The following is a 114,318-nucleotide window of genomic DNA, read 5'->3' on the forward strand; positions in this document are numbered from 1 at the left end:
TCATGAAATACTTTTTGTACAAACTATAGAATGAGAAACTAATTTTCTCTGTAAACTTTCACCTAATGCACAGTTAAAAAAAAAAAAATGACAAGTGAGTCACAAAACTTGATTGTTATAGTTAATCAGTCAGGAAGAGCTGACATTCTTTAAAGAGATCATTGGTAAGCCTGAGAAGTCTCTGAGTCTAACTCAATGTCAAGTATGTTTGGTATCCTAGGCAGAAGTTTTGTGATAAGTAGGGGTGTGGCTGATCAGTTGTTCGTCTGTGATGGGCACTTGGCATAGTCCAGAACAAGCCTAAATCTAATCCTTATTTTTCTTTATCCCAATCTCCTTCCACACAAGTATCATTTAATTCAGCAGCACGATATATTTAGTTGCAATATTAACGTGTAACTTAAATTTTCAATTTGAACACAATGAATATTTGGAATCAAGTAGATGACTCTCCCCCATGTGTCTGTCAGTTTGTCTGTGGGGGCTTGCGTGTTGCTGTGAAGCAGAAAGCTATGCTGCCTGTATTCAGATACCAGCAGGGTCACCCATGGAGGACAGGTTTCAGCTGAGCTTCCAGACTAAGACAGACTGGGAAGAAGGACCCTGCAGCCTACTTCTGAAAAGCACTAGCCAGTGAAAACCTTATGAACAGCAGCGGAACATTGTCTGATATAGTGCTGGAAGATGAGCCCCCCAGGTTGGAAGGCACTCAAAAGATGACTGGGGAAGAGCTGCCTCCTCAAAGTAGAGTCGACCTTAATGACATGGATGGAGTAAAGCTTTTGGGACCTTCATTTGCTGATGTGGCATGACTCAAAATGAGAAGAAACAGCTCCAAACATCCATTAATAATCAGAACATGGAATGTACAAAGTATGAATCTAGGAAAATTGGAAATCATCAAAAAATGAAATGGAACACATAAACATCGATATCCTAGGCATTAGTGAGCTGAAATGGACTGGTATTGGCCATTTTGAATCGGACAATCATATAGTCTACTGTGCTGGGAATGACAACTCGAAGAGGAATGGTGTTGCATTCATCGTCAAAAAGAACGTTTCAAGATCTATCCTGAAGTATACTGCTGTCAGTGATAGGATAATATCCACACGCCTACAAGGAAGACCAGTTAATACTACTATTATTCAAATTTACGCACCAACCACTGGGACCAAAGATGAAGAAACAGAAGATTTTTATCAGCTGCTGCAGTCTGAAATTGATCAAACATGCAGTCCAGACGCATTGATAATTACTGGCGATTAGAATGCAAAAGTTGGAAACAAAGAAGAAGGATCCGTAGTTGGAAAATACGGCCTTGGTGATAGAAACAATGCCGGAGATCAAATGATACAATTTTGCAAGACCAATGACTTCTTCATTGCAAACACCTTCTTTCGCCAACATCAACGGCGACTATACACATGGACCTCACCAGATGGAATGCACAGAAATCAAATTGACTACATCTTTGGAAACAGAAGATGGAAAAGCTCAATATCATCCATCAGAACAAGGCCAGGAGCCAGCTGTGGAACACACCATTAATTGCTCATAAGCAAGTTCAAGCTGAAACTGAAGAAAATCAGAGCAAGTCCACGAGAGCCAAAATATGACCTTGAGTATATCCCACCTGAATTTAGAGACCATCTCAAGAATAGATTTGATGCATTGAACACTAGTGACCGAAGACCAGACAAGTTGTGGAATGACATCAAGGACATCATACATGAAGAAAGCAAGAGGTCATTGAAAAGACAGGAAAGAAAGAAAAGACCAAGATGGATGTCGGAGGAGACTCTGAAACTTGCTCTCGAACGTTGAGCAGCTAAAGCAAAAGGAAGAATTGATGAAGTAAAAGAACTGAACAGAAGATTTCAAAGGGCCTCTAGAGAAGACAAAGTAAAGTATTATAATGACATGTGCAAAGAGCTGGAGATGGAAAACCAAAAGGGAAGAACACGCTCGGTGTTTCTCAAGCTGAAAAAATTGAAGAAAAAATTCAAGCCTTGAGTTGCAATAGTGAAGGATTCCATGGGGAAAATATTAAACGACCCAGGAGGCATCAAAAGAAGATGGAAGGAATACACAGAGTCATTATACCAAAAAGAATTAGTCAATGTTCAACCATTTCAAGAGGTGGCATATGATCAGGAACTGATGGTACTGAAGGAAGAAGTCCAAGCTGCTCTGAAGGCATTGGCGAAAAACAAGTCTCCAGGAATTGATGGAATATCAATTGAGATGTTTCAACAAACAGATGCAGTGCTGGAGGTGCTCACTTGTCTACGCCAAGAAATATGGAAGACAGTTTCCTGGCCAACTGACTGGAAGAGATTCATATTTATGCCTATTCCCAAGAAAGGTGATCCAACCAAATGTGGAACTTATAGAACAATATCATTAATATCACACACAAGCAAAATTTTGCTGAAGATCATTCATAAATGGCTGCAGCAGTATATCGACAGGGAACTGCCAGAAATTCAGGCCGGTTTCAGAAGAGGATGTGGAACCAGAGATATCATTGCTGGTGTCAGATGGATCCTGGCTGAAAGCAGAGAATACCAGAAAGGATGTTTACCTGTGTTTTATTGACTATGCAAAGGCATTCGACTGTGTGGATCATAACAAACTATGGATAACATTGTGAAGAATGGGAATTCCAGAACACTTAATTGAGCTCGTAAGGAACCTTTACATAGATCAAGAGGAGGTAGTTCAGACAGGACAAGGGGATACTGAGTGGTTTAAAGTCATGAAAGGTGTGTGTCAGCGTTGTATTCTTTCACCATACCTATTCAATCTGTATGCTGAGCAAATAATATGAGAAGCTGGACTATATGAAGAAGAACGGGGCATCAGGATTAGAGGAAGACTCATTCATTAACAACCTGTGTTATGCAGATGACACAACCTTGCTTGCTGAAAGTGAAGAGGACCTGAAGCACTTACTAATGAAGATCAAAGACCACAGCCTTCAGTTTGGATTGCACCTCAACATAAAGAAAACAAAAATCCTCACAACTGGACCAATGAGCAACATCATGATAAACGGAGAAAAGATTGAAGTTGTCAAGGATTTCATTTTACTTGGATCCACGATCAACAGCCATGGAAGCAGCAGTCAAGAAATCAAAAGATGCATTGCATTGGGCAAATCTGCTACAAAGGACCTCTTCAAAGTGTTGAAGAGCAAAGGTTTCACCCTGAAGACTAAGGTGCACCTGACCCAAGCCATCACATCATATGCATGCAAAAGCTGGAGAATGAATAAGGAAGACCGAAGAAGAATTGATGCCTTTGAATTATGGTGTTGGTGAAGAATATTGAATATACCATGGACTGCCAAAAGAACGAACAAATCTGTCTTAGAAGTACAACCAGAATGCTCCTCAGAGGCAAGGATGGTGAGACTGCATCTTACATACTTTGGACATGTTGTCAGGAGGGACGAGTCCCTGGAGAAGGACATCGTGCTTGGCAGAGTACAGGGTCAGCGGAAAAGAGGAAGGCCCTCAATGAGGTGGATTGACACAGCGGCTGCAACAATGAGCTCAAGCATAAGAACGATTGTAAGGATGGCTCAGGACTGGGCAGTGTTTCGTTCTGTTGTGCATAGGGTCACTATGTGTCGGAACTGACTCGAAGGCACCTAACAGCAACAACAGATAACTCTGGTCATTTTTACGTCATCTAGTAAATATAGGCTGAGAAGGAAGTAATGAATGATCCATAGAATTACTCTTCTAAGCAAAGAGTGATATTCAAAATAGTTAACAGCTGGTATGAAATGGGCACAACCAATCGGAAGGAACCCTTGGAGCTCCACCGCTTAAGTAAGTGCTTAAAGCTTTAGTTGATGGATTGTGGGGAAGTCGGTAGGGAAGTGGCCAGGACGGGAGCAGCTACAGTTGGAGAATTCAGGGCAGTGGCTTTTATCAACCAGTTCAGCAGTATTTCTATATTTCAGCAACCATTACCACCACATCAGTGGGTGCCGGCTGAGTACCAGCCTGCAGTGACCTTCACTATGCGCTGAGTATAATAGCATGGGCCCCGTCTTTCTGGAACAGTATGTGCTTAACATGAAGAAGAAAGGCTAACTTACAGCTCACTTGCATGAAAAATCATCTTGCAGATATTCTCCTAGTTACTAAATAACTGTCACTGAAACTTTCTCAATCTTACCGAACGTGCCATCACCAAGATTGTTTTCTGAATTTAAAAGCACTGCACCCCAATTTGGTCTATATTCGGCTTGAGTTACTGATTGGCAGGGAAGTGGCACATACCCCAAATATAGTGAGGGACTCACTCTGGAAGCTGCTACCACCTGTGGCGACCCTTGCTGATGTTCAGCAGTCTTTCTATGTGGCACTGGCTGCTCCCTTGGCACAAATATCACCAGAGAATGGCACCCAAACACAGCTCCAACTCTTCCCTGAAAAGGTACCCTGCCTCTATTTCCTATGCAGGATGTCAGATTCCAGGAAGGGCACCCCAAGGCATTCCAGCACTTCTTAACACTTTTCATGCCATGGCTCCTTTGGCAGGTTGCTGAAACCTATCAGTCCCTCCTCAGAATAAGGTTTTTCTTTTTATTATTATTATTTTATTGTGGTAAAATATTCAAAACAATAATTTAGCCATTTCAACCTTTCTTAAGTGTACAATTTGTTGGCATTAATTACATTCACCATGTTGTGCAACCACTACCACTCTCTATTGTTAAAAGTTTAATTCACCCCAACCAAACTCGATACCCTTTCAGCAATAACTCCTCCCCCTAGCCTCTGGTAACCACTAATAAACTTTTGTTTCTAAGCATTTGCTTATTCTAGATAGTTCATATAGGTGGGATAATACAATACTTGTCCTTTTGTGTCTGACTTATTTCACTCAGCATGTTTCCAAGGTTCATCCATGTTTTCGCATGTGTGAGAACTTCATCTCTGTGGCTGAGTAATATTCGGTTGTGTGTATATACCACATTTTGTTTATCAGTTCATCTGTTGATGGACTCGGGCTGTTACCACCTTTTGGCTATTGTGAATAATGCTTTAATGAACACTGGTGTACAAGTCTCTGTTTGAACCCCTGTTTTCAAGTCTTTTGTGTATGTACCTAGAGTGGAATTGCTAGGTAATATGGTAATTCTATGTTTTACTTTTTGTGCAACCGCCAAACTGTTTTCCACAGCGGCTGTACCAGTTTACATTCCCCTGAGTAATGCATGAAGGTTCCAAACGCTCCACAACCTCAACACTTATTATTTTCCATTTTTTAAAAAAGTAATAGCCATCCTAGTCAGTGTGAAGTGGTATCTCATTGCGGTTTTGATTTGCATTTCCCTAACTATAGGGTTGCTATGTGTCGGAATCGACTCAGTGGGAACAGCGGGGTTGGTTGGGTGCAATGACTTTTGACCATCTTTTTATGTACTTATTGGCCTTTGTATATCTTCTTTGGAGAATTGTTTATTCAAGTCCTGTGCCCATTTCTAAATTGGGTTGTCTTTTTTTTTGTTGTTGAATTATAGTTCTTTATATATTCTAGATATTAAATCAGATATTAAACCTCATGTTAATAAGGAAGCACACATATTGCTATATCACAAATTTCGTTGTATATAGTTACCAAATATTCTGTAGGTTGTCTCAACTTTTTTGATAAAGTCCTTTGATGTACAAGTTTTTAATTTTGATGAAGTCCAATATACCTATTTTTTCTTTTATTGCTCATGCTTTTGGTACCATATCTAAGAATTCATTGTCAAAAACAAGGTCTTGAAGCTTTACTCCTATGTTTCCTTGTAAGAGTTTTATACTTTTAGTTCTTATCTTTAGGTCATTGATCCATTTTGAGTTAATTTTCGTATATGGTGTGATGTATGGGTCCAACTTCATCAGAAAAAAAGTTTTTAAATGCATAAAATAAAATAAACGGGATTACAAAGGAAAGCAATTATATTGAAATACGGTTATTGAACTATTAAGATAAATTTGTGCGATAGCAGTATGTATGCTTCCTTATTAACTTAAGCCCAGGCCAGTGCTGTCGAGTCGATTCTGACTCATAGCTCAATAACGAATCTAGCTGGCGGTCTAATAACTACTGTAATTAGAGGCAATGATGAGTGTAAATGATATTTTGAGATATGTGCAACAACTATGATGTGTTAAAAAACCCTATGACTTCCGTTAGTGACTAAGTCACAGATACTTATCCTAATGCCACTGTAGTTTGTTGCCTACATTCATAATGGAAGGAAATGTTAAATGTCAGTTAGATTTAGCAAAAATAAAAACGTAATTTTTTTTCTCTCAAGTTCACAGAACCCCCTGAATTCTCTCTCCCTTGCTTAAGAATCCCTGCAGGGATAAGGCTGTCCTAAGGGCCACATCTCATTTGAACCCCCACCCTATGCCCTGTAGGCAAGAGCCTTCATGCCACCCCCTTAGAGCTTAGAGCTGCCTCTTGGCCCGCTAGTCCCTTCTACCTATTAACAAAAAAAAAACCCAAAAAACAAATCTTTGACCATGAGTCGATTCCAACTTACAGCGACCCTATAGGATAGAGTGGGACTGCCCCTTAGGGTTTCCAAGGAACGTCTGTTAGATTTGAACCACTGACCTTTTGATTATTAGCCGAGCTCTTAACCACTACACCACCAGGCTTTCCCCTCTACCTGCTAGTCCTGGAAATTTGGGGCCAGGAAAGGATGATGACTGAGGTCCTGGGTACCACTTTAAACAATCCACCCTTTACTGCTGCGGGGCTTTTTTCCAGCCTCAAAAGACCTGGAAACCAAGTTTTAAATTTCTGACACAAGTGTGGCTCCCCCCACAGATTCTCTTCACATGGGCATTGATCCCTAGGTGATCGGGGGCAATACTGATCTTCAGTTTTCTCATCTGCAAAGAGAAAATTCCCAGCTCACAGGATTGTTATGATTAAATGAGATAATAACTGTGTCCTGTAAACTCTACAGGACTATCAGTCTGTGCTATTATAATTTTCGAAGGTACAGCCCTTGAGGACCCAGAACTGTCTAGGCGGCTCCACTCCCCGTCTCGGGTACATGTTAAGTGCTTAACAAACGCTTGTAGAACGAATGAAGTATGCATTTCCAGAGGCGATAAGGTCTGGCCCATCACCAGCACCTTTCTCTACAGGTAGTAAACGCCGTTCTCGCCGTGCCCTCAACTCCAACCAGAATCCAAGCGCTTCTTTCCAGAGGTGGTCTTCCGGGTGGGGCTGCCAGGCTCCGTGCGCGCCTTCCCGGCTCCGTGCTCGCCTCCCCATTCTTGGCAGGTCTTCCTCGTTTTTTACGCTGCTCCTTCCAGGCCAGGTAAGGGGCGGCGTCGGCGGGAGAGGCTTGGGGCCGAGGCCGGGCCCGGGAAAGGCAGCGCCCGGAGCGCGGGCAACCCGGCCGGCCGGGAAGGTGCTGCAGATGAGCAGGGCCCGCGGGCGCGCGAGGAGGGGTGAGGGGGGTGGGAAGGGGCGGGGCCGGCGTGCTCGTCACTTGATAAAACGCCTGAGAGTCTCCAGAGAACAACGGGCTCATTCAGGGGTCGGGAGCTGCCCGCGAGGGGGAGCGGCCGGACGGAGAGCGCGACCCGTCGGGGGTGGGGCCGGGCGCAGCGGCGAGAGGAGGCGAAGGTGGCCGCGGGCAGCGCGGCAGTAGCAGCGCGGCGGGCTCGGACCTGGACCGGAGCGCATGGCGGCCGCCGGGCAGCTGTGGCTGCTTTACCTGTCGGCGGGGCTCCTTTCCCTGCTCTGCGCCGCCTTCAACTTGGACACCCGCGAGGACTATGTGATCCAGAAACTCGGGGACCCCGAGAGCCTCTTCGGCTTCTCACTGGCCATGCACTGGCAGCTGCAGCCCGAGGACAAGCGGCTGTGAGTTCCCCGACTCTTCCTCCCCCTACCAGGGCGCCGGCCCGCGCGCGAGGAGGGGCGAGGGCGCGCCCTGTTCCCTCCCGCCAGTCGCGCCCCGGAGCCTGAGGCCGGCCCTACCCTTGCCCGCGCAGGGCTCCACCAGCCCAAGGGGGTAGCGGGGCCCGGGCCGAGGCAGCTGCGCCCACCGCCCTGTGCGCCTTGCTCCCAGTTCGCCCAGGGAGAGGGAGATCCCAAGGGCCGACCCCCTGAGGCCGCGGCCCGGGTGCGGGTGCCAGGCGGGGCTACCCTCGGCCCCCCGAGAGTTTACTTTTTTTTTTTTTTTAAAGAACAAAGTGCTTTCCGCCTGTCTCTCCCTATGGGCTGTATGCTGGGAACCCGGCAGGTGGCATGCTTTGCTGAGCTTCACGTGTGTGTATCGGGCCAGGGTCACTGTATAGCTGCTTTGGGGCTGCTGGGAGTTTGTACCAGGAAGATCCAGGCCTTTCCCAAACTCACGAAAACACCCAGTCCTGGGGCCGGGCAGAAGTTGGAAAGCCACTTTCTTCGTGCTCCGCGTGGTTTTCCCCGCAAAGCAGGCGCTCCAGTAGGAGAAAATTTGTACGGCTCTTCCTCCCCCCACTCCCCTAAGATGGATTTAACCAAGCACCTGTTCAACAAGACTAGATCAGCTGAGAAAACAAGAACTTCTGAGTGGCGTGTCCGGCCCCCGCCCAGCCCCCATAGCGTCCGGCAGCATCCGAAGCCTTCGGGGCCCCAGCATTGGGCAGGCGCAGCCCAGGGGTTAAAGCAAAATGTCCGATCTGAGCTGGGGCTTTGCAAACAAGGTTTGCAAGTGACAACCCCTCACTATAGCGGTGCTCGTCTCAGGAGAAAGTGGCAGCCGGCAGTCATAACCTTTTTCTTTTTTAAACAAAGTGTTTGGTTCCCACCTGATCGAACTATTTAGGCTGGAGAGGGTATTTTGAAGCTTAGTCGCCGTAATGGTTGTGGGATTGCATTCTTGATTTGTGCCACTGAAAAATAACAATAAAAGGGTCTTCCCCCACCCCCAGAGGTCTTTAGTTGAACCGAGGCCCTTAGAGGACCAACAGACCAGAGAAAGCAAAGTGTAGCCAGTCAGGAGAGGACTTTGTGTTTAGAAGAGGAGAATGGGATTTTAGAGTTGAAGAAAACCTCTTGACTTCAGCAGTTAAGAACTTTGGAATTTGTGAATGTTGTGGGCCCCTGAATCTGAAAGTCGGATTTTTTTTTCTGGTAACACCTGCTAACCATGCAGAGAATTAGGGGGAGAGAAGGTGGGCTGGGTCTGCAGTCCTGCCCAGCTGCTTATACTCTGCTTTCTCTCAGAAATAATCGTTAAGCTGTAAATCCGGAAAGGTTGTTTCTGTTAACTCAGTTAATGGATGAGGTTTTGTGTCTCTGAACATTTAGGAGTATGTAGTTGTGTGCCCACCCTCATGGAGAATTTAAACTTGTTGGTGCAGAAATGATTGTGGGCTAGCAGAGGGAATATATTCTTGGCATTCCCTGCAGCAAATGCCAACTGAAGCTGATGGCTTCCTTGAAATTCTTGTGCAAGCAAAAATTGTGAAGGGAAATACTGGGACAAGAAAGTGTCCTTGTGATGGAGATTTGCTCAGCGTGACTTTAGCCAGGAATTTCTGTTGTCACAAGGTTATTAGCATTGTGCTTGCTAAAACTTGTTACTGCTGCTGGGCTTTGCTGGTATTAAAGCCTCTGTGAGTAGTCCTGGAGTAGAAATAAACCTTGTGGTTGGGGTCTGAGTGTCTTCCAGAAATGATGTTCTTAGAGGCTGACAGAGGGGAGTAGCTGATCAGACCCTTGAATGGGGAAAGCCCCAGCCTAAGGAACTGAATCTTTCCCTAGAGCCCAAACGCAGTGACTGCACTTGGGGGGCTGTGGTTTTTATCAAGTGCCTCCCTCTTTTCATAAGGTACTCCAGTTTCAGGTGCAGCATTGGGACTTCCCAGGAGAACCAGCATACACAGGTCATATCACATCAGTTGTCACCTCTGAAAGTAAATAACGTGTGTGTCAATAACAGAGCCAGTGAGATTGAGATCCCAGAACTCCTTGTCCAGCTTTCTGAACTCTATGCTGTATGGAAAAGCTCAGTGAGAAAATTTCAGGAAGCTAGTGGGAGAGACATCTGAGTTCAAATTCCTGCCCAGCATTTAGCAGCTGTTACCTTGCTTTAATCTCTGTGAGCCTTAGTTTCATTATCCATTAAATGGAGATAATATTACTGCTTAATAGGTTGTTTTGAGGATTAAGTGATAACATGCAAAGTGCTTGGTATGGGTACTTGATGACTACAAGTTACTGTTAAATTAATGATGATAATAAATTTAATAGTAGTTACTGAGTTCCTGCTGTTATTGTGTGCCATAGAGTCAATTTTGACTCATAGTGACCCCATAGGACAGAGTGGAACTGTCCCATAGGGTTTCCATGGCCATAAATCTTTACTAAAGCTGACTGCCACATCTCTCCTGTGAAGTGGCTGGTGGGTTCCAACCTCTGACCTTTTGATTAGCAGCTGAGCACTTAACCTTTGTACAATCAGGGCTCCTTGAGTTCCTACTGTGTGCCAGGTACTGTCCATGATGTAAAACATTCTGTGATTCGAAGACTGCAGAAAAGTGACATCTAAATAAGCCAAATTTTATTGTAGTTTGCTTAATTGATATTTTAAACTTTCAGTCACATTCATGAAACCCCTGTTCAAAGCAGCTTTGATTGGTTTTAACTAGACTTACATCAAAAATTAAATTTACTGAACAAGGGACTTTCGTGAGGGAGAAGTAGTAAGATATCAAAGATGTGTGAGAATAACAGAAATGCACTATTAAAGAAAACCCATCATAGATTTTTAATGGGTTAAATTTTCTGTAATGCTATTTAAATATTTAATAATATCTTAAGCTCTAGTTAGGATTTTATTACAGAATAATATTGCTCTAAGAGGGTCAAAACCCTAAAACTTTGAGGACTATAAAACTCATCTACGGACCTGAGAAACTTCATTCAGGTTTTTAGGCTGTGTATTAAAAAAGGAGTTGCAGACTCCAAAAGATTTGGATGGTTGGCTGAGTTACTGGGGCTAGGGGCCGAGCTTCTTGGAATCATTAATTTCTCTTAGGTAGTTAAGGTTGAGGCATCCCCAGAGGCAGAAACGGTATGATGACATCTTCAGGTGTGTCTGTCCTATGAATCATCACTCTGGGTTCTTCTGGGAAGAGATGGATCTATGGCTACAGGGCAAGATACCTAGAAGAAGAAGGAGACCTGTGCGTGATATTCCCATGGAGCAATTCTGGATTTCTCCCAATCCCTATTTTCTTCATTTTGAGACCTGTCTTAGTTATCTAGTGCAGCTGTAACAAATACCACAAGTAGATGACTTTAACAGACAGAAATTTATTCTCTCACAGTCTAAGAGGCTAGAAGTATGAATTCAGGGCACCAGCTCCTGGGGAAGGCTTTCTGTCTGTAAGTTCTGGGGGAAGGTTCTTGTCATCAGTCTTTCCTGAGTCTAGGAGCTTCTCAGCGTGGGGACCCTAGGTCCAAAGAACGTGCTCTGCTCCTGGAACTTCTTTCTTGGTGGCACTTCTGTCTTCTCTGCTCGCTTCTCTCTGCTTTTATCTCTTGTAACGTAAAAGGTGATACAGGGAAATCTCCTTACATTGGATCAGGACTGCGTAAAGGTATTAGATCCTACCCCAATCCTCTTTAACACATAATCTAATCTTGTCTCATTAACCATAGCCAGAGATTAGGATTTACAACACATGGAATAATCACATCAGATCACAAAATGATGGACAATCACACAATACTGGAAATCATGGTTTCGCCAAGTTGACACATTTTTGAGGGACACTATTTAGTCCATGACCAAACCCAAAAACCAAACCCATTGCTGTCAAGTCAATTCTGACTCATAGCGACCCTATAGGACTGAGTAGAACTGCCGCATAGAGTTTCCAAGGAGCACCTGGTGGATTTGAACTGCTGACCTTTCGGTTAGCAGCCATAGCACTTAACCACTACGCCACCAGGGTTCCCCAGTCCATGAGAGGACCTCCCTAATCACCATCTTCTAGAGGCTTTCCAGGCCCACTATCACTTCTCTTCTGACTCTGTTATATCTGTTCTTGATTTTTCTCAGACTTATGACGCTCTGTAGTCTGGTGGTCCAGTGGTTAAGAGCTATGGCTGTTAACTAAAAGGTCAGCAGTTCTAATCCACCGGCTGCTTCTTAGAAACCCTATGGGGCAGTTCTACTGTGTCCTTAGGGTCAATATGAGTCAGAATCGACTCAATGGCAAAGAGTGTGATGCTCCAGCTTTTAAAATTGTATTTTCTGAATTAGATATCGTCTAGTCCAACTGGCTCTCTTGACAGATGAAGAAATTGAAGCCCAAGTTCTGAAATATCTTATGCAGAGCCTCACAACTACTTAAGCAGAATCTTAACAGAACCTGGATTTGTTTTTGGTATTTCTGATTTGTGCACATGCCATCTCTAAAAGGAAAAGTCAGAGATGTCCTTCAGACCTGGAGAAACTGGCCAGCATCTGAGTTTTGTTAATGTACGGAATTATGTTGATTTATTAAACTGCTTCACGTATGGGCCAGGGCTGTCTATTCAAATATCTTGCACTTGGGACTCTCTTCTGTTGACCCTTATTCTAACTGGCAAGGGATCGGCTTCTGGGTCCTTCCTTTGCGTGCCCTCTTGGCCCGACCCTTTGTCTTTATTCTGAAGAAACCGAGCGAGGTATGACTGTGAGCCAACCCGGGGTCAGAGCTGTGCCCAGGATGTGTAGCTAAGCACTTCCTTGCATTCACTCTGTTGGAGTGCCATGTGGCCCAGGGCCATCTTCCAGGCACTGTGCTTGGTCACCTTGAGTCCCGAGAGAGGAGAAAGAGTTGAAATAGACCTGAAGACTTGGAGAAGGCCTCAGAGAACTTTGGAGACTTCGAGGACTCAGCAAGAAAGTGACTGGTTTAATTTTAACACAGGCTGATATAGACCAGTAATGAATGACTTAGGGTTGAAAAAAGGGGTCAGAGTATTAATACGGTGTGAATATTCTGTCAGGAAAGTGAGATTGAGTGCTCATATGAGATTCCCTGCTCTATTATAAAGAAGCAGTTGTTCTGTGTTCTTAGTTATATAGGCTCTACTTTAGCATAACATAGGCTCTATTTTAGCATAACAGTATTAAGATCTAATTTAAGCTTTTGTAACCAAATAGTACTGGGACTATAGCATATAGTTTCCCGTGGACTTTGGCTCAACATATAGTAGACAGCGTGGCCAGTGAATTGGGATTTTCCAAAAGGACAGTGGAACAAAACAGAAAATACTATCTCACGCTTAGATGACAGGGTCAGTTGTACCTGAAGCACTGATTAGTTCTGGGTTGGCCTATAAGAAAGGACATAGTATATCAAAAACCAGATTAAATGTCTCCAGGAAAGCCTCTGGAGCCCATTCTACACTGTAACAGTTTCTTCTTCCTTTGACTGTCTGTAACACTTAGTATCGTGTGTTTGGCAGTTCTGGTGGTGTTGTGTTTAACTGTGACCCATTATTTTCAGGGGATGATCAGACCTTTCCCAACTGGATTACAGGTTATGTGAGGGCAGGAGTCTTAATACTCATTTATTTGCCTGATAGCACCTAGCATATGCCTTGCAAATACAATGGACTCATATCATACACGCAATTTAACTTGTGAGATCAACTCTTTCTGCTACCGGTTGAGAGAGGGAGAAATCCCTTTATTTAACCCTTTGCCCTTCCTGTTCAAAGTAGGCCTTGGTCTCTGCTGCCCGCGGGGAAAGAGAATCTATAACCATAATGCAAAGAGACACACAACAAGTTAATTTTTGGTTTTGGAGTTTTCAAGGGCCAAGTCTGAGCTAAGGGACTTTCATGAGTGATTTTTAACTAACTTTGCCTTAGAGGGCAGACTTTAGAACTTAACCCCAGAAATGAAAGCTGACCCTCTACTGCAGTGGGCACTTGGGATTCACTTGTCGGTTGCTAAAATGAGACTAAATAGAGAAGGATGGCTCTGGAACAGAGATCACGCAATCAACCAGACAAGGATGTGAGGGCCAAAATGGGAGAAGGTATGTGAGGAGACTTTGTGACCTGATAGTTGAAGGTTTGGTTATTCAAGGATAGTAAGGAAATATATTTAACTTTCTAGATGGAATGGTGGGGAGGCTGCTCACCCCCTCCAATTGGGATCCTGAGAGCTGTAGAATGGGGGGCCTGGGTGGATCACATTTCTGAACCAGAGTTTCAACATCCTGTGTAACACCCCTACCGGCCTTTTTGAAGGAAAGTAAAAATTGACCATTGTAGTAGTGGGCACTGGGGACTCCCGATGCCTGTCTTCCCCTTCTGTGCTTGAATACAGCTTTAGAATCAAATAACTTTATATCTGGAAGAAACTTTTGGGTTCTTAGACCTTGCTGGTCATCAAGGTAACTTGGTGAATTTTTTCTATAAAAAGTAGGTTTCTCGGCTCAGCCTAAGATTGACTGTGTCAGTTTCCATGGACTTGTATGAGTTACCATGAATGTGATCCAGGGATCTGTTCTTAAAGTTTTTCAGGTTTGGGAGTAGTTGACCTGGGTGAACTTTTGTTTTTTCACACAGAAGGCAGAATAATGTAGTGGAGAAAAGCAAACACTAGAGCTAGGCTGTTGTTGCTGCTGAGTAGGGTCCTGCTCGTGGTGACCCCGTGTATAACAGAACGAAACGTTGCCAAGTCCAGTGCTGTCTTCACGATCCTTCGTATGCTGTAGTCTGTGGCTGTGATTTATAGGGAGTAGATCTACAGGCTTTTCTTCCTAGAGTGCCTTAATCTGGGAGCTCTATTAAAACCTGTCCACCATGGATGACCCTGCTGGTATTTGAAATACTGCTGGCAAAGCTTCCAGCATCATAGTAACACACAAGCCGCCATGGTTTGGCAGACTGGCAGATGGGTGGCAGAGAGCTAGATTACCTGGGATCAAATCCTGTTTGATATTGTGCAGGATACATACATTGTCTATGCCTGTTTCCTCAGCTGTAAAGTGAGGCTAGCAGTGCCTGCACAGAGAAAGCACTTAGTGTTGTTAAATTAATGAGGAGACCAAGGCTGTGAGGAGGTGAGGTGGCCACAGAGCCTGTTCAGGCAGAGTTGGTCTTAAATCTGCATCTGTACTTCCTAGCCTGTGCAGTGCGTGTGCTTTCTCCTTTTGGGTTTGGTTTTGACAATGTTTAAATGTGCATTCTCCCTTTTCTTTTACTCTTCTGTAGTTACCATATGCTGGAAAAGTATATCCTAGAAGAACCATGCCTTGTAGCCTTTGGTAGTTGCCAAGAGGTAGATAAATACCAGCAGGGTTTCAGTACTCAGTGGGGATAAATAAGCAGACTGGTGGTCAGATAAGGAAGTTCCTGGGCAGGCAGTGCCTATGCATGGCACACCCATGGAGGGCAAGTGGTAGTTTCAGCATGGAGCTATTTGTTAGGAATACCAACTGTCGTGTTTTCCAGGCCTTCTGAGACCTTCCTGTGAGGCTGGGCAATTTGCATTCTACCCAGGGCAGGGTTGATGACAGTTTAATCTTCTTAGTCCCTTGTGTGATGGCTTTAACGTAGAGTAGGAAGGAACTTGCACAGAGCTGGATCTGATTGTTGGTGATGCGACTACCTAAGTTTCTAAGATACATGGGGACGAACTATGGAAATGGTGTTTTCTTGGCAGATTTTTGTTTGTTTGTTAAATTGGCATTTAGAATCACAATGATCTCCTGGAACTAGATTAAGAGGCTAATGATTAATTAGGCCTGAACTCGGACAGATGGATGGACTCATCACCAGTGCGGATCCCTGTCAGACTAATAATAGGGCAGAATGGTTACCATCTCATCTGCTACTGTCTGGCTTTCTGTTCAGAAAAACAACGCAGAACAATTCCAAATCAGTTTACCGATTCTGATGTTGGCATGTTTGCAGGACAATGCCTTTCACAAGCCACAGAATCACAACTTAGTCTTCCCTGCCTAATGCGTGCTAGGTTCTAGTCAGGGCTGGGTTATCCAGTAAGCAAGGTAAGCACAGTGCTTACCAGATCATCTGTAGTGAATGTTTTCACTTTTTTTTTTTTTACCACGTCGAAGATTCTGCTTCTAAGTATGCCTGGCATCTGTGTCTCTCCCAACCCCACAGCACCTTCCTACAGAATCAAAGCCTCTTTTCAAATTTACAGTCCCTGACAGTGGCAAATGACCCAGTTAGTAAGGTAAGCACAGGCTTACTTGTGCTTACTTATGAATCCGTAGTGAAAAAATTTCACATTTTTTTACCACGTGTGAAACCATTCATTACAAATTCGTAAGTAAGCACAAGTAAGCTTACCTTGCTTATTGGGTAATTAGCCCCTAGTTCTAGTGTTGGCCATCACTGTCAGTTCATCTAATCCCAGTTGGCAAAAGGACTGTTTAGAAAACTTTTAAGTGTCTGAAACCAATTAAATGGTAAAACAGACTGTTCTGAATGAGGAGAAATGGGGGGTGTGCCACTAAAAGCAAATGCAGAGGGTAAAAAGTCACAAGGTGCCGTGATATCTGTTTGTGTGTTTTTTTGCCAACCAACTAGATATATTTTGCATGTCATACAATCTGGGAGCTTACTTTTTTGAAAGCTGTTTCAGCTAGAGTATAAGAAAAACCTTTTAGGGAAGTGTGCTTTCTAAGCCTGGAAATTTAGAAATAAAAATAAATTTTGCGATAATTTGAAAGGGGCACATTGGTTAGTGATATGAAGAATAAATGATGCCCAGGGTAATGCCTGTTTCCCCAAGGTCTGTGTTTCCTTTGCTCAGTGATATCAGTGTCTCTGTGGTTTGTTCAGTTTGAAATAGACATTCATTCATGCTGAGGTTATTTTAATTGTATGTGTATGCGTGTGTTACACAAATGATAATAAACATTTCAGACCCTCAGGGTAGGATGTCACTATACCGTAAGTCTCCTGAACCAAATATCATCTTTAGAAGCACCAGTTTGCTCTTGAGTTGATTCTGACTCATGGTGACCCCGTGTATGTCAGATAGAACTACACTCTGTAGGATTTTATAATGGCTGGTTTTTCAGAAGTAGATCACAGCTCTTTGTTCCCGGGCACCTGTGGGTGGACTCGAACCACGAAGCTTTCCGTTAGCAGCTGAGCACATTAACTGTTTGAGCACCCAAGGGCTCCAGTAACCTCTTAGACTTGCAGAACCAGAGGAGAATCCTGTATATATTGCCACTGATCAAGTCTTCAGTATTCGCTAGTCTTGATAAAGCAATGTCATGGATTGAATTATGTTCCCCCAAAATATGTTTCAACTTGGCTAGGCCATGATTCCCAGTATTGTGTGATTGTCCACCATTTTGTCATTTGCTGTGATTATCCTGTGTGTTGTAAATTCTACCTTTATGATGTTAATGAGTCAGGATTAGAGGCAGTTATGTTAATGAGGCAGGACTCAATCTACAAGATTAGGTTGTGTTTTAAGCCAACCTCTTTTGAGATATAAAAAAGAAGTGAGCAGAGGGACATGGGGACCTCATACCACTAAGAAACAAGAGCCAGGAGAATAGTGTATCCTTTGGACCTGGGGTCCCTGTGCTGAGAAGCCCCTCCACCAGGTGAAGATTCATGACAGGAACCTTCCCCCAGAGCTGACAGAGAAAGCCTTTCTCTGGAGCTGGCACCCTGCATTTGGTCTTCTAGCCTCCTAGACTGTGAGAGAATAAATTTCTCTTTATTAAAGCCATCCACTTGTGGTATTTCTGTTAAAGTAGCACTAGATAATTAAGACACAAAGTGATGTAAATTTAACGAGAGGCCTAAAGTATGGGATGGCTGTACCCTGGTGTGGATAGGCCATTGGCAGCACTGAGAGCAGAGTATGGAGTTGTTCTATGTTCTCTTCCCTCCTTTCTAAAGAGAGAGTCAAATCCTTCTGGAGTCTTTTTCCCACTAATACATCTTATCAGATGATGCCCTGACCCTCCTCCTACTAGCAGTGTGGTTCTGCCTGTCCCTTTAGAGTCAAGGTATTTTGATCCAGTAAAATGGAAGTGGTTAGAATTCTACAAGGCTTTGGAGAAATTGGGGATAGGTAGGCAAACGATATTTGAAATTCGTGGGGGAGAGTGTGAGATGTTGAAAGCCTACTGATTGGGCTTAAGGAATCCAGCTTTGCTGTGGCTTGAATAAACTTAAGAGCCTTTTCAAACAAGGAGAGGCTCAAAGAGACTGAGATGTGATTAGGTGGACAGGTGGACATTCTTCTGGGGAAATGGTATTTGCCACTGAGGCCATGTGGCTGTTAGTAGGACTAGGCTCACGTACCAGCTTATGACAATACTTGAGAAAAGTTGAGAGCCAGCTTTAAGATCCAGGTGATGAGAAGCCCTCATGTGAGCCGTAAGTGCAAATAGAGTTAGGTCTGGACACTCTTGGGCCTTTGAGAGGCTCGAGGATAGAGGACTTGGGAAGGCTGAAAGAGACGCCTGCTGAACTAGATGGTCTGAAGCTCAAGAACTGCTACGGAGATGAACTGAGGAAGAGTCAGGAGGGTGTGGAGAGGCATCCTGGGACCTTCACTCAGAAGATGATCCCAGGAAGTAAGCTCTGAGACGTACCTGTCTCCTACCCCCCCAGCTCAGGCTTTACAGCAGTACCAGCCTGAAGCAGTCTGATGAGGTTTATCAATATCTTAAGATAAGGTATAAGTCTTTTGCCAGCTCATTTATTTTTTATATACATATATGTTTTGGTTTATATTTATTTTCTACTTCACCCTCAAAGAAATAGGGATTTTTATCCTCACTTGAACATGAGGAAGAAGTAAAAACTTAAAGAGGATTGTGCTCTGGACCTTCTAGAGAAACCATAGCCAGCTATTTTGGGTTTTTCTGTAGAAGTTGTTCATTCAACAGGTAATCGTTGAGCACCCACTATGTATTAGGTACTCTTCTAGTGCTGGAGATAGAGCAGCAAACAAAATAGACAAAATGGGGAAGACAAACAAGATAAGTAGGTATATTAGATGGTAATCAGTGCCACACAGGAAAGTGAAGTGGAGAAGGGAATAAGGAGTGGGGCATGGGGTGGGGAGTCGAGGCAGTAGGACAACCAGGGAAGTCTTCACGGAGAAGATAAGGCTGTGAGTCATGCTGACATTGGGGGTAGGGAGAAGCGCCACTGGTAAAGAGAAGGCAAGTGCAAAGGTCCTGAGGCAGAAGCATGCCTGGTATATTCAGGAACAGCGAAGAGGCCAGTAGAGTAGGGTGTATTCTGACTTAGATTTTAAGTTGATTTATCTGGCTGCTACATTGAGAATAGACTATGGGAGGGCAAGAATGCAAGTTGTTGTGTGCTGTCAAATCGATTATGACTCATAGGAAGTAGTGATACTAATTAGGAGTCTCCCACAGTAATAGGCAAGAAGTGATAGTGGTGTGGACAAAAGCGGCCACGGTAAAGGTAGTGAGAAGTTGTTGGATTCTGGGTATATTTTGAAAGTAGAGTCGACAGGATTTCCTATGGATCAAATATTGGGTCAGAGAGACAGAGTGGAAAAGAATGTCTTCCAAGGTTTTTGGCCTGAGCAACTGGAAGGATGAAGTTGTCATATAATAGTTTGGGGAAAACTATGAGAGGGATAGATTTTTGGGGGCAGAGCAGGAGTTTGGTTTTAGCCATATTTCAGATATCTAGACATCCAAATGGAGTTGTTGAGTAGGCAGTTAAATAAGAGTCTGAAGATCAGCTAGAGAAATTTGGATTGGAGATGCAAATGTGGGAGCTGTCAGCTTCTTTTTTGTATTTAGGGTGATGGACTGAATGAGATCACCAAGGGAGTAAGAATAGAGACTTAAGGACTGAACTCTGGGGTACTTCAACATGTAGAAGATAGGGGGATGAGGGAGAACCAGCACAGGAGATGAAAAGAATGGCCAGTGAGAAGAAGGACTAGGAGATGCGCTGTCCAGGAAGCCATGTGTTGAAAGTGTTTTAAAGAGTGATCAGTTGTGTCCAGTAAGTCTGAAAGAGTTGACCACTAGATTAGCAATATGAAAGCCTTTGATGACCTTATCCAGAGCACTTGTGTGGAAGTGGGAGCTGTTTACAGATTGGAGTGGGTTTGAGAGAGAATAGAAGACATTGGAGACAGTTATAGGAATGCATTTGAGGAGTTTTGCCACATTGGAGAGCAGAGCAGTGGGGCAGTAGCTGGAGGGAAAATGGGGTCAAAAGGTAGTCTTTTTAAGATGGGAGAAAATGGTAGGAAGTTTGTTTGCTGAAGAGAATGATCCTGTAGAGAAGGAAAAGTTAATAATGCAGGAGAGGGGAGAATTGCTGGAGTGATGCCGGTGAGAAGGTGAGAGGGTTGTGCCAGTGCAGCGGTTAGTACAGCTACTGGAGTGAGGGCAGCTCATCAGTTACAGGAGCGGAAGGTGGAATAAAGGGCACAGATGCAGGTAGATGGGTAGTTGTCTGGTAGGAAGTTGTGAGTTTTTTGACTGCATCTGTAGTCTCTCAGTGAAATAGGAAGCCAGGTCATTAGCCCTAAGTTGCTTAATACTTGTCTAGAAGTTTGCTTTGTGTAGGGGTAAGTATTCTAGACACAGACAGATGTGGATTTGGACCCTGGCTCCTTCACATTCTGTTGATTTAACCTTGGATTAGTTTCTTGTCCTAATCAGCAAAATCGAAGTACTAGTAGTACCTACTGCATAGGGTTGTGAAGATTAAAGGTGGTAAATAAGTACAAAGCACCTTAAAATAAAATTTCAGTGTAGTTCCTTCACAGTGAGGTGTTTGTGTAGCTATTTCTACAGTCTGGTGAACTACAGAGGTTACCCTTTTGGAGGAGAAGGTCAAACAAAGGTTAAGTTGCCCTACGGGGGACCTATGACTGGAGTTGGGGGAAGTTCATGGTCAGATGGGGACCTATAACGTTGTTTCTTGAAGAAGAGTACAAGGGGAAATATGGGACTTGGAAGAAGGACGAGAAAATGGCAAGATGTCAAAACCCTTTGAGGAATTGTACGTGTGAAGAATGTTGAAATGGCAAATGTTTTGTTACATACATATTTACAGTTTAAATAAATAAAACCCAGCCCTTTGAGGATCTCCAGTTCTTTACGCTATATTTGAGCTACAGAGAACCACAGCCTTTTGTTTTGTTAAATTCTTGCAAGGGTCATTTTGGTTGTGTAGTATACTTTTTCTGTGTTTGGAGTATCTGCAGGCCCAGAATGTGGTATACTGTCTTGGGTGGTACAGACTTCTTGTGTCATCCAGCCCAGGTAAACACCAGGGCATTGGATGGTGGGCATGTGTTGTGCAGGGTGGCAGGGAACACTGGAAACACTGAAGGAGAGCCAGGGCCTTGTTTCCTGTTCCTGCCGGCCCAGTTGATGGTCGTCGTAACCCTAGTCAATTTATACAGCGTTTCATTGCATTACTGAATAAAAATGATGGGTGGCCTTGTTAAATTGTCAGGAGTGTGGAAAACGAAGCTAAATCAGCACTTTGAGTTTTAAAATACTGTCGGTTTTCAATCTCTTCTTTCAAGATAAGTGGTTTAGACAAGGAGGTAGCTAGAGGTAAATCTGCATTCTAAAGGAAATGGAATATATTTGAAATTATGTCATAATGTGAATCATCATGACTTTAGCATCCGTTCCACTAGGGTGTGCCACAGCTTAAACAAAATACATCTTCGTGAGGGGGCATGATGATGATTAAAGAAAAAAAAATAGCTACATCGTTATTAAGTAGAATGAAATATGTGTACGTTTTTAATATAAAACATGAACCCTGAAGTTATTTTAAGCTTTAGGTGGCCCGTTTGGGCTATGCCCACATACACGTTCACCTTCCTTTGTCATTCAATACTTCTGTGAAAATTGTTGAGAAGCACTGACTAGTCCTACCTTTTCTCTATAGAGTGAAGACCGAGACCCAGAAAAGTCAAGTGTAGCTAGTTAGGGGGATTGTGAGCCCTGGAACTAACTCAGCCATCCTGATGCCTAATTCACCTAGTGCTATATGCCATGTACTTGTACTTTTTTGGTGAAATAACCCGTTCTTCAAGTTAAACCTGTGTCATATAATCTTGCCTTTAAGAGAGTAGTATCGTAGATTTTTAAATGTCTCTCCACATAATGGCCTGGGAGAGAGGTAGCAAATATATAGCTACTGTCTCCATTTCTTCTCACTAATTGCGGGTACTCCAAATAACCATTGCACTTTTTTCAGCTGAGTCTCAGAATTTTTCGTGTCAGCTTTAGTTAGCCTGTGCTGATATATGAGTGTTTGCACATAAGACAACACCCATTTGCCCCCTTGGCCTAACCAGATCCCTTGCATATGGAAAGGTACTCCATAAATGTCTGCCTGATGGATATTATCCCGATTGGTTTGTGAGCTTCTTAAGAGCAAGGCTGACATGCTGTCATTTTTGGTTCAAGTCAGATACACAGAGATGAGTACTTATTAGGTGTTTGTTGAGCTCTTTGAGTTGAATTAGTTTTCCAAATACATTAAAGATTTCTAGAAAATAGGAACTGGCTTGACTATTTCTTTAGAGTGATCCTTTATACCCTGGTAATTTTTAAACTTGTTCTGGAAGTGGAATGCCCAGAAATCATGTCCATATTATGAGGCTATACGATATTGATAGGATAAGCTTAAAATCATATGTCATCTCAAACTGTATTCTAGAATAGGTTGGGGGCAATGGAATTAAAAATTTAACAGGTACATACCTATTGCCGTTGAGTCAATTCCGACTCATAGTGACACTATAGGACAGAATAGAACTGCCCCATAGGGTTTCCAAGGAGCCTCTGGTGGAATCAAACTGCCAGCCGTTGGTTAGCAGCTGTAGCTCTTAACCACTACGCCGTGAGTGTTTCCAACAAATGCATAGTAGAAACTAAAATTCAGTCTTTGTAACTTTGTGTTTTTGCAATTTGGTAAAGGACTGCTGATAGCTGAATTTAGCAGCTGTGTACCTGGCCCGGCCCATGGAACTCAGGTTTCTTCCTGAGCATCATTGGAGAATCCCAAGTAATTTGTCTTGACATCTTTTTAATTGCGTTAAAGAGAAAATTGCAATGAAAAAGCCAGGCCATTTTAGTTTCTCATTTATGTCTACTTACTACTCCTACCTAACTCTTGGTAGCTTTAAAGTGAAACCGAGAGCAGTTCAGTTGCACGCTGTGTTCAGGTTGAAGCTATATGACAATAGCACATTTACGGGTCAAAGTTCCAAAGGAAGTGTGTGTTCAGGGAACACCAAATTAGACTCACAGCTGTCCCTTGTTGTAAGGCCATATTGGCTTGTCTTGCAAATACTTTCCTTGTTCACCACCACTCACCCCCAAGCTTCCTTTAAAACCATGTTAATCTGTTAATCTGGGAGCACCTTTCTTTTCTTTTTCTGTCCCTCATATCTTTGATTTTCTAGTGATTAGTTTCTCTTGCCCAGATTGTGTTGAGTTTACCTTAATAGGCTGTGTTTATTTGTATTAATGTTTTCATTATGGAATTTTTAACATGCTATTTGAGTGCTGGCAGAGTAGATGTTTGCTGATGGTTCTAAATTGTGGACCCTCTGAAGGCAGGGAGTTGGGTTTGATTTATCTTTGTGTTCCAGAGCTTTTAACATGGAGCCTGATACACCTTGTTCTTTAAAAACAAAAATATATTTCAGAGAAATCTAAACCCAACGCTTCAGCTACCAGTATAGACATTTTCATCTACACAAAGTTAGCATATGCTGGTAATATTACCTAGTAATGCTTTTGTGGATTTCTTTACCATTGAAACTATCACTTGCATGAGTTAGGAAGAATGAACTCAGGATATGATCTATAACAGTAGACCACCTTCCTCATTTTACAGATCAAGAAATGGATGCTAGGATTTGTGGTAGGTCATTAGCCAGCTATTGCCAGAGCTTCCCTATTCCTCTGGCATCTCCAGAGTTCTCGCTACTATATTTCCCCCTCAGCAGGGGTCTACCAAGCCAATGTGCCTGATACAAAATGTCACCAGAAGCTTCAGCGGGTCTGCTCAGTCCCACCAAACTTGTCTCAATCTCTCTTTTCCCATCATAGAGAGGTATGATCCTGGGTTCCTGACATGAAAAGTGTTTCTTGATTAGGAGCTAGGCCTATGTTTGCCTTTGACAACAAATCCAGAAGCAGCCGTATGTTCTTCATGTTGCTTCCTACCCCCTCAGTTATGTTTCCAAACAAGGAGTCCTGGTTCCTTCGATACCTCTTATTCATTGCATTAGATTAGATGAAAGGTGAGGTGCCTGACTCAGACTGTGACTAAGCCGAGTTTGGGTAAGCCAGTCTCCTCCCTGTAGGAAGTTGTGGCTGCGGGCAGGTTGGGCAATGGTGCCAACATTCAAGACTAAAGCATTTGGGCCCTGCAGCTATTTATAATCAGTTCTTACAGCACTTTAGCCCTGGATATAGAGATTCCCCTGAACTAGACTGATTCATTCCCTTCTAAAAGGGAGCATTATGAGCAGTGAGGATTTTATCTTGGAATACTTTTCCAAAGCTGAGATGCTCCCCTGAATGCAGTCAGTGCCATGGACTTCCATAGTGAAAGCTAGAGTTCTTCTCTGATGTCATTACATTTGGCTAGTCTGCATGTCAGTTAACAATAGTACTCTGTTAGGAAGTTTGTCTACCCTTTCAGCTGCTTGGATTTCCTCCCCTCAAAATATTTCAGCCCCTGCCTTCCCTGCCTGGACATTCTGGAATGCCCAGGTTGCCCAGCCCAGTGTCTGCTTTATTGTGTGTTGTCAAGTGTTTAAAATAAAAAAAAAAAAAAATAGGCAGTAAAAATCAACTTTCGACTCTTTTGCCTACAAGTGTCGACATAAAGATAGCATGTGTGAGCTTGTTTTATGCAGTTAGGAGGTTTACTTTTTTCGTGACTTCTAGGCACTGGTTTTGACCTCCATGACCATCTCTGTCGTTTTCTTTGCAAGACTTTTAATGACCCAGTGTCCACTCACTGACATCATTTTTAAAATTGCATTTCTTTATTTTGGAAAAGGTGATACAGTCACATGGTACAAAATTTAAAAACTACAAAAAGATATGGAGTGGAAGTCACCCACCACCCCTGGTCTCTAGTCACCCTGTTCTGTTTCTTAGTAAGAGCCTGTTGTTTTACTAAGTTGTTGTAAATCCTTTCCCAAGTAATGGATACATTTATAAACAAACGTAAATTATACACATACAGTCCTGTATAGTATAACGTGCCAATGGCATTGTCCTACCCTGTATGGCGTGGTCCCTTACCAGAGTAAATAAAAAACTAAACCCATTGCCGTTGAGTCGATTCCAACTCATATACGGTGACCCTGTAGGACAGAGTAGAACTGCCCCATAGGTTTCCAAGGAGCACCTGGTGGATTCGTACTGCCGACCTTTTGGTTAGCAGCCGTATAGCTCTTAACTACTACGCCACCAGGGTTTCCACCAGAGTGAATTAGAGGTAGCCAAACATGTAAAAGCATGAGAAGTCAGAATGATAGGTGGAGATTCATGATTTTTTTTTTTTTCAGATATGCACTTTCAGATGCTGCTTAAAGGTCAAGCAATATGAAAAAAAAATTGTACATTTATCTATATGGTATCCATGCACTTCTTGGCATCTGCTATTTTCTAGCCCTCCTTTATAGTATAAATTACCCCTGACAAAATGAAAAGGTTGGAATTTAGAGTAAAGGTGAAGAAACTGGCCTAAGGCAGGAGGAATTGCATCTCTTTTACTGTAACTAGAGGAAATTTTATGCAATTGTTGGTTTCGTGGCTTCTGTTGAACTCTGAGAAGTGGATGAGAGTTGAAAAGGGAACATTGGAGAGTGGAGGTTTGAAATTTCCACTGAGAAACTTGCAGCACCAAGAGGCAAAGGAGAAGTATTGATTTGGCAGTGAAACAAAAAGTTGTTAACAACATCCAAATCACATAACATCCTATTTCACAGAACGTATCATGGACGGTAAGTGACGCATGACTGTATACTCTGTTTTACACATATGGTAGCGTGCTATATACACTGTTCTGCCCTTGGTTTGTTTTTTGTTTTTTTATAGCTTTTTCTATGTTGTAACTAAAGAGCTTCCTTAGTATTTTTACTGTCTGCATAGTACTCAGTTTCAAGGAATGAAGCATGATTTATTTAATCAGTTTGGATATTTAGGCTATTTCTAATCCTTTGTGGTTAGAAGCTGTGCTGCAGCGAAGAGCCTTATTGTTAGCTGCTGTGGAGTTGGTCCTCGACATGTGGTGACCCAGCACACACCTGGATCTGACTGTTATGATCCATAGGGTTTTCATCAGCTGACTTTTTGGAAGTGGATTGCCAGGCCTTTCTCCTAGTCTGTCTTAGTCTGGAAACACCACTGAAACCCGTTCAACTTCATAGCAACATGCAAACCACCACTGACAGATGAGTGATGAGTACACTTGGGGTGCACTGGCCAGAATCAAGCCCAGGTCTCCCACATGGGAGAATTCTACCACTGAACTACCACTTTCCCCAAAGAAGTTTGTACCACCTCCTTTCACTTCAAGGATCAATACCTAGTGCAGTGACTTGCCTCCCAAGTCGTTGTTTTAGTTATCATGGCTGATTCTGGAGGAGTGGCTGCCCTGCATTACTTCCTATCAAAAACTATGTTATATCATACCATCTGATCTTACTTAAGGCTGCTGTACCCATGGGGTTGGTAGAATCTTTTCAGCAGTAAAGATGACCGTCTTATGTCCAAGCTCCTAGATTCCTGATGGCTTCAATGTTTGCTACCCGCCTATACTTCGACTTGTTAAAAAGTATTTGTTGAAAATAAGAATGGCTTGTTGGAGTGTGTGTTAACTGCATACTTGTAGAGCTCATGTAGTGTTTTATCACTGTGTTAGCGTTTACAAAGTTCTTTAACATTATTTCATTTGATCCTTGCAACAACCCTATGAGAAAACATAGAACCATTTCACAGACGACATCACACCCACACTGATGACCGCCAGCTAACAGGTGGTACGGCTGGGCTTTGAACCTGCCAGGTTGTCTTGTAACTGCCTCTGTATTTCTGATTATGGTTTTGGGTTGCCAGTCTGTTATGAGGCAAGTAAGATGATGTAAGCATTCTGGAGCATGTATCATATTATCCTGATAATGACAGGCCCAAGGATGTCTGATGTTCAGCGGTATATACCAGTGAAGTAGTTGTTGTTAGGTGCCATCAAGTCGGTTCCAGCTCATAGCTCATAGCTCACGGTCATTGCTATGTTTCAGTCTATTGTTGCGGCTGCTGTGTCGGTCCATCTTGCTGGGGCCTTTTTTTCGCTGACCCTCTACTTTACCAACCATGATGTCCTTCTCCAAGGATTCATCTCCCCTGATAACATGTCCAAAGTACGTGAGACAACGTCTCGCCATCCTCACTTCTAAGGAGCATGCTGGCAGTACTTCTTCCAAGATCGATTTGTTCCTTCTAGCTGTCCATGGTGTATTCAATATTCTTTGCCAGCACCGTAATTCAAAGGCATCAATTCCTCTTTGATCTTCCTTATTCATTGTCCAGCTTTCACATGCATAGGAGGTGATTGAAAACACCTTGGCTTGGGTCAGGCACACCTTAGCCCTCAAAGTGACATCTTTGCTTTTCAATACTTTGAAGAGGTCTTTTGCAGCAGATTTGCCTGATACAATACGTCTTGGATTTCTTGACAGCTGCTTTGGTGGGTGTTGATTGTGGATCCAAGTAAAATGAAAACCATGACAACTTCAATCTTTTCTTCATTTATCCTGATGTTGTTTACTGGTTCAGTTGTGAGGATTTTTATTTCCTTTAAGAAAATGCTCAGCTGCTTTTCTTCTACATAAGATTTTCAGTGGCCAGTTTTTTAAGACGTAGATCACCAGGTCCTTCTTCCTAGTCTGTCTTAGTCTGGAAGCTCTCCTGAAACCTGTCCACCATGGGTGACCCTGCTGGTATTTGAATACCGCTGGCATAGCTTCCAGTATCACAGCAACACGCAAACCACCACAGTACGACAAATTGACAGACGCACGGTAGAAGTGGTGAAAATATAACAGGCCATATTAGTCACTATTTTTAAATGTCATCTTTAGATGCAGGAGTGGAATAGTAAACAATGTAAATGTTTAGCAGGATAACTTGATTTCTGTAAATATTTATATATTTATAGTCATAGGCAGTCATAAGTCACTTAACATCCATGATACATCCTGTGAAATAGGATGTTATGTTATTTGGACATTGTGCCAATACCGTATTATATACACTGCCTCCCCAGTGGCGCTCCTGATGTTGCCTGAGGATGGGGACGCGCCCCTGCCCACTTCAGCGACAGGCTGTACCTCCGGGCCCTGCTTACGTTCCCTGGCTGCTGCCACCTCCAGGCTCTACATTCTCAGGCTGCCCTGCAGGCCTGTGTGGTGCCCGGCTACCTTGTCCCTGTCACGGCCACCATCCAGCACGGAGGGGACAAGCAGTGCTCTCGGTATCCCCCCCACCAGCTGGCCCTTCATTGTTCACCAAGCACCGGCCCTCTCCCCTGCTTCAGAAATCCCTCCCTGTGGCTACTCCTCCAGCCTCTTAGGGCCACTCTGTACCTGGAGGAGGAGAACCACCAGGGCCGTGCTTACACAAAGGAAACTTGCGGGGCAATGGGGACCACGGACGTATAAGTGGTTGGACGTTGCCTGAACAGATGTTATGTGGCATGTGACTGTACTTGGGAAATGCTGGTGGTTTAGTGGTTAAGAGTTCAGCTGCTAACCCAGAGATAGGCAGTTCAGATCCACCAGGCACTCCTAGGAAACCCTATGGGGCAGTTCTACTCTGTCCTCTAGGGTCGCTATGAGTTGGAATCTACTCGATGGCAGCAGCCTTGGTTTTTGATTGTATTTTTAAGATTGTATTCTTTCTCTGTTCGCAGAATCCTATTTCTAAATCTTTTTTTTTTTTAATCCCTAAAGACCTCTTTTTTTCTTTTTGTTGTTTTTTGTTTCCTTGCTATATAAAAGGCTGGGTAGCTGATCTACAGTATCAGGAACCCAGAACTCATTCTCTCCTATTATTCTACCATGCACCGCCTCACCCTCATAATCCAAGATGGCAGGTGAAGAAGGGACAAAGAAAGGTGAGGAAGGGACAAAGAAGAATAGAGCAAAAGGCACATGTGCACCAACTGTATGAGGAATTCCGGGAAGCAGCAATATGACACTTTGTCATGTATCCCGTGTAGCAGGACTGAGGTGCATGGGCACATCTAGCTGAATATGGAGGCTTTTATTCAGGGTGGCCATATGCCCAGCTAAAAATTCCTTTTCTAGGAAAAAGGGGAGAGAATTGATACTAGGCAATAGCCGGCAGTCTTTGGCACAGTTACTAAGCCTGTTGTTTCATTTATCCCATTCAGAAAATAGACTATATGATTATATTTATTTCCTTTTCAAACTGTTGAAAAACTTAGACTTCCTAAGGTATTAAAATAATAAAACGGATATGGCAACCTACCAGGTGTGAGACCTTTAAAAATATACCTTTTCTCTTTCTGGTTCTTATTAAAAACGTTTTCCTGAAAGATGATAGAACTTGAAAAGTCACTTTTACACTTGCAAATGAGCCATTTGATAACAGCTTTTAAGAAATTATTATTATTATTTTAAGAGTTAGCACTGATGATATTGATGCTGGGCACACTTGGCATGTAAAAATCTGCTTAATAACAAAAACCTGCGTGTTAATATTAAAAGTGATAATAAATTTATAATAAAATGAACTTTATTTAACAGAAATTTACTAGGTATCTACCATGTGCTATAAGTACCGCGAAGGTCAAGGATGAGAGAGTGGGCTCACAGTCTAGTTTATATATGTTCTTAGACTTTGTTCTTTGAAAGGAAGATTCACTAAAGGTTGGACTTCCATGAAAGATAAATGTGATTGGGCAACTGGAAAATCAAGAATCTGATAATTCAGAAGCACATGAAGTGATTAAATGTCTCATTTGATAAACTCTGGAGCGCTGCTAATTGAAAGGTCAGCAATTCGAACCCACCAGCTGCTCTGTAAAGATTTACAGCCTTGGAAACCCTATGGAGCAGTTCTGCTTTGTCCTGTAGGGTCACTATGAGTCGGAATTGATTTGATGGCAGTAGGTGGGAGCTGCTTTGTGAAACTGAAGGAACCAAGGTTGCTTGGAAGACAGTTATCAGAACTTGGACTTTATTTTTCAGTTTTATTTGGTCAGTGTAAAAATCTTTTCAGCTAGTACCTTTATATTAAAGATTAGCTGCTTATGTTAAAATTTTTTGTTGAAGTGGAATTCTTGGTCACTTAATGTAGGTAGCAGCTGTTGTAATTTTACATTGTCGGATGCTAATCGTATTCTTTTTCCTTGAGATTTAGAAGCAAGTGTTGATGAGCTGAAAATTGATGCCAGGGATAGAACCAGAATTCCTTCCCCAACCCCTCTCCAGTTTGCTGATTGACCACTCTTGTTTTGGTATTCCCTTTAAATAGCTGAACTCAGTAGTTGTTGATTTATTTCTCCCCCACCCCCCTTGGTTGATGTTAAGATTTCTGAGCAGAAGGAATTGAATGTTGTGGATACTAAAAACATGTTCAACTTTGGTTGTTCCCTTTACTGCATGAGCTCCTGTGTCCTTAGTCTGGGACACACCCGTATTAAAGTGTGTAAGTCACATAAGAACTAGAACCTTCAGGCGCAAAAGTCAGAAGAGTTTCATAGTTGCTGGAAACTGGGTTTAGTTCTAGCATGCTTCTCCGAGGAGATAGGAAAAAAAACTTGTGAAATTTTGGTTATTAGTGAAGTAAACTCTATGGGGAGGGCAGGTCAAAATTACCGGTCTTGTGAGATAGTTAAAGGCAACAGGCATTCTTTGGACCCCCATGGCACAGATCTCAAGGCATTTTTATAGACCTTAATTATAAGCTACCATGCTCTTGTAGGAGCCTTGGTGGCGCAGTGGCTAAGAGTTTGTCTGCTGACCAAAAGGTTGGCAGACCGAATCCACTGCTCCTTGGAAACCCTATGGGGCAGTTCTACTCTGTCCTATAGGGTCACTATGAGTCGGAATCAACTTGACGATAGTGGGTTTGGTTTTGGGTTATGCTCTCATAAAATAAATATTCTTTATCTTTAAATACTGTTTCTTCAAGGTACTTTAGTGATGTTTATTATCAAATTAGGCAAAAAAGAGATTGTGGGTGTAGTGGTTATAAGAGCAAGACCCAGGAGCCAGGGAGTGCTGGGCACAAATCCTGGCTTTGTCACTTAACCAGTTGTGTGACCTTGGGCAAGTTACTGGACCTCTCTGAACCTGCATCCATCCATATTTGTAAAATGGAGGTGGTAATAGTATGTATTTCTTAACTTACAGCAGAGTGCCTAATAGGTTATAAGGATATGAGAGATATTGTTATTAACACACTGGCACCTGTTTATCCTAATTATGCCGGTCAGATAATTGGAAGATTAATAGAAACCCAGTATTTTGAAAGTAGGGGTTATAATTCATAGGGAAAAGAGCTTGAGCTTTTTAATCAACTTTCTGTGTAAATGTGAAAACCCGAGGGTAGGAGGTGAACAGATTTGTTCACTTTGTTGAGCTCATACTTGTCCAACTGGAGCAGCCAGTTATTATAGTTAAATAGGGTTTTTTTTTTTAAACCAAATACCCTGAGGTTACAAAAAAAAAAAAAAAAACTAGATCCCTGCCCTCAAGGAGTTTATAGCCCTAAGTAAGTGGAGTTGAGAATAGTTCTTGCTCAGGGAAGTTTACTTTGGAGGTGGTAACACTTGAGCTGAGTCTTGAAGGCAAACTTATAGGCAAAACCTGGAGCTGGAGTTTAGAAATTGTTGGTGGAGAGCATTTGGGTGGTGGGAGGGTCAAGTGACAGGAAGCATGTGAGCAAAGGTACCAAGGCCTTTGAGAGAGGAGGAGGAGCAGCTCGTAGGGGGTGGCTGCCAGAGGGTAGGAGGAGGGCTCCCAGTTGTAGTGGGAAGAGTATGGCAATAGTGGGAAGAACACTGGGCTTGAAGTCTTAGTAATGTCTGAGTCTCAGTTTCTTTATCTGTAAAATAAAGACCCTACCTCATGACTGGATATACCTACTTCTGGTCATATTTGAAGAAAAATGAAAAAAAAAATTAAGATATATGTATAAGTCTTTGTAATTATACCCACTGCCGTTGAGTCTATTCTGACTCATAATGATGCTGTAGGACAGAGTAGAACTGCCCCATAGGGTTTCTGAGGCTGTAATCTTTATGAAAGCAGACTACTACATTTCTCCTGAGGAGCGCCTGGTGGGTTGGAACTGCTGACCTTTTGTTTAGCAGCTGAGCACTTAACCCTTGTGTCACCATAGAGTGTCCTAAAATATGAGTAGGAGAGTAGAATTTGCTCCCTTCCCAATGAAAATATTGGTATCCATGACTAGTATCTACCTAGGATTGCATTTATCTCATTTATTGAATGCCAGGGATGTGCCAGGCACTTTCTAGGTGTTGTATTCAGAAAACAAGAGAAAAGCTTCTGTATCTACGAAGCTAATAATGTTCTAATGGAAGAAAGGAGGATAGTTGATAAACAAATGAATACAATAATTTCAGATACTAGAAGCAGGTAGACCATTTAGAGTGATACTACAGTTGACCATGCAGGACAGGATAGTAGCTTGGACCACCGTTACAGAGAAGTAGGAACAGAGTGGCTCTTAGGAGCCACCGAGAAACCGTCAGATTCAGAGTAAAATCTAGAACTAGAGCCAGTAAGATATATTGATACACCTGGATATGGAATATAGGGGGAAGAAAGGAACCAGGGTGATTCCTAAGCATTTGGTTAGAGGACCTGGGTAGATAAGGTACATTTGTGAAAGTAGGGAAGGCTTGTGGAGTGTGTGGCTGTGGAGGAAAGGGAGTTCTGCTTTGGACATATGAGGTGTGAGGTGCCAAATGGAGATGTCCAGTAGGCAATTGGGTATCTGAGAGTGGAATTGGTACAGAGGTCTGGGCTGAAAGTTAGAGAGCCACTGATGAATGGATGGTGTTTCCAGTTATAGGATGAGAGTATAGCTACAGACTAGAAAAGGGTCAAAAATCTGATGAAAGAGGAGTAGCCAGTGAGGTGGGAAGATAAATCTGACAGGTATCCACTAACTCAAAGTTAGACCTTGCCACCCTTTCTCCAGCTATCTAGTCTAGTTCCTACTTGAATAGGATTAAAAGGTCAAACTTGAATTAGATACTGGAAGTTACAGAGACTCTTAGGACCCCCTTCTCTCAACTACAGGAATTGACCCCACAGTTTAAAGCTCTTCTCATGGAGCAAAATAGAAAAGATCACAGTGGACACACTTCCTACCTTGAAGAATATACAGGTAATGGGACACTTTCAGTTATGTAAGGGAGAAAAGGTTAGAAAGGGCTCTCTCTGCACTGTGCCCACCCAGTGTTATCATTGAAATCTCTAACAGTGAAGACCAGGCCCTGATGCTTATTCTCACTGCTAACTCTACCCACGGATTTGGTTGACCAGTTAAATTTTGTGTTTTGCATCAAGGTAGGTTCCTCCACTGTCTGTCCTGAGCTGCTGTAAACTCCTGGTAGTTAGAGGGAAGGAGGGGAGGGGTGGGTATCACTGTTCTGGTATCTACTTTTATGACTCAAAATTCTGGTATAGTCTTTAAAATCACATTGTATTTAAAGATACATGGGTAAGTGTCATTTTGTCAGTTGTCTCTTTCCCCATCCATTTTTTGCTTGGTGATTTTGTGTTAAGATTATTTGACATTTTGAGGGTCCCTCTCCAACGACATAATGAAATGTGTTAGAATTTGATTCAGAAAGAGGTTGAATGTAGTCAGTTTCATCGTCGAGGTTCCCTCGACCTTCTAGTTCCTCTTTCCAGATGGTTAATTGTTTGAATAGCAGAGGTCTTATATGCAGGCTGTACATTGGACAGATCCTCTGAATCTTCATTCCTATTTCGATGAAATTAGGGGCTCAGATGGGATTGAGCTAAGCTCCTTGCGTTCCTTCATGGGAGCCACGGACAGGTGGGGGCGGGATGAGCAGCATGTCTGCCCAGAGGAACCCCCAGGCTCAGTTAGAGTACACGCAGGAACGGTAAATTACTGGCACCTAAGGACGGGATTGCGGGATGAGTAAGAAGCAGGAAATTACAGGTTTCAGTGATGATGGAGTGAAGCTTGAGTTGAGTGGAAATGTAGGAAGGAGCTGAGAATGGGACAGGCATTCTGGAGAATGAACAACGTCTGCAGAGCGTGGAGGTGCGAAGAGCCCGGTATATCCCAGTGGTTGGTCCAGAGTAACAGTGGTGAGATTGTAGTGTCACAGGGCCACATCCCTAGGGCCTGGGCTGAGGAGCTTAACCAGCTACAGATAAGTGGCCTGTGTGCAGAATGATTCTCCTGTATTTTCTCGTCTGTGAATAGCCAAGTGGAGAATCCAAACTGGGTTGAGTAAAGACATTCAAAACCATTAGGGCTGTTTTCTGCCTGAATAAAACCAGAAACACAGAGCAGTAGAGAGCAGCTCTTAAAAATGGCACTTGCGAGATAGTTGAGCTGTGATTGGTAAATATTTGTTGAGGGCTTGCCATGTGCTGGCCCTGCCCTAGGAGCTTGAGATAAGTCTGTGGTTAAAAACAGAGCAAAATCTGCGCCCTCTTGGAGCTATATTCTAGCCTATCTCATAGCCTTGACCCATACAGAGCACCAGCGAGGGCGGGGATTTCATGCCCAGATATCAAACCTGAAGCTGAGGCACTATTAAATAGTTGTGGATAGCAATGACTTTCCCTGAAAAAGAAGTCTGTCGCCTGTTTTAACTACCTGTAGGAAAACTGGGGTTTCTATCAAACATGTTTATATTTAGTTTTCTATTCAGATTGTTTTGAAATGATTCTTCAGGACGGACAAAATAGGATAAATTAGATACAATAATATTTGCTACTGCACAACTCACTATTGCTTGACATAACATTTTGTGAGTGCATTTTGTGGTTCTTAGATATATTTTTGGAAACCCTGGTGGCATAATGGTTAAGTACTACGGCTGCTAACCAAGAGGTCGGCAGTTCAGTTCCGCCAAGTACTTCTTGGAAACCCCGTGGGGCAGTTCAACTCTGTCCTATCTGGTCGCTATGAGTCGGAATCGACTCGACGGCAGTGGGTTTTTTTTTTTTCTGTTTAAATATGTTTTTAGATCTCCAAATAACCAGTCACCAAATAAAGAAAATAGTCATTTCATAGTTTTGGTTTTTTTTTTGCCATTTCAACACTTTTTGTGTTCATCATGTTGTGCAATCATCACCATTACCCATTTCTAAATTTTCTTCACCCTTAGTAGAAATCAGTGCCCCTTAAAGCAATGACTTCCTCTTTCCTCCATTTCGTAGCTTAAAAAAAAACCTATTTTGATGGGAAAACATACTTTGGAGTATTAGTCTGATGATGGAGTGATATTATAGTTCCAGGGAGAGGGATGCAGTCTCTGTCTCTTCTGAGGAGAATTTTACATAGAGGCAAGGAGAGGTGCAGGATTTAGATTAAAGCACAAGCAAGCTCTAATGCATCCTTCACTTATTTCTCACCAGGTAGAGAAGGGAGAGAAAGGAGGGTCCTCAACTAAAGGAAAAAACTCCTCAGCAGTCAAGGCAGAGACTACCAGGAATCCTGAACTTGGCCCGTGGTGGGTGGGTGTGGACGTTCCCTGTTGATCACTGGTCCTTAGAAAGCAGGCTCTTTCCCCTTCTGCCAGAGGAGGTCAGTACTTCTGCCAGTGACCTTGGTGGGCCTTGGGCTTGGAAAGCTGCTCTCAGCTTTCCGGGAGAAGTCAGCGTAGGGGAAGGGAGTGTTCTGACAAGGCCAGTGGAGCATCGGCAGCGGCCAGGTAAGCTGCCCTCAGGTAGCCTGATGATGTAGAGAGATCTTCCCAGGCCAGAATAACTCACCAGTGCCTGTAAAGCCACAGCCAAATCAGCCACCCAGTTTAAATTCCAAGCATGGCATTATAGCTTCGATTCAATCTGCTGCACCACAGACAGGTTCCATTGCTAGCATTATATCTGAGACTGGGGTGGCCATGTAACTTACCGTTTTTGAGAGTGGAAGGGGATGGGACAGATGTTAACCTTTCAGTGTACCAGGACAACAGTGTGAACCAGGATTGTCCTGGAAAAAAACTAGACATATGGTCACCCTAGCTAGGGCCTGGAAACTTTTAACTACTTTCTGGGATAGTATGATGACCCAAAAAAAAGCCTCAATACAACATGACCTTTGCGTGGAAGGGCCCTAGGCCCTCAGAAAGAGAAAGGAGATTGTCCGTGAGGCCTTTCCTAAGATACCTGTCCACAGCGTAGAAGGCTTTCCAGTTCAGGGTCTTCAAGAGGTATTTTCTGTATATCCCTGAATATAATGTCAGGTTTCTTTTTTCACCCCAAAATTAAATTCCACCTTATATTTGAATCCTTAAAATGTCTTTTTCTTATGAGAGCTGCCCTCTTGATTATCTTGAACAACAAAGTTCTCTTCTGTGTAAACACATCAGCTGAAAACGACCTCAGTTTTAATTGTGGATGCTGATATTTAATTTGATTTTAAAACATTTAAAATAAAGTTAATTTAAAGAAGGCGGAAGAGAAATTTAACCCACATTTAGCAGTAATTCCTGAGGATTTGACTTTATAATTGCAAGTCTGGGATGTTGATGTAAACTTTAAAAGCACAGTACCATAGATGGTTAAGATGTGGAGACCATGAATGTACAGCTACAGGCGGAATGAGGATAAGCGTTCCGGAAATGCTCTGGAAAGTGGGGTGAGGCATCGCTTTCTGACAAAGTGATATCAAAGAAGCATATGGAGTTTGGATAAAGTTGCTTCATGAAATACAAATAAAACTTTTTAATGAATGTTTAGTATGTGTGATTTTAAATGTTTGTGTAAGTTAAGTGTTCACATGTTGTCAGTTGACTGTTTCATCTACATTCATAAAAGTTTAAATATTTATGTTGACCGAAAAAAAAAAAAATCGTTTTTAGGACTTTTTTTTTCCCCCATGGGAGTGGTCTTATATTTAGGAGGTGGCGGTGGTAGGAAGGGTGAGAAATGGGTGTGAAGTCGTGGACGAGGGGGGAAACATCCACCTCAAATTGCCAGGAAACCTGGCAGGAAACTGATTCCTTTAAGGAATCTGACCTGTTTAAGGAATGACTGGATTTTGACTTGTGGCTCGAGATGGCAGGCTAGGTGTGCAGGTTTGCCTTCAGGCTCCCTCACGGCTGAGAGATTTTTGAAAGGCAGAAAGCAGATGGGATTTGCTTTATGACCTTAGCAGGGAAAGAAGCCACAGTAGGGAGTGCAAAGCAGACACTGCCCTGTGCCCCTCTCCGTCCAGAGAACCATCAGGTTAGGCAGACTGGGCATGAATGAGGAGTGGATCTGGAAGAGAAAGCTCATAAGCTGGACCACGGACACCAGCTGACACCATCATTTCCTGGCTCTGTACAAAGTGCAGACTGCTAGCATGTAACATTCTGCCCAAAAATCAGGCCATGGCCCTTCTTTTGGGGAGAGGGGTGATGTTAACATACGATGTTTTACAAAGTTAAATTGATTTCACCTCTCAAAAAGAATGGATTCTCTTAGAGGTGGACAAGGTAGTTAGGACATTATTATTTAAAAAAAAAACAAAATTAGGGAAAGCTAGGTCTTCTGGAGCTAGCCTTCCTCATTCTAGCACTTAAAAGGGGGGTTTGCAGTCTGACATCAGCAGGCCCCACCCAGGACTGACTGCCTTTCAGAATGCCTACTCGGGGTGGGACCTAGCTAGAAATGGACCTTTTTATATAACAGCAAAACAAACAAAAGAACTGAGGATTGTTTATCAGGGGTGTGATGAGAGCCAGCAGCATGAAAGGGAATGGCTGAAGCAAACCAAGAGAAAACCTGGAAGAAACAGATAATCTTGGGAACAGAAAGAAAACTTTAGGGAAGAAATCTGTTAAAATGCTCAGAATTTGAGACCATATTAAATCCGTAAAATGAATAGGGTACGATGTAATATATCCTATTATGTAAAAGGCACAATCAAAACAGAGCTTTGGAGATTACAAATCTAACTGCTGAAATTTAAAAAATCAGTAGAAATGCTAGAAAATAAAGTTGAAAAAAATCTAAGGACAACAGAAAAGCCATTGCTGTCGAGTAAATTCCGACACACAGCAACCCTGTAAGACACTGTAGACTGCCCGATAGGGTTTCCAAGGAATGGCTGATGGATTTGAACTGCCAACCTTTAATTAGCAGCTGAGTAACCACTGCACTACCAGGGCTCACACAGAAAGGGAAGGAAAATGAGAGAAAGACTAATCCAGGAGCTCTAACACCTGACTAATTAGAGGATCCAGGAAGAGAAAAGAGAAAATGTGGTGAATGAAATGATCAATTCATGATTAGAAGTTTCCTGAAAGGAATGTTCCAAGTGTACAGATTCAGAGAGGCCACACAGAGCACAGTAAGTGAATAAGGACGCACACAGATACACCATCACGAGATCCAAATACCTAGGATAAAGTGAAAAGCCTAAAAGACCCTCAAAGGAATGAGAATCAGAAGGAAGTCAGATTTTTCATTGGCAGCACTGGATACTAGAATCATTTAGAGCATTGCCTTCAGAGATCTGAAGAAAATACTTTTCAACCTAGAATTCTACACCCAGCCCAACTATTAAGGATGAGACCAGAATAAGAATTAAAAAAAAAAAAAAAAAAAATTAGGGTCTCAGTTAACCTATCATTTGAGGAAATAATCCAAATAAGAGGAAAACATAGGCTCCCAGATGAGACAGATTCAACCCAGGACAGCAGTGAAGGGAAGTCCTATAACAGGCTTGACGGGCAACCTGTTTACATAGTAGCAAGAGGTTCAAAGGCTCTGAGAAGGAAGGCGCAGCAAAGGAGAGATTCTGATTTAATAAAAGTGTGATTGAGTACTTAGAAAATATGGGGGCTAGAATAAAGTCAAACGATATAAGAAAAAAAGGCAATTAGAAATGCCAAGAAAAGCAAAAGTCATGGTCCAAATGTGAAGTACACCAAGCAATTGATAGAATGTAAGAAAAGCAAATCTGTTTGACCTTGATGCTAGGAGCAATTTCCTTTGAGGCCAAGAGCTCTTGATATTAGTTCCAGGTAGGACATGATGTGAATGGAGCACTGAATAATATTTACTCAGTTATGTAAAAGCACAGATGACCAAATTACAAGACAAAAAGAAGCGATAGGAGCTCTAATACAGTGTAAAAGAATAGCTGATGGATGGTAGGACTTGGAGAAACCAAGAGGAAAGTTTGGGAGAAAAGGTCAGAGTGCCAATAACACCATCTCAGGAACTGGGGAATCAAGGTTTTGTCCACTGTTGATGGGGGAGGAGGGATAGAGGTTAAAAATGTATTATTTAAGTCTGAGAGGGTAAGAAATAGAAGACTTAAAGTAGTAGGGTTATTAAGCATTGAGGCAAGTAGGTTTTTTATTTTTTTCATATTGTGAAGTCAACAGTTACTGCCTAAAGCTGATAAATCAAGAAATAAAAGCATAATACCTAGTTTCATGGAGAAGTAAGTACCAGAAAAAAAAAACCAAAGAGGTTTTTGCCCATAGAGCGGAGACAGGGACAGTGTTGTAATCCATTGCTTTCACCATGAGGTCTTTTTTACTTTTGGAGGCCCTGTCATTTGCATCTACTACTTTTTAAAAAAATGAAAAACTGAATTTGAAGAAGGGTTAAATGTGGATGTGACACCATTGCCACGGTAATACCATATTCTGACTTTGTAAGTCTTAATCTGGGAACACTAAGCCATGTTTTGAATTAAGCAATAATAGTGGCCTTGTCCCTTTTCCTGGGACAAAGTTGCATGGCTAAAGGCAGAGTCTTTAATCCTTAAGGAAATGAATTATTGCCAAAGACAATGAAGCAAAGCTACTATTGTCTTTAGAGTTTTAAAAGTGCTTCAGTGTTTAGAACTTTTGGCTGAAATAGTTATGTAAAAGCAAACCCACTCTACCTGGGGGAGAACTTGAATCCATGAATCGGAGTGAATTTTGAAATAACCTCGGAGTGAATATAAGCATGAGAGTAGGCCCTTAATCTTTGTGCCGAGAATTCTGATCCAGACACCAAAGTCCTGAATTTATGTCATATCCTCAGTTACTGCCACAGGTGTGTAGTTAGCCTCTTGTGTTCTTTTTTTTTTTAATATTTCAAATTTTATTTCTTACCTTCAAAGAAGACGTTGTGGTTTTACGAGTTTTGAGTGTTTATTTTAAATACAGGTTTCCAATATGTTGGAATCCCCAGGCAGTTTTTGTTTCGATGTACCTTTAAGACTCTTGGGAGGTGATTGTCCCCTGGCCCTGTGGAAAGCAATTTGGAAAGTAATTTTTCTTGATCCTTTTTGTGTCTAAAGAAATCTTAGTTTGAATCCTGATTCTTGCTGTTATAGTTTTTGTCTTTTTTTTACTGATTTGGGAATAGACTTTTTAGATCCTGTTCTGTTTAATTTCTCCCACTTCCCTGTGAAGGCCATAATTTATATCCCTTGGTCTCTCTCACTCTGAATGTAGAGTTGGTACTGTAGTTCTGACTTCTCTGTACATCCTGGTGGCTCAGCGATACGAGAGAGACTGGGCAGCTGCCCCCCTGGTCCTAGGAGTCACTGTGGGTGTCCTGGCGATTTCCAGAGAGGACCCTGGCGCTCACACGGAACTGTCTCTGAGGCCTAGAGCCCAGGTCTTGGCAGAGAAGGGCATTTGTGGGGGACAGGAAGAGAGCTGGGATTTGAGAAGAAGCCCCAGCTTTGGGTGTGGACTGAGCCCCCGCACCGTGTTCTTCCTGGAGCTGCACCTACTCTGCTTGCTCTGGAGCTGGCTGTGTCTGAATCAGCGCCCCTGTCCCAAAGGGCTTAGATTAGGAAGCACATGGATTGTTGCCTGGTGTCATTGTTTGACTGGACACGGCTCTGTTTTCACCATTTGCTGGTGCCAGGCATGGCCTCAGCTAATGGGCTGTGACCTCCTGTGATTAAGGCTAGTTCCAAGCAGAATTAAGAGCCTTTGTTTCCTGAACCAGCGAGGGCAGCATTACCTTGAGAGGATTAAGGCCCAGCCAATTGTTGAGTCTAGTTGGGGTTACTGTATTCCCTAATTAAGGTCCTTCTTCAACTTTCTTTTTTATATGACTGCAGTTCTGCCGATATGACTCCACTTGCTGCCTACCGTGGTTTTCCTGAAAGTGTGGTCCCAGGGAACAGGGTGTAGCCAGAGCAGGGGTGCCCTCTGCTGTTCAATGTCTGCTTTTCCTCCTTTGCCTGCCCTGGAGCCTGAGTCCCAGAGCCTGGAGCCCTTCTGCCTCCGTCCAAGGTGGGACAGATTCCGGGGTGGAGGCTCACTGTGCGATGTCCAGGCTTCGGGGAGGAAGGATGGTAGCAACGTGTGCAGGCAGAGCCCGCAGGGAGGCACTTTGACAGCTAATATTATTCTCTGTAGGTACGTTTTTCCAATTTGTGGATTTATCTTTGAATGTGTTCTTTTTTCCCCAAAACCTTGCTGCTGCTTTCATCCTTCATGTGGTCTACTTAATCTGCAGTACTCCACTAGTAAAACCTCTTCTATGAGGGTTTTAAACATATGTGAAATTTTGTTTACATGGTTCTTTTAATCAGCCGGCCAACTCAAGTTAAATGTCTCCTCTGTCAAACTCAGGTTCAAGGCCTGCTGTTAGCCAGAGTGGTAAGGGAAGCAAGTGCAAGGATGGAGGTACCAAAACCCAAACCCACTGCCGTTGAGTCGATTCCGACTCATAGTGACCCTATAGGACAGAGCAGAACTGCCCGATAGAGTTTCCAAGGAGTGCCTGGAGGATTTGAGCTGCCGACCTCTTGGTTAGCAGCTGTAGCACTTAACCACTATGCCACCAGCATTTCCGGAGGTACCAAAGAAGGAGAAAATCTGCTTTGTGCCCCCAGAGCGTGTACCCCACAGCCAGGAGAAAGGGGCTGGAGGAAGTGGGCTCATCTGTGTTACAGGAACAAACTCCACAGCTTCTTAAACAATAGGAAACCCAGGAGCACCCGCCTCCTGCATGGCGCAATGGAAGGTGGAAGTGTGGGGCTCCACTGGGTCAATCTTTCCAAGTTCAACAGCTTGTGTCCCGGTCTGACTCTTTGTCCCATGAATGGAGAGCTCTGCAGATCAGGCTGCTGACCCCCAGCCCTGTGCTGTTACATCACCAAGTCCATAGCTTCCATTTCCTCTGGTTCCCTCTCAGCCTTTCCATGTGCTGTGCCCCTTACCTGGGCAACTCCAGCTCCGCTGTCATCTCTCTGCGCCACTCTTCCTTCCAGGCAGGTTTTGGTGCCCTCCTCTGAACGTCCAGAGCACTCCGTCTCATTGTCTCTACCTCCCTGTAGTTTGTTGTGAGTCGATTCTGACCCATAGCAACCCCATGTGACTGCCTCATAGGGTTTTCTAGGCCATAGTGTTTATGGGAACAGATCCCCAGGTCTTTTCTCCCACAGAATGACTGATGGGTTTGAACCACCAACCTTTAGGTTAGCAGCTGAGTACTTAACCACTGCACCACCAGGTCTCTTTCCCTTTAGATTAATGACCTATTCGTGGATCTGGCTCCGCCAGAGTTTGAGGGATGGGGCAATTCTTTATTCATCCCAGGAGACTCTTGATAAATGTTTGCTGAGTGAATAAGTGAACAAATGAGTGAGAGGCAGCAAATGGGAAATAACAAGCCCAGTACCTGCCTTAGGTAGTTCATGGGCCTCCCTGGGTGTGGTGAGGCGGAGAGGAAGTGGTTAGAGAAACAGATGGTAGTATTATTGGGGCTCCTGGGCTGCTCTTCATAACCATCCCCTGCCGTTTGCAGTTGGTTACCTTCACAGGCGTCTCCTCCGTGACCTCTACCCCACCCAACTACAACAATGCTTTGACTCTGCTTTCCTCAAGCTTTCTGTATTTAGTCCGCCAGCACACTGAGCTGTTCTTATTTCCGTGTTTCATTTGTGTTGGTTTTGCCCTTTCAGCTAGGTTGGGCTAGTCGCCATGGAGGCCGCTCTGACTCGTGGCAGCCCCACGTATGTCAGAGCAGAGCTGTGCTTCATACATTTCCAATGACTGATTTTTCGGAAGTAGATCACCAGGCCTTCCTTCCGAGGAACCTCTGGGTGGAACGGACCCTCCAACCTTTTGACTAGTGGCCACGTGCATTAACCATTTATACCACCCAGGGATTCCAAACTCCTTGAAATTCTGAGTTATAGTTCCTAGAAAGTAGCTTAAGGGAGTGGAGAAAACATTGCCCCAGGTAATTTTGGTCCTAGCTACCCACTAGCTGTGGGATCTTAGGGGAGGAGTCATTATCCCTTCGAAGGCCTCTGTTTCTTCATCTATAAGATTAGAGGGCTAGACACTCAGGTGCTCTCTAGTCCTAATTCCTGGATCCCATGCTTCTGGCCCAGCACCTTGCTTATCCTTCCCCAGTGCCCAGGATGGTTCCATCCCCACCTCTGCTGAATAGCTGAATTCATCTACTTCATACTCTAGGCCAGGTCACCTCTCAGGTACATGTTGGAGCTCCTGAGAATTAGGGACAGCATTACTGGAACAGGCGTGGAATGGGCCTCTGGAGGCTCTGCTGCCTCTGGCCTTCCCTCTGCGGTCTGTCCAGAGGAGCCGGGCGCCAAGGACACCATCTGGGCCCTCTGCGTCTCATTTCATTTTGCTCTCAGAGCCCGGAATCTGAGTGTGTGCTGTTTTGATCTTTGTACATAGTCAGATTCTTGTCCAGGGAGTGGAAGGGGAGGGATGGTGCCGGGACCTGTCAGGCCACCCCTGCCTGCCTGACTCTCCTGGGCAGTCCGACTGCTCCCTACTCTGCTCTCCAAGTCCACATCCTCCTGTAATACTGCCTGTATTGTATTCATTTTTTTTTTTAAATGTGCTGAATCCTTTATTGGGATTCCAGCAGGGTCAGAGGTGGGGAGACTGTTTGGTTTATATTGTTTTGCTTTTGCATCTGAGATTTGTGGGTTCCTTAAAAGGCAAAGGGTAGCTTGTTTTCTGTTTGGGGAACTCGTTGGTTTTTTCACGTTTGTGTTCCCCACCCTTTCCCTCAGGTCCATCCTGGTTTCCCTTTTAGCCTTTTGTTTCTCTCTGTCCAGTCAGGTATGTGTTCTTTCCCTTTGTTTCTCTTCTGGTTGTTCCTTTAGTCAGCCAGACCCCAAGGATTTTAACAATCATGGTGAATAAAGACCACTGGCAGAAGGAGCCCAGGAAAAAGGCAGTGGATCCCTAAAGATCCCTCTGGCTGTCAAATGATGTGATTTTAAGGATGGTGGGTTGGTTTGGGGGCCCCCTTATAGGAGAAAGGAGCCCTGGTGGCACAATGGTTAAAGTGCTCAGCTGCTAACCGAAAAGTCAGTGATTTGAACCTATCAGCTGCTCCGCAGGAGAAAAGACCTGGCAGTATTCTCCCTGTAAAGATTACAGCCTAGGAAGCCCTATGGGGCAGTTCTTCTCTGTCACATGGGGTTGCTAGGAGTCGGAATCGTCAGCACATCCAACTTACAGGAGATGACAAGAACACTGGGGTGGGAGGGAAGGAGGAACATTACAGTGCCTAGAACATAAGTGGGACCACACAAATCTTTGAATCCCTGAGTCCCTTGTGGGAGGATGATTGGGTGAGAAGCTAGTTGGTATGCCTAGACAGGAATGCCGAGAAATAAGGGTTGACTCAGAAAGAGGTCAGAGCTGCGAAAGAGAGCAATTCAGTTGACCTGTATCTTAGGTACAAGTTAGGTTCAAAATCACTGAAAGCTTGGTGTCATGGATTGAATTATGTCCCCCCAAAAATGTGTTTATCAACTTGGTTAGGCTGTAATTCCCAGTATTCTGTGGTGATCTTCCATTTTGTGATTGTAATTTCATGTTAAAAGGATTAGGGTGGGATTCTAACACCCTTATCAGGTCACATCCCTGATCCAGTGTAAAGGCAGTTTCCCCCGGGTGTGGCCCGCACCACCTTTTATCTCTCAACAGTTAAAAGGAAGGGGAAGCAAGCAGAGAGTTGGGGACCTCCTACCACAAAGAAAGAAGCACCAGGAGCAGAACGTGTCCTTTAGACCCAGGGTTCCTGGGCAGAGAAGCTCCTAGTCCAGGGGAAGATTGACAAGAAAGACCTTCTTCCGGAGCTGAAAGAGAGAGAAAGCCTTCCCCTGGAGCTGACACCCTGAATTTGGACTTGCAGCCTGCTGAGAGAAAATAGACTTCTCTTTGTTAAAGCCATCCACTTGCGGTGTGTCTGTTATAGCAGCACTAGATAAGTAAGACATCAAGGATACAGTCAAAAAAAACAGTCAAAATCACCCTTAAAAATACCTTAGGAAGGCACAGTGTTAAAAATTGACATAACTTAACAGACAGCTGTACTCGCTCTTTCCCATTGTGTGAATTTGCCCTCACTTTGAAACCACTTGCAACAAATTCCTCGTCACAATCACCTTCACTTGCTGCACATGCAACTTTTAAATCATTCAGAAGGTACTAACCGACCAAAAACCCAAACCCACTGCCGTCGAGCTGATTCCGACTCCTAGCAACCCTATAGGACAGAGTAGAACTGTCCCATAGGGCTTCCAAGGAGTGGCTGGTGGATTCGAACTGCTGACCTTTTGGTTAGCAGCCGAGCTCTTAACCACTGTCATTAGGGCTCCTTTCTTGCACTAAAGTGAGATTAAGTAAGAACTGTATGTACCTGTTCTGACTTGCCTACAAATTTGACTTAAAGATACACTTAGGAACTGATCTCGTTTGTAACCCGTCCCAGGGACCACCTGCATTGTCATTAAGTTCAGTACGGCCATTTTTTCCTTCCACTGTTAAAAAGTATTTGTTGTTTTGTCAGTTGAGCTTCGTATGGTATATTTGGCTTATTAAGGAGTCCCTGGTGACTCAAACGTTAGATACTTGGCTAGTAACCAAAAGGTTGGTGGTTGAATCCACAGAAGGCACCTGGGAAGAAAAGCCTGGCGATCTACGTCCAAAAGATCACAGCCACTGAAAACGCTGTGGAGCACAGTTGTTCTCTGTCATATAATGCAGTTGTCATGAGTCAGAGTTGACTTCATGGCAGTGGGTTTGGTTTTTGGCTTGACTTAGGTGGGAGTGTCATGTTATATGAAAAGTGTGTCTTTTAAGCTCCACAGTCTTACCCAGAAGAGAGATACTAATATGACAGCTAGGACAGACAAGCATATTTTTGCTTTGTTTAAATATCCTCTCCTCTTTTGACCTGACTTCCGTAGTTGTATTTATGTAGGTTGTATGAGCTAATCACGGTCTCCATCTTTGCTCTCCCTTACTGTTCAGCTGCTGAAGAATTAATAGACTCCTTGGCAGAGGACAGTGTTGATACCTCTTGGTTCTGACTAACCTAATGGTAAGTTTGTATTAAACTCAAGTCTCCAAGTTTTCTCTGTTTTGTCAACAGGTTGCTAGTGGGAGCCCCCCAGGCCAAAGCCCTTCCACTGCAGAGGGCCAACCGGACAGGAGGCTTGTACAGCTGCGACATCACCTCCCAAGAGCCATGCACAAGGATTGAATTTGATAACGATGGTGCGTTCTGCTGACCTCACTGTTCACTTGGCCAACTCGCCTGTACCCCAGTTGCTGTTCCTGTGTGAAGGGAAAAAGAGGGTTCAAGCGTTTATTCCTAGAGAGAGGACCACTTTTAATTGCAATAGCGGTGACTGGTTTTTGTCTACTAGTTTGCCCTGAAAGAAGCCTTGGTGGCACAGTGGTTAAGTGCTCAGCTGCTAACCAAAAGGTTGGTGGTTTGAACCTACCAGCTGTTCCACAGGAGAAGGATGTGGCAGTCTGCTTCCGTAAGGATTACAGCCTCAGAAGCCCTGTGGGGTGGTTCTACTCTGTCCTATAGGGTCGCTACGAGTTGGAACTGATAACTTGTTGGCAATGAACAGGTTTTTTTGTTTTTTGAGTTTGCCCTGAAAACTTTTACTTCCTAAATCCCACTGGATGCATAGCATTGCTGCACCTCCTCCTAATCCTGGTTTCTAAATTAATACGGTGTATTGAGGTTGCCACCTAGTGACGGCTTGAGATTCTACAGGGAGCTGTGGATTGAAAACTGAATTCACAGCAGTGAAGACAGCTCAGTGTGCCTATCTTGTACTTAGCCGCCAAAAGTTCTCGTTTACTGTTAAAATATTTGGGCGAAGGATTATGCAAATGTCAGATCTCTCTGAAATGAGAGCTGATCAATATGGATAAAATTTGCCCTCTTGTCGCAGTAGAGACTCGCTTTGCAAGACCTCTGGGTAGCTGGAGGATATCATTCTGTGGGTCCTGTTAATATCCTGTTTGCCCAGTTTCCTGTAGGTTTGGCAGAATAATTCACGTCCTGAGAAGCTCCAAGCCAAATTTTGATAGGGTCGCTGTGAGCCGGAATTGACTGGAAGGCAATGGGCTTGGTTTTTTTGGTTTTGGCCTAAGTAGATTTGCAGATTCATGTTTAAATTCTTTTGCTTTTTCAGCTTTTAAAAATAACATTTTTTTTTAAGCGATGAGAAAATAGTAACATGTTAATTGTAGGAAACTTGTAAAATACATGGACCTTTAGGGAAAAAAAAAACCTACCAGTATTGTCAGTACCTAGACATAACCATTCTTTATTTAACATTCTGGCATTTTTCCTTCTGTCTACTTAAGGTTGTTTAGTTCTTATGTAATGTTTTAAGATTGAAGATTTTGCCCTGCTTCTTACTGAGGAAAGCAAACATTCCTTCCCCTTTTAAAGAAGAAATTTGGATCCTGCTTAAGGGCAGATATAGGGTTAAACAGTGGGTTTAAATGAACACTGAAGAGAGTATATGGTGATATTTGTGGCTTCTCAATAGATTTTTGGCTAAAGATAAATACATTGCTCTCTTTCTGGCATTGATAAAAGGTACAACTTGTCAGATATAAGACATAAAATGAACCCGAGGCCTTGTCTTCCCATTTCGAGTAAGGAAAAGAACAAATTTCCCAGTGTATTGAGAGGCAACTACTTTTCGTTAGTTTGGATAGTCCAGTGAAACCTGTGAGAGCTGGAATTCGATGGGACTGCCTTGTTTTTCTGGGTCTTGTGAGTTTTCCACTTTTGACAAGGTGCAGTCTTACAACTTTTCTGTTGCTCTTTTCAGTGGAAAATATTTTGAGTTTTCCTTCACTGACAGGTTTCCACCTTGCACAGGTCCCAGCTTTTGCAGGTTTTACTGTAATTGGACTTTTGAAACTGGATCTTGCATTATTGCTTTAAGGGCGTATATCGGAGGGCTACCCCTTAGTCTCACAATTTTCAAATACCTCTTTGTGTTTAGGACTCTGGTGAAGCAGATTGTGGGTGAAGATAGGCCACCGTGCAGAACTATTTATTTTATGTAGAGAATTCTAAGAAAGATCCTTCCAGATAACCACTTACTTATTTTCTTGAGAAGAGCAATAATTATTCTGGATTGAGTAATAGAATTTACTAAGTGGTTAGACTTAGAGTCAAGGCAGTTTTTCTTGTATTTTTGTGATTTGTTGGTACAGAGGCTGTTTTCAGCCACTTTGACATGTTAACTCTGTGTCTAACCTGTGCTACTGTTCCACAGCTGACCCTTTGTCGGAAAGCAAGGAAGATCAATGGATGGGTGTCACAGTCCAGAGCCAGGGCCCGGGGGGCAAAGTTGTGGTAAGTGTAAGAAACATGTTCATTCTACAAACATCTGAGCACCTACGGTGAGCCAGTACCACCGGACTTACTCAGTGAACAAAACAGACAGGACTCCTGACCACAGAGTTTGATTCTAGCAAGCTGATTGCTTTAAAGCAGCAATTCCTGTTAGGGAGAAATTGAAGCATCATTTTTCCTGTGATTCCTAATGTACTTTGAGACAGCCGTACAACCTGCTTTTCTTTAGCACTTTCCACTGAGAGAACTTATTCTTAAAACAAAAAAGCAAAACAAAACTAGACATGGTTTCTGCTCTAGTAAGTGTGTAGCTCTTACAAAACAAAACCCATTGCCATCGAGTCAGTTCCGACTCATAGCAACCTTATATAGGATAGAGTTGCCCCATAGGCTTTCCATGGAGTGGCTGGTGGATTTGAACTGCCGACCTTTTGGTTAGCAGCCTGAGCTCTTAACCACTGTAGCTCTTATAGATAAGCTTAAAAAACACGAGAGTGGTCACAGAAAGTACCATCAGATAATTTTAAACTTGCTTGTCATTTATTCTGACCTTCTTCAATAAGTAGTGAAGAAAACAGAGTTTGTTAGTTGAGTTGTATAGATGGCATGGTTGTTAATAACAAATTTATATAGAATTTTGAGAAAGATGGCTATTTTACTGAACTCTGAATTTTGATACTTAAGGAGCACATGGGAAACTGACTTGGGTAATGTAAAATATTATCAGCTTGTGTTATATGGAGAGTAACCATGAATACCTGGTAAAAATCATAGAGATTATTACACCTCTTCAGCAGTGTAATTCTCTCTGTGTTTCAAAACAAACATTTCTAGGGAAATAATCTCAGAGTTTAGAATGTAAGTTAGGACTGATGACAAGGAAATAGTGTGAGTAAAAGGAAAATACGAGTTATGTTTCCTTGATCCCTGTGAAGATATGTCTGTGACTTCTCTCCTCCAGACATAATTGCTTGTTTTCACAAACATGCTGATGTGAAAGTTTATACAGTCATTAAAAGCCAATTAAATTAAGAATATAAGAAGGTGTTTCCCTTTGTCTCTGTGACAAGTAAAGTTTATAAGTAAGTTGCCTCGCATTTGATATTTGGCTTATGGTGTTATTCTCGGGGTGAAAACAAGAAAGAGGTTTCAGTTTCTAGATTCAGGTAACAGTCTTCTGGAGGGGGCACTTTGGGAAAGAGTTGCTGGTTTGAGATCCCATCCCAGAATGAAGACACATTTAATCATCAGTGTCCCTGCGTGGTGCATACAGTTAACACACTCGGCTGCTAACCAAAATGTTGGAGGTTTGAGTCCATCCAGAGGCACCTCAGAAGAAAGGCCTGGCTGTCTCCTTCCTAAAAGTCAGCCATTGAAAACCCCATGGAGCACAGTTCTACTCTGACACATGTAGGGCCACCATGAGTTGGAAGGGACTTGACAGCAACTGGTTTTTTTCTTTTTCTTTTAGTATTAACCTCTTTATTATTGACAGTGCTATTAAGGTTTATAGATACAAATGGGCTACTTTATTCTATATATTTGCAGACATGTGCTCACAGATATGAAAAAAGGCAACATGTTAATACAAAGCAGGAATCCCGAGACATCTTTGGAAGGTGTTACGTCCTGAGTCAGAATCTCAGGATTGAAGATGATATGGATGGAGGAGACTGGAGTTTTTGCGATGGTCGTTTGAGAGGCCATGAAAAATTTGGTTCTTGCCAGCAAGGTGTAGCAGCTACTTTTACTAAAGACTTTCATTACATTGTGTTTGGAGCCCCGGGTACTTACAACTGGAAAGGTATGACATTTTTATTTATAGAAATAGAGATTAGAATGTCTATATAATTTCTCTAGGTTGTGCCAAGATTTAGTGCATTTTAAGTTAAGATAAAGTGTATTATAAGGCATTTGTTTGTTATGGAAGTGGGGTAGGATAAATTGAATTCTCTAAATCATATGATTTTTTAAAAACAAATAGTGATGGAAATGTATGTTTGTTTTAGTGTTGAGAGGTGTTTTGGGTTTTTTCCCCCCACCAGTAATTTTCATGGATACAAGCAGTTAATTTTTTTTTTTTCCCCGTAAGAACATAATAATTAGCATGAATAGTTTTTGCTGTTTATATTTGCCTGTTTTATGAAGTTAAAGGTTTCAATTTTTAGTGTTTTAAACACCATGAAGAATTAAGTGGTGTTGTGTACAAATAAAGGAGCCCTGGTGGTGCGGTGGTTAAAGCACTTGGCTGCTAACCAGAAGGTTGGCAGTTCGAACCCACCAGCCGTTCCTCGAGGGAAAGTCGTGGCAGTCTGCTCCTGTAAAGATTACAGCCTTGGAAATCCTATGGGGCAGTTCTACCCTGTCCTATAGGGTCTCTATGAGTCGGAATCAACTGGATGGCAATGGGTTTGGTTTTTGATTTGGTGTACAAATATGGCTGTGTGATTATAGATGTTTCTTTTGTCATACTTTATCCTAGGAGGCCGTGCTTTGCTAATAAATCTATAAAGTGAGAAGGGCAGATGTCAGACAAATTAGGGACTTTTGAGACAATAATTTTAGATAAATTGAGGAAAAGTTACTTATTGGTATTATTTGATTATTATTGTGATGTGGGTAAGAGGAAAAACTGTGTAGAAGGGAGGAATATGGCTCATTTTTTGACTGGATGAATCTGGTCAGTTACTGTTATAAGAGTTTAACTTTTGAAGAAATTAGGCAAGTCTAGAAAGCCACTGTATCATAAAGGATGATTTTCCTGACTCTAGTCCATGATGAGGGGAAATGTGTCTGATTTGGACATAAAACCTTTTTTGAGATATTTATTAAAATTACACGTTATAACATTTTCACCAGTGAGAAAAAACTTAGAAAAAATTTCCATTTCCATTAAAATAATTTCAAGTCTTTGCTGTGACAGGGATCACAATAGGGTGTCCTGGACAGAGCTGGAGAAAAATGTAGAACAAAATTCTAACTCACAAAAAAGACTAGACATACTGGCTTGACAGAGACTAAAGAAACCCCAAGAGTATAGACCCCAGACACCCTTTTAATTCAATACTGGAGTCAGTCCTGAGGTTCACCCTTTAGCCAAAGATTAGACAGGCCCATAAAACAAAATGAGACTAAATGGGCACACCAGCCCAGGGGCAAGGACAAGAAGACAGGGAGGAACAGGAAGGCTGGATGAATGGGAATGTGGAACCCAAGATCAAGAAGGGGGGAGAGTGTTGACATGTTATGGGGTTGGTAACCAATGTCACAAAATGATATGTGAATTAATAGTTTAATGAGAAACTAATTTGATATGTAAATCTTCATCTAAATTACAGTAATAATTAAAAAAAATTAAAGTTTTAATTCCTGTTAGAAATGACTCTTGGGAAAACATCCTCTGCTCTGTCAGCTATAGATGGACTTGTGCTAGTAATTTCACTTTGCCCTCCTACCCCAACAGGAACTTTAGTGTGATTGTGTTTGTCAGGTGATTTTGATCTAATTTGAAATACAGTGTTGAATTTAGAAATATTTTTATTTTAGCAAAAATACATGTAATATATTAAAAAAAAAAAAACCAAACCCATTGCCGCTGAGTCGATTCCAACTCAGAGCAACCCTATAAGACAGGGTAGAACTGCCCCATGTGGTTTCCAAGGAGCACCTGGTGGATTTGAACTGCCAGCCTTTTGGTTAGCAGCCATAACTCTTAACCACCGTGTCACCAGGGTTTCCGATATCATAGAATCAAACCAAACAAAAGCACCCACCAACTATGTATGTTTCAACTTACGGGCAATATGTTCTAACTGCTTTTATAAACTCTGGCCTAAAATGTTGCCATTTTTAAAAAGCTGTATTGTAATTTGGGCTTACTGTGTGATCTGCCTTTTTAATTAGATAATTGTGAGCATTTTGAAAAGATGAAATCTTGGTTCCAGTGATTGAAAGTAAAGATCAAAATGTTAATTTCACTTTTACACTGCAGCAAAGGAGCTAAATTGATTTTGGAATACAGAGAATGTAAAATATCATATGTATTAAGTTCATGTCCTTTTAAAAAATTGTTTTCTGTAGGTTTTGTTAACTAAGTAAACGTATTCCAGTTTCCATCTAGTTTCATGGCATTATAGAGATAATTCATGAAAAAGCAGGGAGAATTTTTTTTTTAATTGCTACAACAAATTTCTTTGATGTAAAAATCTACATTAACATTATTTTAATTTTAACAACCTTAAAAGTCGTCTCTTTCCTTCATCTTTCTTCCTTCAAACTTTTCTTCCTGTACTCAGTGATAACATGGGGGCATATATTAGGAACCATTTATTTTATTTTGTTTCATCTTCATTTTTTTTGTTGTTGTTTTTACCATTTCACTCCTTCAGGGATTGTTCGCGTAGAGCAAAAGAATAACACTTTTTTTGACATGAACATCTTTGAAGATGGGCCTTATGAAGTTGGTGGAGAGAATAACCATGACGAAAGTCTAGTTCCTGTTCCTGCCAACAGTTATTTAGGTAGGAATGAGCGCTGTGTGGTACTCTCCTCCCAGGGCCCACAGGACCTTGGGCTCCTTAGGTTCAGAACTAGGTGGAGCTAGGGGCCCCTGGCTGCATTTGCAAGAATTTGATTTAAACCTTAGTGATTCTGAGGTTACCTGACTGGTGTTTAGAATCCTTCAGATAATAGGTGGGGAGAAACCTCTTATCTCCTAAAATTGTCCATCCCCCTACTTGGAAGCCCATCTCCTGAGCTAATGGTGGCCTCTGTAACCTGAAACGGCCATTCATGCAGCCACGATAGAACGCAAGAATGTTCGCATTACACCGAGCTGCCTTTCCTCGCCCTTCAACGCCTCTTTGTAGAGATTCTCTTAAGAGCTACATTCATAAAGTAACTCTTAAGTGGCAGTTCAAGACCTCTGGGTCCTTACTCTGTGATTGCGGGTCTCTTAAGGTTGACCTCGTTTCTGGATTGGGGCCCCCATGTCACAGAGCCCCCGGTGGGTGGCATGGGGGCTTTCTGGCTGAGGCTGCGCAGAATTGCTAAAGCAGCTTTGAGGACACCCAGACTGCGCCTAAGTGCCAACTCCTTAACTCCTAAGGCTTGTTTGCATTACTAATGGGTGTCCTAAATTATTCATGTGCATTATGATAATTACAAAAAGGCTTTTAAAAGCTTTAATTCTTGGTATGAGTTGACATAAAGAATAATTACTGTGCATTTCTTGGAAAAAAATGTAAAAAATCTCACAAACTTAAATAGTAACCTGTTAAAAAAAAAAAGAGAGAAAAGTACCCATAAGCTTAGAGAGATTACTGGAACTATGGAAGGTGAAAAAGGAAAAAACAGTTATAGATATGAATTATTCTAAACAATGTCTTAGTAAATATACTCTGAAACAATTGTTCTAATTGTGTAAATATGTATGAAGCACACTGTTAAATGTAAAAAATTTTTTTCAGCATCCTGCCCTTCCCTGCCCCATTAAAACTTGGCATAAGATATGGAAGATGGAAGAGAAAAATTATGCTTAATTATTAAGCACCAACTGTGTGCTACAAGTCAGGCACTACGTTCAGCATTTCTCATATCTTATTTAATCTTCCCAACAATGCAATAGATATTATTGTCCCTTTTTTGCCAGTGAGAAAAACTGCAGCTTAGATTAATTTCTTAGTCCAAGGTCACACAGTAATCTCTCAGCCAATGACAAAAATACTCATGAGAGTGACGGGAAGAGCAGGGGAAGCAACTGGGTGTGTGAATGGAATGTTAGTGGTCTTGTGGGGCAGGAAGGGAACTTGGGTGAGCAGTTTGCAGTCTCAATTATTTAACATGGTTTTCAAGGTAAAATCTTTTTCCAGGTAAATATTATCAACACACCAATATTTTATTTGAATATATTTCAACAGACAACCTCTCTCTCTGCAAATACATTATTCAGAGACTATTTTTGTGATGAAAAGTATTTTATTTTAATTGTTCTGGTCGAGAAACCAACACTTTGGTCTTCAAGATCGATGCCCAGGGATTTTATAACCATAGTTGCTGATAGAACATGTTAAAGTAGTAAACATTTTTATGAAACACATTTGCCACTTTTAGAATGAATTTTCTCAAAAGCAGATGCCTGAAAAAAAATCAGGTTCTCATTGTTACGTTTTGGTTGTCCATACTGTCTGTGAATCTGTCATTTCAAAAGATCAGTGGGTCTTAGGGATAAAACCATCTGCTGGAGGTTTTGGAAGCCAGCAAAGATCACAGCTTACTGACGCAATGGTGGCCTCATCCTTTGGTGAGAACCGTGACAGCCGTCCTTGCCTATTACCAAGCATAATTTTTTTTTCAATCTCTTCCATCCCGTGCATGCATACAGGCCTGCTGTTTTTGACCAGCGTCTCCTATACAGATCCTGATCAGTTTGTTTATAAAACACAGCCTCCCAGAGAGCAGCCTGACACATCCCCTGATGTGATGATGAATAGCTACCTAGGTTTGTGACCTCTGAGATGACAAATAAATTGTCTTGGTCATGGTCATTTAAAAAAAAAAAAACACTGTTTGATCCATACAGAGCATAAATCTTTTTATTTTTCTATCTCATTTCAAGTGCAGCACACACAAAGCATACCATGGTTGAAGCTCTGCTGCCAGATGGTTTTCAGAGCTGGAGTAGATTAGATCACCCTATTCTAAACTTGTAGCTCATCATATTTTTCATCTTACTTCACAATTTGAGAACTGCAACAGTAGTGGTGACGTTTTTCATAAATAAAGCCCAATAAAAGGGGTGAGCTTACATTATTCTGTACCTGCTTCACCTTTATGTAGAAAGATGTACTCGATTTGAATGGGCACTTATATTTGTTCTCTGCCAAATCTCAGTATTTGTCATCTCAATCCTACCGAATAACTTACAATTAAGTGTACTAATAGTTTTTTGCCCTCTGAACAAGAACATAATTGAGACCAGTGACAACTTACTCACCACTATTGTTTATACTAGGGTCTCAAATACTATATATCAACAATCATGGTTTCGTTTGCACGTTTGTGTTTGAGAACTGAGTTGGTCCAAAATAATGAAGTGCTATCTATGGTATATTAATGACGTTAGCATTGATCTTGCCCAATTACCAAGGAGACAGTTACCAAGGAGATGGGTGAATATGGAAGCTATTCATGAATCAAATGCTAATCATTATAGCAGACCCTTATAACACAAACTCGATTGCACTGCGAGTCAAATATCGCTCTCTCTGTATTTGATGTAACTTCCCCACAATATGTCTAGTTTGATCTTCTTTTATCGCAGTTTCAGGATTAAAATGGGGATCAAATTGATTCTTAGTACAGCATGAATGTTACGATTCAAGTTACGCAAATGCTAAACAGCATAGATACTTTTTTTTTAAAGTCTTAATATCCATAGAAAGCAGTGAAATAGCCATGCAACCCTGTACTTGTGTCAAATCCCTGAGCTCCATAACTCATTCATGTTATAAATATGATAGTCGGTTGAAGGGCCCAGGAGACGGGTGGGAAGCGAGAGGAAAAGGTAACGATGGTGTCACCAATGTCAGGAACCTCCTGAAATACAAGATTGATGTGAGAGACTGCATTTTCTTTTTCTAGGCTTTTCTCTGGACTCAGGGAAAGGTATTGTTTCTAAAGATGACATCACGTTTGTATCTGGTGCTCCGAGAGCCAATCACAGTGGAGCTGTGGTTCTGTTAAAAAGGGACATGAAGTCTACACATCTTCTCCCTGAGCACATATTTGATGGGGAAGGTCTGGCCTCTTCGTTTGGCTATGACGTGGCAGTGGTGGACCTCAACAAAGATGGGTAAGAACATCTTGGGTTATTTTATATGGCAATTCATCATTTCTTTGCCTGGCCTCTGTAAATCTTGATAACAGCCTTCTTTTCAGGTTAGTTGGTTCAAAGAATTACTTTGCTGCTAGATTTTTACCATCCCGTCACATATTCATCACTTGTATGATGTCATTACCCTTCCTAAGGTGTAGGATGACATTTTCAGCATTCAGATTTTACTTATGTCTTGGGATTATGGGTCCATGAGAATTAAAATTCAAAAAAAGAAATTAACACTACATAGTGACCCCTACGTGGTGCTGTTCAGTGGTTTCTTAAGGGGCTATCGGAGCATCCAGAATATCCTATTGAAAGTAGGAATGGGTGATAACAGTCAATTCATAGCTCTGTGGCTATTGGTGCCAGTTTGGGTGGGGTGGTAGGATCTTTCCTGGAAGTCCCACTGCACTGCAATTGTAATTTAGGGAACTAGATTTGAGTTCTTACCCTCAGTACCTTTCTTTTGGCATTTATTAGAGGCTACCTTGGATTTTTATTCTTTGAGTTTTTTCAGCTTTTAATTGATAAGCCATAACTCCTATATTTGAAGTTCTTTCCACCATATCTCTTTGTCTTTACTATCTGGCCTGGTATTATTTTTTCTAAGCTTGCTGATATTTTAGCTGATGATTCACAGTTCTTCCTCTAATTATGTTTTTAAGGTGGCAAGATATAGTTATTGGAGCCCCACAGTATTTTGATAGAGGTGGAGAAGTTGGAGGTGCAGTGTATGTCTACATTAACCAGCAAGGCAGGTGGAATAATGTCAAGCCAATTCGTCTCAATGGAACCAAAGATTCTATGTTTGGCATTGCGGTCAAAAATATTGGCGATATTAATCAAGATGGCTATCCAGGTAGATAATAGATTGTGAAGTAGTGATGATTTGTAGATGGATTATTTGGTTGTCTAAAATAACGAGTGTTTATGGCATTTTGCTTTAAAACATTATATTGGGATGTTTTAAATATGTAATGTTTGTCAAATGTGGTGTTGTCTACAGATATTGCAGTTGGAGCTCCTTATGATGGTATGGGAAAGGTTTTTATCTATCATGGGTCCGCAAATGGAATAAATACCAAACCAACACAGGTAACCCAATAACGTGGATTTTTTTTTGCCTTGTAATGGAGTATTTATGTTTAAGTGGATTGTTACGCTAATCATGTTTTATTTACTAATCTACAATAGTATGAATTTTTTAAAACGTATTACTAGGGGATAACTTGGAAATAGATATAAATGCAATGACCTACTTATTTTAATGATGGAATTTCTTAAATCAGAAATCAAAGTAATCCAAGGTAAAAGACCCTGACAGGATAAGGAGATGGAAATGTGATATGCTTCCTTTAGCAGCATACTAAATAGAGGTGAAACCAGGCAAATGACATAGATGCTTATAATTATGTGAGAAATTCAAGCACCAAAAATTAAAAATTACTTTTGAGAAAAATAAGACATTCAGAGGTCAGGTAGGGGGATTCGGTTTGAAATATCCTGATTGACTTAATACAGTACACCACTTCTTCAAAAACTGGCTCTTTTATCCTTTGAGATACTATGTAAATCAGATGACTTGTATGAAATAAAATATCTGAAGTGTTAGGTCCTATATGTATGTATTTGTTTATAAGTTTATTCTAATTTATTTGTAAGTGCACTCTTAAAGTTCAGTTCCAAAGAAACTTGCATATCTTTTTCAAAGCATAGATAAGAAGCTCACGTTGATGGCTCACTGTCCACTCTGATGCCCTGGTCGTTTCAGGTTCTCGAGGGCAGATCACCTTACTTTGGATATTCAATTGCTGGAAATATGGACCTTGATAGAAATTCCTACCCTGACGTCGCTGTTGGTTCCCTTTCAGATTCAGTAACTGTTTTCAGGTGTGTTATCTCTGATTTAACTTAAGCATGTTCAATAATCAGGTTACACTGAAATTTTTACATTTTGGGTTGAAATTACTGAAATCTAATGCCTATATGTCAAAGGCCAAGATCTGTGTGGATTTTGAAGCTCTTTTTGTTGTTGTTTTGGAGGATAGTGTAAAAACTTACTTTGGAAAATCTTGCTAAATTTGAACTAATTAAGGGATATGTCAGAATTAGAACTCTTCAGAAATATATTTTTTAAAAACTTTATTAGAATGAACTATGTTTACATGTAAAATTTGACAGTACCAAGAACATGAAAAATAAAACAAACATCCCATATAATTCACCATCCATTATTGAACTCTGAAATTGTGGTTTACAGTCTTCTAGTCATTTATTTTCTGTGCATGTAGATGTGCATTTTTGAAAATTGAGATAATGTAGATTGTTTTATACCCTGCTTTTGCCAATTTATAATGCATAATGGGTTTTTTTCCACGTCGTCGAGTTCTTTTCCAAATGAAGTTAACTGCTCTTATCCGGCATCACGTAGTTTATTTAGCCAACTGTTGGGTGCTGTCAAGTCAGTTCCTACTCGTAGCGACCCCATGTACAACAGGACAAAACGCTGCGGGCCCTGTGCCATCCTCACAACCGTTGCTGTGCTTGAGCCCCTTGTTGCAGCAGCTGTGTCAGTCCATCTCGTTGGGGGTCGTCTCTCTCTCACTGACCCTCTACTTTAGCCAATTGCTGCGCTATTATTGGGCACTCATATTGCTTTCCAGATATTTTTGTTTTTGTTGTTTTTGCCTCGATGCACAAAACTCTGGTAAACATCCTTACTTTTGTTCATGCCCTTGATGACTTCCTTAATGATAAATTTCTAAAACAAGTTGCTGAGCTGAAGGGTGTGTGCGTTTTAAGACTTTTGACTCAGATTCACCAAAATGACCTTCAACAGTTTGTATTCCCATCAGCTGTACTTGGATCTCCTTTCCCAATGGTTTCATTATTGCTGGAAATCATCATTAAATTTGTTTTGTTTAATTTTAAAAGTAGCATATTTTTGCTTAAAAAAAAAGTTAAAAATATAAAATTGTACAAGGTGCAAGTTCCCCAATATCCCCATTTTCCACTGAACAATTTTTAAGAGTTTTGTGTACTTCCTGGGTATCATCAAATGCACCTACCCATTGCTTTCAAGTTTGTTCCGACTCATAGCAACCCCCGTGAGACAGAGTAGAGCTGCTGCCATAGAATTTCCAAGGCTGTAATCTTTATGGAAGCAGACTGCCACAGCTTTGTCCCCCGGAGCCGCTGGTAGGTTAGCAGCACGTTAACCATTTACACCACTCAGGGACTCCGACCTAACTTTAATCAGTTAAATATTTGCTTCTCTGTGTGTAATTGACATTTTAATACCCTTATTTTAAGGTCTTCATAAGTAGGTTGATGATAAACCTTGTAAACTTGTTCTTTCTTTTCCTCATCTATAGTAGTAAATTTCAAAATCCTTGAACTTAATATGACAAGAGGGGAACCAATTCTTTTACTTTACAAATGAGGAAGCTGAGGCTCAGGTTTGTTAGGTGACTTGCTGAGCTCCTAAGGCTGGATCCTGAGAGAACAAGAGCTGCTACCCAAATCTTCCCAACTTCAGTCCGGGGTGTTTTCCTCACTAAATCATGCTGTTAGTACTTTAGGGTAGTTAGTAAATGTATGTCAATTAAACAGGAGATAGCTGAGCCAGTCAAATTTGCTTCATAGCCCTGTGTTGAAAGACAAGTTTTCACTGATTCATTTATACTGTCTTCAGAATTGTGTGTGTGGGTATTATATGCTTAAAAAACAGAAATAAAAATAGGTTTTAGGCAGAAGTATGTGTTAAAATATTTTCTTTTCAAATTTAGGCCACACTAGAACACTTTCTGCAGTATCTGTGATACACTGATTTTAAAATATTTCTGAACGTTTGCCTTTTAAGTAGGGTCTCAAAACTTAAGAGTTGACAATGTACCTAAATGCAGAACAGAATTTCAAATTCTCATGGAATCTAGACTTTCTGGAGCCATGGAGGATGGATGAGCCCCCCAAAACTATTGCCCTGAGATAATCTTTAAACCAAAAATATTCCCTCAAAGTCTCCTTAAAACCAAACAGTAGTTTAGCTTAACTAGTAAAGAATGTCTGCCTTGAGCATTGTGCTCTTTTAAGATCTATCTATGGGTCAAACTAACAATGGCAACTCAAATAGATAGTAACTTTAGGGGGCAATGAGTTTATGTTAATGGGGCAGGAACAACTCAGAAAAGGCGAGTGAGCATAGTTGCACAACTCAAAGAATATTATCAATGTCACCAAATTGTACATCTAGAAAGTATTGATTTAGTGTATGTTTTGCTATGTATATTCTTAGTAACAACAACAAAAATAAAAGAACTTTTAAAAATGTATCTAGTTAGTATTTTAGAAACTAACAGGTGGCTAATATGAAATAAAAAATAGAAAGGTTAACAACTGAGATAAAGGGAAATAAACAGGATCAGTATTTACCTATTTTATTGGCTCCTGCCTTCACCTTAAATAAAAAAAACCCAAACCCAGTGCCGTCGAGTCGATTCCGACTCATAGCGACCCTATAGGACAGAGTAGAACTGCCCCATAGAGCTTCCAAGGAGTGCCTGGCGGATCGTTTTTCACTCATGCTGTCTCTAGCTTACCAGTAGATTGATCCCAGAAGTTGGAGCTAGCTGTTTGGGACATGATATACATTTTCCTATAGAAACACTATCCCTGAAGATGGCTGGTTGGGTTTATTGCAAGCCCACCAGAGTCAGTGTAACCGAAACCATGCGGTAATGAAACCATAGAGCCTATTCTAAGTTCTGGCTGAAAAATGTTGAAGGTGAGAGGTGAGGCAGCATCTCCCCATCCCACCCCATACCCCGATCTGCCATACGCTGGCATTTCTTATGCCTGTGGCAGAGGTTGGCCATTGGTGGTCCTTTTGGCTGTAGAGAGTAGGGGAGAATATGAACACTAACATGTACGGGAGAGAAAAGGTGTTTATGTGCTGAGAAAGGGTAAAGGTGTGGGATTTCAGCTTCTTGCGTGTTTGTAGGTTTGGTTATGCAGAGCAGAGATGGGACTCCCATGGGAGAGGTTAAGGGGTTTAAGGTTTTGCTTACAGAGTTATAGTTGCACATAGAAAAGTTGTAGTAAATTCTGGCAGCAGGCAAAGATTTAAGGTTAAGGATGGGAGGTTCCGAGGAAGGATGAGGAAGAAGGGCAAATGTTTGTAAGATGGAGACTTAAGTCAAAGATTGCCTGTATACTAAAATTCTTGTGTATGTAGAAACCTGATAGTTAACATCCCAGGCATTAAGCGTATTTTGCATAACCTTTTTTTGGAGGGTATTTTGGCATTATCACTCATAATTTAAAGTGCACATATTTTTTGACTCAGAAATTCTGCTTCTAGAAATTTACCTTACAACTAAACTCAAATGTGTGCAACAATGTATGCACAAGAATGTTTGCCAGAGCAGAAAGCCTGGAAACAACATAAATGTCTCCCAAGTAAGGATGTTGATACAATACACTACCATCAGCTATGAGAACAATGAAGTAGATCCCAGTGAAGAGATTTGAGATCTCTGAAAAGTTAACAGATGGGGGGAGGGGGACAGAATAAGCATAAAAAGCTTCCATGTTTTGAAATTTTATGTTTATTTTTAAATGTTTAATTTTAGATATAATAGTAATAGAAACACGTACGCTATGGTATGTCCCTGGAAGACTGCTTGGGGGTTTGTGTGGGGACAACCATATAATATTTGCTTTAAAACTGAAAATTTTGCATGTTCCCATATTGCTTTTAATTTTAAAACTCTAGTATTAAACTTATAAATGATTATATAATTTTTATAAATAATTTTATAAGTTTTAATATAAATATTGCATGACCAGGTTCTAAATTATATTTGTTAGGAGTTATTTTCTTTAGCAGTGGAGGGAAAAAAAATCACACGTGCAAAGATTTTTTTCCTGTGGTTTTTAACATCTACTAGGTAGCTAAAAGTAGCCCTAGTTGTGCAGTGGTTAAGCACTGGGCTGCTAAGCAAAAGGCTGATGGTTCGAACTCACCAGCCTCTTGGCTGGAGAAAGATGTGACAGTCTGATTCTGTAAAAATTACAGCCTTGGAAACCCTATAGGGCAGTTCTTCTCTGTCCTATAGGGTCACTATGAGTTGGAATTGACTCCGCAGCAACAGGTTTTGGTAGATAAGGATGCAATATAGTATGTGAATTTGTCTTATATTGAAGGTAACAAGTCAGAGCATTTTTTTTTTAACTCTTTTGTCTCCAGAGCTCGTCCTGTGATTAATATTCAGAAAACCATCACAGTAACACCTGACAAAATTGATCTCAGCAAGAAAATGTCTTGTGCAGCGCCTAGTGGGATATGGTGAGCGTTGTGCTATTACCATGTAGTTCTCTGCAGTTTCACACCTCTGCTTTATGATGACCCTGTTGCCCGAGGAGCCACAGGGAAGATTAAAAGAGAGCTGGGCAAAGGGGAGAGGAATCTGCCAAGTGAATATATAACATTTTACTCCTCATTGGGCTGTTGGGGGGCATTCGAGAGCTGGGGAAACGTGTTGGGTTTTTCCTACTGCAATTACACGTCTTTTAAGAAATATGTGTTTGGTTTTATACAGCCTCAAGGTTAAAGCCTGTTTTGAGTATACTGCTAAACCCACTGGTTATAATCCTTCCATAGGTAAGTACCCAGAACTTTTTGTAAAATATTTTCTTTTGGCCAGGTTGAAAGTTCTGCCTAAATAACAGAAAAAGAGATCTGCCGTGTCCAAAATGGTTTCGTGAAGTCTTTTTCTTAAAAAAAAAAATTAAGTACATGTGTTGTCTCTCCTTTAATCAGGAGGGTATAGCAGAGAGGGGAAAAAAAATCTCTCCTTCTGGTTCCCATTTGAATTTTCCAGAGCAGATGGTTAGGTCAGAATGTCTTGGAAAAGCACTTATTTGTTACCACAACCATTTCCTCAATTTCTGTCTTTGAAAGCCATTGTGGAAAATCGGGTTTGTGGTTGTGAGGTGGTGGGTGGTAGTTGTAGAAGAGTGCCTGTAGGAGCCTGACTACAGCACGGAGTAGGTGCCAGTTTATATGCCCTTCATTCTCCCATTCCCTCCCTAAGAGGCCCCTGTGGCCTGGAACACCCAAGCTGGGTCCCCAAGCAAGTGCAGGCCCCTGGTGGAAGTTGACGGCTGACCTTCAGAGTTCAGAGGCCTGGGCTCTGCTCCTGGTTTCAGCTTTGATGCTGACTGACCCTACAACACAGGGCAGCAAGACCCTTAACGTTTGAGTTTTTATTTTCCCATCAGTTAAAGTGTTGAATGGTAATTCCTGCACATGTTTGTGGTGGGATCAAACGAGATGATGTGGTGAAAGCAGTTTGTAATTTATGAAGTGTTACTCTGCTTGCACTCTTTAAAGGGGATTTTTGCTTCCATGTTTTGAAATTTTATGTTTATTTTTATGTTTAATTTTAGATTTAATCGTAATAGAAACACATACACTATGGTATGTCCCTGGAAGACTGCTTGGGGATTTGTGTGGGGACAACCATATAATATTTGCTTTAAAACTGAAAATTTTACATGTTCCCATATTGCTTTTAATTTTAAAACTCTAGTATTAAACTTACAAATAATTGTATAATTTTTATAAATAATTTTATAAGTTTTAATTTTAATATAAATACTGCATGACCAGGTTCTAAATTATATTTGTTAGGAGTTATTTTCTTTAGCAGTGGAGGGAAAAAAAATCACACGTGCAAAGATTTTTTTCCTGTGGTTTTTAACATCTACTAAGTAGCTAAAAGTAGCCCTAGTGGTGCAGTGGTTAAGCACTGGGCTGCTAAGCAAAAGGCTGATGGTTCGAACTCACCAGCCTCTTGGCTGGAGAAAGGTGTGACAGTCTGATTCTGTAAAGATTACAGCCTTGGAAACCCTATAGGGCAGTTCTTCTCTGTCCTGTAGGGTCACTATGAGTTGGAATTGATTCCACAGCAACAGGTTTAGGTAGATAAGGATGCAATGTAGTGTGTGAATTTGTCTGAAATTTTGAGAGTGTTTTTTTAATGATGCTCTGGTGGTGCACATGGCTAACGTGCTTGGCTGCTAACCAGAAGATTGCCGATTTCAGTCCAGCCAGAGGTGCCTCTTGGAGCCCTGGTGGTGCAGTGGTTAAGCGTTGGGCTGCTAACCAAAAGGCCAGCAGTTCGAATCCACCAGCCACTCTTTGGAAGCCCTACGGGGCAGTTCTACTCTGTCCGGTAGGGTCACTATGAGTTGGAATCGACTCCACGGCAATGGGTTTTAGAGGTGCTTCTGAGGAGAGACCTGGGGATCTGCTTCCCAAAAAATCAGTCACTGAAAACCCCACGGAGCACAGTTCCACTCTGACAAACACAAGGTCACAGTGAGTCAGAGTCAACCTGACAACAGCTGGTTAATTATACTCTAACGATAGTGAGTGTAACTAAAGTCTGTTATCAACTGGACAAATTGGTTCCTCTGGTATGTTTTAGTAGCAGCCTCACCTCTTCAGGTGTCAGCCACCTGATCCAGCTCCAGGGCTGAGGCCAGTGCATGGGAATTTTTCAAAAAATCTTTTTCTCAAAGAGGAAACTAAAAGAACAATAGGATTTCCGTCCTAGGTCTTCCCCATGAACCATGCAGCTTAGTATTGTGGTGTTTTATACCAAGGGAAACTTTGTACCCGGGCGGGGTTGTTCTGCTGTTTTTATGTGTTTTTCAGTCCTTACCACACCTTGAGGTAATGAGTTCTCTTAAGCTCCCCACAGTTAATAGTGTCTAGTTTGCAGTAGGGCTCTGATTTGGAATGAGGTATTCCACCTACAAAATAGAAACGCGGTTAACTTCTGCCCAGCTTCTCCTTGTTATCGAAAGGACTGCTTTGTTGTCTTTATTAAAAGAAGTCCCTTTTAAAATCCCAGAGTTTGGCAAGTAAACCTGTCTTTACCCAATTCACACTTCCATATCTTTGAGCTGTAGTGTGCACGCTTAGCTTTCATCAGTCCAGACTTTAAGCTGTCCTTGCAGGTGGTTTCTTCATCTCCCTGGTCTTTGTTGGCCCCTGTCCTGCTGTACTGCATCTTCCTTGGGGGCTGTGGACCCCTGCACAATGCGTTCTTGGTGTAAATGTGTTACGCCTTTGTGCAAGGTGGAGCTGGGGCTTTTCGCTTTGCTCTTTGATGTGGCCGACTTTTTCTCGAGTATAGATAGCAATTTTCTATGTGGCTTTAATGACAAGAAAATGTCGACTGTGACTCCCCAGGATGTATCATTCAGTATGGTTTGCATTGTTTTTACCTTACGCTTGCCCACTTGGATAAGAGGCTCTCACCATTATTTGGAAGTGGACTAGAGAAACGATGGTTCTTGGACTGGCCAGGGGAGCCATTTTTATTCTACTAGTCAGACTGTCATTTTTTCAAACCACACTCAGTTTGACTATAGATGTGAAATTTCATCAGAGTGTTCCTTGTTTCTCCCCAAGTCAATCATTTGTATGTCATAAGTTACAAACTTTCCCCTAGCTTTAATGCAGCGTTTGACACCATGTATGAGTTTTCGGTTTTATGCTAATACCTTTATACTACAGAGTGACTCCATTAACCAGGCATTTACTGATGGCCTGTTACCACGGGTAGAAGTTTTTTCTCTGGAGATATTCAGTGAAAACTCATTTTCATTGTCTGTGCTTCCACAGTGTTGGAAAATTCTAAATGAAATAGAGCAGAACTTCCACAAAGCTGCATAAGTTAATATATCTAAAGTATCCCCCTAGTATCTGAGAATATGAGCTATTGTTTGACCAGGAATTTTAACTCAACAGGCCTTAGATGTAGTATTCCATACTTAGAGAGATTTATAATTGAGCCTTAATGAGTATTCTACTTGGCTTGCCCCTCTAAAGGTGAGCAGAGGTGGCTGGCAAGGATTTTTAGATGATGTGAACTGTCTGGAGGGTTAGGGAAGGTCAGAGTGGGTTTGGTAGATGAGCGGTTTTAATGCACACGCATCCTCCCCGACTTTTGCTGCCAGGGGCACTCAGCATGTGAGCCTTCATCTGGTTCATTGTGAAGTTAGCAGGTCATCAGTAAATGGACTATGTCAAGACGGCAGAGGGCCTAAAATGGGGAGTGTTCCACTTGGCAGTGGTGACATTTAAGAATTCTTCGAATGGACTCAAATTACTATTGAAACTGTCAGTATTTCTAAAATTTGGTTTTACACATCTGAATAGCTATTGTTTCAGTGTAAGAATAGTGTTTTTATGTGTATTTGTGTGTAGGAGCTGGTATGCAACCAGTTACTCCAACCTCCGTGTCCCTTTATTTATTCCTGCAAATCATATGTATTTGCAATTCCTGGGGAATATCATGGGGAACAAGACTGACGTGGCATGTCTTTGGCTTTGCTCCACCAGGGGATAAAAAAAGAAAAAAAAAAAAAACTCGTGTGTATTTAATAAATTTTTTTATTAGAGTAGACCTGTACTCCATAGGGTTTTCAATGGCTCGTTTTTCAGAAGTAGATCACCAGGCCTTTGTTTCAAGGCATCTCTGGGTAGATTCAAACTGCTAACCTTTTGGTTAGCAGCCAAGCACATTAACAGTTTGTACCACCCAGGGACTCCCCACTAGGGGATACACTCAGGCAGTTATAGCACAATAGGCTGAGTGTTGTGGTTAGAGAAATAAAAGTACGCTAGGATAACACAGGAGGGCTTCTTAGGGGAGGTGATGTCCCAGGTGGGAGGGAGGGCAGCAGGCTGAGGGAGGGAGTAGCTCCTGCAGAGGCCTAGAGGCAGGTGAAAACTTTGACATCACCACCACGGTTAGTTAGCATTTGTGACAGACTTAGAGGCGGGTGTCACCTCTGTCCCTCACGGTGTGGCCCTGGGCAGCTCACCGACCTTGCTGGGCCTCCATTTTTTTCATCTGCAATTAAAATAGGCACTTTTAACAGTCAGTCCTGACTCTGATGTGAATAGTAGCAAGTGGGTGGAACATTTTCTACGTTTTTTGTAGCAGATTTTTTTCCTCCAGGCTGACTTCTCTGGCCCTTTGCGCGCTTGTTTTGCTTTCTTGTCTGATGGTTAGTGAATGCTAAATGTATGTAAGTAATTCAAATCCCAGCCCACGAAAAACATAGTTAGCAGCTACATCCAGTGAACCAACAAAGGATGCATTCTGAAGTCAAGAAAACAAGATTTTGATCATCCAGACCCTGGCTTGCCTCCACGGTCCCTTAGGATATAGATAATCGAGGCAGGCTGTTAACGTCTAGAGCTATGGGGCTTGGAAGCACTAGGCCATTCAGGAGCCCTGGGGGCACAGTGGTTAAAAGATCGGCTGCTAACCAAAAGGTTGGCAGTTCGAGTCCACGAGTAGCTCCTTCAGAACTCTATGGGGCAGTCCTACTCTGTCCTATAGAGTCACTAAGGAGTCGGAATTGACTCAATGGCAATGGGTTTGGTTTTGGTTTTAGGGTGTTTAAGCATCAGACAGTTTGAAGAGAGTCAGTTTAGGCCCTTATAGAGTGTTGGACCCCCTCTAGTTAGCTTTAGTATTCTGTGAATAATTGAATTCAGCCAGAAAATGACTCTTAGTATTACTGACTCTGCTGAGAGGTTTTGACTTATTCTCGAGCTCCCCCAGGTGGCCTGATGAAAAGTTAACTTTGATACGTTGTTAACAGCAATGGGAGGGGAAGGACAGCTGTTGACATGTATATTAGCAGGAAATATGAAGAGAAACATTGGCAGTGGGAAAAAGTGTTCTACAAGAAGTTAAGAAAATATTTTTTAAAACTCAATATACTTACAGCTGAATTGTGCAAGAATGCACTAGAAGTTAATATGATTTTGTTAATTGTATTTAGTAATTGTGGGCACACTCGAAGCTGAAAAGGAAAGAAGGAAATCTGGGCTGTCGTCAAGAGTTCAGATTCGAAACCAAGGTTCTGAGCCCAAGTACTCTCAGCAACTCATTCTGAGTAGGCAGAAGCAGAAGGTGTGCATGGATGAGACCCTCTGGCTGCAGGTGAGGGCCGCCGGTGATCAAGTCAGTTTTTTAAAGAAGACAGAAGCTGGATTTTACATTGTCTGTATGGATTTCTGAATTTTATTCTAGCCATCCATTATTTATTACAAAATAAAGCATTGTTTTAGACTTCCTCAATAGCATTCTTCAGTATCTCACTTTCTATATACTGCAGTTAACTATATCACTGCATACTTTCCAGGAAAATATCAGAGATAAACTGCGTCCCATTCCCATAACTGCTTCAGTAGAGATCCAAGAGTCTGGCTCTCGGAGACGAGTAAATTCACTTCCAGAAATTCCTCCAATTTTGAATTCAAATGAGCCTAAGACAGTCCACGCAGACGTAAGTCTTTCTGACTTCTGTTTTGTCTTTTTTTTGGCTGTATTATCATGCTAAATCAAATGTTTTTGAAGACAGTAGAACTAGTAATTTGCTTTAAAGGCCATTCGTTTGTATTAAATAAGCTTTTTAATATATACTGTGTCTGAGAAGATTTGTTTCCCAAATTAGCAGTGAGTATAGAAATGTGAGTTGGAACTGACTTTGCGGCAGTAGGTTTGGGTTTGTTTCTTTTTTGTTAGAAACATACAGATATGATTTGGAGCCAGGGAGTATTTTTCTCATTTTTTGGCTGTTGCAATTTATTGAGACTATATAGTTGGCAGAGTTTATTATTCTCACATCAAGTTTCTCCTGTAACTGCATGCGGAAAATACTTTGACCATTGAGAATATTGAAATGTAGAAAGCAAACTATTTGTTGTTAATCTGAACAAGGGCTAAGAAAATCAAAGAATATCAAAATCCAACAACACAGAAGATTATTAGCGATGAAATAGTTATCGAGTGCCTCAGGTAGCCTAAGTAACCTTAGAAAGAAAAACTTATATCATCTGGCTTGTTGGACACCTCATATGAAGTGGGGTCTATTTGCAAGGGTTTAGGGTGGCAGGGAGGCAAGTTTAGGATAGGAGTGGTGGCATCTTGATTTGGCAAATGTCTAAAATCTGGTGGTGCTGGAATGTCTGCCCCGGGGCTCTTGGATCACCGATGTAGCTTTTCAGAAGAAAGGCCTCGCTGTGTTAGGCTTAGGAGGTGACGTGTAAATCTATACTTGTTGGTTGTTATTACCACCAAACATAGTTCCTTATACTTTGTAGACCCTCGGTGTTTGTATTATTTATTGTTACCACATTAGTATTTCTTGTGAACATTTCCAGGGCCATAGCCATGTTAAACATAACAAGACACTTTTCCTAATTGTTTGTCCATGTGATTATTGCACAGTTAGCATTGTGCTAAGCACTCCCTGTCATTTCCTTTCCTGACCTTAAGCTCTGTTTCTGCATTTTTACAATGCAGCTGATAATAGTATATTCCTCAGAGGTCTGTTGTAGGAATTAAATGAGTTGAAATATGTAACAATGCTACCTGGCATCATCATCGTTAATAATTCTTAACAATAGCCCTGTAAATAGGATGACAGTATTCCTATGTTACCTGATGAAACCTAGACTCTGAAAGGTTAAATGACTTGCCCAAAGCCACACACACACAGCTCAGTAAGTGACAGAGCCAAGTCTGGAACACAGATCCAGGTGGCTGCAGGGCTCATGGTCTTTACTGCCCCATGTTGCCCGCCTGCCCCTGCCAAAGTGTACTTAAAGCACAGTTTTCTTAAAGGGCTGAATAGGAATTAGATGCATGGCAAGGTATCTTTGAAATTTGAATTCGCCCAGTGACCTTGACGTGCAGGGAAATGAACTCTATGGAAACAGCCAGTGACCTGTTTAGACGCCTTTCTAAACTCTGAGTGGTGTTAAAAAAAAAAACAAAAAACCAACCCCACTGCCCTCAAGTCAATCCTGACTCATAGCGACCCTATAGGACAGAGTAGAACTGCCTGATAGAGTTTCCAAGGAGCGCCTGGCAGATTCAAACTGCCAACCTCTTGGTTAGCAGCACTGTCCCACCAGGGTTTCCAAGTGGTGTTAAATACACTAATTTTGTTTCCCTACAGGTACACTTCTTAAAAGAAGGGTGTGGAAGCGACAATGTGTGTAATAGCAACCTTAAACTGGAATATAAGTTCTGTACCCGAGAAGGAAGTCAAGACAAATTTTCTTATTTACCAATGTAAGAATCGCTCTGTGACGACAGCAGAATGACTCTGGCTTTGCTATGGTTTTCTGTTAAGAAACAGTTACTAAAAATGTATTGAGGACTTTGATGTTTCTTTCTTGTTTTTTATAGTCAAAAAGGTGTACCAGAGCTAGTTCTAAAAGATCAGAAGGATATTGCTTTAGAAATAACAGTGACAAACAGCCCTTCCAATCCAAGGAATCCCACAAACGATGGTGATGACGCTCATGAGGCTAAACTCATCGCAACATTTCCGGACACCCTGACTTATTCTGCATATAGAGAACTGAGGTCTTTCCCTGTAAGTATTTTTAGAGGCCAGCTGGTGGAAGAAATCCACCATACTGTGGCATACTGAGGCCATACTGTATGGCCAATGAATATATTGTGACCTAGTCCATTCTTCTCTTATAGGAGAAACAGCTGAGTTGTGTTGCCAACCAAAATGGCTCGCAAGCAGACTGTGAGCTTGGAAATCCTTTTAAAAGAAATTCCAACGTAGGTGACACTTCCACATATTTTATTTTACTGTTTTAAATACTATTACAGTACAGATATGTTTGGCCTGTGTTAACAGCTATTTGTATTTTCTAGGTGACTTTTTATTTGATTTTAAGTACGACAGAGGTCACCTTTGACACCACAGATCTGGATATTAATCTGAAGTTGGAAACGTAAGAGTTATTTTAGTCTTTCCGTTCACTATGATTTCATGAAAATGCAGGCAGTCGATGAATTGGCTCTGATCTAGCTCATAAAAGGAGTGTAATTGTAATAAGAAAACTGACTGTTAAAATAAAACCCCATTGTTTCCTTTTCATTTCAGAACAAGCAATCAAGATAATTTGGCCTCAATTACAGCTAAAGCAAAAGTGGTTATTGAACTGCTTTTATCGGTCTCTGGGTAAGTGTTTGTATTTAGCATAACAAATCAATGTTTGAAAGAACCGTTTACAATCCTCACTAAAACTGGTGTTTTTTTAATTTAACAGAGTTGCTAAACCTTCTCAGGTGTATTTTGGAGGTACAGTTGTGGGTGAGCAAGCTATGAAATCTGAAGACGAAGTGGGAAGTTTAATAGAGTATGAGTTCAGCGTAAGTTGGAGAAGAGTTCCGTTGGTCCTGTTATTATTCCAGAAGCTAGCATATACTATGTATGGTCTTGAATATGTAAATTTAATAAATAATATTTATAAATAACTAAACATTATAAAGGAGCCTGGGTGGTGCAGGATTAAGAGCTACAGCTGCTAACCAAAAGGTCAGCAGTTTGAATCTACCAGCTGCTCCTTGGAAATCCAATGGGGCAGTTCTGCTCTGTCCTGTAGGGTCACTATTAGTTGGAATCAGCTTGACAGCAGTGGGTTTTTTGGAAGCATTATAAACAAGTGTTTAGTTAAAAATTGGTTTGCTGGGGGAGGAACAACTCAGAAAAGGAGGGTGAGAGTGGTTGTGTAACTCGAAGAATGTAATCAGTGTCGCTGAATTGTACATGTAGAAACTGCTGAATTTGTGTATGTTTTGCTGTGCATGTTCTCAAATAGGGCTTGTCCAGAACCCAGTTTATCTTGGTTTTTTTCTCTAAGTTAGAGTTTTAATATATACATTGTGTAGAAATACTTGATTTTTCTACCTAGAGTCTATAAAACAAAGAAAAATCTTAAAAATTCATAACTCGTGTGGGTTTGGCCCAAATCACCTTTCTGAAAGCATAGTGACCATTGAAATGAAACTCTGAAACAGTAGGAATGGACCTGCCCCTGACTCCAGCAAGACAGAGAAGCTGAATTCTACCCTATGTGTCTCTTAACACTAAAGTCAGCTGTGTGAGTTAATAGCGGTGGTTATGAATCTCTGTACAGGTGTGGCTGAAAAGAAGTCTGTGGGTTCAGGAGTGAGGCTTTACACAAAGAGAGCTCTTCCTCTTACTTTGGGTTCTGCTGCAGGAAGTTGCTCCTTTCCTAGCTTGGTCTTATAGATTCATGACTGTCATATGGTTTTACTCAAAGTCTCTTGGTTGTTAACGCAAGTCTCCCTGGGTAGTAGAGGACAGAGGCCCCTTCATTTCTCAGAGGGTGGGGTTTTCCTGAAGTAGGTTGGGGTACTGCCTCAGCACAGGCTTCCTCATCTGCTGAGCAGGTAAATACGGAGCAACTCACAAACATACACATGCCTTTGCCCATTACCCTGGGTATGTGGAGAATGTAGCATACCTAGAGTGCCAATTCTATTGCACATGGCAGCTTTTCCGGATCAAGTTAGCAATCATTTCTCTTTGTATTTTTTTCCAGTCCATCTTAAAACATTTAACGCACTTTATTAAGATGTAATCCACATGCCATATAATTCACTTATTTAAAGTGTACAGTTGAAAGGTTTTTAGTATATTCACAGAGTTATGCAACCATCAATACAACCTAATTTTAAGCATTTTCATCACCACAAAAAGAAGTCCCATATCCATTAGCAGTCATTCCACATTCTCCACGCCCTCCTCCCAGCCCTGGGCAATCACTAATCTACTTTCTGTCTCTTTGATCTTATTAAAAACAAAAAATTTATTGACAAGAACGTTTAAGCACAAATCTCTGTTTTGAATACCCTATATATGGTCCAGGAAACCTTGGCGGCATAGTGGTTAAGAGCTACGACTGCTAACCAAAAGTCGGTGGTTTGAATCCACCAGGCACTCCTTGGAAGCCATATGGGGCAGTTCTACTCTGTCCTATAAGGTTGCAATGAGTCAGAATCGACTCGAGGGCAATGGGTATACATAGTCCTGGTGGTCCAGTGGTTAAGAGCTACAGCTGCTAATCAAAAGGTCAGTAGTTCAAATCCACCAAGCTGCTCCTTGGAAACCTATGGGACAGTTCTACTCTGTCCTGTAGGGTGGCTATGAGTCGGAATCAACTCCATGGCAGCAGGTTTTTTGTTTTTTGGGGTTTATTTGGTATATATAGTTCATTTTTGGGCCTGTGCTTTTTATGTAGGATTATGTCAAATATTTTGGCTTTTTTCTCTTGGCAATAGGAGCTTCTACTTAATTTTGCATTTAAAGAATTACACTGAGATAATGTGTATTATTTTCTAACAGGTAATTAACTTAGGCAAACCTCTTAAAAACCTCGGTACAGCAACCCTGAATATTCAGTGGCCAAAAGAAATCAGCAATGGCAAATGGTTGCTTTATTTGGTGAAAGTAGAATCCAAAGGATTGGAAAAAATAGGCTGTGAGCCACCAAGTGAAATAAACTTCCTGAAGCTAAAGGTATGTCAGCAGACTTAGCCAATGTCTCCATAGACATGAATAAGAGAAGACAACTTTTGAGGGAAAAGTCATCACTCTTACTTAGAAACCGGCATTCTGAAATGTTGAGTTTTTCTTCGGTGTCACAATTTTTCTTTTTTAGTTGAGTAACCAAGTCAGATTGAGGAGTTCTTGCTGATTGGCGACCATCCTGGCACATAAGGCAGAGTGCCTCAGTGCTTGTTGAGGCCAATGACATTTTCTGAAGTTTTATGACCAGCAGTTACCCAGTATGATAATATATAAGGAGGACTGGGATGTGGTCCTGGCTGGGGGTAGGGAGGGGGCGCATGTCAACCACCAATGTTAACTCCTAGTTGACTTCTAATTACACTGACCAAAAATGTGTTGCATTTGTTAACCATAAAAATAACCTACAGAACCAAACTTATTGCAAAGGGTATTGGTACCTTAGCAAATGACCTTGAAAGCTTTTCATTCTTACTCTTTTTAAACAGTAAATATGCATTGAATACCTGTGGCGTCTCAGGCACGGTGCTAAGCTTTTTGTCTGCACTTTCTCGTTTCATTCTTTTGATAGCCCTAGGAAGTAAGAACTTTTATTATCCCAGCCATTTCACAGATGAGCAAATTAAGATTCAGAGAGATTAAGTAACTTGCCCAGAGTCACTGGGTTATGAAGAGGCAGATTCAGCATTCGAGCTCAGTTCTGCCTGATTTCAGAGCCTGCACTTCACACACCCGCTGCCCTGCCCTCACTCTATACAGCTCCACATTGATTTAACTGATTTATTTCCAGTTTGATGAAGGTTTGCTTTGTCACTGCGTTGTCTGTTTTAAACTCTAAGATGACTGGGTATGACCAGTGTTCATACTTGGTGGCTTACAGCATGATCCTCTGTACTCATCAACTTTTAAAAAACAAGATGGCCCATCATTCCCAACGGTTATTATAAGGAAAAATGCAATTTTAAAACTTCTTATATGGCTGAGGTTTCAGTACTCTGCTTTGGATAAGTCAAGTGATGGTTTTTTTTGGCCTCTTTCCCTGTTCCTCAGTGTCACTTATTCCTTCGAGATGTGTTGACTATCTCTCATACGTTAGGTACTGAGCTGTGTCGGGGTTTAGGAGTGAGATATGATCCCTGACCTAAGGATGCTCCCAGTTTGGTGGAGAGAGAGAGAGGAACAGACAGCATTCTTTCTCTTTCCCTGTGTTTTAAGGTCAGGATGGAATGAATTGCTTGAATAAACTTGACTTTTAAGTTGGTAATAGCATATGCCGGTTTTACATCTAAGTTATTTCTGTCCCTTTGGTGACAGGAGAGTGGCTAATCTTAATTGTTGGTTATGTGAATTTGGCATTGTTTGGGAGGGTGTGCCTTTGAGGTTTGCCCAGTATGACAAGTGAAGTGGACCTGTTTTGGATATAACTCTTCTCAGGAATCTCACAACTCAAGAAAGAAACGGGAAATTGCCGAAAAACAGATAGATGATAGAAGGAAATTTTCTTTATTTGCTGAAAGGAAATATCAGACCCTTGTAAGTATTTTCAAGAACTGTGAAGATTTGACAGGGTGGGGGAGAAGAAGGTCTTCCCCAGAATGTTCCATTTTTACTACTGATCTTCTTTTCCCTCTAGAACTGCAGTGTGAACGTGAAGTGTGTGAACATAAAGTGCCCGCTGCGAGGGCTGGACAGCAAGGCCTCTGTGATTCTGCGCTCGAGGTTATGGAACAGCACGTTTCTAGAGGTGTGACTCTATCCTGCCCCTGGAAGTCATCTGCCACCTACGAGGATATTCCTCATGTCCCTAATGCATTCACTAACTTTGTCTTCAAACAGGAATATTCTAAAATGAACTACTTGGACATTCTCACGCGGGCTTCCATTGATGTGACTGCTGCCGCAGAGAATATCAAGCTGCCAAATGCAGGCACTCAGGTGAGGGAGACCCCTGTCCTCCTTTAGGTTCAAAGAAAATCACTCTTTCCTCTACCCCACACCCAAGGCCTGAGGCCATACTTCTTTGGCTGCTCATTTTCCTCGTTACACTGCTACCACCATTAAGGAGAAAACAGACATTATCTTAAGGTACTGCTTTTCAGCAGAGCTTTCAGACTACGATGGCCCAGAAAGAAAGGATTGGCAATCAGCTTCCAAAAATTAGCCAGTGAAAACCCTGTGGATCACAACAGTCCAATCCCATCGTGCATGGGGTTGCCATGAATCTGGGGCTGACTCGATGGCAGCTAACAATAACAAGCCAAGCTGTGTTTAAATAGAATCATTGAAAAAATAAATAAACCTAGGGTCATCTAGCTCGTCAGGGCACATGGTAGACTTGAGAGCTATTGGCTCAGTGAAAGAATGGATACACCCCCTAGCCCTGCAGAAACCCCACATCATACAGGATCCCTGCTGTTGTAGCCATTACTGGAGTGCCCACAATGATGATAACCTCATTGCATCATGGGGTAGCCCATGCCATGTTTAACCAGATGCAGTTATTAGAGCAGATCTCTTTATGTATGAATCCAGAATTGAACCTTGTGAAATACGTCCCTGGTTATGCCCCTTAGAATGAGTCCAAAACAAGTTCTTAACTCTTTTTCATGTAGCACCCTTTCAAATAATGGAAGGAAAATGTCAACCCTCTTTGGACAGGTTGTCGTCTTACTTTCTTCAGCACTAAGTATCCCAGCTCTTCAGTTGTCATCATGAGAGGCACAACTAAATTGGTTCCAAGCCTCTCCCTGTCCTGGGCCTGCCCTTGTTGGGCAGTGTCCTAGTTCAGATGTAAATCTCAGTGGCTGAGCTGCGGTCTGCCCAGTTCAGCTTACCCCGGGACGATCACCTCCCAGCATCTCAGCACCACACTTCCATCAGCCCAACTAAAGTTTGGTTTTTAAATGTTTCCTTAAGATTGCCTTTGCATTTCTAGCAGGTGCTACTTTTGCATTTTTTTGTTCTATTGAAACTTCCAAGTGTTTTTCATCAGAATTTGTGGTCAAGTTACATTTCCCATATCCTGTCCTTGAGCAAGTTTAAAAATCAAAATGTGTCTTCACAATTTTTATGTGATTTGCTTTGGTCCATTGTTTCTGTTGGCAAAGTAATTTTGAATCTTGATTATTTGCTCTCAACTTTCTGTCACTGTAAGCTTTATCAAAACTAGGAAGCATGTCTTCTATGTCTGCATCTAAGCAACTAAAAAGAAGATTGAATAGGACTAGGAAGAGAACTGTATAGTGAACCACCAGTGAGGGATTCCTTGTGGGGGTCTGGAACCCACAGGGACATGTTATCAGGATCTCCATGTAGAATGACTTCACATCACAAGAGACATTGTAGTTTGGGGACTGTTATACAAAAAGACTGAGTGGAGGAAGGATGATGGTGAATTACTGCTCTTAAGTTGACACTGATCTACTAATGGAAATTTTCTGGCTTCAGTTGTTTAGCCGGCAGAAATCTAGAGACCTTCCATATCTAATGGAGCTACCCTGATCACTCTGATTTCTGGTGATCCTTAGGATGTCCTTACAATTTATCATCCAGACCAGAATACATTTGTCTGGGACAAATGCTAACCCAGGCAGGACACTGAGACAAGTGGCATAAACCAGGACTGTCTCAGGCTCACCAGGACATGTGGTCACCCTCACCATGTATTACTTCTGCAAGTTACACCAGCCCATTTTTCTATATCTTTTATTAATAAGGCAGCATAAGGGACTGTCAAATAAAGCACACCTTCCCTGAGAACCCTTTCCGTGCATCTCTGGCCGAAGGCCGTGGCTGTAGCTTTCTATAACTTAGTAACTCTTGAGAATGACTGAGTTTTTAGAGCTGGAAAGAGAGCTAACATTTTAGAGGTAAGGGCCTAACATTAATAAAGCATTAATAAAATGTCTCTTACTAGATCATTTACCTGTGCTCTTAGTATGTAAAGTTCAGAAGAATAGCAAGGTAAACATTGTACCCGTTGCAGAAAAAAGAAAGTAGGCTCAGAGAGGAGATGTCATATGGGGTCCTGGGTTGAACCCCATGGCCGTATGACTTCAGGGCTCTTGTTCTTTCACTCTGCAACCCTTGGTCCTCATTAAGTCTCCAAATCTCAAATTTAGACAAGGAAACTGAGCCCAAGGAAGGTTGTGTCCCCCTCAAGGTCACATGACGAGCAAGTGGCGACCAAACCTCAGTCCCGTAACTCCTAGTCAAGTACTCTCTTATCCTGGAAGATGATGATGCTAGGGCCTCTGGTGTCCACTCTAGTTTCTGGATCACAGATGGAAATGAGGTTCTCTTAATCATGCCATGTTCTTAGGACTTGGAGAACTCATGCCTCCTAATAGGAATTGGAGCCTTTGCTGTGACCCTACTTTATTTCTTTAATAATTGGTAGATGGTGAGTGGATTGTTGTTGTTGTTGTTAGGTGCCATTGAGTTGGTTCTGACTCATAGTGACCCTGTGCACAACAGAACAAAACACTGCCTGGTCCTGCGCCACCCTTACAATCGTTGTTATGCTTGAGCTCATTGTTGCAGCCACTATGTCAATCCACCTTGTTGAGGGTCTCCCTCTTTTCCACTGACCCTGTACTCTGCCAAGCATGATGTCCTTCTCCAGGGACTGATCCCTCCTGACAACATGTCCAAAGTATGTAAGACCCAGTCTGGCCATCCTTGCTTCTAAGGAGCATTCTGGTTGTACTTCTTCTAAGACAGATTTGTTTGTTCTTTTGGCAGTCCATGGTATATTCAATATTCTTCACCAACACCACAATTTAAAGGCATCAATTCTGCTTCGGTCTTCCTTATTCATTGTCCAGCTTTCACATGCATATGATGTGATTGAAAATAACATGGCCTGGGTCAGGTGCACCTTAGTCTTCAAGGTGACATCCTTGCTCTTCAACACTTCAAAGAGGTCCTTTGCAGCAGATTTACCCAATGCAATGTGTCTTTTGATTTCTTGGCTGCTGCTTCCATGGCTGTTGATTGTGGATCCAAGTAAAATGAAATCCTTGACAACTTCAGTCTTTTCTCCATTTATCATGATGTTGCTCATTGGTCCAGGTGTGAGGATTTTTGTTTTCTTTATGTTGAGGTGTAATCCATACTGAAGGCTGTGGTCTTTGATCTTCATTGGTAAGTGCTTCAAGTCCTCTTCACTTTCAGCAAGCAAGGGTGTGTCATCTGCATAACCCAGGTTGTTAATGAGTCTTCCTCCAATCCTGATGCCCCGTTCTTCTTCATATAGTACAGCTTTTCGGATTATTTGCTCAGCATACAGATTGAATAGGTATAGTGAAAGAATACAACCCTGGTGCACACCTTTCCTGACTTTGAAACACTCAGTATCCCCTCGTCCTGCCTGAGCAACTACCACTTGATCTACGTAAAAGTTCCTTACGAGCGCAATTAAGTGTTCTGGAATTCCCATTCTTCACAATGTTATCCATAGTTTGTTATGATCCACACAGTTGAATGCGTTTGCATGGTCAATAAAACACAGGTAAACATCCTCCTGGTATTCTCTGCTCTCAGCCAGCATCCATCTGACATCAGCAATGATATCTCTGGTTCCACGTCCTCTTCTGAAACTGGCCTGAATTTCTGGCAGTTCCCTGTCGATATACTGCTGCAGCCATTTTTGAATGATCTTCAGCAAAATTTTGCTTGCATGTGATATTAATGATATTGTTCTATAATTTCCACATTCGGTTGGATCACCTTTCTTGGGAATAGGCATAAATATGGATCTCTTCCAGTCAGTTGGCCAGGAAACTGTCTTCCATATTTCTTGGCGTAGACAAGTGAGCACCTCCAGCACTGCATCTGTTTGTTGAAACATCTCAATTGATATTCCATCAATTCCTGGAGCCTAGTTTTTTGCCACTGCCTTCAGAGCAGCTTGGACTTCTTCCTTCAGTATCATCAGTTCCTGATCATATGCCACCTCTTGAAATGGTTGAACATTGACTAATTCTTTTTGGTATAATGACTCTATATTCCTTCCATCTTCTTTGATGCTTCCTGCATCGTTTAATATTTTCCCCATAGAATCTTTCACTATTGCAACTTGAGGCTTGAATTTTTTCTTTAGTTCTTTCAGCTTGAGAAATACCGAGTGTGTTCTTCCATTTTGGTTTTCCATTTCCAGCTCTTTGCACATGTCATTATAATACTTTGTCTTCTCGAGCCGCCCTTTGAAATTTTCTGTTCAGTTCTTTTACTTCATCAATTCTTCCTTTTGCTTTGGCTGCTCGACGTTCGAGAGCAAGTTTCAGAGTCTCCTCTGACATCCATCTTGGTCTTTTCTTTCTTTCCTGTCTTTTCAATGACCTCTTGCTTTCTTCATGTATAATGTCCTTGATGTCATTCCACAACTTGTCTGGTCTTCGGTCACTAGTGTTCAATATGTCAAATCTGTTCTTCAGATGGTCTCTAAATTCAGGTGGGATATACTCAAGGTCATATTTTGGCTCTCGTGGACTTGCTCTGATTTTCTTTGGTTTCAGCTTGAACTTGCATGTGAGCATATGAGCAGTTGATTGTTCCGCAGTCAGCCCCTGGCCTTGTTCTGACTGATGATATTGAGCTTTTCCATCATCTCTTTCCACAGATGTAGTCAATTTGATTTCTGTGTGTTCCATCTGGTGAGGTCCATGTGTATAGTTGCCATTTATGTTGGTGAAAGAAGGTATTTGCAATGAAGAAGTCCTTGGTCTTGCAAAATTCTATCATTTGATCTCCGGCATTGTTTCTGTCACCAAGGCCATATTTCCCAACTACTAATCCTTCTTTGTTTTCTAGAACCTATTTCTTTTGAAAATTGAGACGTTGGCTTATCTGTAGTCTTCTGATACCTCTTATATTCTCAGCTACAATAGCTCAGATATCGTATCTACATGTTTCTTTAGTATCTTAGGGTGCAGTTTTTCTAGGCCTACAGATTCAAACTTAATTCATGTCAGGATGCCTTCCTTTATTGTGGGTTTCAATTTCTTCCTTACCTTGGTTTACGTATCCTTTCCAGTCTGAAGATCATTTTCTTTGGAGATGGAAATAAAAGAAGTTGAGTAATTCAGCCTGTCATTCGGTCTTATATCACAACTTTTTCCCATTGCTTTTACTTCAATCCTGGCATTTAAAAAAAGGACGAAGAAATCTTTTTGTTTCCTTAAAATTCAACCAGTTTCAAGAGATTTTTTGTGTACTTTGCAATAAAGTACCTTTAAATCAAGATACTACAACAAGGTCAGAGAGAGCAGGAATCACATAATTCAACCAGATGTGATGGTTGCATTTTAGCATCAGTTAAACTAAGTCCATCCAATTAACAAAGACTTATTAAAGATTCATGGTGTGCCTTCCCTGTGCAAGATGCTAGAGAAGCAGAGTTGAAGAAGATACAGCATCGTTATTAAGAATATCATAGTTTGGGAGACAGTGAACCAGGCGGGAATTATTGAATTAAGCCAAGAAAGGAGGAAATTGTTTCCTGGTTGTTTTCATATAACCCCAAAAAACCCAGTGCCGTTCAGTCGATTCCAGCTCATAGCGACCCCCACTTTATTCGTAAGGAAGCAGGAAGAGATTATCTGGCCACCAGAGATAAAACGTGATAGGTAAAAATGAGCACATCATTCTTTAGGGGAAGGAGATTTTCTTTTTTCAGCTCTAAATTCAGAGAATAACTTGATATATTGATCCTTTTATAAAACGGGTTCTTCTGTAAGGAGCACTCACTAAGACTAGATTTAATAGTTTTGTAAAAGATCTGAAAATCTCTTCATGTGGCGATTTCTCATATTGATGTTCAATGAAAGTGGAGGATGTTACATTACAGAGTAATTTAGGGAAAGTACTTGGCAGTTGGCAAGCTAATGTGTTCTAAGCACTGCTCAGTGATGGTCTAATTTAATGCATCAGCGGAGCTGAAGGCTCTCTCCCCTCACAGGGAACGGGGTGGGTGAGGTTCACATGCATGGGTCATCCCCACGGAAAGGCCCAGATTTTGATGAAAAAATTTTTTACATTTTTTTTTTTGGAGTTGCTAAAGCCTTACAATAGTTTCTGGTCACCTTAACATTTCATCGTGTGTCAGTAACAGTTGCTGTGACAAAGACAAAGTTTTCCACAGCTCTGGGAATCACAGTCCGTCTCCCCTCACTTGGTTCCAAGTCCAGCTCCACTCTTAACTCCCAACCCCAGCTGTAAAATGATTACCATACAAAAAAAAAAAAAGAAAACTTCATAAACTTCATACAAAACCGTCAGTTGACAATGTAAGTAAACAAAGTACAGTAAAAACTTGCTAACTGGTTTCTTTCGCCCTCCTGGACTGCAGCCTGCCCTTGTACACAGAAGGTTTGCAAGGGCATATCTGCCCTTTTTAATTTGTAACCCAGCACTGTATTTCAGGCTTCATTCTTTTGATCCCGAACAAGTTTTACAGTTTCTAAAAGGTTCCAAGCTCTAGTTTTAATGGTGGTCAGGTTCAGGGCTTAGGGCTCTCAGCGGCTCCCCTGCCATGCCAGGCTGCAAAATCAAAACTTGCCTGTTTTTCAGCCCTTATGCTGTTGGATTGCAGCCATTTATGGGACTAGTTTTTCCCCTTGTTATCAGCAATTTTAAAGGCTCTGATACACGGTGTGATTTTAAGGCTTTCTATGAACCAGTCTCCACTTCCAGATTTACCAGCACTTATTCTTACAAAAAGGAGCCTTGGTGGTACAAATGGTTAAGCACTTGGCTGCTAACAGAAGGGTTGGCAGTTCAGACGCTCCGAGCACCTCCACAGGAGAAAGACCTGGTGATCTGCTTCCGTAAAGATTATGGCCTAGAACACTACGGGGTATTTCTTCTCTGTCACATGAGGTTACTGTGAGTTGAAAATGACTCGATGGAGCCCAACAACAACAGCATGCTTACAGAGGGAGTCCTGGGTTGTACAAGTCCTTAATCAAAAGATTAGAGGCTCAAGTCTACCCAGAGGTGCCTGAAAACTCAGCCATCGAAAACCCTATGGAGCACAGTTCTACCTTCACACACATGGGGTCAGCATGAGTCTGAAACAACTCCACAGCAACGGGTTTATTCTTTTCAATGATGATGTCCCGTCCAAGTGGTCTCCTTGCTCCAAGGACACGCTGCGTGCCTTGCCTGTGCTAGATACTAGGGAAACAAAGGTGAATGAGATACAGCAGAGGCTAGTTAATATTTTTTTTTTTTTAAAAGTAGTCAGTTTACCAGTTACATAAGATAATCAACTGTTTTATTTCTTCCTTGATCTCTCACCATTACTTATTTCTTCTCTCCTGGATGGGTGCCCCTGTGCTGGAACCAGCAATCTTAAGGGTTGTTTTAGCTTACAGCTGGGGCACCTGTGGGGGAGAGGAAGTGAGCCACAGTAGGGCTGGGAGCTTGGGGGAAACCTCATTTAGAGCATAACAGGAAATATGGTGAGTGATAGTGTGTGTTCTACCTGCCTGTTACAGTCAGTATACGCGGCTAAAAACTCTAAACGTGAATTCCTGCGTATTACATACTGAAAGAAAAGCAACTGTCTTTCTGTTGAGTATTTCCTGTCGGTCAAATGAGGCTGATACTTATTTTCTAGTAGAAGTGGAAAGGGAAGTACTTTAATGGAAAGATTTTTAAAAAAAGAATCATAGTATATATAGTTTAAAAGTACAGAAGCACAGTGTAGGAGAGAAGCATTTTTAGGCAGCGTTCAGAGTTGAATACTTGACTGAAAACACTTCTCAGAAGCTAAATGCTCCTTCTGAGTTTTATTTGCCCTTTATCGTCTTAAATTGAGATCTCTAGTCGGTGTGGTTTCCAAAATCGGAATCACCAGGTCTTTTATATGCTTTGAAAGATGGTCTCCTCGCATCACAAAAGTCCACTTGAATTCTCCTAAACCCTTATAAATAAGTTGTTGTGAATTGCCATATGCAATTTTTTAGGTTTTTGAATAAACACGATTTCTCTTAAATTGGTATTTACCAGCTATCAAATGTGTAAGGCTTATGTTCCTCAGCAGGTGCAGCTTAAGCTCTAAGCTGCCTCTGAATGAACCAAGGGTTTGGTTTGCTCATACACATGATGGCACCAAGCCATTTCAGGAAATGTTACCATTTACTGAGAGTTCTTAGTTTGATATCGTAAGGAAAAGCCGTGTAGCTCTACTCCTATTTTCATATTTCACAGCATCTTTAAAATCTGAATGAGGAATATAGGCTATTTGGGGATTAGCTGGACCTTTTACTTCCATTACTGAAAGTTAGTTAAAGGAAAATGTGATCTTTCTCAAAAAGATACCAGATTATATAGATTAAACAGGATTGACAATGTATTGGTAATTGTTGAAACTAGGTGATGAATACATGATGGTTTATTATACAATTCTCTCTACTTTTGTTGATAACAAATTTTTTTCTTTTTTTTATTGTACTTTAGATGAAGGTTTACAGAACAAACTACTTTCTCATTAAACAGTTAGTACACATATTGTTTTATGATATTGGTTAATTAACCCCACGACGTGTCAGCACTCTCCCTTCTCAACCCTGGGTTCCCTGTTACCAGCTTTCCTGCCCCCTGCTGCCTTCTAGTCCTTGCTCCAGGGCTGATGTGTGCCTTTAGTCTCATTTTGTTTTATGGGCCTGTCCACTCTTTGGCTGAAGGGTGAACCTCAGAAGTGACTTCATTACTGAGCTAAAAGGGTATCTGGGGGTCATTCTCAGGGTTTCTCCAGACTCTGTCAGGCCAGCAAATCTGGTCTTTCTTTTTGAGTTAGAATTTTTAGAACAAATTTTTAAAAAGATAACAAGTTAGCAGAGAAAATGCCACTTTGTCAGAACAACATCCAGCATTTTTCAGGTTCTGCCAAACAATCTCCAAGAAATGCCTCTTGAGGCAATATTCCATTATTAAGGGAAAGAATCTTGCATCAAAAAGTCATCTCATCCACCCACAGGTTGCATTGTCCACAATGTGTTTGGAATCAGAATTAGGACTATAAACTCCATGGCTTATAATACTGTGCTTTCTTTTGTGCCCCACAGGTTCGTGTGACTGTATTTCCCTCCAAGACTGCAGCTCAGTATTCAGGAGTCTCTTGGTGGATCATCCTAGTGGCTATTCTTGCTGGAATTTTGATGCTTGGTCTATTAGTGTTTTTACTATGGAAGGTAAGTCATATCTGGCATTTGAGTTTCATGATAAAACTTTATTTCATATCTTTAAAAATGTGAATTAAAATAACACTGATAGTGTTTTTCATTACTTTTCCCCCAATTTTTCTTTATGAAAATTTTCCAACATAAAATGTGTAAGAATTTTACAATGAACACCTGTATACCTACCTACCGACCTAGTGTTTGTTTTTAAAGGTGCATTATTTGTACATGATCAAAAGTTTCTTAAATTATATAGACTTTGATTCCTTTGTATATAATTTAGTGTGGCAAATAATTTTAATACTTTAACATTTTCTCCATCTGAGATCAAATTCTGTATCTAAGTCAAGTTGCCGAGTATCAAATGGATCTGGATCTGTACCCCTGCTGACTTCAGTTTCTGTAAGGAAATGTTCATGGTAACCATTAGGGTGGCCATGAGTCAGGATGAACTCAACAGCAACAACAGTGGTTGCAGCGAGATGAGGAGTAGAAAATCATGAAAATGAATGAATAACTCCATCTCTAGGGGTCATCATCGCCTACATCAGGGACAAGGAAGGCTTTGTCTCAAGATGATGCTCCTCGTTAGAATCTGGGGACTGCAAATAAAATATCTTCCACTTGTTTCCCTCTAGTAAATAGTCTTCATTACAAAAAGTTGTATATGGGATGAGCTTATACTTTGGTTGCCAGAGATTATGACCTATAGATTTTGGATTCTTTCCAGTGAGTAATGGAGGCTCACACCCTTATCTACAATCCCAAATTCCAAAAAGCTCTGAAAACTGAAAGCTTGTAGTGACTTTACGTGGCAGCAAACCCCGACGTGATATGAAGAGGGGCTATTTGTAGTCTTTATCTTTTATTCATTAGTTTCACTACAGAAATATTAACAGTTTGTGATTACGGTGTCTTTATGTATGAACCATATTAGTTTTCTAAAGAGCAAGAAATTCTGAGCTCCAAAAAATCCTTGGTGTAGAGAGTTTTGGATAAAGGACTGTGAACCTCAACCGCCAATCTTCTAGAGTCAAACACCTCCATATCTAAGGAGTATAATGGATAAGGGTTCAGATTAGTCTTACTTTAAAATACTGGGCATCTCTTTTTGGCTTTATTTTTCCAAATAATTTCCTTTTGCCAATCTGAGATCACTTTCTGTTGTCCTCCAAATATATATTTGAAGCTTGGTATCTGCTCATGCCAAGACTCATCCCAAAGTGGGACTTCAGCCAGCTCACATCTGATGTGTAGCTCAGGCAGTAGGTTTTTCTGGCAGGTACAGCCAGCCAACATAGAGATGCCCTGAAAATTATTTTGACATCAGAAACTGAATTTGGGGGTTGATATTGGAGGATGACCTTATCTGCTTTCTGGAAGAGGTCACAAGGAGAGTCTTCATTAGAGCAGTTCTTATTGTCTCTTGGGTTGAGATTTAAGAAAACAAGCTGTGTGATTTTAGACAAATCATTTCACTGCCCTGGGACACTGGTTTGTCTCAGCTGTTTAATAAGTGTGTTAGACTAGATGATCTCAGTGACTATGTTGAAAGCTGTAAAGTATCCAGATTCCAGGCAAACAACTATAATCAGTTAACTTCTGCAGCTCCCATATGAAAATCATTTTTATTACATTTATAGACATTTTTTCTTAAACTGAACTGTTTGATTTTTATGTATTAAAGTTATAAAATATTAGGGTCACAAAGGATGCTAGCTCCATGGTTTTTAAATTCTGTTTTGCATATCCACGTAGGTGCCAAGGTTAAGCTAGTCAAGTGAGGCTTGCGCCTCCATTCTCACTTCAATCATATCATGCTTTAAATATTGGAATTCTACATAGAATTTTGTTTGGAGGAAAAAGAGTAAAGTCCTCTGAGCTGGTCCAGTTAACCTTCATTTTATAGACAAAGATGTTCATGCTCAGGTATATTAAGAATGTTATCAAGTTGGATGACTCGTGGTTCCTGGTCCATTTCCTCTTCCCACCCTTTTTTTCTAGCATGTGTTATTGAAAGTTGGCTAGGTGTGTTCACTATGTATTAAGAGTTCCAAGTAGATACCAGGATAAATAGTGTAGATCAACACTGCCCAGTAGAATGTTCTGTAATGATGGAAATGGCACTGGAGCTGCGCTGTCCAGGAAGGTAGCCATTAGTCACATGTGGCTTCTGAGCACTAGTGCAACTGAGGTATTGAATTTTACATTTTATTTCATTTTAATTAATTTGAATTTTAATAGCTGCATGACCACTGGCTACTGTATGGTACAACACAAATAAAGATTTTTACCTTCATGAAGTTGCCAGCCTAGGAAGCAAAATTTTGCAGAAGGACAGAGATTTATTTGACCAAGTTCTATGTCAAAGGGCAGTTCCATGGCCTTATGAACTAGATAAAAGTAAATAGAAAATATCTCCACCACTGAATAAAGGAAATTATGGTGGAAAGTAGAATTATACTTTTATCCTCATTTAGAGTGACCTTAACCTGAGAAACTTAGGTTTCCACCACTTAACGGTTTCGTGGTGGTTCAGAATTTGGGAAAATGACAGCAATCATTCTTTCATGATAGTGTATCCGAATTGTGCTTTATCCTACTAAAGGCCTCAAGTAGATGGTATTTGTTCCATAAAACTTATTCCGAAAGGCAGAAAAATACCCACAGGGTGTCTGTATTTTATTTGGATTTATTTAGCGTCTTACTTAGAGAAGTCTTTTTCTAACCTTTGTCTCAATAAACTTTAGAAGTCAATCTTTTGCCTATTTTAGAGTTCGTATTCTCCTGCAAAGAGAAACCACCCAAAGCTACAATCAGCTATGTATACATTTTCCCTTTTAAGAGGATTTTTGTCCTTTCAATTTCTGTTCCAAATAGAAAAATCAATTAGACTATTAATGTCGTCCATAAAAATATTTGGCCAGAGACCTGTGGTGAAAGTTGGGTTGAATACTGTCACAATACATTATAGTATAGTGGCTGTTTGCTTTGGGGTTGATCCATAGTGGTCTCTTTGTAAACAAGCTGTTAATAGAAAACAGGTGAAAATCTGAGGTTTTCTTTTGTTTAGCTCTTATACAAAAAATTGTAAAATTGACTAAATACCTTGCTTCCTTGTAGTGTGGTTTCTTCAGGAGAAATAAGAAAGATCATTATGATGCCACATATCACAAGGCTGAGATCCATGCTCAGCCGTCTGATAAAGAGAGGCTCACTTCTGATGCATAGTATTGATCTACTTCTGTAATTGGTAATTGACCGATGTTTCTTAATTGCTAGCTGTGGGACCTGCTGTGGTTGTGGTGGCTAACTTTCAGAGCAACAGCTTGCTATGTGTGTCCCATTAACAGATGTTTCCAAATGTCCACACTGGCTTGCCTTGCTTAGATTTATTTTCTTAATTACACTTGGAAGCTCACAGTTTTTAAAAAACGTTTCAGGTGAGTTGCTTTGTGTCGTTATTGTTGTCACACATCACCCTCGGCAATGAACAAAATCTCCGTCATTGTACACACAAAAGGAGACTCTAGACCTCCATAACAGCCCAGTGTGCCACATGTTGTTAAGTCTAGTTATGTAGCATCCCACTTGGGACTTCAAAGATGCATAAGAAATCATTCCAGATTTCTTTTCCATTTTGGAATTTTCCACGAATAGAAGCTTGTGTTGACTGCCTCATTAACCTATTGCATGTTGGATCCATGTTTCTCTTGATGGCGAGGCTTCGTCACTGTCATCTTTTTGGATCTCCTGTCCTTGCTATAAAGTGATGGGGGAAAGCCTGGAATGCTTTTATTGTTGCTCAGGAACTGTTTTCTGCTAGCTAAGCATGCAGCTTCCTTTTCCTGCATATCTACTGCAGGTCAAAGACCATTACAACAAATTATGACTATCAGCATGATGGAGATTACGGCCAACTTTAGAAGATGGTCCTCTTACTTAAGTAACCTTCAGTATACAAAATTCCAGTACAAAAAGTGCTCTGGACAGTTTTTATTTTGATATGTTGTAATGGAGTTTGACCTTGTTTCATGTTTCTGGAAATTTTATTCAATCTTGGGTCTTAGTTGATTTTAAATCGTGTTTTACTCCTCTATTTATAAATTTGTGGAAACGGGAATTGGTGGTGATTCCCTTTTCCATTTCTGTAGGCATGAAGAGACAGAATCACTCCCTTTCCGAGGCACTGTTAGGGTGAATCCCAGCATTGCCATTGCAGGTTTATATATCACCCTTAATTTTCTTCTTCGTTTAACTGGGGCAGCAGTCACATGGTGTAATAGATAGGTATTTTGGCTTTTTTGCACAGAAAAATAAATGAGTCAATGTAGAAGTAGCCCCAGAACAAAATTCTTAATCTGTTTTGCCCATTGATTGAGTGATAACTATGCACATAGTTTTATTTTGCCCCCTGGCATTTTTATAACATTATTCAACATTAACATTCTATTTCTGTTGATGTCACATGATAAACTTATTAGTCAACCATTCTAAGTATCTTCCTCATCCAGATTTCTTTTAACCGCATTTCTAAATTGAAAACACCTTTTTAAAAAATCAGGTATATATTTTATTCATTTGAAAAATATTCAGCCTGATTCAAAAATATTCAGATAGGTTCTTGATAAAAATAGACTTCGGTTCAGACCGAAAGTTTATCAATGAAGAAAAAATATATATACTAACAATGTAAACATAGTGTTTGTCTTTTTCCAAAAGAAAGAAAGAGAAATCAGAGGGTTCTCTGATCTTCAGTGCAATGATGCCGTCCTCAAGTCCTAAGTGGTACATGATTGATTTCATTGCAGGACACAGTTACTACATGATTTATTAATAAAACAGTTTAAATAGGAAGCATAGCAGCAAATCTAGGCAAAGTAAATTACCTTTTAGCTTAGCTGAGAGATGTGATATGTGTACTAGAGCCTCAGAAAAGAGAGAAAAGATTCTTAAAACTGGTCCATTAAATTGGACACTGGCTTATTTAACTATTAATAGGTAAAATATCTGTGACCTGATTTCCATTTTGTTAATGAGAGAGGGGCATGATATAATCTTTGCTTTATAGCCTTAGAAAAAAAGGTTCTTAAAATTAAAATGATATGCTAGGCATCTGAAAATTAGATAATCTCACGTATAACATTGTGATTATTTAAAAAAAGGAATTAGTGTTTCATAAACTCTTAAATTGTTAGTAGAAGAGGTTGCTTACATAGTTATAATATGTAAAGACGATAAAAATGGACTTCTTTCCATTTTACAGCAGTGCTGCTCTTCCCTTTATCCCTATTGGCTGTTGCATTTTCAGACCTATTAGGTCTTTCTTAAAAGAAACCATTTCTTTTTTTCTTAGTTCAAAGGTAGGCATAGCTGAATAGACATCTTAGACACTTCCATTTAGGGCACCTGCTTTTTCTGAGATTAATTCATTTGTTTTTGTTTCTCTTTCCCCCGTCGCCAGTGTGGATTCTTTAAACGCTCGAGGTACGATGATAGCGTTCCCCGATACCATGCTGTAAGGATCCGTAAAGAAGAGCGAGAGATCCAAGATGAAAAATATAATAATGATAACCTTGAAAAAAAGCAGTGGATCGCAAAGTGGACTGAAAATGAAAGCTACTCCTAGGGGAACCAAAAAAGCTCCACAGTACCCAAACTGCTTTTTTTTTCCACCCCCTCCCCAACACAAAAATTCAAATGGATTTTAAGGCCCTTCAATACCTGAATATTGGTTGCAGACTGACTACACACAGTACGAACCTACAGTTTTAACTGTGGATATTGTTACTTAGCCTAAGGCTCTTGTTTTGCACAGTCAAATTTAAGACTGTTGGAACGGATTTTCCTTTCACCGCCTTAATTTAACTTTCCAGGTTGCCTTTGATTTGGGTGTGGCTGACTTACATGTGCTGGGGAGGGGTGGAGCCTGCCCGCTTGTGCTCAGGTGACATACTCTGGATGATGTAGCTGGAGGAAGGCGCCCCTGGTCACCTGGCCACCGTCCCAACCTCCGCATTGCCTCTGCAAACTTCTTCCCTTAGAATTGCAGAACCTGCAAGTTAATTGGCCCACATGACAAGACTCTGTTGCCAGGGTAGTTGTTTTTCAGTTTAAATGCTGTCTTAAATTAAATGTGCAATAGAAGGTGATGTTGCCATCCTGATATCTTTCCATTTCCTGTGAGTGCTTGCTCACACCAGAGTGCTTAGAAGCTTGAGTCTGTCTTTTCACTAAAACACACAGGTGTAACAGATTAGAATGCTAGTTATACTTATTTGTATATATTTAGACCAGGTATTTATTTTTTATTTTTACAAACCATTTTGTTATCGACAAGCCAAAGATTCTCCAGTTGACCCTTCAGGTTGGTTTAAGCAATTAGAATTAGAACACGAGAGGTCATTGGTTTGACCTAAATTATTTACTGCAAAAGGAAAATACTAATTCTTTATAAATGTACTAGAGCATTTTAATAACTTAAACTTATCTGTAAATGATAACATCTCCCTCCACAACAGTCCCCACTCCCTTCTTCCAAACCCGGAAGGTTTGTTTAAGAAATAGGATTAGCTGTAAGATATTTCATTCTTATTAGAAATTGGATATTTTGGAATTCAGAGCCCTGTGTGGATTTCTGAATTCCATACTGTAACTTTCAGGAACTCTCGGAGACAATGGGTGTGTTCATTGAACTCCAAGGCAGTTCACTCACTGCTGCAAATACTGTACATTCAGGACTTGAAAGAAATGGTGAGTGCCTACGTGGGTCCAAACCGATCCCGTATGTGACTACTGAATATCTGATACCAAAACAGTGATTCTAGTCAGATAAAAAACATTATGGCTTTTAAGTTTTTAAATGTTAGAACCATTTAATCAGTGAGTCAGTGTTCTGTTTTGTTTCTTATCCTCCCCTATCCTATAATCCCAAATTGGCTTTGTGACTACTTTAGTAAGAAATTGATTTTTAATTGTAAAAATGGAAGAAGAAAAAAAGACAATTATTCTATACATTCAATCAAGTTTGAAGAGATGAAAGCTGATTTTTTTTAATTACTGTGCTTCAAAATGTTAAGTTATATGAGGAGCAACAGCAAACAGGTGCTAATTTATTTAGACAGTGTAAGCTACGTCTCGATCTTTTAAAAGAACAAAATATATAGCTGTATGTGCCACTGTTGGTTTAGAGTTTAAACTGCTTTTCCTTTTCAGAAATTGTACACCCTCAAGATACTAAGGCTGTTACTCTGGTTGTACTTTGGAGTTTTCAATTGATATAAATAGTTACACAAATGATATTTTGTTTACAAAAATTTCTCCAAAACAGGGCCATGACATTACTTAAAATCTCAGTTTCTTGCTTAGGTAACTCGAAGTCTAATGCACTGGCTTTGTGGGTTGCTAAGAAGCTGATATTTTGACAGTGTTTATAGACCTTTGTTATAAAAATGAAGGTCCTGAGAAGCAGGGAGGTTGGGTGTTTCAACAACAAAGAAACAAAGAGTGTTGTGGCGTTTGAATTTAGAGTTGTTGAAATGTCATCTCAAGTCAAGTCACTGGTCTGTTTGCATTTGATACATTTTTATACTAACTAGCATTGTAAAATTATTTCATGGTTAGAACATACCTGTGGATATTTGTATAAAAGTGTGAAATAAATTTTTTTAAGAAAGTGTTCATTCTAAATAACACAGCATTGTATATGTGGAAGGAACTCTAAAATTATAAACAACAACCTGAATTGCCTTTCTTTTCATTTCGCCAAGCCAGACTAAAGTTTGCATTTAGAGTACCAAGTAGTTTTCCATGTTTTTATTACTCTAAGTGTCCCATATAATCTCAGATCAGCTGAAGATACTAGTGTGATGGAGGGATTTTTTGTTTTAGCTTACGGTTTTTTTTTTTTTTGACTCAACTGTTCAAATCTTTATAATAATGTTCCTTCTTTATAAGTAAAAGAAAATGGTCTTAAAGATGGTTTACTCAAGAAGTCTACCAATTGGAAGTTGTGTTGCACTGATTTATCTGCTTTAAAGGCTTATGCCTGTGAAGGACAGGGTATTGTTTAGCAGTGATACCGTGACACGAAGAATCAAAGTTCTTGCGGCTAAGTTGCTTCCTCCTTTAGCGCACATTTTGGAAGTGAGAGCAGTCCAGCTATGATCTGTGTCATTATACTGATCACAAGGACTGGTTTGGCAGAATAACTAGTCAGAAAATATTTTCTTCACCAAAAGACTTCATTTAGATTTAAGCAGTTTTATGAAACTTGTCTAGCTGGATTATCATGATGCAATAAAAGAAAACGAAGCATGCATAGGGCGCCCACACAGACTAGCACACCCTGGCCTGAATAAATTTCCAGTCTAAAATGTGTTTATCCAGTATAGTAGGTAATCATTTCCCACTGTATTCAATATTATATACTAAGTCTTAGTTTGCTTGGCTCTGTGAAGATCAGACAGGTACTGCCACCCAAAGAAATGTGAGTGTACTTTTTAATGACTTGGGCCAGTGACTGTGAACCTTCTAAAACCATAGTTCACATATCCAGTCTCATGGATATACCCAGATTTTAACAAAATCTGAGAAAATTTTACCAGGAAGGAAATCACTGCAATAAGGTATGATCATCATAACCATTAAGAGTCTATCAGGACACAACCAGACACCTCATGGGAATTGGCTTCTTGGTTTAGAGGGTTTAGGGTCATGGTTTCATGGGACATCCTGGCCTAATACGATGTTTAGTGCTTCAGTTGTACTCCCTAGCTTGTTGCGTAGTGCCCAGGCTCTTAAAAGCTTGCAAGCGGACATCCAAAATACAACAATTGGTCTCTATTCACCTGGAGCAACAGACGAAGAAGGGGAGTCAAGAATGGGAGGAGGAAATGGAATCCTTGGCTAATTGCCTCCATGACCAATTGCCTCCTTTGCCATGAGACCAGAAGAACTGGATGGTGCCCGGCTACCATTACTAAACATTGTGGTCAAAGATTGTATAGAAGAATCCTGATCAAAAGGGGGAAAATGTGGAAGAGAATTTCAAATTGTTGTGTAATCCATACTTTCTGGAGCCATTGAAGCTAGATGAACCCCTGAAACTGTTGTCCTGAGATAACCTTTAAACTTTAAACCAAAAATGTCCTCTGAAGTTTTCTTAAAACTAAACGATAATTTAGCTTCACTAGTAAAGAATATCTGCCTTGCGCATTGTGCTCTTTTAAGATCTATCTATATGGTATCAAACTGACAACAGGAACATGAAAGATTAGATGGGAAACGGGGCAGTGAGTTTATGTTAATGAAGGGGGAACAATTTGGAAAAGGAGGGTGAGAATGGTGGCACAACTTAAAAAATGTAATCAGTGTCACTGAATTGTACATGTAAGAATTGTTGAGTTGGTGTATATTCTGCTGTGTATATTCTCAACACACACAAAAAAATCATTCAGCTACAGAAAAATGCTCAAAATTTCCTCATGTTACAGGGAGCAAGCAACCAAAAATTGACTTGAGGCCTCTCTGGCTAGGTCACCCTGAGTCCAAGAAAGAAGTCAGGAGTTGTTTGGCTAAGGCTACAGCAAAAATGAGATGGGGGTGGAGGTCATGGTGATGCTTTATGTGACTCCTAAGATTCCACGTCTTTCCCTCCCTCTCAATCCTATAGGCATGCCTGTAAGTGATAGTGGCGTTATGACAGCAATATCCTTAGATCACACTTGGATCCATAAAGGAAATCACTGGAAACATTGACACTTTAGTACTGGTTACAAATTACTTAGCATGCAGTCATGGCTTGAGCCCTGTGGTTGAAAATTAATATTCTAGGATGTGGGGTAGATGTAGGTTGGAGAAGGCTTTCAGTTGTCCAAGCCAGGGAAGTAAGGGTAAGACCAAGCTTTCTACTCTAAATGAGAGCGTCTTAATGAGAAAGTGGCCTCTAGCACACTAACACATGAAAGGATAACGTGGGAAGACAGATTGATTGTTTTGTTTGAAAAGCGTGAAATACTGTAGGGTTCCACATAACTACATCCTCAGGGCTGAAAAAGCAGGAATGTGGAAGAGTTGTTTGATCAGTTTGGGTAGCATAAAGTAAATGATTAAAGGCAGCTCCTCAAGACCAAAGGATAGGGTCCAATATGCTGCCTTGCATTGAGAAGGTGAGGTTCAAAGAGATGAAGGAAATGAACTTCAGAATGAGTTCAAAAGAGTGACTATTGCAAAGAAGCTAGTGGGCATCTGTTCTTCCAGTAGTTACTGATTACGGTCAAATGGTAAGTGTTTTGTTTCTCTCATATACCTTACAAAACAGGTTCTGCGGGCTCTGCAAAGCACCTGATTCAGCTGTTAGAAAGGCGGGAGTGCTCCCTAGCAGTGGCTGAGGCCTGGTCCATGGAGGTGTTCCTAACAGGTGTGGTGAGGAGAGTCATAAAGATATTTATGGCTAAATCCTCTAAGGATAAATGAACTGTAAAACAAACCAGAGCAAGGAAACTGGTCCAGCACAGTGTAACAGTGCACCAGCCACCACGAAGGGCAAAATTGAATGGGTAATGGTTGATGATTACACTGGAGTGAGGGAGATGAGTGCAATTTTTGTAGCAGCCCAAAAAGTTTAAGTGCTTCAGTCTTCTCTTTGCCAGTGCCCTGGAGCTGTCTCTCAGGCTGGCCGTGCCAGGGTCATGAAAACGGGCAGAGACAGAACCATGTTAGGAGAGGGCGGGTAAGATTATATTCTATACATCATCTAGAACATCTACCGAAAATTGCAGGAAACTTCAGGGACAGATCGTGCTTCTCTAGATAACTCAAAACCTAGCAGGTAAGTATTCATTTCACCAATAACAGCTGATAGATTTAAGTGAACGTTCTATTAAGATCTTGTCATTGTGAGGTGGAGATATTTAGTTGTGGTTCAGTCATTCTCAACTGGAAGGAAGTGGACACATTTCTAGGAATGTTAAATTGGGCTCTGAGGATAAACATAAATGTGTGTATACGTACAAATATATATGATATACAATATACATACAAATGTATATACAAATCTAAATCTGACCTTTCAATGGAAAATTAAAACAGATGATACAAACATAAGTGAATTTACAGGAAAAAAAAAAAAAAAAGTTGCCATCAAGTTGATTCTGACTCATAGCAACCCTATAGGACATAGGACAGTAGAACTGTCCCATAGAGTTTCCAAGACTGTAAATCTTTACAGAAGCAGACTGTCACATCTTTCTCCTGCAGAGCAGCTGGTGAATTCAAACAGTCAACCTTTTGGTTAGCAGCCGAACTCTTTTTTTGCCGGGGGGGAGGGGAGGCGGCGGCAGACTCATTTATTCACTGCTTTAAGTGAAAGCTTACAAATCAAGTCAGTCTCTCATACAAAAACTTACACACAACTTGCTATGTACTCCTAGCTGCTCTCCCCCTAATGAGACAGCACGCTCCTCCTCTCCACCCTTTATTCCCCATGTCCATTCAGCCAGCTTCTGTTCCCCCTCTGCCTTCTCATCTCTTCTCCATACAGGAGCTGCCCACATAGTCTCATGTGTATACTTGAGCCAAGAAGCTCACTCCTCACCAGTATCATTTTCTATCTTATAGTCCAGTCCAATCCCTGTCTGAAGAGTTGGCTTCGGGAATGGTTCCTGTCCTGGGTTAACAGAAGGTCTGGGGACCATGACCTCTGAGGTCCTTCTAGTCTCAGTCAGACCATTAAGTCTTTTTTTTTTTTGCAAGAATTTGAGATCTGCATCCCACTGCTCTCCTGCTCCCTCAGGGCTTCTCTTTTGTGTTCCCTGTCAGGGCAGTCATCAGTTGTAATTGGGCACCATCTAGTTCTTCTGGTCTCAGGCTGATGTAGTCTCTGGTTTATGTGGCCCTTTCTGTCTTTTGGGCTCATATTTACCTTGTGTCTTTGGTGTTCTTCATTCTCTTTGGTCCAACTGGGTCGAGACCAATTGGTGCATCTTAGATGGCCACTTCATAGAGTTTAAGACCCCAGATGCCACTCACCAAAGTGGGGTGAAGAATGTTTTCTTAATACATTTTTTTATGCCCATTGACCTATATGTCTCCTGAAACCATGGTCTTGGGGAAACTTTTTTTAATTGTGCTTTAAGTGAAAGTTTACAAATCAAATCAGTCTCTCACACAAAAACTTATATACACCTTGCTACATACTCCCTATTGCTCTCCCCCTAATGAGACAGCCTGCTCCCTCCCTCCACTCTATGTTTTCGTGTCCATTCCGCCAGATTCTAACCCCCTCTACCCTTTCATCTCCCCTCCAGACAGGACATGCCAACATAGTCTCAAGCATCCACCTGATCCAGGAAGCTCACTCCTCACCGGCATCCCTCACCATCCCACTGTCCAGTCCAATCCCTGTCTGAAGAGTTGGCTTTGGGAATGGTTCCTGTCCTGGGCCAACAGAAGATCTGGGGGCCATGACCACCAGAGTCCTTCTAGTCTCAGACGATTGGTCTTTTTACGAGAATTTGGGGTCTGCATCCCACTGCTCTCCTGCTCCCTCGGGGGTTCTTTGTTGTGTTCCCTGTCAGGGCAGTCATCAGTTGTAGCTGGGCACCATCTAGTTCTTCTGGTCTCAGGCTGATGTAGTTTCTGGTTTATGTGGCCCTTTCTGTCTCTTGGGCTCATAATTAACCTTGTGTCCTTGGTGTTCTTCATTCTCTTCAGTCCGGGTGGATTGAGACCAATTGATGCATCTTAGATGGCTGCTTGCTAGCATTTAAGACCCCAGACTCCACTCTCCAAAGTGGGATGCAGGATGTTTTAATAGATTTTATTATGCCAATTGACTTTGATGTCCCCTGAAACCATGGTCCCCAAACCCCTACCACTGCTACACTGGCCTTCGAAGAGTTCAGTTTATTCAGGAAACTGCTTTTGGTTTAGTCCAGTTGTGCTGACCTCACCTGTATTGTGTAGCAGCTGAACTCTTAACCACTGTGCCACCAGGGCTCCTTACATTATATAGATAGCAGAATTAATAACTTTGAGTTAAGACATCACTGGCTGACATATATAGTCAACATCTGATCCTGAGGGTGTAACTTACCCTGGAGCCAATCCTGGTTCACAGGAAATTGTGGAACAGATCTCAATCTGGGCTGTACATTTGGATCTCCCAGGGAACCTTCAAAAATTCCGATGCCTAGGCTAACACCAGACTAATTACATGAGCATCTCTGAGGGTGAGACCCAGTCAATAAAACCAAACCTGTTGCCCTTGAGTTGATTCCGACTCGTAGTGACCCTACAGAACAAAGTAGAACTGCCCCAATAAAGTTTCCAAGGAGCACCTGGTAGATTTGAGCTGCCAACCTTTTGGTTAGCAGCCTTAGCACCTAACCAGTACACCACCAGGGTTTCCTAGGAACCTAGGCATAGTACCGTTTAAGTACAGCCAAGGTTGAGAACAGCTGCTTTCTGGGTCATTAGATGGCCCAGATCTTTATCAAAAGGGCTCTGCCCACTGTCTGGAAATTCCTTATTTCTGCTTGTACTTTTCAATGCACCATTAACAAGAGCTGAAAAGCTAGAGGTATAAAAAAAGTTACCATAAATAGGAAGGCAATCTAGCAGCCTACTTAAGAATATGGCTCTGGAGTCAGACTGCTGAGGTGTAAATTAGCTTCACCTTTTTGAATATATACTTGGGTAATTACTGACATTTCTGTGCCTCAGTTTTTTCATCTGTAAAATGGGATTGATGATAATGCCCATCTCATAGGTTCTTGTAAGCAATAAATGAGATAGTCTGGAAGTGCTCAATAAATGTTAGCAATTTTTATTACACTTGTTTATTACACAGTCATGAAATGTTAAAATAGGAAGAAGGACCTATAGAAATCTAGTTCTACGTCCTCAGTTTCACAGATGGGGAAACATGGTTTATTTCACTTGTGACTGGAACCTTTTGTCTCCTCACTCTTCAATGTCTGTCAACCCATGACTTACTAATGGGTATTTTAGTTATAATCTGTAAGCCTCAGTACCCTTCACTAGCTAAAAAATACTGTGAACCTAATTTAAATTTAAACTGCTTATCAGCATAGGTCATTTTGAACAAAAACAAGATTGACCTTTGTTCTGTGTTGAACTCTGACTTAGCCCTTCATACGATGGCCAAAAATGCAAGATTAGGTTGGGGTCAGGATCCAACTCAGAAAGTCAATGTGTTAAGAGAATCAAATAGGCATCCAAAAATTGCTATGTACCTACTCCTTTTGGTATTTTTTTCTGAAATAATGTAGGAAGGACAGATTCCTTTTTTTTTTTTTTAACCCTTTCTCAGAGTTCTTTACATACTATGAATAATTTGGCTGGTTCCCTTTAAGGGGAAGGCAAACTGCAGTTTTACTGCTTACAACCTTTTCTGTGTGCAGAACAGGAAATGCTCACAGAGCCCACCTCATGTTTGAATCACATGATATATGTTAGACCAGAGTGTGTCACTGGAAGAACAGAGTTTGAAAACTCCTAAGTCTACCTCCCATATGTCACAATAATACCTTGACCAAGAGACCTGTTAAAGGCAAAGAAATGCATTTGGCCCTAGGAAGACTGAGGGGTTGTTTGGTTCTAGGGTGTCATCAAACTGCTGGTAAAATTGAAGTTCTAAGGAATTTACTTAACTGGGAAGCCTCCCCTTACTGGGGAAGTCTTAATCAACAGAGTGGCCCTTCTCACACTTGAACATGCCAAAGAGCCAACTGGGGATCTTGTTAAGAAGAGGTTTTAATTCAGAGGGCTGCTCTTGAGCTTGAGATTCTGCATTTCTAACAAGCCTTAGTTGCTGCCATGAATTACACTTCAGGTAGCAAGGGTCTTTGGAGCCAGTCTTTGCTAAAATCTTTGCCATGTCCTACTTGTGTGACCTTGGGCAAGTTTACTAATGCCCTATGCCTAAATTTGCTGATCTGTAAAATGTTATGTTTATGGAATAACTAGGGTTATAACCTAGGTCACGGTTGTCTTAGTCATCTAGTGCGGCTGTAACAGAAATACCACAAGTGGATTGTTTTAACAAAGAGAAATGTATTTTCTCGCCATCTAGTAGGCTACAAGTCCAAATTCAGGGCATCAGCTCTAGGGGAAGATTTTCTTTTCTCTCTCAGCTCTGGAGGAACGTCCTTGTCATCAGTCTTCCCCAGTCCAGGAGCTTCTCACAGGGACCCTGGATCCAAAGGATGTGCTATGCTTCCAGTGCTTCTTTTCTTGGTGGTATGAGGTCCCGCTGTCTCTCTGCTTGCTTCTCTCTTTTTTATCTCAAAAGAGATTGGCTCAAGACACAATCCAATCTTGTGGAGTGAGTCCTGTTTCATTAACATAACTGCGCTTATCCCACCTCATTAACATCATAGAGGTAGGATTTACAACACACAGAAAAATCACATCAGATGACAAAATGGTGGACAATCACACAATACTGGGAATCCAAATTGACACATATATTTTTTGGGGAAATGATTCAATCCATGATACCAGTGAATAGACGCCATACCACCCAACTCTACAACTGCCAACATCCTGAAGTGTGTGGATAAAGAACTATGGGGCACATTTTAGTCAAGTACATATACAGCTTTTGCTATCTTGACAAGTTAGATAATATTTGTCTTAGGCCACTCTTGCGCACCATGCCTTCAATATCGCTGCTCTGCTAGAAGTAAAATCCCATTATAGTGAATATCGTTACAACTGAATGTTATACAGTACACCAGTTTTTGTAGCTGACCCACTGAGACAGTGATATGTTGATCTGGTTATAGTAAATTCTCTAAATCAATGACAAAAACGAAGACTTTGAGATAAGGTTCTAGTTGGCCCTAACACTTAAGCTTTTGCAATTCTATATTTCCTTTCTCAAGCAGCAGTTATTCTTCAGTTTTCTTTTGCCTGTTCCCACCATATATAACCCAACTACCCCTGCCAGAAAACACACTAAAATAAGTAAAACTCCTATAAACCATTCTGGTAGATATTAGTGGACTGGTTTGCCCAACCTCTACTCCACCATCTTTCTAGTTGGAAGAGTTGGAAAGCAAACTCCCTTGCAGTTAGAGCTTTGCATATGAATTAGAGTCTATGAATGAGATACACTTGTTTGAAGTCTGCGCAGTGGACTCAAGGTGGCCGTTTCTGCTAGCAAGCATGGTTGTGCAGACCTGAGGTTTTTCTGAGTCAGTGTTCAATGTCTTCTAGCTTTCTGACTATTAAATAAGGGTTAACTGTTGGTGGCCTCCTGATTTCATTTTCCTGACCTTGCATTGTAGTTATAAATATTCGTCTTTGATTCAATTTCCAAGGGCCTCCTCAGAGCTTCACAAGTGGGTCAGTTCTGCATTATTCTAGGAATTTCCCTCAGAGGTCCAGCCTAGAGCCCATTTCATCAATGTTGTATCTATGTATACCCCTGAGTTAAATTCCTTTGTGTCAGTAATATCTAGAGTCGTTTCTATTGTTTGCACTGAACCCTGACTGATATTGCTATCCAACAAAGAAAACGCTATAATATCTAGGAAATTGAAAGACAAAATAGGCAGAGAGGAGGTAGCTACCTTCTTCCGGCTACTGCTGGATTCAAAGTACTTTTACTACGTTTAAGATCAACTTCTGGAGCCCTGGTGGCACAGTGGTTAAGAGCTCGGCTGCTAACCAAAAGATCAGCACTTTGAATCCACCAGCCGCTCCTTGGAAACTCAATGAGGCAGTTTTGCTCAGTCCTGTAAGGGTTGCTACCAGTCAGAACTGACTCAACAGCTATGGGTTTTGTTTGTTTGTTTGTTTTAAGATTAACCTGATTCTCCAAGACATGTCCAAAAAAGCTCACATCAGAGTGAACTTTGTTCCTTCTTTTTTCTAAATCTGAGAAAGGGTGGAAATATGTACATTACCTGACTCAGGGGAAGAAAAAAAAAAAAGACAAATGAAAGAAACAAACTTGAGAGAAAAGTGTGAAGAACCTTCTTTAAGCTCAAAAGACTATCACGTTTCGTGGATTGAACGTGCTTATTAAATCCCTCTAATAAATTCCAGAAAAGATTAAGAAATCTTCACTTAGTAGAAATTTGTAAGCACAATATAACAAAACAGATTTCCAGTCCGCCGGACATTGAAATGGGTGATAAATGTGTGGTGTTTTTGCTCGCCCAGCATCCATCTTCTTGTGAAAGGATCTGCTGTAATTCTTTAAGAATCCTTCCTTCTTGTAAATCAGTCCATGTAGTTGGGGTAGTAGACCACCTCTCCGCAGCTCTCCCCCATTTCCAGGGGTAGAAATTTGTAGCCCAAACCTTGCCGGTCAGAGTCAATCCTGGTATTTTTCTAGAGTAATTAGGCAGAGAGGTGCTCTTCACCGAGATTTTGCCCACCAAGGTCTATGGAAGCCTGGTGCTACTATATCCATCTTTGCCGTTATGGGGAGAGTCGGCCGGATAAAGAAGCCAACACCAAGGAAAGCACAACTGAAATATGGGGAGAAGAAAAGGGCAGGACCCACGCTGGTGTTCTGAATCCACCATCCCTGGAGAATTTTCAGTTACAAGAGACAAAATAATCTTTCAGGAAATTTGAACTTAAGTCTACAGGAGTCCTGCCTAATACAAAGTAAAATCTGTCAACCTCACCATCTCTCTGCAAGGATTAGCAGAAGCAAATAGATATTTGGTTATTCTGAATTTCCTTTCCTTAAATGTTTTGCCCAATGTGTTTCTCCCATCTCTCTTCCCTTAGCCATAGCCGTACCCTGCCTCCTGCTTCACAAAGAAAATGGAAAGTATCACATAAGGAGCGTCTCAATTTTCTGCCTGGATTTGGGCCCTGGTCTAATTCTAATTTAACACACATGTGCTCTTCCCTAGCATCCTCCTCTGTAAAATAACTACTTTGTTGGTTAGTGTCTGTCCCATAGGAGGTGCTCAGTAAAGAGTAGCCATAATCATTTTTTTTTTTTTAATAATCATTGGAGAAAGCAAGTGGCTTAGGCAAGGTTACATAGTTAGAAAGTGGTGGAGCCTTGACTCCAACCCAGGTCCACCCACATCCAATTCCACACATTTCTTAAACACACTTAAGATGCATCCCAATTTTAAGAATGTTCCTCCTGCCATCTCAGGCGAACCTTCCACTCATCGACGACCTTATCCAGATAGTTAACTCTCCTTTATATTCAGCTTCCCTCATTCCCTGCAATTAGACATGCTTAGGATTTTCACATTGTAAAATACATTAATAAACTCACTCAACTCCGTGGTCCTTTCCAATGAGTGTATTTATTTACAGTTGTCATCGCTACTTCCTATAATGCGGCTTCCTCATCCCTGTTGTCACGAAATCACTTACTCCAAAACCACCAACAACCTTTTGGTTATTAAATCCAAAGTATATTTCTCAGTCCTCATCTCACTGAACTGCTGGAGAATATTTGGTACTATTGTGTGTCCCCTCACTTTTTAATCTGCTCTTTTTTTTTATACTTCCCTTGGCTTCTGTCCTAGTTATCTAGTGCCGCTGTAACAGAAATACCACAAGTGGTTGGCTTCAACAAACAGAAGCTTATTCTCTCACAGTCTAGTAGGCTAGAAGTCCGAATTCAGGGTGCCAGCTCTAGGAGAAGGCTTTCTCTCTCTGTCGGCTCTGGAAGAAGGTCCTTGTCATCAATCTTCCCTTGGTCTAGGAGCTTCTCTGCACAGGAACCCTGGGTCCAAAGGACACACTCTGCTCCCAGCACTACTTTCTTGGTGGTATGAGGTCCCCATGTGACCCTGCTCATTTCTTTCTTTTATAGCTCAAAAGAAATTGGTTTAAGACACAACCTAATCTTGTAAATTGAGTCCTGCTTCATTAACATAACTGCCTCTAATTCCATCTCGTTAATATCATAGAGATAGGGTTTACAACACAGGTGACGAAATTGATCTATGACACTCAATGATACTTCTGGAGAACTTCCATCATTTATTTGTTTCCCTCTAATGCTTCTGCGAAGGTATTCTGCTTGATAATCAGTATTTGGCAGAATTTGTTTTGCTGTAGTCTCAAATTTTCAAAATCTTAAAGTATGTAGATACACTGTTAATGACTGGTAGAGATCTGTGCATGTCATTAAATTTACTTCTGAATCTTGGAGAGCTTGACTTGTCTGATGAAAATGCTGCAATATATTATTCCAATAACCAGCATAAATACATATTCTAGTGTTTGCATTTCATTGCTGTAAAAATGGCATGGGGGCAGTGTCTTACCTAACTTCACAAGGGGGAAGGAGAATCAAGATCAACAGCCCAAGGCTGATTCCTATGAGTTGGAGGTCAGACATGCCTCCACCCTCCAAGCTTTTTACCAATTCACGTAACAACCATCCCTCCCACGGCACTCTCTGCTTCTCTGCTGAGTTCAATAATTCATTGCAGTGGCCACACATAACTCATAGATAATACTCACAATTATTGGGTTTATTAGGGAAGTAACAGGTTACAATTCAGGTTCCGGAATGCTCAGGATACAGTTCTTCGGTCAGGACAATCTCTTCTCAGCCATACCTGCAGACACACCTCTCTCTGGCCCTCGGCTCTGAAGTTCCATGGCTCCTCATCCTCTCAACCCCTTGGCGGCTCCTTGGTCTGGCCTCTGCCCTGCTCAGGCAAGTGTTACAGAGCTCTTTTAGCACTGCCTGGTAGAGTGATCAGAAGCACTCCATTCCACCCATAAGCCTCTGCCCTAAGGTGCTCAGCTCTAGCTCCACCGAGTGTCCAAAGGCACCCCATTCTGCCAGCAAGCCTCCTGCCCAAAGGCACTTAGCTTTCTCGCTCAGTGGGGACTCTGTTGCTGCCATTTTGCTGCCACAGCTTCTCACTGTCTTTGGTGTTACAGCTGTCTCTCTCAGTCTCCTAGTTCCAATAACTTCTTAGCGCAGGGATCCTGGGTCCAAAGGATATGCTCCGCACCTGATTCTTCTTTCTTTACGGTGGTGAGATCCTCTTCTCCTGCTTCTGGGATGGTTCATTTTAAGCGTAGCGAGAGGGCAAAACTGACTAATCCCTTCATTAGGATTCCATATACCTTATTTTCATAGTCCTGAAACAGGCTGCTCAGTCATATTGAAAACCCCAATCAACATCCCTTCCCGTCTTTCTTTGTCTTGCTAAACACAAGCTTGTTTTGAGCAACATTTTTCAGGAAGTCGCAGCAGGTAGTGGCTCCGTCCACTGAAGTAGCCCGAGTTGCACCTTGAAGCATGCACAGATTGAAGAAATCACATCCTTCAACTGATGCCCTGGACCCCCAAATATAGGCATGGGAGGGCTAAGGGCAGAAAGTTCCAGGTACCAAACCCAACCCCTGATGCCACTGGAAACAAAAAGCTTCCCAGCCCCCTTAGTCAGCAAACACGTGGCCTTATGGTTACTAGGCCCCACGCACTCCTTGTATGCAGACCATAAACTTGCCACCTTCTGTTTCCCTTGCAATCAGTGTCCGTCTTATTTCAATCGGCTAATAAGACAAGAACCCGAGTGGCGTTCTGTTACAGTCCCACTTAATCATTGTATGTGAGCCACAAAGACTATGGCTAGAAAAGCCATATTAAGCAATTCGTTGCACCACAGGCCACCCCCTGGCTCTTTTACCCATTGGCCCTTTCATGCTTGAAGGATTAACTTCTCCCTCCCAAACATTTTATCAGTCCAAAAACAGTCATTAACAATTAGTCCTTCAGTACGGCAAAGAGTCCTAAGATTGAGTAGCAGCCATTTGCGCCTGCTGCAGGTGTCCATCTGATCTGGTCAGGTTCTCCAAAAGTTATCTCGGCTTCACCCTTCCTGGTGTCTGATAAAATTTAACTGAGAGAATATTGATTATTCTCTTGTTTGAGCCTCAGGAGGTATCAGCATAGCAAAACCTTTAGGGACTTTAGGTTTGGCCACTGTACTCCAGTCCAGCAGTGCCTCCCCCTTAGTCCACTCTTTTACAGTTACTGCTTCTACAATTACAGTTTTTACAATCACAGTTAACTCTGGTAACAATCATTACTCACAGCTGAATCATATAATCCTATCAGTATCTCCCCCCCACCCCCTTCCCAGACACACAGGAAAAGAGGAATCTATTCATTGAGGAGTTTCCTTGTCCCCCTTATTTAATGTAAGCACACTCATGAAAGCATGTAAGCCAGCCAGCCACTTCATGCGTTTAGCTTCCCCTGTTTTAGATAGCCAATTTCTAAATTGCCCATTCCTATCAAACCAGTACTCTGAGGAGACCAGCATATTCCTTGGTCTTGAAGGATCTTCTGTTCCAGTTAGAACTTTGAGCATCTGCATCCATAAGCAAAGTCCAGACCAGAGCAAGCCAACAGACTGCAGTTTACACCAGCTCACGGTGTCAAACATCTTCCTCTTCAGTTGTGTTTTGGTCAGCTCATCTTTAGCCATTTAAGCTAGCTCACAATGGGTAGTAGGCTCTGGAGTTCACACACACTTCTCAGCACTTGAAGACCAGCCAGCCTCTCCTCTTTTTCTCACATCCCTACTGCCCTGGGCTGGGTCAACGGGTGCTAATGAAACATGTCAAATCTCAGCCTGTCTCATCATCACCGCACGCACTTCCCCCGCTTCAACTCATCTGGTGGCCCCAGGTGGTCACCTCAAGCCAGTTTATTAGGCTGTCTACTTGTCAGCTCCCTTTAACTTCTAGTCATGGAAAGGGATTTTTCTGATTGCGCTGATGTTTCCTGCCTGAATGCATCCAAAGGCCAACTGCTTGCTCAAAATTCAACAAACAAAATAGTCACTTTTTTTTTTTTCCTGCAGGTCCTTCCTTTAAATGCAAATTTCCTCATCTTCCAACAGTTCTGGGTGGAACTGCATGTCTTTTCAAATGCGAATTATGGGTGGGGCTCAGGTTTAGGACCTAAGCCCCCACTCTATATGCAGGGCTACTGGCTCGAAACAAAAAGCTTATGTTTCTTCTGGCAAATACTAGTTCCTCTTTTAGCATATCCAATCAAGTATTGGCTGAAGGCAGAGTTATGTGCTCTCTGTAATCTATAATACCCAACATTCATTTCTATCATACATTTAGGTCTATTTTACAATACTACGTAGAAGAAACATTCACTATCCATAGCATTCAGATAAACACATAACCCTCTTTAAAAAAACATTCCAGTTGCATCTTTCCCGCCTCTTGACTATCTTCCCATTCATATGCATATGGCCTCGGGTGAAACCAGTAGACCCTGGCCCTCCATCAATCATTCCATTTAACCAGGCTGGCCCTTGCCCTGAGCCACTCTAAATGCAGGTTTTCTCCCCTCAGGTCCAGCAAAACATCTCTTACTTTCCTTTCAGCCATCGCAGATAGCAATAACCAAAGTAATCACCCAAGAATCAGAAGTTTCACTTTCTAAGCCCTCTCAATCCTTCTCTTCCTAAATTCCATGCTTCCATGAGTATGGAGCCATTGCAATGATTCCCACTCTTGATACCAACTGTAAAAATGGCCCGAGGGACAGTGTCTGACCTCCTTTAACTTCACAAGGGGGTGGGAGAATCAAGATCAACAGCCCAAGGCTGATTCCTATGAGCTGGAGGTCAGATGTGCTTCCACCCTCTAAGCTTTTCACCAATTCTCATAACAACCATCCCTCCCACGGCACTCTACTTTGCTGAGTTCAATAACTCATTGCAGTGGCCACACAGAATTCATAGACAATACTCATGATTATGGAGTTTAATTAGGGAAGTAACAGGTTACGATTCAGGTTCAGGAAAGCTCATGATACAGTTCTTGATCAGGACAGCCTCTTTTCAGCTGTGTCTGCAGACACACCTCTCTCTTGTCCTTGGACCTCAGTGGATCCTCAGCCTGGCCTCTGCCCTGCTCTGGCAAGTGTTATAAATCTTTTTCAGTTCTACTGATAAGTGCCCAGAAGCACCCCACTCCACCCATAAGCCTCAGCCCGAAGGTGCTCAACTGTAGCTGCGTGGGTTGAAAACCTAACTCTACTATGTGTCCAGAGGCATCCCACTCCACCAGCAAGACTCCTGCCCAAAGGTGCTTACGCTTCTCACTCCGTGGGCCTCTGCTGCCACCATTTCTCTGCCACCACTTCTCTCCATCTTCAGTGTTACAGCTCTCTCCCTTGGTCTCCTGGTTCCAGTAGCTTCCTAGCTTAGGAATCCTGGGTCTAAACAGCATGTTCCACTCCTGGTTCTTCTTTCTTGGTGGTGGTTAGAACTTCTCCTCCCACCTCTGGGATGGCTTATTTTAAGCCTAGTGGGAAGGAAAAACTGACCAATCCCTTTGTTAGGGTTCCATATACCTTATTTCCATAGTCCCACTCAATCATTACATGTGAGTCGCAAAGACTATGGCTAGAAGGGCCATATTAATTCATTATGCCGCAGTTGGTGATGTTTTCAGCTTCTTTTGGTATCTCCTTTTTGTGTCTGGTCTTCAGCACTATTTCTAAGGCATCTAGAATCGGAGTGTATGGTTCCAGGATTGTGCTTGTTGCTATAGCGTGCGCTTCTAATGTGTATCAGAAAGACATTTTAATACTCAATCATTGCCTAAATATGTTTTTAAGAACGGCCCATTGGAGAGTAAAGGCAGCAAAAAATATGTACAGGAACATGGACAGTAGAAAAAAAATCAGCTACTTCTGGATAACAATCTACTGTGTTACATCCTACAAGATTAAGTGAATGTGCAGTACATGGTATGAAAATAGCATATTCATTACATTCTAAAATTTTTTGTTGCATGCCTTTATAACACCCTGACATATTTGCAGCATTGTCGTAGGACTGGCCTCTGCACTTAGAAAAATCAATTTTGCAAAGTTCACGTAAATAGTGAGGTAGTTGATTTGCAATTTCCTCATCAGTATGAGTTTTTAAGCTAGTAAATGAGATAACTCACTTGACAGGTTTTCCATCTGTTGGAGATACATGTCTAAAACACTACTTAGCTGACCTGTATGAGGAAGATCAGGAGTGAAATCTACAGACAAACTGAAATATCGAGCTATACTTGTTTCCAGAAACCCTGGTGGTGCAGTGGTTAAGAGCTATAGCTTCTAACCAAAAGGTCGGCAGTTCAAATCCGCCAAGTGCTCCTTGGAAGCCCTATGGGGCAGTTCTACTCAGTCCTTCGGGTCAAGTTGATGGCAACGGGCATTTTTTTTTTTTTTAATACTTGTTTCACCTATGTATCACTTATGAAGTTTATTAATTCTTCACACAATTTTTTAGATATATAAGTTTGGTTGCCCTTTCCTGTGTTACCATATTTGGAGATGTGACCTGCTAAAAATGGATCAAACTGAGCAACAACTTCAAATAAACAAAAAAAAATTCCATTTTCTGAGGGCCCAAACATTTCATTTCTTCCTTGAAAAAGATAGTTCACATTCAGCAATTGTTATGACAGCAACAACGTGTTGCAAAACAGCTTTCCAATACTGATGTCCTTCATTAACTTGTCTGTTTCCAGTTCATGAGTTAAGCCGAAATCATGTCTTCAGCTTAAATATGACAACATACAATTTGTGAATTGAACTATTTTCATGTTTATCAATCACATTCGAGTTGTGCCAATCACTAAATCCATCCCTAGCAAACTGAGAATTAGATTGTTCAGGACAGAATAATTTGCAAACAAAACAACACACAGAGCCAACTCATGGAGAATACAGTAGCCACTCCCTTTTATAATTTTCACCATTAGCTTTGCACCCTAGAAATATATTATGACTACAGAACCTTGTTTGTTTACCATTCAGAAATTTTTGACATGAATTTTCAAATGGTCCACTGTGATGTTGGCAATCACTTGGCCCTCTTTTGATCCAATAATGTACATCATTAGAACAAAAATTATCCACAAAGCAGGCTCTGTATTTCTGTTGTTTATGGTGTCTGCAGATGTGACAACTTCAGATTCTAAAATAGCTTCACTTTCTACACCATTATTAATTTTTTTTACTACAGCAAGAAATGGTTGCAGAATTTGGAATAAATTCTGTTATAATTGTATTGCTATTAGTAATTTCAGCACTATCAGTACCAGCACAATGATTTGTACCATTAAACTTGAGCGTTCAATAGAAGATACCTCTTCTGATTCATTATGTTTTAAAAAGGAAGTTAATTTTTGGATTATCATTAGGGATTTGCAAATCCTTTTCTTTTTATTTTCTTTGAGCTTTCATTTTTGCACTCCGCTTAGTTGTTGACATCTCATTGTACCTGAATATAAAACTATGTCACTTTTTAAATTTCGTTCTACTGTTGGAAATAAATTTGAATAATTGAAAATAAATAAAATTTACAAAATAGAATTTATATTCGAATTTGAATATTAACAAAAGTTTCTATTTGAAAATTAGTAAGTAAAAATAATTTGGAACATGTAATTTTGTTCTTCAGGTCTGAGATAGTCAAAAGAAACAGTACTTGCGAGGCAGTCAGAAATAATTTCATTCCTTTGTCATACGATGTTTATTGGCGGGCCCTTCTCAGCTCTCCACGAGTGTTTTTCATCTTGAAATAATACTTAAAACCTTACACACTCCTTTTCCATTCTTTGGATGCTGTATCTTCATAGTTCATTGGACTACTGCTGATACCCAACAGGGGTGAAAGCAATTGCAAAGAGCATGATACAAATACAAGGGTATGTTCAACCTGAAGATGAGTTTTGGTTTGCTTTGTGCAGAATAGGACCAGATGGGTCACGAGTCGTGTGACTATAGTGCCACTGGTGTGTTCTTATGTGGTCGATGATACTTGCTTGTAAGGTTATACCTGATTAGTCAGAAATGAAAAGGAAAATATGATTGTTATCATATACAAAATTTATAAAATGTACATCTTATTTCTTTGTGGAATTTTTCCACTCCTGTATTCGGAGATATGTGCATAATTGATGCAACAATAGCACCACTTCTCGACAAGCAAGTTTGTTTTTCGAGTCATAACAATATTAATCAATTTCTCAAAAGAAAGTCAGTCTGAAGGGAAATGGAAAAGAAAATACATTTGTATAACTTTTATTATCTAAGTACTCATTTAATTTATTTCCTTGAGGAGTTGTTCAATTTTCTTATATAAAAATATGTAAGTATTCTGATAAAATATAAGTGTAATGCTTTGATAAATGCCTTTAGTTGCTTTCTTGGAAGACAAATTTAGAAACACATTGTTATGAAACAGAAACATATTTTGCACAAGTACTGACTTTTGCATCATTTTAATGTGCCTAATAACTTGTTTATTGGCATATATAGAATAATATCAAGCACTATGTCCTGTGCAAGACAATAAAAAATGAAACCCACTCGATACATAAATTAAACTTTTCATGTTAGATAAATATTAATATTTCCAGTATTTTTGGATGTTTGCCATGCTAGTATTATATTATTACCCATGTTGGTATAATATTAAATGTATGCTAGGTTGTGTCCATGTGTATGCCAAACATATTTTAAAGTTAAAGTTATAAATATTATTGTTTATAAAACTTTGGACATAACTCTGCACATAAATGCTGTATAGTTTAAAAGTAACTTGATTGAATTCATTACAATGGCCAATTTATTCAAGCTCCCTTGCTTTTAAATGTCATCTGGGACTTGAGTTCCCACTGGTTATTTCCCATGATGTGTGCAAGAGCATACCCTTGTGTTTGTATCATGGCAAAGAGCACTGCTGGTCCTCCTGGCTGGAGTTACTGGATCAGCAGACATGGATGTACCAGACAGTTCTCTTGAAATAGATTATAGACCTGTTATCTATTAATGTAATCTGTCCTTGACCAGTAACTGCTCATGTTAGATCCAGTTGCATATTAGGTGAATGTAGTAAGAGACTCGACAGCTCACCCCCACCTCTAGTTTATTCGAAAGAAATAGTATATTCCCAAGAGACCCACCTAGATAAGGAGTTTCAATTATACAAGAGGGGACTGTAGGAGACAGATGTCAATAAGCATTGAAGTGTTAGGGGCCTCATAGCTTAATTAAACAACCTTGCACATGGGTGCCTTCATGATCTTGCATGAACTTTATTTCCAGTTGGCACATTCTCATGCACTGGAGCCGGTATCAGTTTCATTTAGTGCCCTGCCAGTTCCCTTCCACTGTGGTGCTCACTTTTTCTTTGTGTTCTGTCTGCTTGGCATTTATGGGTCTTTGCTTTGGACAAGTGATGCACTTGTTTTGTTGATGCCCCAAGCATGTGCTTACCTTGCTTATTGGGTAATCCTTCCTGCTCCCATGGCACTACTTCTCTGCTGGGTTCAGTAATTCATTGCAATGGCCACACCGAACTCACAGACCATACTGGCAGTTATACGGTTTATGGGGAAGTAATAGGTTACAATTCAGGATCAGGAATGACTCAGGATACAGTTCTTTGGTCAGGACAGCTTCTCAGCCATGTTGTAGGCAGGCCTCTTTCTTTTTTGGCTCTTAGCCCCTTGGCCCCTTGGCACAGCCTCTGCCCTGCTCAAGCAAGTGTTACAAAGCTCTTTAGCTCCACCAGTAAGTGCCTGGAGGGGTCCCATTCTGCCAGTAAGCGTCCTGCCCGAAGGCATTCAGCTCTCTCGCTCCATGGGTCAGCAAGCCCACTGTAGCCAACTTGCTCCGTGGGCCAGGAAGCCTACTGTGCCATTTTATACCAGTCTCCTGGTTCTGCTGCCACTGATTCTCTGCTGCTGCTTCTCACTGTCTCGTGCTATCTCTGGTGTTACAGCTCTCTCTTTCTGTCTCCTGGGTCTAGGAAGTTCTCAACACAGGGACCTTGGGTCCAAAGGACACACTCTATTCTCAGATCATCTTTCTTGGTGGTAGCGAGGTCCCCTCCCTGCTCTGGGATTGGCTGTCTTTTAAGCCTAGTGGATGGCAAAACTGACAAAATCCCTTTGTTAAGGTTCTATGCACCTTATTTGCATGGCCCCACCCCCACAGGGGTTCCATACATTTTATGTGCATTATTAGCAAGCTGTCCAATTCCTTTGATGGTCTACAAACACTTTTTTTGCATAGTCCCTACCCAATCATTGTGTAGGAGTCACAAGATCATGGCAAGAAAGGCCTTATAAAAGCAATTCATCATACTGTACTGCCCCGTAGGGCTTTCTAGGCTGTAATCTTTGTGGTATTCAACTGTGTTGATCATAACAAATTATGGATAACATTGCAAAGAATAGGAATTCCAGAACACTTAATCGTGTTCATGAGAAAACTGTGCATAGATCGAGAGGCAGTTGTTCGAACAGAACAAGGGGGTATGGCATGGCTTAAAGTCAGGAAAGGTGTGCGTCAGGGTTGTATCCTTTCACCATACCTATTCAGTCTGTATGCTGAGCAAATAGTCTAAGAAACTGGACTATATGAAGAAGAACAGGCATCAGGATTGGAGGAAGATTCATTAACAACCTGCAATATGCAGATGACACAGTCTTGCTTGCTGAAAGTGAAGAGGGCTTGAAGCACTTACTGATGAATATCAAAGGCTACAGCCTTCAATATGAATTACACCTCAACATAAAGAAAACAAAAATCCTCACAACTGGACCAATAAGCCACATCATGTTAAACAGAGAAAAGATTGAGGTTGTCAAGGATTTCATTTTACTTGGATCCATAATCAACAGTCATGGAGGCAGCAGTCAAGAAATCAAAAGACACGTTGCATTGGGCAAACCTGCTGCAAAAGAGTGTTAAAAAGCAAAAATGTCACCTTGAAGACTAAGGTGCACCTGACCCAAGCCATAGTGTTTTCAATCACCTCTTATGC

The 114,318-nt window shown here is 41.3% G+C and overlaps 1 protein-coding gene across 3 annotated transcripts; it reads left to right on the top strand.

Annotated features, from left to right (window-relative positions):
• The first annotated feature begins 7,549 nt into the window (after positions 1–7,549).
• On the top strand, positions 7,550–93,214 carry ITGA6 (integrin subunit alpha 6). Of its 3 annotated transcripts, none has more exons than XM_049887440.1 (26): positions 7,550–7,908; positions 46,700–46,824; positions 48,867–48,946; positions 50,495–50,750; positions 53,335–53,466; positions 55,329–55,445; positions 56,588–56,798; positions 57,491–57,684; positions 57,832–57,920; positions 58,597–58,715; positions 63,073–63,171; positions 63,425–63,486; positions 68,700–68,860; positions 69,063–69,206; positions 70,884–70,999; positions 71,117–71,306; positions 71,420–71,503; positions 71,600–71,679; positions 71,832–71,909; positions 71,998–72,100; positions 74,100–74,273; positions 75,717–75,815; positions 75,916–76,026; positions 76,119–76,217; positions 85,355–85,480; positions 90,933–93,214. In XM_049887440.1, the coding sequence occupies exons 1-26, from the start codon at positions 7,727–7,729 to the stop codon at positions 91,095–91,097; spliced, it is 3,396 nt and encodes a 1,131-aa protein (XP_049743397.1). In that variant the 5' UTR covers positions 7,550–7,726; the 3' UTR covers positions 91,098–93,214. The 3 variants fall into 3 exon arrangements, with proteins under 3 accessions (XP_049743397.1, XP_049743396.1, XP_049743395.1); XM_049887439.1 differs by lacking the exon at positions 55,329–55,445 and adding an exon at positions 88,592–88,721 and having other exon boundaries at positions 90,933–91,021; XM_049887438.1 differs by lacking the exon at positions 55,329–55,445 and having other exon boundaries at positions 90,933–93,213.
• Positions 93,215–114,318: the final 21,104 nt, after the last annotated feature.

Source organism: Elephas maximus, chromosome 6, assembly GCF_024166365.1.
Source record: "Elephas maximus indicus isolate mEleMax1 chromosome 6, mEleMax1 primary haplotype, whole genome shotgun sequence".
Classification (NCBI taxonomy): domain Eukaryota; kingdom Metazoa; phylum Chordata; class Mammalia; order Proboscidea; family Elephantidae; genus Elephas; species Elephas maximus.

Excerpts from the sequence above, each read along its gene's own strand:
- ITGA6 (XM_049887440.1), top strand. The coding sequence starts at position 7,727 with ATGGCGGCCGCCGGGCAGCTGTGGCTGCTTTACCTGTCGGCGGGGCTC. Across the intron at positions 72,101-74,099 it reads TAATAGAGTATGAGTTCAGC|GTAATTAACTTAGGCAAACC; the intron begins GTAAGTTGGAGA and ends ATTTTCTAACAG. Across the intron at positions 74,274-75,716 it reads TAAACTTCCTGAAGCTAAAG|GAATCTCACAACTCAAGAAA; the intron begins GTATGTCAGCAG and ends AACTCTTCTCAG.